The following is a 144,179-nucleotide window of genomic DNA, read 5'->3' as shown; positions in this document are numbered from 1 at the left end:
AGAGAGAAGGGGGTGATGTGTTAAGGCCCTTGACTTTTGATTATCTTAACAGTAATTAAGTCAAATTAAGAGGGGGAAGAATGTAAGATAAAATGGAAGTTCTTATTAGTAATGGGGATTGGGTTGTGTATATGCATATGATGAAAGGGCAGGTGGAGTTGATAGAGAGAGAAGGGGGTGATGTGTTAAGGCCCTTGACTTTTGATTATCTTAACGGTAATTAAGTCAAATTAAGAGGTGGAAGAATGTAAGATAAAATGGAAGTTCTTATTAGTGATGTATTTTAGGACGAATTAAGAATCTATTATGTACCCCTCTTTAAAATTACATGAAAAAATATTTGGTTTTTATGTAAATTTGCGAATGATCATAATGTAAAGTTACCTTCTACGGTTAATGGACACTTTATTTAGTGAGGGTTCCACTGCCCACTCTTCTTTTTTCTAAGATCCTTTGATGAAAAAACACTATTGCATAAATTGTGCTATATTAGTCATATTTAAATAGTATAATTTAATGTTTTATTTTTATCAGGCCCAACAATCCACTAGGCCCAGCTTTAGGCCCAAAGTTGGCCTATTCTTAAGGTAGGTCATATTGTGTTTCACTTTTAGAGTCATTTGATTGAGATAGGGGAGTGATTTTCGCACCCCCTAAATCGTGAACTGCACTTTCTTGGGGAGTACGAAAATCAACTCCATATATATTGATTTCCGCACAAAATGAAGTGTATTGCACTTTCTTGGGGAGTACGAAAATCAACTCCATATATATTGATTTCCGCACAAAATGAAGTGTATTGCAGAGTAGCCTAATGCTAGAGCATTTGGTGGGTTCGGCTATCTTTAACGTTAATTTTTTTTCCTTAGCGAAAGAAATTTATTTTGGTCCAAAAGTTTATTAATAATTCTAAAAGTAAACGTTATTACCATATATTTCCTTTACATGGATTACAATAACCTCGTCCTCTGAAGATTCCATGCAAATGGTTCATCCACCCACCCTAAAAAGGGAAATCCTACATAATGTACTATATATCATATATGGAATCCTAAAGGAGGAGTATTGGGATAAGATGGCAGCACACAATTGTTGTGGTTAGGTACACCTAGAAATCCTAGGAAGTTCTTAGTTGAAAAGAGAGACTTTTTTGTCACTCAATTGATCATTAGTTTTTAGAATGATAAAGTTATACACTAAGCTATATATCATTGCCTTTAAGAAAAGTTGAAATGTAGTTGAAATGTTGAATATAGTTTTCAGAGTTAGGGAGGTATCCACAACTGGTATATTGCCTTAGACTATGTTTGGATGTTGGTTATGCAAAGAAATTTGTGCAGGGAAAAGTGTAGTTTAGGGAATTCCTCTCTCTATTTAGGATGGGTTTGACATAAATTAATTGTTAGTTATTTCCAATGTGGCAGATAGATAAAGACGGGAGAAATTGTTTGAATTCTATTAAAGAGTCTTGGGAGGTAGGAAGCATGCCTAGTTTCATATGACCAGGTAGAGTGGCACAAGACAGGCCTCTTGGCTTATGTCAAGATACGATATTGATTCTTTTACGACTACGTTCACAACTGTTGCAAACACTAAGCGAGGACACTAAGGGGCCAGTTTCTTCGGGGCTCGAGAAATGGAAGAGCAAAGCGTAGTGATTCGTACTTCCGGACAAGAGTTGTGCAAATTGTCCTTTTTATGCTGTTTGGTTTGAATTTTTTCTAGATTCGCATCCATTTTTTTGGATTCATCCTTCAACTTGACAAGGGTAATCAAATAATGAAAAATTATGATCAAAAGTTAAAAAAATTCACTAAAGAAAAATAAATTTGAAAAAGATGGTTTACGTACTATCTTTTTCTGTCTTAATTTTCTGAACTTTTCAACTTCTATTCATGGCTTTATAATTTTCTGATTCCTCCCGTAGCCCACATATTTTGACGAAAAGCTAAAAATACAAATCCCCTGAACACCAAAAAAATTCATAGTCTTGAAGGAAAAACTTAACTTTAAGTCCTTCACTCTATAGATCTAAGATCTATACACAAATATTGCTGCGTTCTTATGAACTTAACTTAAACTTTAACTTTAACTTAAAACTTTTTTTGCTAAAAAATTGGTTATTTCTCAAAATACTTGGGTAAAAGTAAAAAAAAAGTTACTTTTTCAATTCCTCTCGTTCAAACGAATTAATAACCCACAAAAATTTGGTGCAAAACTAACAAATGCGAAAAAAATTTAAATAAAAACAAAATTCTCAAATTTAAGTTAACTTCGTAAGCAATCTATCTCTGCTTACTCACGGTTTCCCAAAAAGTCTTATCCACTAGTCTAAAATAGGTTTTCCCACACATAAAAGTCTTGCTAGTAACTTCATAAGCATCTCTGCTTACTCACTGTTTTCCAAAAATCTTATCCACTACTCCAAAATAGGTTTTCCCACACATTAAAGTCTTGTTAGTTGTTATCAACCACCCACAACCAACTCTACAATCAATGGATTGTTGTTCAATACACCAACAAATCTTCATCATTTGCTTTCCAAAAGGGCAACTCCCTGCCTATGTATAAACTGTTACATTAGTACTGCAAAAGTCTAAACCCGCGGTCACATCACCTATGGTAATAAATATCTATGTACCGACTCCTTATTCAATACCCACTTTCCGGTTAAAACAAAGATTTTTGTTCTTTCAATGGGATTGCTCATGAAATTTGAGAGATGTATTTATTTTTGCCTAATGTGGGTTGGTTGGTCGCATATTTCGTAATGAAAAAAAGGAAAGAAAAGATACTCAGTAGCGCCCCCTTCTAGGAGACACATAAAAATAAATCAAAAGGAAATATTAGGGTTTGATACGCGTTTAGTGAATAAGTTTTGAGAAAGAATTTGTTGCAATTAATCAAGTTATTAACTATTTTCGGAGGTGAATAAAAGCGAATCGAATCTTGAGTTTTCACATAGTCTCCTTAAAACAAAATTTCTGCCTGCAGAGAGTGTTGAGATTGCAACTATAAGGTCTATCTTCCAGGTTAATTCAGCTAGAATTATAGCACACGGAACACCACTGTTGATTGTCTTGGCGAACTGAAATCTTTTTCTCACTAAGAACAATATCAGAATTAAAAGCTTTGTGGAATATGGACCACGTGATGTACAATGAACTGAGATACATCAACATAAGTTTTGTCGATCAGTTCTAGGAATACTTTATGACATTGTTTTCCCTACATACTGCAAATTAACTTTCATTTCTTTATCCACCATCACATTCTAATGCAATTGAAAATGGAGGTAAAATCTTCAAGAATCCCCACAAAAATGAATCATTAGTGGTTGGGTGAAGTGCACCTAGCAACCATGGATATCAAGAAATTTTCGGCATAGGATTCGACTCTCACTCGCTTGCTATCGATTCCTATGTCATAGGCTAGTCCATAAGAGACTTTGTCATCACTTTAATTGAGCCTCAAGCTAGTGAGCGATAAAGTTGGTCTCTCTTATTAATTGTTCCACCGGGCTAAATACTGAGTTAGAAAAAAAGAATCCGCACATAAAATGAGCTATGAGCGTGACAGCTAGTCTAGAAACCCGAGTTATAAAAAAAAAAAAAAAAGGACTAGGAACTTAACATGCAAGGTTAGTCCCATCAATAATGCTGGTGATTTTCCTAGGAAAGACCACTCCACTTGAAATGTCTATGTGGGGAGTTGGTACCTTGGAAATAGTATTAAGTGTGCATTAGTTAGACTTCCTCACCAATAAATTCAAAAGTAATTACGTCAAGATAAAGATGGGGTTAGTGTCCATAAGTTGGACATAATCAACCATGTGGGGTTAACTTTATAGCAACCACTTCAATCAGACAAAACTGGGTTTGACATGGGTAATTGGAGCAGATCAACTCTCTAATCATTCGCCCTCTAAGTGGTTTGCTGATCATGATTACATGTTAATTTATATGGCTTAAAAATTGGACCCATCAATTTTATAAGTCTAACTAAAAATGATTAGCGTATAGTAAGAAATAAAATAAAATTTTTTCTTGACCCTTGTTAAACTAAGCAACAAAAGTAGGTGAAAATATGAAACGGGGGTATTCTAGACTTTTTGTCTAGGCATCTGATTGTACTATATTATTTTGTTTGCTATTTGTGAATTAATCTAGTAAACAAATCCAAAAATCTAAGGTAGGAACTAATATTTGGAAAATTTGGAAAATGGTAGTGGGCAAAAAAAATTAATTACTTCGTTATATATTTTCACTTAGCTAAAACGAATTTTTTTTTTTATTTGTTGAGTGAAAACATATAACGAAGAAATTTGTTTAACTCACTTAGGGGTGTTTCCGGTAGCGAGTAAGTTATAAGAAAAAATTTGTAGCAATCAAGTTGTTAGGTATTTTCTGATAGTGAATAAGTTGTCGAGAAATATCAAGTTGTTAATTTCCGCTACTGAATAAGTTGTAGATTAGTATGTGAGCGATAGAGTGATTATTGAGAAAGAAAGTTTTTGTGAACGAGATGGTAAAATGCCATAACTTATTGATTTGTGTGAACAAAATAGTAAAATACCATAAATTGTTAATAACTGTGAACGACATGATTAAAAATGCCTGCAGTTTTTCCTCAAATCGCCTACGATTGATGACGTGCTTTTTTCACTTTCACTTGTGGATAAAAATTTCGTGTGAACGCTGGAAAAAATTTCTGAAGTGGCAACAGGTGAGGTCATGATTATTTTTTGGATTTCACTTAACAACAATCAGAAGGGAATTCAACAAGTAGTTAAGCTAATTTCTCCATCTTAACCAAAGTGGCAAGAGAGAGGCAACATCAATTGTCTTGACCTCTATTAATTGACCAAACCTTGTCTTTTCATTAATTGCACTCATCCACCAACCATTTCAACCTACGGCCTATCATATCAACAGACAAGTCTAGTTGTATTTGTTGGTCGCTGGCGAGCGTCATGTCTACGCAGATTGAACCGTGGCGTTTGAGACCTGTTATGTTTTAGTATAAATAAATAGGGTTGTGCCTTTACCATCAACTACGGATTTTGGTAAGATATTGAACTTTATCAGAAATTTATAGACCTTCCATTCTAGAAATATTCCAATGGCAACAAGATATTTTGAGTGATTTATATTTGTATTTTTATCTTCGTCCATCCTATACATGGATTGTGCTGGGTAAATTTCAAATTTTCAAATATCTAATTTTAATTAGTGTTTTAAAGGCAATGACCAATACTATCTTTTTTGTCGCTCCCAATTTTCTTACGAAAAATCGTCCTGCAATAATATATAAGATTCTAATGGTATGTAGATTTCAAATAGATTTAGTAGGGAAATCTTTGCGTTTATGTGCCTGTTCGGCCCCTTCATTTTCCCTTCATTTTCCACTTTTCCTTTTCACATTTACGCCTTTTAGTTGTTTGGCTGAGAATTGAAGAATGTGTTTTCCGCTTTTCACTTTAGAGAGCAAAAGTGAGAAATAGCTAAGGAGGAGCTTTTCTCATTCTCCTTTTCCACTTCTCTTTTTTCTTCTTTGTTTTTTTTTTTTTTTGCAATTACTTGGATTTGAGGTTTTTTTTTTTTTAAAAGTTAGTCGTCTATTTTTTTTATTCTTAATTAGCAAACAAAATTGGAGACTTCTAATTAACAGAACAGATAAAAATTAGAGACTTTAAAAAAAATGGCGACTTCACATTATCCTCCTCACAATTCTGGTGCACATCTTCTACCATTTTCAGATAATACCCAAAACCCCCCTCGTGTTTTTTTTTTTTGGATTAATGATAGTTCGAAATATTCTTTTTTTTTTTTTTTTTGCAGTTACTTCGATTTAACTTAATTATTATTTTAATAAAAAATAAAAACATTGTTGGAGGCTATCAAGTACCAAAATATAAAGTATGAATGAAAAAGACTTCAAACGAAAAAAACATAATATAAAAAATAGTTTGAGACTTTCAATTAAAGAAGAAGAAAATAATTTCGCAATATAACTTAAAATTTTTTGGTTAAAACATTATTCATACACATTATATACCATTAATCAGGGGCAACATGGTAAAAAAACAATCCATAATTTATTTTCATTACATACATCCCAAACACTACTCCTATTGAAAAATGCATTCTGCACATATCATCAAAACACTCTACCAAATTCAAAATACATTCTGACCATCATTTAAAAAGACAAAAAGTTAAAAATGAAAAGCCAAAAAGTAAGCTCCCAAACACCCCCTATGAGGGTATGTTTGCAACAATACCACATATGCTGTTTGAATTTTCCTCATAGCCCCATCAGTCCTAACAATTTACGTAACAACAAATTATTTGGTAGGAACATTATCATTCACTTGGTGGTTAGGTGGTAAGAGATAAGGCGTGTTGTTTTTGCAGAAGCCGCCAAATTGGGAATCAACTTTTCTTTTTTCGGGGTGACAAAGAGTGTCCCGATCGATGAAATTTCCATTCCATCACACATTGGGTCTTCCAAACATTTTAATTGGTTCTCAGTATCAACTTATCGTGCAAGGAGGGGTAGACTTGAGTGCTTGACGTTGGGCTCGGGCCCGGTCACTTTGTTTTCCTTTCCTCCCCCTCAAGGAAGTACATGATAGTCTGGACCAATATGCATGTTTTCAATTTGTGGAAATTTTGCAGTTGTCTAGATCATAACGAGGATTGACCGATGAGAACAATTTGCAGAAGTTGCCAAAATCGATCGATATCAACGTGCCTGTGCAGCCAATTAAGAGGGAATATATCAAACTACTACACGTACGGCATTTAGCTAGGAAGAACTGGGAGCTTAATTTTCGTCGATTGTCCCCATCAATTTTCTGGCCCCCTAGACTTGACTATGGTGTGTAATAGTAGTCAAGCACTATTAATGGTAGTTATGCTTGGGTGTATTATTTCCGACGTTCTTTTTGTTTAATTTGGTTGGTGTCTTGCCTTCTGGTTTTGGGTCTTGGGTGGCGATTGTCGCTGTGCCGTTAATTGATCCCTTTAATCTTGGTATTCTTTTTAAAAGATCGATAATTTTTTTTTGCCGAGTAACTAAGGAAAAAAAACACCACAGACCTATGATAAATGATAATATTAATTTTGTGTGTTGTGTGGTATTGACGGGCAAGATTGTAATGAATGGTGATTGGGCTAATCCTTCGACCCAGGGACAGATCTAGCTCACTCAAAAAAAAAAAAGCTGATTTAAGTTGGTTCAATACTATTTATCATGTTGAGTACCCTCGATCTCCAGTAATCTATCTTGGGCAAAGTCCACTTTCACTCCCTGTAGTTATCGTCATGTCCGGATATCCCCTCATGGTTCAAAAATGACAACATAATCTATCCGTATTTTTTAAAATGTGCGAATAAACCTTCTGCCGTCATGTTCTCTTTAGGTCTATAAACAGTACAGTAATTATTAACCAGTAAAAAGCCTAGGAAAACTATTGTTTTGGAACGCATATTGCTGATCAGTACAAGACGTACGACTAGTGACTCCTCTTTCAATTTTCAGTACATGCAGTTTTGGTGCCTGTACAATTTATAGACCTGTACTGGTTATTGGCTGTTTCGGATCAATCACGGGCACGAATTCTTTCATGGACTTCATAATTGTGTTATGGTATTCGTCGTTGGCTAGCTGTCTATTACATGGACTACTAATTCATTGCATGGAAAATATTGAAAGGATGTTCAAGTTTTTGGCTGTTACTGTGGAAGAGGAGTGATGAGCTGGATGCAGTACACGAGTGAGGAGCTGGCTCCCCACCTAGCCGGACGGTCTGATCTTTAATCACGTATGGATAGTACACACGTATGGATAGTACACTTGATCGGATAAAAAAATTTATTTTATTAATAAAATTTTATCTCAATAAAGAAGTTTTCTAAATTCGATCAAGCTAAATTTTTACGAGAATGATTTAATCAACATTAAAAACAAAATCAATGGTCTCGATCATCACGGTTGTGTCGTGGTCGAGTGGCTACTGTACGTTCAAGTACAACACAAGACGTAATTTGTTGAACGTATATATTTTAAATGTAATTACAAACTCAATTTTTATAATCGTCAATCTAAACCATTGGGATTTCACATCTCACTAATTCCGTCACTGTCACCAACATCGAAGATCGTTGGATATCGGCGATATCGGCGATCGCCTGATCGGACCACATTTGATGGATCCTGAGATATTAAAGTATTAGATTGTAAGACCCGACCCCCACCTGAGTCATTTTTTTCTCGATCGGCATCGTTTATCTTTTACATATTAATGAGTACTTCATTCGTACCAAAAATGAAGTTCATCGGGTATCACTACACACTTGATCGGATAAAAAAACTCATTTTGTTTATGAAATTGTATTTCGATAAAGAAGATTTTCTAAATCAAATTTTTACGAGAATAATTTGATCAACATTTGGAAAACCGATCGTATGAAAGAGAATTGGTTTTGGCGGTGTAAAAATCTACTAACGCTTAATGAAAACCGTCACTATAGTCCGGTTTATAGTAACTGTTATTGGAAACCGTCGCTATAGTCTAGTTTTTAGTAACGGTTATTAAAAACCATCGCTATAGCCTTGTAATCTAGTAACAGTTGCATAAAAACCGTTGCTATAGTTCTGTTTCTAGTAACGTTTTGCAAACCGTTACTATACACCATTTATACCAACTGTTTTTCCAAGTGCTACTAAAAAAACCGTTGGGAAATTCCAAATTTCTTGTAGTGATGGTAAACGCTTGATCATATCCTTACAGTATTAATTTTTTAGCTTGTTAGCTTGAGTTAAACCTTTTTTATTTTTTTATTTTTGGTAATGAAAAGTGTCCCGATGAAACAGATTAATCTCTCCAGATCCTCCCACAACTCTTTCCACGCGTTTGCGTGAAGTGAGGTGGCCTTAAAAACAAAAGGTGCTGTTAAATACAACTGCGAATTTGCTACATGTAGCCAATTCATAAAAGGAAATTTTTGGATTCCTTCTTATGAATTGGCTACATATAACAAATTCGCAGTTGCAAATAGCCTGGCCCAAAACAAATCATTGTTGAGGAAAATTGAGCCAGCGACCTTAGGGTGGTAAACCTTGCCGAAGCAAATCGATTAACCACTGCGACAACTCACTTGGGGTTAGCTTGAACTTGAGCGAAACTTCGCAAGCTAATATGCAGAATGAAAATTTACACAAAATATAACCCAAATAGACTGTCACATACTAACTGACCAGTCATGAATTTTCCAATTCTAAACAATGTGGATAAGACACTAACCAAAATAGCCGCCCAACAATTAGGTATTTACATAAAAATTTGTACGACTCAAGTTACGGGCGATAAGATTAGTTTTTTTTTTTTTTTTTTTTTATGCAGTAATTGCTACTTAGAGCATCTACAATAGCCTCAAGTTAATCCTAGGCAAAGAGACTATCCAAAAAGGCAAATTTAGTGTTTAGCTAGCCCTTACAAGTATCAACCTCCCAACAGCCTAAGCAATTGGCCTATTCAAAACCCATTTTCCACTCTTTCTTTTCCTGTCTCCGGCATCGTTCTTTCTCTCTCTCTCTCGATCCCCAGCACCGTTACCCCTTCTATCTCGATCTCTCGAACAATTTGAAAACCCATAATTCTCTGTCATTCACAATCCCCCCAAGAAAACCCAAATCAAACCCCCGATTTTTCCAATCAAATTCCTTGCCGAAGTTGCCGTCAATCCTCGCCAGCAAAGTTGTTGTGAAGGCGGGGAGAGAGAGAGAGAGAGAGAGAGAGAGAGAGAGAGAGAGAGAGAGAGAGAGACGAGGGCTACAGTGACTCGCCCCCACTAGCGAGTCACTGTAGCGGAGGGTATTCTGATGTGGAAGAAGGCGATGCTGCTGCGTGTGTGTTTTGCACGGTTTTGCTCGGCGAAACCTCCAAACACCTCAAGTGCCGAGGCTGTTGGAGATGGTCTTAGCACTTTAGTTAGTTACATGGAGAAATTAACCGAACTATTTGACGAATTTCCTTTGCTTAAGATAAGTCTCACATTGGGTGTAAGGGCCCGTTTGGGAGCCTAATTATTTTAGTATTTTGCATTTTTTATTGTGGTCAGAATATGGATTGTGAGTTAATATAACGTTTCTCCAAGTTGCCAATCAAAATAAAAGAAAATGTTTCTACAACACCAATTTACCTGAGCAAACCCCATCCATTTCATAATTGAAAAATAAATAATCTACACTCAAAATGGTAGACCTCCAAAAATGACTACATGTGATAGATCTCAAAAGCTGCCGATGTGATGGAATGCTAGATGTAAGTCCAGCATTTGATGGGTGTGGAATGATTTGAAATGATTGCAAAGTTTTTGGATCCAAAGTTTTTACATATGCAAACAGGAATTTATACAATTAAGGATATGGTTTGCTAGAGCCAAAGTGAACATCAAAGAAAATGTCTTTTTCCTAGCTACTAGGCATTGCCATGCACGTAATTGGGTTCTTTGTTTTATGTTAACGTATAAGTACTCTCAGTACCATAGTTTGTTCTTGTTGTTTCTATCTCATAGACCGGACAATTGTCCCACGTTGGTAACCCGAAGGGTTCCCCTTGTGGTCTTGGCCTGCGACTTAGGAGTTAGCTCTCATCTACCGTCCGAGGTTCGATTTTCCTTACCAACGATTTTTAGGGCTATCTCACCCAACACATAAGCGTGTGAAAAGACTGTGGGAGCCGACAATTTTCCCACAATTGGTTTGAGGGTTCCTCTTTCTTAAAAGAAACCCGCCAGATATTTGTGTAGGATTAATTTACTAGTGCCACAAATGTATATCTCATTAAAAAGAGAGGATTGGATCATACCGAACCACTACAAGAAAAAGTATGTTTAGTGATGAAAAAGTGGCGACAAAATTTAATTTCGTCACTAAATGAGTATATTTAGCGACGAAAAAATAAATTTGTCATGTTTTGACAACTTCCGCGATGAAATTATTTCGTCACCAATTATATCTATTTAGCGACGAAAAAGACATTTTTGTCACCAAAGGCACCTATTTGGTGACAAAATAAAATTTTCGTCTCTAAAAGAGTAAAAAAGGAGACGAAATTATTTTTTGTCACCAAAGATAACTATTCGGTGACGAAAAAAATATTTTGTCGCCAAATGAACCAAGTTGGCTACGAAAAATATTTTTGTCTTCTTTTTACGTTTTTAGTGACGAAAAATTTATCCTTTGATGACGAAATTTATGAATTACGCTTTGTCACCAAATATATTTTTGACATAACTCTTAGCTTAAAACTCCGATTGAGATAATTTAAATTGGATTTGAACAATAACATAAAGAGCTACTACTTTAATGTTTATCAAAATTGTTAATTTTAATGTTTAATGGTTCAAAATGCCGTTCGAAATATATTTTAATGTTAAATATATGTGTTATATATTAGATATTTCAAACATATGCTGAAAAGTTTGTGTGGTGTAGTTGGTTAAAGCTTGCGTGCGAAACCTAGGGGACTCGAGTTTGAAACCCAGTTGGAGCAAGAAAATGAGATTTTTTTTCACGTATAAGTATGTCTTTTGTGACAAAATTTCGTCATTGATGGGCCATCTTTGACGAGCCAAAGGGAATAATCTATGACGAAATTTTTTGTCGTCAAAAAAGCACAATAGGTGACGAAGAAAATTTCGTCACCAAGTCATTTTTCCGTGACGAAATTTTTCGTTGCCAAAAGCCACTATAGGTGACGAAAAATAGATTTCGTAACCAGGTAGGAATCCTCGACAACCTTTAGTCGACAAATTTTTTTTCGTCACCTATATTATTTTTGACGAAAAACATACAATTTGTGACGATTTTCATTGGTCACCCAATGCAATTTTTCTTGTAGTGAACGATACTGTTAATAGCATATATGCACGTATACGTACGTTTGTTCGTGTTTTACTATTATATATACTATATTCGTCTTTTCCGTTGTCATCTAGACGGTGGTCATTGTCGGGATTTGGAGATTTACTCAGTCTCTTCAAAAGTTTCAAGTTCGAAGTCTTTAAGATTGCAATAAATTTTTGTTGGCTATTTCAGATGGATTTTTGCTCCGACTTTAAATAGGCCTCTGCTGGTGGACAGTGGAACAAACTTGAGATATGGGTAAGTTGGTCCGAACACTTTGTGATTAAAAAAAAAAAAAAAACGTTTGCATGTAGACGTATAGGATGTGACAAATCTTGCTTGTAGTAGGTAAAAATATGTGATTTTATTAACAATTGGACACCCACAGCGTCTTTATCAAGTGCTCCCGGCAAAACTTGCAGTAGGTAGGTCAACCTAACCACTATGTTTCGTTCATAACTGGTTAAGTTTTTTCTGTTGAAATTTTACGTTTTAATTTTTATAACGGTATACTTTTCTTATGTAGTGAAGCTTCTATTTTGGTCGACATGGAAAATTTTAACTAATTAAACTCATGAGAAAATTATGAAATCGGTACGAAAGGGGTGGAGAAATACGCTACAAGAAAATGTGATTTTCCCGACACCAGTATTGCCAGCCTTTCTAAAAACGCCGCAAAGATGACTTTTACCAGCGTTTTTGGAAAGAACGTCACCAAAGAGGCGATCTTTACTCATGAATCAATCCCGAGGTTTTTCGAAAAACAGCGCAATAGATCTTTTGCGCCGTTTCTTAAACACCAGAAACGTAAGTCGACTTTGACATCCTTGGCGTTTGCAAAAACGCAACTTGCCGGCGTTTTCCAATTGCCGTTGCAGGCAATATATATATTTTTTGTACTGATACTTCGCAAAGTATACAAAACTCTCAAAAGGCAGAGAAATACGTAGATCTAGGGAGCTTCGCAGAGTATACAAAACTCTTGTACAACCGCTACTCGAAAAAACTCACTCTAACACTTAGCCTCTTAACTTTTTAACTATTAAACATAAAAAAAAACAAGAACAACACAAAAAATAGCTGACAAGTGTTGAACTTATGTATAAATGCAATAAAAAAAAATAGACATAATGAAAAAAAAAACAGACAAGGCAAACTAATCTTTAGAAATTTATCTATGGAAATTTGGGCACCCCTGAAACAAATTTCTTGTTTCGCCCCTGACCACGTCCCAAAAGCACTTTCCATTCAAAATCTATTTGCCCGAGAAGTATTCGGCTGCTGAGCGGTTACCACGTGGCGATATTTATTGGCGATCCAGACGGTCCAAACGTGTTTTGGATGGCCCAGATTTTAAAGAGAGAAAAAGAGGAGAGAGAGAGAGGGAATAAAAAATTCTCCGCCCAACCTATTTGAGCAGTTAAAGTCCTCGTCAATTGACAAGCTCTGAGTACCGACCATGGGGGAGGGAAACCGTATCGCCGGCCGCCGGCGGGTCGTCTCCGGCCACCGGACGGCCGATCTGAGCCGTCCAAAAATTCTTAAAAAAAAACCGATGGGGCCAACGGCATCCGAGGTGTGTAGGGTGCTTGATCCAAGCACCCATTTTTCGTGTATATATGTATATACGTGTATATACACGAAAAATAGGTGATCGGATCAAGCACCTGACACACCTCGGATGCCGTTGATTCCCGTGCAGGGCTTTTTTTTTTTTAAATTTTTGGACGGCTCGGATCGGCCGTCCGGTGGCCGGAGACGGCCCGCTGGCGGCTGTCGGTACGTTTTCCCTCCCCCATGGTCGGTACATATAGCAACTCTCAACATAAAATTCCAACCAAACGTTAGTAAATCATGCCCCCAACTTCCCACATTCCCACTACCCATACCAACCCAAAGTTTCTACAAGTCTGATGATGGTCTTTTTTTAGGTTTTTGTGCACAATTTTTTTTTAAAACTTTGGTCATATTTTTGAATTTTTCCGACTACACTCGTTGAGACGGAAAATATAATGTAGAAGGTTTGCATCAATCTTATAATATTTTAGAGAAAACAACTAAAAAGACACTGTGAAAAAGTCCGTATAAATTAAAAAGTTTGTCCCAATTCCTCTTAGAGGCGGTGATTAGATTGTGAAGGTGATGGGACCCTAATACCTACAATCAAAATAAATATGTTACAAACATACAATCAAATCATGTGCAAAACCAACATGAATAAATGATTTATTTCCTCATTAATAATCCTATCTAATTATCAATCACAATCTTAATCCCACGCCTTAAGGGGCTTGCTAGCTTGGTTCCCCAAAGATTGTAAGTTCGAGTTTCACGAAGGGCAAACATTCTAAATCTTGGAGCTGTTTAAGTTTCTTGTCGTTAGACCGTTGACTTCAAGACCTTGGAATTAATTGAGGTGCGCAAAGGCTGGTCCGAACAACCGTTATAAAAAAACAAACATAAAATTCCAACCACCCAATTACAGTTCCTATAAATCATGCCCCATCTCCCCACATTCCCACCACCCATATCAACCTCTCTCTCTCTCTCTCTCTCTCTCTCTACAAACACACACACACAAAAATATGGGTGTAAAAGGTGACTTCACGGTGGTGGTTACCAAGAAAGAGGTGGTGGCGACGGTGCTGCCAATGCAAGAGCATTGGCTACCAATGTCCAACCTGGACTTGCTGTTGCCACCGGTGGACGTGGGAGTTTTCTTTTGTTACAAAAAGACCCCAGAGGAGGACAACTTATTAACATTTGGGTCTATGTGCTGTGTCTTGAAGAAGGCCTTGGCCCTGGTTCTGGTTTCCTACTACCCATTTGCTGGGGAGATAGTCCAGAACACTGTGGGTGAGCCTGAGATTCTCTGTAATAACAGAGGAGTTGATTTCATTGAGGCCTTTGCTGACGTGGACCTCTGTCATCTTGACTTGTATAATCCTGATGAGAGTGTTGAAGGCAAGTTGGTGCCTAAGAAGAAGCAAGGGGTGCTTTGTGTTCAGGTATTCTAGTTATTCCTTCAATAACTCTCTCTCTCTCTCTCTCTCCCCCTCTCTCTGGGTGAGGTTGGGCTAAATAATTTAGGCTCCGTTCCACGGAAATAAATATTTATTTTTCAAAATAAGTAATTAAAAATGATATATTGTGAGAGAATGACCTGTCTCGTAAAATCGAAAATAAGTATTTAAAAAATAAGAATCTTAATGAAACGGGGCCTTATTCTTAAAGACAGTTGACATTATTAACATTAGTTACCTCATTTTTAGCTTTTCTTAAAATGTTTTTTTTGACAATATTATGCATTCATCTTAACAAGAGCAGACAAAGCTCAAAGAAGTTCGAAAGACTAATGAAACAACTATTTTTGAACTTTTCTCGTCTTTAGTGGTTTCTAATGTTTTTCCATGACATAGATACATCTCTCTCTCTCTCTCTCTCTCTCTATATATATATATATATATATATATATATATATACATATATATATATATATACATATGTTTTTTTGTTGCTTTTTCTCGATTCTGCTAGTCATTAGCACTACAAGAAATTACACCATTGTCGACTAAAATTTCCCGACTAAAGTAAATTTAGTCGCCAATTGTTGAACAAATACCGACTAAATAATTTTAGTCGGGAAATAATAATTTTTGCCGACCAAATCCTATTTTAGTCGGGAAATAATAATTTTTGCCGACTAAAAAATGAATTTAGTCGGCGAATATAAATTTTTCCCTAATATAAAAAGCCAATTAATGAAAAACATTTTCCGACTAAATAATTTAGTAGGGAATAGTAATATTTGCCGACTAAAATTACATTTGGTCGGGGAATATCAATTTTTTCCGTAATATGAAAAGTCAATAAATGAAAAACATTTCCCGACTAAATAATTTAGTAGGGAATGGTAATATTTGCCGACTAAAATTACATTTGGTCGGGCAATATCATTTTTTCCATAATATAAAAAGTCAATAAATGAAAAACATTTCCCGACTAAATAATTTAGTCGGCAAATATCAATTTTTCCTAATTTAAATAAAAATCAATAAATGAAAAAATATTTCCCGACTAAATAATTTAGTAGAGAATAGGTTTATTTGCCGACTAAAATTACATTTGGTCGGCGAATATCAATTTTTCCTAATTTAAATAAAAATCAATAAATGAAAAAATATTTCCCGACTAAATAGTTTAGTAGGGAATAGGTATATTTGCCGACTAAAATTACATTTAGTCGGCAATTATTAATTTTTTTCCCTTTCAAACTAATTTCAAGGAAATATTTGTCCCGATGACATTGAGCACGATGCAACCTTCCCGATCGAAGCCGTTCTTTTTTTATCTTTTTTTTTCCTTCTTAATCATAAGATTTTTGTAAATTTTTGGTTCGATCGGGTTAAGGAAAGCCATTTATCGGCACGCAAATTCTTAAATAAAAAGAATTTTGTAGGCCGATCACGTATCTATTCATATGCGGTTAACTTTATTCTTAGTATGAATGATCTATAATTCGTATTACATCAAAGATAGATGATTTGGATTGCAAAAAAAGACCTCAGGCAGGGCTTGGTTAGTTCACTATAACACTAAAACGTCTCTGAACTCATTAAATATCTTTTGATCATGTGGTCCCCGATATCAAGTGATCTTCGATTTTGGTGACAACGTTATAATTGGTAATAAGTGAAATCCTAACGGTTCAGATCGGGCATTATAAAAAATTACTCGACAATTATGTTTACAATCTATACTTTGATTTACTTGATAGTCAACTAGGTCTTATGTTGCACTCATTATTGTAGAAGGCACACGATCGCGAGAAAATCATTACGATCAACACCGTTCATGTTGTTACACTTGTTGAATAATTCATTCTGGTAAATTTGTGGCTCGATCAAGTTTAGATAAACCCTTGTTATCTCGTTAAAGAATGATTTTTTAACCCATATAATAAAACAAAAATAGATTGGTTCTAACCGGGCAAAAAATACCTCAAATAGGGCTCGGGTGATAATGGTTCTAATTGTGTATTGGAGAATAGGTTCTGTCTTTTTATGAATGTGATTGAAATATTATCTTTTAGTGTGTTGGTAAAAAAAAAATGGGAAAAATTAAAAATAAAAAAAAACCTCTGAACTTATACCGCAATGTCCCATAGGCTTTCAAACTTAACGTATTTTCAATTTAACCTCCAAAGTTTACAAAAAAAAAAGCTTACAATTAAAGCCTTTGCCATCATTTTCCGTCAAGTTACAAATAGAATTATGAAATGTGTACTATTCATCCAATGTTTAATATTTATTTGGACCTATTACGGATCCTATAAAAATGATTCAAACTGCGAGTCATTTTTAAGATGTTTTTTATAGGTTTCATAAAAAAATTAGCCCAATCCAATATGGGTAGTGCTCTCATATGAGTTAAGGGATCTCTTAGGGTGCTCATTGAAAGCTTTTAAAACCAAAAATTAATTATGACCATTTCGGATAAAATTATCAGAAAAATAAAATTTTCGCACCAGTTGAAATAGATTGAAAATTGGAGTACTTAATTTTTTATTCATATTTTTTAAAAAAATTCACAAATAGATTGAACCGGATTAAAAAAAATTAAGTCCTCTAATTTTCAATTTGTTTGGACCGATGAAAAGATTTTATTTTTCTTATCATTTTTTCCTGGATGGTCATATAATGAATTTTTGGCTCTAAAGCCTTTCAATGAACACCTTAAGAGACCCCTAACTCATATGAGAGCTCTATTCAAATCGTATTGGGCTAATTTTTTTAAAGAACCTATAAAAAAATATTTTAAGAATGACTTGCAGTTTGAATAATTTTTATAGGATCTATAATGGATTCAAATAAAAATATTAAACGTTGGATGAACAGTAAAAAATTGAGGGTAAAACAAACAAAATCCAATGGTATAAGTATATTTATTACCAAAAAGTAAACAGAGAATACCGGTGGTGGAGTGGCAAGTTGGGTGTGAAATAAAACACAAGGTCTCAGGTTCGAGACTTTGGAGGCTCTGTCCGGAAAGGAAACCAACCAGGCAAATACAAAAGGTGTACAGGAAAGAGGAATATTATATATCCACTTTGGCCCTTTAATTATTTTGTAATATCACTCGAGGCCACAATGCGATTATTATTGCCGACTAAATATTTAGTCGGCAAAAGTTACATTTCCCGACTAAAATAGAAACCGCGACCAAGTTTTTAGTCGCCCCATTTAGTCGCTAAAATCATACATTAGCCGACTAAACCTTATTTAGTCGGTAAATGTTCTATACATTACCCGACTAAACCTTATTTAGTCGGCAATTACATTTGCCGACTCTCATTCCCCGACTAAATTGCCGACCAAATTATTTAGTCGGGAAAACCATTTCGCGACTAAAAAGGCCACATTAGGCGACTAAACCTTTAGTCGGCAATTGTGTTTTTTCTTGTAGTGTAGGAATGATTAATCTAAAAAAATTAATGAGAAAAAAGACAATAGGATTGATTTACAACAGTATCCCAAATTATATTTGGTGCCCACCAACTCATCTAAAAATGAAATAAGAGATAATTACTTACAATTAAGTATTTAGTATTCTCGACGTGTAGCCAGAGCCATGCAAACACGTAAAATGATTTTTCCAGGTACGTAATGCGAAGCTTGACCCCAGGAATAATGGCTCGTTTTGATATAATTGTCACCTCTAAAAATTGCGCTCTCTCTCTCTCTCTCTCTCTCTCTCTCTCTCTCTCTCTCTCTCTCTCTCTCTCTCTCTCTCTCTCTCTCTCTATATATATATATATATATATATATATATATATATAGTAATTTCGTACATAAAAGGAGTATATTTTTAACTCACTTTTCTACTTTCATTGCACAAATCTGAATTGTGGTACGTAGGTATATAAGGGAACAACCCTTCATGCATGTATGTTAGACACAGATCCGACTGCTTTATAGTTGACTATAGAAAAATGTGTGCAGTTCAATCTAGACCGTTACTATTGACAATTAATGGTTCAGATCTGTTGAAGGTAAAAATATACTCCTATTATTATCGCTAATAATATCAAAACAACTTTGAACCATTGAAAATGTTAATTGACAGTTGCGATTACCCGAACTGTTGACAAGCTATATCCTTGGACACGGGGGAGGTGTTGATTGGAACATATCAGCACCTTATCAATGGACATATTACACGTGGGGTGTTAAAAGCGTGTTCCTAGAATAATAGTAGAAAATGGACCGGAGTATTAACTACTACTATTAAGACATTATTGGTGTTAAAAACGTGAATGAGATAGAGTAATTAATTAAGGTATTCTTAAGGAAGGTCCTATTGATCAACACAAGAATGTGATGTGAGTTTCAATAAGATTTTATTCTTTTTTTTTCTGTAATTAGGGGTGATAAACAAGCCAAGCAGGTACGTAGCTAATCAAGTTTGATTTGATAACTTAACAAATTTTAAACATATGTTCAAGTTTAGTTTGTTTATGAGAGACGAGCCGATTTCAAACAAGTTTTAATTAAGCCAAACATGAGCTAATCTCAAAAAGCTTGAATCACTACAAGAAAAATTAAAATTGGTGACGAAAAAGTGGTGACGGAATTTAATTTCGTCACTAAATGAGTATATTTGGCGACGAAAAAATAAATTCGTCACTATTTTGATAACTTCCGCGACAAAATAATTTCGTCACCAATTATACCTGTTTAGCAACGAAAAAAATATTTTCGTCACCAAAGGTACCCCTTTGGTGACGAAAGACATTTTTTGTTGCCGAAAGCTTAAAAAATGTGACGAAATTATTTTTCGTCGCCAAAGATAATCATTTGGTGACAAAAAATATATTTCGTCGCCAAATGAGAGCTATTTAGTAACGAAATATTTATTTCGTCACCAAATGCTTTACTTTGGTGACGAAATTATTTTTCGTCACCATTTTAACGCTTTTAGTGACGAAAAATATATTTCGTCGTCAAATGGGCACCTTTCGTGACGAAATTTATGAATTGCGCTTTGTCACTAAATGTATTTCGGACATAACTCTTTACTAAAAACTCCGATTGAGATAATTCAAATTGAGTTTGAACAATAACTCAATTGCCTACAACTTTCATGTTTATCAAATTTGCTAATTTTAATGTTTAAAGGTTCAAAATTACATTCGAAATATATTTTCATGTTAAACATATGTGTTATATATTAGATATTTCAAATGTTTACTGAAAAGTGTGTGTGGTGCAGTTGGTTGGAACTTGCGCGAAAAACTCAATAGACTCGGGTTCGAAACCCAGCAGGAGCAAGAAAGAATGATTTTTTTTCCCATATGAAAACATTTTTTGCAACGAAAAATTTCGTCACCGATGTGTGTCACATTGGTGACGAATTCTTTCGTCGCTAAAAGGAATAATTGATGACAAAAAATTTCGTCGTCAAAAAGCACAATAAGCGAGGAAAAAAATTTCGTCACCAATTATTCACTTTTTGGTGACAAAATATTTCGTCATCAAAAGGTACTATAGGTGACGAAAAATAGATTTCGTCACTAGGTAGGAATCCTCGACAACCTTTAGTCGACAAATTTTTTTTCGTCACCTATATTATTTGTGACGAAAAACATGCAATTTGTGACGATTTTCATTCGTCACCCAATTGAATTTTTCTTGTAGTGAATTTTTTATACATAATAAACTTAACGAACCGAATAGTAGCTTGTTTAAACTTGCCTTGAAATCTTAACCCACTCTTCACCCTAACCAAGAAAGCAATACCTGATCCAATTAATGTCATTTAAAAGTTTTTTAACCACCAAGAATAAATATTCTGTTTAAAATATGAGAAAAAGATAGTGTCAGTTGACTCAGTTGTGACATCTTGTTTCCATAGGATTTAAACGTGATGATGAAGTATTGAAGTAACGTGTGATTGAAACCAGAAGTTTCTTTTACTCGATCATTACATCAATAGTAACTGTTTTCTCTGTGATTGTCGTACTTCACTTTTCGTAAAATAATTCTCCTTAGAGTTACAGGTGACAGAACTCAAATGCGGCGGACTGGTGGTGGCATGCACATTCGATCACCGGGTGGCCGACGCATACTCCACCAACATGTTTCTTGTCTCATGGGCGGAGACGGCTCGATCAATACCACTTTCTTTTCGCCCATCATTTCGCCGATCACTTCTCTACCCCCGTCGCCCAGGACTCTATTCATGCTCCCTAGATCACCTCTACATCCCAATCTCTGCCTTGCCACCACCACCAGAACCCGAACATCCCCTCGTAGACCACCTCATAAGCCGCATTTACTACATCTCCGCCGACAACCTCACCCGCCTCCAGTTACTCGCAAGCGCCAATGGAGCCCACAAGACTAAGCTGGAGACATTTTGTGCCTTTTTATGGAAACTAGTCGCCGCAGGAGTAACAGAAAGAGGGCAATTTTGTAAACTAGGAATTGTGGTGGATGGACGGATAAGATTGAGCGAAGGAAAGATCGACAAGTCCAAACTCTTCAATTCGTACTTTGGAAATGTCTTGTCAATTCCATATGGGGAAAAGCCAGTTCGTGTATTAACCAGCCAGCCGTTGAGTTCAACGGCCGATTCGGTTCATGAGTTTCTAGAAAGTGCTGTTACCAAGGACCACTTCTTGGATTTAGTTGATTGGGTGGAGGCCCAAAGGCCCGAGCCAGTACTGGCTCGGATTTATGCGGGCGGGGAGGAAGGGTCCAATGGGCCGGCTTTGGTGGTTTCGTCGGGCCAGCGGTTTCCGGTTTCAAAAGTGGAGTTCGGGTGGGGGAAGCCGGTGTTCGGGTCGTACCATTTTCCGTGGGGCGGCGAATCGGGTTATGTGATGCCGATGCCGAGTCCGGTGGGGAATGGTGATTGGGTTGTGTATATGCATTTGATGGAAGGGCAGGTGGAGTTGATAGAGAGAGAAGGGAGCGATGTGTTTAGCCCCTTGACTTTTGATTATCTTGATGGTAATTAAGTGAATTTAAGAGGGGGAAGAATGTAATAAAAATATAATGGAAGCTGTTGCTGTTTTATGTTGGGACCATTAATCCTAATTCTACTATGTACTATGGTTTGAAACGAATGTATGATGTGACATTTATTTCGCGTCACGTATATGCTACGCAATTGACATTGCAGTCAACCAATCATCCAAATTAAACAGGGGCGGAACGGGCAGCACCACCAGATTACACAGGGGTGCAATCCTCTCCAAACAGCAGAGAAGTCGTTTCTTTTTGATAAAGACATGCAACTATACGAGCCGATAACAAATTTCATTTGAAAGTGGGGACTTTTCAAATTGTGTGATGTAATATAAATGTCACGCATCTGATAAAAAAAATATAATGCCACGCAAAATTGGAAAACAGTTTTTTTTTTTTTATAAGATCTCTACCACATTAATGAAATTACTGTGACTACTTAGGTTAAATTCATATAAGACGATGAAAAATATCAAAAAAGACACTCTTTTCAAAAGTCGGACTTATAGAAATTTTTGCTCTCTTAATATGGATTTTTTCAATTTTGATCTATATTTTTCTCCATTTCCGACTTATATATAAAGTTAGGAGTTGGGTAAGTGGTCTCAGGCACTTTGGTTTTTTGCTCCATCCTAAAGTCTCCGTTCGATTCTCCTAGCCACCAACTCTTGAAGCCACAGCCACCTCACCCCCACGTATAAACAGTGAAACGGTTATAGGAGGGACTGTAGGAATCAGTCCGAGGTACGCGCAAACTGGCTCGGGACACTCTGCATTACCAACAATATTATTCTAGTATTGATTGTTTCTTGTATTATGAATTTGAGTTATACCTCAAGAAAGAGAAAACCACAACAGAAAACTGGTGCTATTTTAGTAGCTGTCGCAACCGATGACAGTTTGTTTTTTCTAAATAATAATAAAAAGGCCAGCCATTGCAGATAAATAAATAGTTATCTTTTTGTAGGGTTTTCTTACCTGTCAAAACCATTTCTTTTCGTGCAATTAATTCATAGATGTGTTCGTCTTCTCCATTTCAATTTTCTGAACAATAATAACAAGTTGTTGAGATAGGACCGCCGGCCACTTCTTCATCAAGACTTTTACTCTCATCAATTCAATATTATGCATTACGAGAGATTTTCAAAAAAAAAAAAAAAAAATACTCCTTACATATCAAAAAAAAATACTACAGTATGTAGTTCAGTTCGCAAAACGAGAAATTAAAAAGAACGCATTTTATCAAGAAAAATTTCAAATTGTTTTGATAAGTTAAAAGAACTCGTTGATATTTAATAACCAGAGCCAAAAAATTTGAAGGTCTTTTTCGTAGAGATGCATTATTTTTAAATTCTAGATCTGCGGACCGAACAATCTTTTTGGGATAGTACTCAACTTTTTGAAAACAGTAATGCTAAATTAACAAAACTTTGATAACCAATTCCTACATGCATACTTTTTGTCTATTCATTGGCAGCCTGTTTGGCAGTGGGAGATGGAAGCCGGATATAACATTGACCCGGGTATGGAAATTCGGCTTGTGTTATATCCGGTGTTTGTTTGGAAGGGAGAGCCGGATATGTTCTAGCCAGGATAATTATATACCCCGCAGAGGGATATAATTTGGACACCCCTCCCCCTAGTCCACATTATATCCAGCTGGCCCAGTGACCAAAAAGCCCTTGGGGGCCCATTGTGTCATCCCCCCTCTCTCTCTCTCTCTCCCCCCAAAGGCACAGAAGCAAGCGGAGAACGTGTTCGGGAAGTAGGAGAACGACGACGAGGACAATGTCCGTGAAGTTATGTAACCTAGTCTTCTAGGAAAAAAAGAAGAAGAAGAAGATGGTAGACATTGTTATCTTCCATTTCTCAAAAACTAAAACAACGACCGTGCATGATTTGGTCTTTTCCAATCATTTCAGACATTATTATATTTTATTTTTCAAACTAAAACAACGATCGTGCATGATTTGGTCTTTTCCAATCATTCCAGATATTGTTATCTTTCATTTCTCAAACTAAAACAACGACCATGTATGATTTGGTCTTTTTCAATCATTCGAGACATTGTTATCTTCCATTTCTCAAAAACTAAAACAACGACCGTACGTGCATGATTTGGTCTTTTCCAATCATTCGAGACATTGTTATCTTCTATTTCTCAAAAACTAAAACAACGACCGTGCATGATTTGGTCTTTTCCAATCATTCCAGACATTGTTATCTTCCATTTCTCAAAAACTAAAACAACGACCGTACGTGCATGATTTGGTCTTTTCCAATCATTCTTTTATATATAGCTAATCGACAATCAAGCTAGCCCGTGCATGATTTTAAGATGGGCCTGGCCTGGCCCGGAGCCAGCCTCTTTTCCACTAGCCCAACGGGCCATACAGAACTCCTTTGTTACCGTTTTGGACACATTTTGCATAGTAATTGGGCCTAGAGCTTTTCCCACCCTAAAGTAGCCCATCTAAAAGTAGACTAAAAAATTCCAAGCCCTGTAAATTATTGGTAGGTTCGAGAAGGCGTAGTGGGCCCGAAGCCCATGTATCCTCCTAGTACTATGCAACAAGGGTTTTAGGGGGTGTTCCAACTCTAAAAAAAGAAGGTTTTGGAAAAAGGAAGGTAATTTCAAGCCTAAAAATCATATGTTTATGTAAATAATTTTCTTATCAATATGGATCTTGTTTGATAGATTTCATTGAGATCTTTAATACGGTGCAAGAAAAATCAAAAAATTATTTTTCATTTTCATTATATTTGAGTTTGAAAATTGAAGAAAAAGAACTTTTTAAAAAGGAAGGCTAGTTGGAACACCACCTTAAACCTTTATGCGACGGTTGCAGTGGAGGGGTTTCTCTCCTTCGTGGGTGATCTGCCTCTCCCTCTCTCTTTTCCACCATCACCCCTACATTCTCATCCTCCACATACCACCAGCACCGGCCACTTCTTCTCAACTATTCCACCGCGTTGTTCGATGGTTTATCACTGGCTTTCGCCGTTTGTGGGACTTTCTCATTCCTTTGGGGGACTATTCCACCGCGTTGTCCTTTGGGAGGATTGTTCTTCTTTTTGGTTGGACCTCCGTTGGGAGGTCGTTGTTCTCTGGTTTGTCCTACTCTATGCGGGCTTTTCTTCCACTTTGCGGAACTTTCTCATTCCTTTGGAGTTGTGTAGAGTGTTTTGATGTAATGAAAGTGAATTTTCGAAGTGATGGCAATTCTGTGGTGCAAGTTGTAATAGCCCAAAATACAATAGCTTGCATGAGTATCTTCCCTTTATGGGAATGCTTGCCTTTCGTACTGTTTTATTCTCCTACCAATGAAAGTATCCTAAACTTCAGCTAAAAAAAAAAAAAGAATATCACTACGCTATTTGCACATTAATCATTGCTCTTAGAATGGTTAATCACTTATAATTATTGAGTTTTTGATAAGCAAATATAAAGAAAGATCAAGTATGTTTCTAGGCATCAATTCCATTGATTGAGATTTCTGACTCCATTCCTGATTTCTTAATATGATGATATGAATTTTCACTGTCGATCGTCTGGCCACACCCTATTGGTAATCTTTTTCTATTATGATGAAAGGGACCCTAATCTATTTCCCTTGGCATACATAACGCGATCGATCTGGAACCTAAAATATGAATAATTCAATTTAATTTATGGAAGAGTTCTATGATGAACTTGAAATATGATTACATAAATAATTTCTTTTTTTAAAAAAAAATTTATAGCTTGTCATTACTCTATGTTATGGATCAGAGGCAGGACTTCATTTTCGGAAGTCAAAAATTACGCACCCACAATATAAATAGACAGTAGAGACTGGTTAATTATAACTATGAGATCCAATTTTGCATTTTCAGAACTATACTCCCTCCGTCCCAATTTAATTGTCTCTTGTTCTATTCTAACCAGCTAAAATATTAGTTATATCTTTAAATTCGTAATGAATTTCATATCAAATATGTATCTTGTTTAATAGATCTCGATTAGTTCTATAACATAATGTTTTCGAAATCACTTAAAACATTATAAATTACAAGATATAATAAATTAAAAAGTAGCACAAACTCCCAAAAAGAATAATTAAATTGGGATGGAGGGAGTATTATTCAGAAAATATTAAATATAACATGTGTATGACCCGTGTATATAAATCACATAAAAGATTCACGATACATTAAATTATATATTACTGTATCAATAGCAATTATTAAAAAGAACAAAGAAAACAGATGGGAAGGAGAAATAATTAAGCTACTGGAAAGATTAAAGGGGACTACTTTCTAGGAAGGTTTGAAGGGAATTATTAAAAGAAAAAAGTCGACTGTTAAGAGTATCTGAAAAGGTGGGCTATTCTCGCACCCAAAGCCAATCTAATTTGGGCTTGAAAGTCATTTTTCACCTCTCTCATGCCTAATGTGAAGCCATTTCAGGAGCGGAAAAATGGCTGAGTCATTTTCGTGGTCAAATTTGACTGAGGAAATGGGTGTGGCCATATGTGCTATACATTATATAGACCGCCAAGCATCTCCCTTTGGCCGTTTATCTCGACAATTGACGACTTGGATCTTAACCAAGTAATAGACGATTTAGATTTGTATGCAATCCGAGCCGTCCGTGCTCGATCAGCCGCTCTCCATTCGCCCTGTAGGGAGCTGCTCGTCAGCATCCCTGGGTCATTTTCAACTACCAAAAGAATCGTTAACCCAATTCCCCAAATCATATTGATGTTAGTTGTTAATTTCATAGATTTGTGCGACAATATACTCCCTCCGTACCATTTGATAGTCCCACATCCCATTTTGAGATGTCCCAAAAGACAAGTCCACAATCCAAAATCAACAATAGAAACTTGGTAAAATTAGATTATTTCCCTTATGTACGTTTAAATTGAAGTGCTACTATCTGCGTCAATCAAATCACTTTTTGATGGGGACATAATGAAAAGTTAAATACTTTTTGATGTAATTATTATGTTCCTATAAAAGTTGAAATTCTCAAATGGAACGAAGGAAATACTAACTTGGCGAATCAATCTAGTGTTTCGTGCAACACATTATAGATAAGGGTAGAGAGAGTACTGGCAAAGGGAAAACCATGAGAGAGATATGAGAGACTGAACTATCAAGAAGCTATCCTAAGACAAACCAAAGGTTGTGATCATTTGGAAGCAATCCAGATTTGTGATTATTTGAGAATCTACCTTGGACTATGAACTCGACGATGATCCAATGATTGGGATTGTGTGAGAAAGATGATTGCTAAGTAAATAGTATCCAATAATGCCCGGGCCGGTTATATGTAGTGCATAAAGTCATGATGTAAGTCACGTAATGTGTGGGTAGGTGCGGATAAATGTGGGTGAGGGTACGGGAGCGCAAGTGTGCATTCGTGTGAAATCATCTTTCAAAAATATCCCAAACAACTAAAATTTATGAGTGAGGATTGATAGCGCGAGCATAGAACCAGAATTGAGAAAAGGAGCGCATGCCATTTCGAAGGATTATGTGACTAAGATGATGATCCAAATATAACCCAAACGACTAAGAAACGCGTTAAGAACTGGGCATATATGATGCATTCAGGGTAGAGAGAGAGAGTACAGGCAAAGGGAAAACCATGAGAGAGATATGCGAGACTGAACTATCAAGAAGCTATCCTAAGACAAACCAAAGGTTGTGATCAAATATCCCTTTCACAAATGAATGAGGCTGCTATCAAATATGCTTAGTTTGTTGGTTTTCTTGTTATACAAGATTGGCAATTTTCAAGGAGAGTTTACTCTGTTTAAAATAAAAAAGAAAGTTATGCTATTACTTCAATCAAATAATTTTATACCAAATATGTTTCGTAACTAGCCAAAATGCTTCGTACTAATATTTTCTTTGTGCAGTTGTTCACACCTATTCGTAACTAAGTAAAATAGTATGTAGTAACATAAAAGACTTGACAAATGAAACAAAAAAGGTAACAAATAAAATCGTAAAATGCCAAATAGATGAATCATAAAGTTTGTAACCCACCTATTTACATCCATTTCGACATTTTTTTTTTTTTTTTGTAAAATGCCAATGATTACCATATGAAAAGTGGGCCCGGGCTCTGGATCAATCAAAAAGTCCAAGTCATTCAGGTCCATTTGCGAAAAGATGAACGGGTGAGAAACCTATTGCAATCTGACAAGGATGGACCAAGTCTACACTACCCTATCATTCAGACGAAGTCCTATGTTTCAGGGTTCTTGTCTTGAGATTTTTCAGGGTTTGGTGCATTCACAGGCAAATCCTCATGGCCTATACAGGGAATATTCCTTGCATTACCTAAGATTTTAAGCATTACAAGGACAAAATACATGAGGACAAAGTCATGAATACCATGTGGCACTTAATGGAACAAGTTCCAATAGGAGATGGTTAATGGAATGAGCCAAATTAGGAAATAGACCAAGAAAGTTAGGAAGCACTTAGGCTCTTGACCAATTCAAAAAGGGCCACGTGGCAGCCATCAAGGGAGTTCGGTTTGCAATCAATGTATACAATGAATTTGAGTACCCAGAAATAAAAGGAAGCGGTTGGGAGACATGAGACACCTGTCACTTTTTCAGGGCCCAAGCATATCCAATTCCAGGGACAAATGACAGCTTTTTAGGTCCTTTATAACAATTACAAGAAGGTTATTGCGACATGAAACTTGGGTGTGCTGTTTTTATTGCCAAAATCGTTTGTGCCTACAAGGAATTGGGAATAAGCCCTGAAAAAAAGGAGTTATGACTATTTTTTACCGATCAAAGGGGACGCATCAAATCAATCAAGGGAATCCCCTTTTTTGTTTAGAGATTTTATTAATCAATTGTAAAGTAAAAAAAGAACACGATCAAGCGGCATCACAACAAGAGCATAAAATTCCAACAAAATTGGTACCCTACCCCCAACAATTATATGCCCACTCGAGCCCCAAACGAATACACGGTTGACAAGAAGTCAACAAATGAACCCAGGCATAAACTATACAAGTGATTAAGATCCTTACCAATTACATTTCAACAAGTTCGATCAACATCAAACCTAATATTCTGGAAGACTAGCTAGACATTGAAAGTTGAACCAACGTTTAAGAAGTTTTTCTAATATGGAAGTAAGGTCAATAAATGGATTTACAAATGTTTAGTCATTCATTATGTTATCAAAAATCTCATTCCTTTCACTGAAATTTCTACTATGTACTAAACAAAAAGGGTAGTTTAAACTTGTACATCAAGAAACTAGACTAGTTTCAAGATTTCAACATCAGTTTGGTTGTATAAAGAGCCAGAGCCAGAGCCGTCAAGGGAAGCACTTAGGCTCTTAGACCAATTTAAAAAGGGCCACGTGGCAGCCATCAAGGGAGATCAGTTTGCAATCAATGTATACAATGAATTTGAGTTTCCAAAAAATAAAAGGAAGCGGTTGGGAGACATAAGACACCTGTCACTTTTTCAAGGCCCAAGCATATCCAATTCCAGGGACAGATGACAGCTTCTCAGGTCCTTTACAACAGTTACAATAAGGTTATTGCGACATGAAACTTGGGTGTGCCGTTTTTATTGCCAAAGTCGTTCGTGCCTACAAGGAATTAGGAATAAGCCCCGGAAAAGGAGTTGTGACTATTTTTTACCGATCAAAGGGGACGCATCGCATCAATCAAGAGAATCCCCTTTTTTGCTTAGAGATTTTATTAATCAATTGTAAAGGATACAAAGCTTAAAAAAAGAACAAGATCAAACGGCATCACAACAAGAGCATAAAATCCCAACAAAATTAGCACCCTACCCCCAGCAATCATATGCCCACTCGAGCCAAAAACGAATACACGGCTGACAAAAAGTCAACAAATGAACCCAGGCATAAACTAGTCCCTTTAGTATGCCTGTGAGCAGACTAAGTGATTAAGATGCTTACCAATTACATTTCAACAAGTTTAACATTAGGCCTAATATTCAGGAAGACTAGCTAGACATTGAAAGTTGAACCAACGTTTAAGAAGTTTTTCTAATACGGAAGTAAGGTCAATAAATGGATTTACAAATGTTTAGTCATTCATTATGTATTCAAAAATCTCATTCCTTTCACTGAAATTTCTACTATGTACTAAACAAAAAGGGTAGTTTAAAATTGTACATCAAGAAACTAGACTAGTTTCAAGATTTCAACATCAGATTGGTTGTATAAAGAGCCAGAGCCAGAGCCAGCGCCAATATCCTGCACTACCTCAAGAAAATGGCTACCTCTACCAAAAACATTCCAACTTCATTTCCATCACTTCATGCTCATATCAGTCTCTTAACTGCATCTGCATTTATCTTATTTCTTCTTCCCATTACTAGTTCAGATTATTTCGATTTTCCTAACTTTTATCCGACTACAACTTACAACGGCGCACTGTATCAAGGAGATGCAGTGTCGTTGGTTGGAGCCGTACAATTCAACTCATTCACTTACCTATGCCGCGTCGGTTGGGCAACATATGCAGAGAGGGTTCAGTTATGGGACTCCAAAACCGGAGCCCTCTCTGACTTCACCACCGATTTCTCCTTCACTATTGACACCCTAGGGTCACCCAATTATGGCCACGGGCTTGCGTTCTTTCTTGCTCCCGTTGGTTTCCAGATCCCACCTAACTCGGCTGGTGGGTTCCTAGGGCTTTTCAACACCACAACTAGTAATTCAGTAAAAAACCAAATGGTGGTGGTTGAGTTCGACTCCTACCCGAATACTGAATGGGATCCTCCGTACGAGCATGTCGGGATCAACAACAACTCAATTGGATCAGTCATTACTACTCCGTGGAATGCTAGCTTGCACAGCGGCGTAACATGTGATGCTTCGATTATGTACAATGCAAGTACAAAAAATTTGAGTGTGTTTTGGTCTTACGGGGGAAACTCTAACTCCCAAAGCAATTCCAGTCTTTCTTACAAAATCGACCTAATGGAGGTTCTACCGGAGTGGGTCATGGTTGGATTTTCGGCTGCGACAGGGGAGTATGTAGAGAAAAACACGCTTGAATCATGGCAGTTCACCTCCAGTTTTGACACGAAAACGACAAGTGCTAAGCACGCGAAAGATTCCAAATTGATGGTTGGTCTAACAGTCTCAATGGGTGTTTTGATTTTTGGAGGGATGATCTTCATAGGATCTGCGGTTCTAAGGAAAAGGAGGCGTGTTCGAAGGGAAAAAACGGAGAAAATGAACTTGACATCGATCAACGATGATCTAGAAAGAGGTGCCGGACCAAGGAGGTTCTCCTACGGAGATCTTGTAACGGCTACTAACAACTTCTCAGCCGAAAGAAAGTTGGGTGAAGGAGGATTTGGAGGTGTTTACAAAGGGTACTTAAACGATTTAGACATGGCGGTAGCTGTGAAGAAAATTTCAAGGGGGTCTAGACAAGGGAAAAAAGAGTACACAACAGAGGTGAAGATTATAAGCCGGTTGAGGCACCGGAATCTGGTGCAACTCATTGGTTGGTGCCACGATCAAGGCGAGTTCCTTCTCGTCTACGAGTTTATGCCCAACGGAAGCCTTGACGCTCACCTCTTTGGGAAAAAGATTCCTCTCACTTGGGCGATGAGGTACAAAGTAACTCTAGGTTTGGCCTCGGCATTGTTGTATCTACATGAAGAGTGGGAGCAATGCGTGGTGCACCGGGACATCAAGTCGAGCAATATTATGCTAGACTCGGGATTCAATGTCAAGCTCGGAGACTTTGGGTTAGCCCGACTAATGGACCACGAGCTCGGGCCCCAAACAACTGGCTTAGCTGGAACGTTAGGGTACTTGGCACCAGAGTATATAAGCACGGGCAAGGCAAGTAAAGAGGCAGATGTTTTCAGTTTCGGGGTGGTGGTGTTGGAAATCGCTAGCGGGAGGAAATCAATTCGTCCGACAGATGAAGAATCGGAAATAGGGTTGGTGGAGTGGGTTTGGGATCTCTACGGAAGAGGGCAAATTCTTTCCACCGTTGATGAGAGACTAAAATCGAATTTCGATTTGAAGGAAGTAGAGTGTTTGATGATTGTTGGGTTATGGTGTGCTTACCCAGACCATAGCCTTAGGCCATCAATAAGGCAAGCAATTCAAGCACTTCATTTTGAGGCACCAATGCCTAACTTGCCTAAGAATATGCCAGTTCCAATGTATCAAGTACCTAGAGCACCAACCTCCAGGTTTGAAGATCAGCAGGTGGCGAGTTCCAGTGAGCCGATGATAAGTTGTACAAGCATCGATACGGGTCGTTAAGTCTTTCTATTTACTTTTTTGCCAATAAGGGTGCTTGAGACATCTCGAAATAGATCTTTTTAGTTGCCCTGTTAGATTGCAGTAGTTAATACCGTTCATCGTATCTTTGAATAAAGAAGGGTTGTATCAGTAAAACCATGCGTGCTAAGTGTGTACTAATTTGACACTCTTGATTAGTAGACTCTATTTTTATGCATGTTGTCAAGATGTCAAATTTAACAATCTGAGTAATTTTGTTTATAAGAATTGTTTTCCCTTGCATTTTGTATTGTGTATATCAAAAGACTCACTCAACAAAAATTCGGTCTATTGAAGAAGAAACCTACGATACTTGGAACGTGGATCATACTTGTAGAATGAGCAGAATCAGGAACGTTACTCAGTGAGCTACTTGGGTGACTTATTACCAGTTGTTGACTAGTTGTTTTTTTCCTTTTCAGATTGTAGCTTTTTTGCCTTCGTCTAGAGGATTGTTTTAATTCTTTTTTTGTTGGGCCTCCATTGGGAGATTGTTGTTCTCGGATTTATCCTACCCTATGTGGACTTTTATTCTCCTTTGCGGGACTTTCTCATCTCTTTGGGGGTTGTGTGAAGTGTTTTGATGTAATGGCAGTGAGTTTTCAGATTGGTCGCAATTCTGTGATGCAAGTTGTAGCTTAGAATGCAGTAATTTGTATCTCCCCTTTATGGGATGCTTGCCCTTCCTAATGTATTGTTTTCTTCTCCTATCAATGGAACTATCCTAAACATTGGCCAAATTAAAAATATGAATATAACTACGCTATTGGCACATTAATCATTGCTCTCAGGAAGGTCAATCGCTTATAATTATTGAGTTTTTATAAGCAAATAAGAAGAAAGATCAAGTACATTTCTAGGCATTGATTCCAATGACTGAGATTTCTGACTCTCCATCCTTGATTTCTTAATACGATGATATGAATTCTTCACAATCGTCTGACCATATTTTATTGGTAATCTTTTTCTATTACAGAAGTAACCCTATTGTTAATCTATTTCCCTTGGCATACATAACGCGGTCGATTTGGAACCACACCCTCCGTCTAAGAACTCCTAAATTTAATTCAATTTTGTGGTTAAGTTCTATGATGAACTTGAAATATTATTAAATAAATAATTTCTTTTTAACAAAAAAAAGTATAGCTTCTCCATTACTGTATGTTATGGATCGGAGGCAGGACTTCGTATCCGGAAGTAAAAAATTATGCACACACAATTTAAACAGTAGATAGTACAGACTAGATATAACTATGAGATCGAGAGTTCCAAAGAGTTAGAGAGAGAGTTAGGGGTCAGTTTCCACCCTCCTACCCCTCGCCTCCCCTTCTGCTCTCTTCCTTCCTCCTCCCCTTTTAGTTGCCCTTCCTCTCCGGCCTCTCTTTCTCCTCTCCTCCTCTCTCAGCTCATGGAAGAGAGATGGTTAAGGAAGATCCCCCTCTCTCTCTCTCTCCCCTTCATTTTTAGACTACGGAGACCCAATCTGGTTTTGGTTTGTGATTCTGCTCCGCTAGGCGACGGTTTTTCATGCTCTCCGGCCTCGACGGTGAAGGTGTGTGCAGCTAATCCGGTTCCGATCTTCCAGTCTAGATGTAGTTTTATTGCAGTAGGAACGGGCTTTCCTCTCTAGATTCCATGGCCTTTCCACCCTCCTGGGTTCCGATACCCCCATTATATCTTCTTCTTCTTTTTTTGTTATTTTTGTTTTTTTGGTTGTACGTTATTTTAGTTGTACCTTTTCCTTTTCCGTATTAATATAACTTAATTTATCTTGTTTGTCAAAACTATGAGATCCAATTTTGCACTGATTGAACTATATCATCCAGAAAACATCTATTCTATATTATAAAGGGAGAGCACACTTTGGCGTGGACTTTTCTTTGAGGCTAGCTTACATTTTTCATTGCCCACTTTAACGCAACCTTTAACATTTTTTCCTCCATTTAAATTTGCTTTGTAAGTAACTGGTACGGTAGTTATGGAATTCCATAATTGAAATTACACTCCACATGTGGCACAAAACAATGACTGCTAGGTTTGGGTAGTTACTTCTTTCTAACTCCACCTCATTTCTATCTCATTATTAGCTAATCTAAATCCCTATCATTGCCCCAAAATCTCAATTCACGTATTCTAAAATCTAAAGCACATGGAGAGAAACGCCTCATCGGCCACGTGGAGGAAAAAAAAAAAAAAACAAGAAAATCGACCGAGACAGGTTTGACGTGCATACGCATCGAGTGTGTCCTCCCTCAAAAATAACACGTGTATGACCTGTGTGTATACAAATCACATAAAAGATTCACGATACGTTAAAATATCACCGTCTCAATAACAGTTAAAAAGAACAAACAATTCAATTTAAAATTCATTAAAGAAACAGATGGGAAAGAGAAATAATTAAGCTGCTATTAAAGGGGACTTCTTTCTAGGAAGGTTTTCGAAGGGAATGAAAAAAAAGTAGAGTTTCTGAAAAGGTGGGCTATTCTCACACCCAAAGCGAATTTTTGGCTTGGAAGTCATTTTTCACCTCTCTAATGTCTATTGTGAAGCCATTTCAGGAGCGAAAAAATGGCTGAGTCATTTTCATGGTCAAATTTGAGAGAGGAAATGGGTGTGGCCATATATGCTACATTAGACTTTGCCCCCATTTTCAACTACCAAAAGAATCCTTAACCCAGACAATACCCCAAATCATATGGATCTATTTGAGCAGACTAAGTCATTAAGATGCTTACCAATTACATTTCAACCAGTTGAACTGATGCCTAATATTCAGGAAGACTAGCTAGACATTCAAGGTTGAACCAACTTTAAGAAGTAGTTTTCCTAATATGTAAGTAAGGCCAATAAATAGATTTACAAATGTTTAGTCATTCAATATGTTATCTGAAATCTTATTCCTTTCACTGAAACTTCTAGGAGTACAAAACAAAAAGGCTAGTTTAAACATGTACGCACAAAAGAAACTAGACTAGTTTGAAGTTTTCAACATCAGATTGCTTGTATAAAGAGCCAGAACCAGTGCCAATATCCTGCACTACCTCAAGAAAATGGATACCTCTACCGATAACATTCCAACTTTATTTCCATCACTTAATGCTCATATCAGTCTCTTAACTGCATCTGCATTTATCTTATTTCTTCTTCCCATCGCTAGTTCAGATTATTTCGATTTTCCCGACTTTTATCCGACTACAACTGACAACGGCGTACTGTATCAAGGAGATGCAGGGTCTTTGGTTGGAGCCGTAGAATTCAACTTACTCATTTACCTATGTCGCGTTGGTTGGGCCACATACACAGAGAGGGTTAAATTATGGGACTCTGAAACCAGAGCCCTCTCTGACTTCACCACCAACTTCTCCTTCACCATTGACACCCTAAAGTCATCCCTTTATGGCCATGGGCTTGCGTTCTTTCTTGCTCCGGTCGGTTTCCAGATCCCACCTAACTCGGCTGGTGGGTTCCTAGGGCTTTTCAACACCACAACTAGTCATCCAGTAAAAAACCAAATGGTTGTGGTTGAGTTCGACTCCTACCCAAATCCTGAATGGGATCCTCCGCATGAGCATGTGGGGATCAACAACAACTCGATTGGATCGGTCATTACAACTCCGTGGAACGCTAGCTTGCACACCGGCTTAATATGTGATGCTTCAATTACGTACAATGCAAGTACAAAGAATTTGAGTGTGTTTTGGTCTTACGGAGGAAACTCTAGTTCGCAAGGCAGTCTTTCTTACAAAATCGACCTAATGGAGGTTCTACCGGAGTGGGTCATGGTTGGGTTTTCGGCCGCGACAGGGGCATTTCTAGAGAAAAACACGCTTCAGTCATGGCAGTTTACCTCCAGTTTTGTGATGTAGGACAAAAATTTAGAAAATTTCAAGTTTATGGAATTATTCGTTTTAGGAATTCCCCTTTTAATCTCACTTGTTTAGGCATATTGCTATTAGTTTTTTAATTTTGTTAATCTTTGTTTCCAAGTATTATTTTGTTTCTCCCTCAAAAAAAGTATTATTTTTATTGGTCTTCGTTTTAAGTAATTACCTTATTGTTAGGACTCCTACTAGTATAAATAGGAGTGTAAGTTATTCAATTATCAAAACTTTTAAGCTTTTATCAATAATATTGTAGAGATTTTCTCTTTATTTCTTGTGCGCAAGATTTGCTCGTTGCGACGAGTTGTTTATCTCGTTTGGACTAGTACGCTAACTAGTCTCGTGAATTCCGCTGCGTCAAGTGGTATCAAAGCAAGGCTTTGCCTGGTTCGATGGCACCAAACACAGAAGAAGACACACCCATTGACGTTGGTCGTGGGCTTACTGACCTAAGGAGGATGGTGGAGGATCAACAAGCACAGCTGACTGAGATCCGTCAGGATACCCACACTCAGTTCACTGAGATCCGTGAGATGCTACAGGGGTTGACTCTACAAAATCACCAAAGGCTAGAAAGGGTTGAGAAGGATCGCGCGTTGGGATTTGCCCATCGCCAACCTCCTAACCAGAATATGAACCGCGTTGAGAGATTTGCCCGCAACCAACCTATTCACCATAACGTCTCTAGAGGATATTCTTATTATCATTACGATAGTAGGAATAAATTTGAAGGTGAGCTATTCGAGAACCATGATGCTTATCAGTCGATAAAGCGACAACCAAATTTCAGGTATTATGATAATTTGTCAAAATTTAGTGGTCTTGAATTTTTTGAAGATCGTTTGGATTGGATTCTAAACATCGAAGATTCCTTCGAGTATGCAAAAATTCCAACAAAACAAATGTGGAGGTATTTGTTAGTGAAGCTTATGGGACCAGCGCTACGATGGTGGCTAGATATGCAATTTCTAAGAGATTGATTGGGCAAGCATCGAATTTATGCATGGTACAGAATTAAAAAATGTATGATGGAGAGATTTTTACCAAGGAATTATGAGCAATTGTTGGAGGAAAAATATAGACCAAAACAGTATCATGCAGAACAAATTATTGTAGAAGCCGTGGGAGAGGTCAAAATTGAACTTGAAGGTCAAGACGAAATTAACATCGATGCTTGTGTGCAAGAGGATACTGAAATTGTTTCCGATGCTGTTGCGCAGGAACAAAAGAATATTGCATTGGAGGTTTGTGCGTTTGGGCTTGATGAATCACCCACAATGGAGTTGACTACAACACTACAAGAAAATATGGTTATTACTGAAATCCGATTTTCTGACAAAAGAGTGCCAACCAACTCTATAATAAATCAAAGTCTAGAGAACCAGCAACTTCAGCATAAGGTTCTAGTTGTAGATTTTCTTGGAGTGCAACAATTTGATTGGATTCCCAACATTCATCTAGTGAATTTTGTCAACAAGTTAAGGCATGCTGAGAAACAATCTTTGCAAATACACTTTTTCTTGAAGTTTTATTTCAAGTTAAGAAAGGAGTTCAAGTATTCTAAGTATCTGTTTCTTTGGCATGGAAGATGGCAGATTTCCAACAAGAACTCGAGGTCGAGTTCTTTTGAAGAAAAGGAGACTGATGTAGGACAAAAATTTAGAAAATTTCAAGTTTATGGAAATTTTATTCTAGGAATTATTCGTTTTAGGAATTCCCCTTTTAATGTCACTTGTTTAGGCATATTCCTATTAGTCTTTTAATTTTGTTAGTCTTTGTTTCCAAGTATTATTTTGTTTGGTCTCCGTTTTAAGTAATTACCTTATTGTTAGGACTCCTACTAGTATAAATAGGAGTGTAAGTTATTCAATTATCAAAACTTTTAAGCTTTTATCAATAATATTGTAGAGATTCTCTATTTATTTCTTGTGTGCAAGATTTGCTCGTTGCGACGAGTTGTTTATCTCGTTTGGACTGGTACGCTAACTAGTCTCTCGTGAATTCCGCTGCGTCAAACACAAAAACGACAAGTGGTAAGCACGCAAAAGATACCAAATTGATAGTTGGTCTAACAGTCTCAATGGGTGTTTTGATTTTTGGAGGGATGATATTCATAGGATCTGCAGTTTTAAGGAAAATGAGGCGTTTTCGAAGGGAAATAACTGAGAAAATTCACTTGACATTGATCAATAATGATCTAGAAAGAGGTGCCGGACCAAGGAGGTTCTCCTACGGAGATCTTGCTACAGCTACTAGCAACTTCTCAGCCGAAAGAAAGTTGGGTGAAGGAGGATTTGGAGGTGTTTACAAAGGGTACTTAATTGATTTAGACATGACGGTAGCTGTGAAGAAAATTTCAAGGGGGTCTACATAGGGTAAAAAAGAGTACACAACGGAGGTGAAGATTATAAGCCGGTTGAGGCACCGGAATCTAGTGCAACTCATCGGTTGGTGCCACAATCAAGGCGAGTTCCTTCTCGTCTACGAGTTTATGCCCAACGGAAGCCTCGATGCTCACCTTTTTGGGAAAAAGATTCCTCTCACTTGGGCGGTGAGGTACAAAATAACTCTGGGTTTGGCCTCGGCATTGCTCTATCTACACGAAGAGTGGGAGCAATGCGTGGTGCACCGGGACATCAAGTCGAGCAATATTATGCTAGACTCAGGATTCAATGTCAAGCTCGGAGACTTTGGGTTAGCCCGACTAATGGACCACGAGCTCGGGCCCCAAACAACTGGCTTAGCTGGAACATTAGGGTACTTGGCACCTGAGTATATAAGCACTGGTAAGGCAAGTAAAGAGGCAGATGTTTTCAGTTTCGGGGTGATGGTGTTGGAAATCGCTAGCGGGAGGAAATCAATCCGTCCGACAAACGAAGAATCGGAAATAGGGTTGTTGGAGTGGGTTTGGGATCTCTACGGAAGAGAACAGATTCTTTTCGCCGTTGATGAGAGACTAAATTCAAATTTTGATTCGAAGGATGTAGAGTGTTTGATGATTGTTGGGTTATGGTGTGCTTACCCAGACCATAGCCTTCGGCCATCAATAAGGCAAGCAATTCAAGTACTTCATTTTGAGGCACCAATGCCTAACTTGCCTAAGAAAATGACTGTTCCAATGTATCAAGTACCTAGAGCACCAACCTCCAGGTTTGAAGATCAGGTGGTGATCAGTTCCGGTGAGCCAATGATAAGTTATACAGGCATCGAAACAGGTCGTTAAGTCTTTCTATTTAGTTTTTTACCGATAAGGGTGCTTGAGACATTGCGAAATAGATCTTTTTAGTTGTTCTGTTAGATTGCAATAGTTAATACCCTTCATCGTAGCTTTGAATAAAGAAGGGCTACTATTAGTATACTCTATTCTTATGCATGTTGTCAAGATGTCAAATTTAGCAATCTGAGTAATTTTGTTTGTAACATTTGTTTTCTCTTTCATTTTTTTTGTTTGTATCAAAAGACTCACTCAACTAAAATTTAGTCTTTTGAAGAAGAACCTACGTAATGTGGAACGTGGATCGTAAATTGCATAACCTGTGGCAGGTAGATGTAAACTTCTACAAAATAAAAAAATCTGAATGTAGTTATTCAAAAGCAGCAATGAAACAAAATGTACTTCCATAAACTTTTAGGAGCATTGGTATAACATTTTCTCTCGCAGAACTGCACTCTCCCACCAAAATTCCTCCTTATTTAAAAATGTATACAGTATGTATACCAAATTCTAAATCAGTATCTGAGAAATACTCTAGTGAGGAAAGAATTGCTAACAGTTAGCAGGAATTTGGGGATCTTGTATGTTGGCAAGGGTGCGATGACAGAATAATGGTGACTAACGTGGTGGCTCAAGGAAATTTCTTAAATTTGGGGGTGCCAAAGGAACAAACAAGGCTCCAATATTTCGAAGGCCAATAGAAATTATTTGTCTAAGGCTCCTAGTCTAGTAGTGAAAAGACTACTGGCCTTGTGAGGGAAAAAGGCTCGAGAAGGAAATAAAAAGAAGTGGTTCCTAGTAGTAGCATGACTACCGGCCACACAAGAAAAACCAAAAGACTCTTAGTAGGTGGACAGACAAACACCTAGTCATGTGATGGAAAAATAGTGATTCCTACTGGGTGTAAAGACTACTACAGGCCACTAAGAAATAAAGACTCTGAAAGTGTGCATTTCACATTATTGAGGCTACTAGCCACGATATGCAGCTACTAGTAGAAGGCTACAGATCACCAAACTAAGTGATTCCTAGTAGTAAGGCTACTAGCTACCGACGATGAAAAGTGTTGATATTTTATTAGACCGAGTTTATACGATGGGCCTAAGATATGTGTTGCTTTGCTTCACAAGAAAGACCCGATTCATCTGATGAGTCCATCACCCAGAAATATTTGTTGCCTCTTTTGACATTCTGACTTGTGGGTTTGATGTTATCTCTGTCTAAAATGGACCAGATTTACTAAATCCAAAAAGTATTTGTTGCCCTGGATCGACATCGCCTTCGTCGAAAGAAGTGGATCAATTTTATAGATATAAAACTGATTGTGTTGCTCTGGTTAAAAAACAAAAGGACCATGTTTGCTTGATGGGTCCTAAACATCAAATGAGTCCCTTAGAAAAAAGTGGCATGCTAGAGAAAAAAGGTAAAATGCTATATGCATACAAAAGATTACAACGCAAGCTAATTATAAAATGATGGAGGGTCATCGAGGGTTTTGGGACTGAAACTTATAAGTTAGTCATCATAGTGTACACCCTACCTATGTGATAAGAGATCTGATGAAGAAGGTTCAATGGGTAACAACGAAAATGTAGGTTGACTAGAAAGATCACGGCATTTTTATTGAGGCACATTCTCTAGTCCCATTCCTATTGCGATAGTGATCTTTAGTATGATGCTTCAGGAAGAGATTACATGAGTCCATGGCAAGAATTATGGGGGGTATCGGTCACAGATAACCCTGAAGGTCTCACCTAAATGGGTATGGTAGTGGGGTCACTACTATGGGAAAATAGACAACTCCCTAAAGACACTTGTCATACAGGATAAGTGTGCATGACCGTCAAACGCAAACCAGACTAGAACCAAAATGAATTGCCCATACTGTGTGTGGGGTAAGTAGAAGTTTAGTTCACTGTGGTTCCTTCAAACAGAAACTTACTTTCAGTCAGTGTCGGTTCACATGCCAATCTTGTGGCAAGCCATGTCAAATTCTTTTCAAAGGCTAATGTCAAATGCATCTCCAACCTTTCGCCTCAAACTTGGAGATGTCAATTTTTTTAAAAGCTAGTGTTTGACACCAAATTTCACGCCAATACCATCTCTCCCCTCCAATCATGGCGTCAAATTTTCTCCCTGCTCTATGGCCAATTTTGTTGTAGACTGGTTGCTGCCAAATCCTACATGGATTTGGCTTTGCATTTGAAGGCAAGATTGGAGAGGCTTGTGGTGCCATTGGAGATGCTCTTTGGGCCTAAAAACTCCCCCCTCTTCTGTCTCTCTCTCTCTCTCTCTCTAAACTCCACCTACTCCTTCATATACATATACACAACCCATCCCCGTTTCCCATCGGCTTTCCCCATGCGGCCAATGGTGGACACAAGATTTGGGTCTAGCAAGGACATGAATCACGTGTATTTTCATATTCATAATAAAGATATAAGTATATTTCACAAGTATATATTTCTACTTGCGAGGTCCGAAAAAGAGACGATATTGTGTATATGTGTGTACCCACTGTTTTATTTTATATACGCAACCTAAAAAACGATTGATAACTTGAAATTATAGAGATTTTTACATGTACAGATTTTAAGAAAAAAATTTCACTTAAGGGACTTGCAGGGGCCAATATCATATTAGTGTTCTTATTAAAGCTAAAAATTAGTATGATACACGAGAATATTTGAAGTTGTGCAGGGGCTCGTGGTTCCCCCGCACCCCCTTGTGACTGCCCCAAGGGACACGATGGTCGAGGTGGCAATGGCAAGGCGGACATGGAGAAGTATGTGTTATTTTGCAACGACGAGTAAAATTTGGGGCAACAGGAGTTCATGAGCAATTGGTGGAATGATGGAAGGAGAGATTGGCTTGGATTGGAACGTTTCGGCCCAAGAGACAAGAAACCAGTTGGTAGAGTAGGTGTCAGCCACGTGGTGGTCAAAGGTCCATGCCACCACTAATGCATGCTGCATTTGAGCTCCGTTGCCTGTTTTTTCTGATGACACCATAGGGTTACATAATGCATATTTTAAGAGGATTCACAACCCTCAGTCATTCTTTCAGCCAAAGCTATAGCATTTTTTTGACTTAGGTTGTTTTGGAATGGGAGCATCTCCCTGTAGAGCGGCACAGAGCAGCTGATTCGGCCGCTCATCTCAACAATCGATGGCTCGGATCTTAACCGAGCAATGGATGGTTAAGATTTGTATGTGCTCAAATTTGACTCAAGTCGTCCATGTCGAGATGAACGGCTGGATCGACCCCTTTGCACCCGCTCAACAGGGAGCTACCGAGCAGCATCCCGGGTCTGTTTGTTTTCGCCTAACTTTATTATTCCAATTTTTTCAAAAAAAATAAATTGTCTTTTATGAATTTTTGTTCATTTTTACACTAATTTTTTTTGTAGATTTTTTCTTGATAAGAGGAATCTAAAAACTAACTAAAATTATGACCAAAAACTTGAAACCGATCACTAAAATTTGGAATATGTATAGACTCCATGTGTGGGGCCCACCTCTAGTTCTACACAAATGATCCGAGACGTTTATTTTGTAGATAACAATTTTTTAACATGACATCCAAAAATAAATTTTATAGGATACGGGATACCGATAAGTACTTGATCATGTACTTGCTGTAACTGACTGTATTGAGTTTTCGTATAACTAGAAAAATTAGCCGTAAAATAAACGTATCGGATCGTCTATGGGGGACCCAAGGCAGGACCCACACATGGAGTCTGTATATTTTCTTTACAAACCCGTTGGTCCCTGTGGAGTTATTGATACAAACCCCATGGTATTGTATATCAAAAACTTTGTGGATTCATACACCCTATGAATATTTAATCATGTTCCTAAAATTTTTAACCAAGTACCACGTATGAACTATGAAGAATCTTTGGATATATAAACCAATCCGAAGATCCTATCCGATCAAACAAATAGATCCTTTCCTCTAAACAAAGTTCTTGTAACTTTACTTTGTAGTTTGTAGGAGTACATAGTTTTATTAGCTACGGGTAAGATTTTTAGTTTTTATTGTTCAAATTTTACGCATGAGATTGAAAGATCAGTTCTTCGAACTCAGGCTCTTTCAACGAAATTTCCAGTTACCAAAAGAAACTGGAGTGAAAGGTCAGTTCTTAGACTATGTCCATTTACCAAAACCGCTCAATTCAGAACCAAACCGAATGGTTGACCTTGTTTCAACACATCAGAACAGGTAAACGCCCTAAACAACCTCCCATGACATTTTCATGGGATCGCTAAGTACTGAAAAGGTCAGAATGTCACTTATTTATATAGATAGTTCCTTTGATATCTAGGTTGAGGACTATTGAGGATTGTGGGAAGTCCTAGTAGTCCATATAGTATGTCATGCCACAGCTCATAGATATATATTGACTAGAATTGAAGTTTAATTATAAAGAAAAATATTACGAAACACGAATTCTTCAGCTATCTTTCAGAGGTCAAGGTCAACTCATTTTGGTTGTCGCATAAACTAGTCCTCTAGTATTCAGACGAGCAGATGAACTGATCAAAGTACGTTTTTCTACCAATAACATTTCAACAAGTTGCGCATCAGGCAGATGTAAGATTGAGGAAGACTGGGTAGACAGTGCATTTGAACCAATGTTCGAGATTATGCCTAGTAGTTTTGCTAGTATTTAAAGTAAGGTTGCCAATGGATTTACAATGTTTACTCATTCTCTGTGTTATGTTGTCAGCTATATCCTTCCTATAAATGTAAAGTCTCCTACGTACAGTAATAAACAAAAAGGGCAGTTTAAACTTGAATAAGAATAAATTAGACTGGGTCAAGTTCCAACATCAGATGGTTGTATAAATTTCCAGTGCCAATATACTGCACTAGCTCAAGAAAATGACTACCTCTACCTCTAAAATTCCAACTTCATTTCCATCACCAAATGCTCAAATTAGTCTCTTCACTGCATTTATCTTATTTTTTCTTCCCATTGCTAGTTCAGATTATTTCCAAGTCACTAGCTTTTCTCAGGATACACCCGACATAGTCTATCAAGGAGATGCAGTGACGTTGGCTGGAGCTGTAGAGTTCAACTCACTCACTTACCTATGTCACGTTGGCTGGGCGACATACGCAGAGAGGGTTCAACTATGGGACTCCAAAACAGGGACCCTCTCTGACTTCACCACCAATTTCTCCTTCATAATTGACACCCAAGAGTCATCCACATACGGCCATGGGCTCGCTTTCTTCCTGGCTCCGGTTGGTTTCCAAATCCCCCCTAACTCAGCTGGTGGGTTCTTAGGGCTTTTCAACACAACAACAAGCAATTCAGCAGAAAACCAAATTGTGACGGTTGAGTTCGACTCCTACCCGAATCCTGAGTGGGATCCTGCACATGAGCACATCGGGATTAACAACAACTCGATTGGTTCGGTCATTACAACTCCATGGAACGCTAGCTTGTACAGCGGAGAAACATGTACAGCTTCAATTACATACAATGCAAGTACAAAGAATTTGAGTGTGTTTTGGTCTTACGGTGGAAACTCTAGTTCACAAGGCAGTCTTTCTTATAAAATCGACCTTATGGAGATTCTACCGGAGTGGGTCATGGTTGGATTTTCGGCTGCGACAGGACAGTATTTGGAGAAACACACGCTTGAATCATGGGCGTTTAGCTCAAGTTTCAACACGAAAACGGCGAGAGGGAAGCACACGAACGATATCAAACTGATAGTTGCTTTAACTGTTTCAATGGGTGTTTTGATTTTTGGAGCGGGAATATTTATAGGATTTGTGATTGTAAGGAAAAGGAGGCATGTTCGAAGGAAAAAAACAGAGAAAACTAACTTGACGTCGATCAATGATGATCTAGAAAGAGGCGCTGGACCAAGGAGGTTTACCTACGCAGATCTTGTCTCGGCTACAAGCAACTTCTCGGCCGAAAGAAAGTTGGGTGAAGGAGGATTTGGGTGTGTTTACAGAGGGTACTTAAACGATTTAGACATGGCTGTAGCCGTGAAGAAAATTTCAAGGGGATCTAAACAGGGGAAAAAAGAGTACATAACAGAAGTGAAGATTATAAGCCGGTTAAGGCACCGGAATTTGGTGCAACTCATCGGTTGGTGCCACGATAAAGGCGAGTTCCTTCTTGTCTATGAGTTTATGCCCAACGGAAGCCTCGACGCTCACCTCTTTGGCAGCAAGATTCCTCTCACTTGGGCTGTGAGGTACAAAATAACTCTTGGTTTGGCCTCGGCATTGTTCTATCTACACAAAGAATGGGAGCAATGCGTGGTGCATCGGGACATCAAGTCGAGCAATGTTATGCTAGATTCTGAATTTAATGTCAAGCTCGGAGACTTTGGGTTAGCCCGACTCATGGACCACGAGCTTGGACCGCAAACAACTGGCTTAGCAGGAACGTTTGGGTACTTGGCACCGGAATATATAAGGACAGGCAAGGCAAGTAAAGGGGCAGATGTTTTCAGTTTCGGGGTGGTGGTGTTGGAAATCGCTACTGGGAGAAAATCAGTCAACCCGACAGAAGGAGAATCGGAAATAGGGTTGGTAGAGTGGGTATGGGATCTCTATGGAAGAGGGCGAATTCTTTCCGCCATTGATGAGAGACTGAAATCGAATTTCGATGCTAAGGAAGTAGAGTGTTTGATGATTGTTGGGCTGTGGTGTGCTTATCCTGACCATAGCCTTAGGCCATCAATAAGGCACGCAATTCAGGTACTTCATTTTGAGGCAGCAATGCCTCATCTGCCTATGAAGATGCCTGTCCCAATATATCGTGTACCTGGTGCAGGAAGCTCCAGGACCAGGCCTGAAGAACCGCTGATACATTCCGGTCAGGAGATAATAAGTTCAAGCATCGAAATGGGTCGTTAAATTTTTTCATTTCTCTTTTTTGCACTAATAAGGGTGTCCAAGACATCGCGAAATAGATCGTGGTAGTTGTTGTGTTAGTGCGCTATAATTAATACCCTTCATCATTACTGTCAATATGGAAGGGTTCTATCAGTAAATCAATTCCTGCTAAGTTTGTTTTTAATTGGTTACTCTTGATTAGTATATCAATTCTAGGCATGTAGTAAACATGACAATCTGAGCATTTTTTCCCTTGGGGATTCTTTTCTCGGGCATTTAGTTTCTGCGTGTGTCTCAATAGACTCATTGCAACAAATTGGGTCTTTAGAGAAGAAACGTAAACTTGGAATGTGGATTGTACTGGGTCAAGGAACCCAATTAGTAAAGTGGCATACAACGTCTTAAACTGTGGTACGATAGATGTAAACTTCTATTGATTACGAAAACTGGTAAGCACTCGTTTCAAGCAAACAAAACTACCATACATTTGTAGGAGCATAATTAGTGTTTTAAGACATTCTCTAGCCAAAACCTCTCTCCCCCAAAAATTCCTCCTTATTTCTCAAAACTTTCAATATATAGAGGTTGGAATCTGAATCAACAAGGAATAAACTTCTTTATGTTTCTTTCTCTAAAAAGGACCTCTCTGAGGACCTTTTTACATGCCACTTGGTCTGTCTTAGGGCTCAAGTGAACTTTATACTCTTGACAAGTGTCCACTGTCCAGTAGATCACAGGCATGAACGCTCCCTTCCTAACTGTCTATTTGCGACAATCGCCAACCCAAGGTGCTCCTATGAGGGTCACTCTCATCTGTGCAAGTGTCCACTAAATCATGTGCACAAATGCTTCCTTCCCAACCATTTTTTTGAGACAATCCCTAATCCCGGGTGATCCTATGAGGATCACTCTCATAGTTGCAAGTGTCCACTAGATCACGTGCACCCAGGGCCAGCCAGGGGGTAAGCCCCGCAAGCCCGCGGGCTTGGGCAACCCCCCTTGGGGCAACAACAAAAAAATGTAAATACAAAAAAAAATTGGGGTATGTATGGTTTCCATCCAAAAAAATTCAATTGACATCCTTGATTTTACAAGGTCTTATTGGAAAGATGGTGGTTTTCATATGGTATGGGTTGCTTATCGAATTTTTTTGACTATACCGGTTACAGTTGTTTTGGCGAATAGAAGTTTTTCGAAGTTGAAGCTGATAAAAACTTACCTTCGGAATACCATGTCACAATAGAGATTTATTGGATGGCCTATGCCCTCGCTTGAAAAAGAGCAATTAGATAAGTTAAAGTACAATGATTTAATTGAAGACTTTGCTTCAAAAAAATGTAAGGAGAAGTTATTTTCTTTGAATCGGATCGTGCTAATCATAAAGCACTATAACTGTGGTTGCATTTTGATTTTGATCTTTTTATGTAATTCAAGCTAAAAACACAATGTAACATTGATTTTGTTTTTCATGTTTTTTTCACTTCTTTGTGTTTTTATTTTTCACGACTTAATAGTAAGTGGGTAACCAAGCTTGAGGTCGGGCAAGGCAACCCAAATATCAGGTCCGGCACTACGTGCATGGATTCCTAACTGTCTATTTTAGACCCTCGCCAACACTAGACAGTCCTACAGGGTCACTGTCATTTTGCAAGTGTCCACTAGATCCCGTGCATGGACGCTCCCTTCCTAACCGTTATTTGCAACAATCGCCAACACCGGTTGCTCCTGTGAGGTTACTCAAGTATTTGCATTGACACTTTACTCTTGAGCCACCAAGACACTACATTACTAATGTTCCCACATTAAGGGCATCGAGGTGACACTTCTAGGTCTCAGCAATACCGCAGCCAAGCCACAAGGGATTAATCCTCGAGTCCTCTTGCCAGTTAATCAAAGCATAAACTTACTGTCCGAGTAATGCACTTACAGGAAAATGGTTTTGGCCCCAAAGTAGCACCTACTTGGCCATTTTCGAAGGAGTTGCAATCTGATTCTGCTCACAAACTCAAATCTATACCTGCAAGGATCAAGGTCTCTCTCACATGGGTTGACTCATCACTCATCAGGGGATCATGTCTCTAAGAGATCCTTCAAGGGGTCATGTCTCTCAGAGATCCGGTTCCCGCAAGCATCGCGGTTCTTCTCTCACACGGGTCAAGGAGCCGCAACTCTGGTCTTAAATCTAGGGTCTTGTATTCTCTCCTGCGTCAAAGAGTCGATCCCCACAACACTCGTGGCTCCGGTGACATCAACCGCAAATGCCTCTCTGAACATCTTTCCATCGCACGTTGGCCAAGTTTCATAATATCCAAGGTCCAAGTGTCACAGACTATTCTTGCAAGCGTCCGAATCTCATAGCTCCACACCCTAAGGGCTATTTCCCCTTTCCCACAACTCAATTTATGTCAACAAATAGTAACTGATACTGCAAAACACAATACCCCAATGCTTAAGCAATAAACTAGTACGAATTTAAAGTAGAAAGTCACAGGGCCATCCAACCAAAATGAGAATCCTAGGTTTGGACTCAAGGCTGCAAACGAGCAGATCGTGGCTCTACTCTGCTCGACTCGACTCGACTCGTTTAGTAATCAAGCCGAGCTTGAGCTTAAGTTTTGGGCTTGTTTACTAAACGCGCCGAGTTCGACACTCAAAAGCTCGGCTCGTTTGTATACGTTTAAAGAGGCTCATTAAGTAAATCAGCCAGGCTCGGCTCGTTTCCCCCCCCCCCCCCCCCAAGGTTTGGCTTTTGGACTACAAATATCACCCCATATTCCACTCCCTTAGTTTTGAACAAGAAAAAGAATAACACAGCAATATCAGTAGCTCTTATTAATTATATTCCTCTTTCTCTAATGGGTTCCACAAGCAAGCTATTATTCTGGGGCCGGATCTCCTGCATACCCCTCTCCTTTGTTCTCAGTTAAATTAACAAAAAAGAAGTCTCATCGATTTACCGCTACACATAGACATGCAAGAATACGGAGGTGATCGTGAATTAGAACACATTAGACACTAAATAAGTATAGAGGTCTCCAGTAAGAAAGAAAAATTGCAGCAATAAATTATTACTGCGGCTTAGCAATGTCGTCAGCGATGGTCCGAGGGTAGCGACGGCGTCGATGGTTCACTAATAGGTTCGAGATGACGGAATGAAGTAGTAGCAAGGTAGCGCAGCAGGGGCTGGCTAGCGCAGAGAGAGAGAGAGAGAGAGAGAGAGGGAGAGAGAACCCCTCTGGCTTCGGCTAAGAGGAAGGAGGAAAGTTTTTTGAAGAGCATGAGAAACAGAAAGTCTATCCACACAGACACTTTTTGCACAAATTGTGCACAGTTTTTTTTGTGGGATCCACCACGGTCCCGCACAAATGATTCAAACCGTTTAGTAAATGTAAAATATTTTTTCAAGTGTCTCTTCAAATAATCAGCTCAATCCGATATCTATAGATGGTCGATTAAATCATTTAACTTTTCATTATCCAAAAATCTCAATAAAAAGTTTATTGATTGAATCAAGAATCTATAGGTATTAGATTGAGCTGATTTTTCATAAAATAACCGTTGAAAAAGTGTTGTACATTACTGAGCGGCTCGGATCTTTTATATAAGACCCGTGGTGGACCCCACAAAAAAATATGTGCACACTCTGTGCGCTTTCATCTGTGTGTAGCAGCCTTCAGAAAGGGTAGTCATATTCTGTTTTTTCTTGGTGAGAAAGTAAACCCCTAAACTATGCCTTCTTCTCACGAAGATCCCCTACGTTTAAAACAGCCTATAGAGTCCCCCTCACCTATATGAAATGAAAAATTGGCTAACTTTGTCAATAGAATGAGGAAAATAACGATTCTACCCCTAAAAAATTGCCCACACTTATCGGCCCCCTTATAAAAATTGTACACGTTGACCCCTACGTGGTCTTTTTGACACCCTAAAAAATTGCCCACACTTACCGACCCCCTTATAAAAATTGTACACGTTGACCCCTTCATGATCTTTTTGACAAAAGGGTGCTGATTGATTAACGGTTATAGTTGAGGGGGTTCTGTATGAGCAATTTTAAATATTATACGTAAGATTGAAAGACCAGTTCTTTGAACTTTGGTTTTTTTTTTTATCAGCAAAATAAAATTTTATTAGAAACTCGATAAAAGGGTACATTAAGAACGAGCATCATAGAACAATCATGTGCAAGCCACAATCCTAGGGGGAGAAAAGAAGACCAACCAAGAGTTGGTACAAAAGAAAAAGAGACCAAAATAAAACTATTCACTCCACTAGACAGTCAGATCTTGTGTCTTCTAATTCCATCCAAGTGGCTCCTAAAGTCTTCAATCGAATAGGAATTCAGGTTGCATTTTCCTTTAATCCTAAAAACTACCCTGAGCTTAATTAAGTCCATAGCTTCATCAACATTAGGTTGTTTGTCTTTGAAAACTAGATCATTTCTAGTATTCGAGATAGTCCAAAGAACAGCATATAGGGTGTTGTGTTCCAACTGATCATTTCCTCAAGATTATGGAAAGAATTGGAGAACCAAAAATCAATCAAACTAGGAAGCGTAGAAGGGCAAACCCAAGTAATTACCTGCTAGTCTGCTACCAAGAGAGAATGGCAGACCAAATATGCAAGGCAAGGTTTGCCCGCTCTTTCAATGAAATTTCCAGTTACCAAAAGAAAATGGAGTGAAAGGTCAGTTCTTAGACTATGTCCATTAATTTACAAAAACAAGTCATTTCAGAACCAAACATAATGGTTGATCTTGTTGTTTGTTTCAACACATCAGAACAGGTAAACGTCCTAAACAACCACCCGGCCGTAACCTTATACTTAATTAGTTCTTTTGATATCTAAGTTGAGGACTATTGAGGATTGTGGGAAGTAGTAGTAGCAGTAGTAGTTCATATAGCATGTCAAAACCACAACAAATAGATATATATTGACTGGAAATGAAGTTTAATTGTCGAAAAAAATATTGGAGTACGAAACACGACTTCTTCAGCTATTTTTCAGAGGTAAATTCTCCCAAAAGGTCAACTCATTTTGATTGTTGCATAGGCCTCTAGTATTCGTAAGAGCATATAACTGATTAAAATATGGTTTCTACCAATTAAATTTGAAAGAGTTGTGCGTAAGACTAAGTAGACACAGTACCGGCTCTGATATTTGGGTTGCCTTAACCCAACCTTATGCTTTGTTGCCCACTTACAATTAAGTCATACAAAAAAAAAATCAAAGTACAAAAAAAAAAAAAATCAAAGTACAAAAAAAAAAATCAAAATTACTACATTGTTATTTTAGCTTGAATAACATCAAAAAAAATTAACATTAAAATGTAAACCCCGGTTATAGTATTTTGTGATTAGCACAATTCAATTCAAAGAAAATAAATTCTCCCCACATTTTTTGAAGCAAAATTTTCAATTGAGTTATCGTACTTTACTTATCTAAGAACTTAAGACCATTCTTCAAACTTTGGGTTTTGGGCTTTTTAGTTGATATATGTGAGGAGAATTACATGTCTCGAAAAACGTAAAAAGTTATAAAAAAAAAGAGTCCCAAATATTAAAAAATGCTCTTAGTGGAATGACGCATAATTTTCAATCAAGATCATAGCCAATCTCTTTAATCTCTCTTGTGAAATGATAGTTCAAATGTAAAAATAAAAACCATGTTAACTCGCTCGATTTATTTTAGTTATGATTTCTTCTCACGGGGATCCCCTCAACTATCACTTTTTCTCACATCAACATCCCATCAACTATCACTTTTTCTCACAGAGACTTTCTTGCATTTAAAATCGTTCATACAGGCCCCCTCAATTACTGGAAACGAAAAAAAATGCTAACTCCATTAACGGAATGGAGAAAATGACTAATATACCCTTTTTTATAAGGAAAAAGTACATAAACACCCCCTCAACTATCACTTTGTTCCACGAAGACCCCCAATATTTATATTATACCCCTATTCTATCAGTCATTGTTCTAATCATTTTTTTCGTTTTATACAATTTCTTTTTTCCTTACATCAATCATTTTAAAGAGAACCTTCTGTATATAACCCTAAAATTGCATCTTCACTTATTTCATCCATAAAAGATCAAATTCCACCAAAAACATCTTGAAAATCGTGGCACGACGGCGGCAGATGCAGCGATGGTTCTTTTGCTGAAAAGGGAAGAAGAGGAGGGAAATGAGACTTTTTTTATAACAGCCAAGGTTGGTACCAATATCATTTTCAACAATTATTCATGCCACTATAAGAAACTTTTTTATATTTGTATGTAACTTAAAAAATTTTCTTTTTATTGCCCCCGTCCGGAGTTGTCCAAGACCGAGGGCTTGCAGTGCGGGGCTTACCCGGGGCTGGCCCAGGGTAGACAGTGCCTTTGAATCAATAGATTTACAATGTAGTCATTGTCTACAATATAAATATATACTGCCGGAAAATAACAAAAAAAAGAATGTCGTCACTGTCTGTGTTATATTATCAGCTACTAGCTAGTACATCATTCCTATCACCGTAAAGTCTACTATGTACTAAACAAAAAGGGTAGTTTAAACTTAAACAAAATGAAATTAGACTAGTTCAAGTTTCAACAACTAGTTTACGTTTCAACAGATGGTTGTATAAATTTTCAACGCCTATGTACTGCACTAGCGCAAGAAAATGGCTACCTCTACCCCTAACATTCCAACTTCATTTCCATCACCAAATGCTCAAGTTAGTCTCTTCACTGCATTCATCTTATTTCTTCTTCCCATTGCTCGTTCAGATTATTTCCAAGTCACTAACTTTTCTCCGGCTACACCCGGCATAGTCTATCAAGGAGATGCAGTGACGTTGGCTGGAGCTGTAGAGTTCAACTCACTCACTTACCTATGTCACGTCGGCTGGGCGACATACGCAGAGAGGGTTCAACTATGGGACTCCAAAACAGGGAAACTCTCTGACTTCACCACCAATTTCTCCTTCATAATTGACACCCTAGAGTCATCCACATACGGCCATGGGCTCGCTTTCTTCCTAGCTCCGGTTGGTTTCCAAATCCCCCCTAACTCAGCCGGTGGGTTCCTAGGGCTTTTCAACACAACAACTAGCAATTCAGCAGAAAACCAAATGGTGACGGTTGAGTTCGACTCCTACCCGAATCCTGAGTGGGATCCTGCATATGAGCACATCGGGATTAACAACAACTCGATTGGTTCGGTCATTACAACTCCATGGAACGCTAGCTTGTACAGCGGAGAAACGTGTACTGCTTCAATTACATACAATGCAAGTACAAAGAATTTGAGTGTGTTTTGGTCTTATGGTGGAAACTCTAGTTCACAAGGCAGTCTTTCTTACAAAATCGACCTTATGGAGATTCTACCGGAGTGGGTCATGGTTGGATTTTCGGCTGCGACAGGACAGTATTTGGAGAAACACACACTTGAATCATGGGCGTTTAGCTCAAGTCTCAACACGAAAACTGCGAGAGGGAAGCACACGAACGATATCAAATTGGTAGTTGCTTTAACAGTTTCAATGGGTGTTTTGATTTTGGGAGCGGGGATATTTATAGGATCTGTGATTGTAAGGAAAAGGAGGCGTGTTCGAAGGAAAAAAACAGAGAAAACCAACTTGACGTCGCTCAATGATGATTTAGAAAGAGGCGCCGGACCAAGGAGGTTTTCCTACGCAGATCTTGTATCAGCTACAAGCAACTTCTCGGCCGAAAGAAAGTTGGGTGAAGGAGGATTTGGGTGCGTTTACAGAGGATACTTAATTGATTTAGACACAGCTGTAGCCGTGAAGAAAATTTCAAGGAGATCCAAACAGGGGAAAAAGGAGTACATAACAGAGGTGAAGATTATCAGCCGGTTAAGGCACCGGAATTTGGTGCAACTCATCGGTTGGTGCCACGATAAAGGCGAGTTCCTTCTTGTCTATGAGTTTATGCCCAACGGAAGCCTCGACGCTCACCTCTTTGGGAAAAAGATTCCTCTCACTTGGGCGGTGAGGTACAAAATAACTCTAGGTTTGGCTTCCGCATTGCTATATCTACACGAAGAGTGGGAGCAATGCGTGGTGCATCGGGACATCAAGTCGAGCAATATTATGCTAGACTCAGGATTCAATGTCAAGCTCGGAGACTTTGGGTTAGCCCGACTCATGGACCACGAGCTCGGACCGCAAACAACTGGCTTAGCAGGAACGTTAGGGTACTTGGCACCCGAATATATAAGGACAGGCAAGGCAAGTAAAGAGGCAGATGTTTATAGTTTCGGGGTGGTGGTGTTGGAAATCGCTAGCGGGAGGAAATCAATCCTTCCGACAGACGAAGAATCGGAAATAGGGTTGGTGGAGTGGGTTTGGGATCTCTATGGAAGAGGGCAAATTCTTTCCGCCGTTGATGAGAGACTAAAATCGAATTTCGATCTGAAGGAAGTAGAGTGCTTGATGATTGTTGGGTTATGGTGTGCTTACCCAGACCATAGCCTTAGGCCATCAATAAGGCACGCAATTCAGGTACTTCATTTTGAGGCAGCAATGCCTCATCTGCCTATGAAGATGCCTGTCCCAATGTATCATGTACCTGGTGCAGGAACATCCAGGACCAGGCCTGAAGAACCGCTGATACATTCTGGTGAGGAGATGATAAGTTCAAGTATCGAAATGGGTCGTTAAATTTTTTTCATTTGATCGACTTTATGTGCTGATAACGGTGGCCAAGACACCGCGAAGTAGATTTTGGCAGTTGTTCTGCTAGTGTGCAATAGTTAATAACCTTCATCACGACTGTGAATATGGAAGGGTTCTATCAGTAGATCCATGCTTGCTAAGTTTGTATTTAATTGGCTACTCTTGATTTAGTATATCAATTCAAGGCATGTAGTAAAGATGACAAATTTGACAATCGGAGCTTTTTTTTTCTTAGGGATTCTTTTCTCTTGCATTTAGTTTCTGTGAGTGTCTCAATAGACTCATTGCAACAAATTGGGTCTTTAGAGAAGAAAACGTAAACTTGGAATGTGGACCGTACCGGGTCAAGGAACCCAATCAGTAAAGTGGCATACCCACTCAGTAAAGAGGCTCATTAAGTAAATTAGCCAAGCTCGGCTCGTTTACCCCCAAGGTTTGGCTTTTGGACTACAAATATCACCCCATATTCCACCCCCTTAGTTTTGAACAAGAAAAAGAATAACGCACGCGAAAACAGCAAATATAAGTAGCTCTTATTAATTATATTAATTCCTCTTTCTCTAATGGGTTCCACGAGCAAGCTCTTATTCTGGGGATCTCCGGCCCGCACATCCTTCTCCATTGTTCTCAGTTAAATTAACAAAAAAGAAGTCTCATTGATTTACCGCTACACATAGACATGCAAGAATACGGAGGTGATCGTGAATCAATAAATTGTTACCGCGGCATAGCATGTCGTCAGCTGTGGTCCGAGGGTAGCGATGGCGTCGATTGGTGTCACGGTTCGCTAATTGGTTCGAGATGACGGAATGAAGTAGTAGCAAGGTAGCGCAGCAATGGCTGATGGTTTTGGGGGTTAGGGTTACGGATTCAATAGGACGTCTGTGAACGGTGAGGAGAGAGAAGAGGGAGTAGCAGGGCTAGCACAGAGAGAGAGAGAGAGAGAGAGAGAGAGAGGGGAGAGCAGAGGGAGTAGCAGGGCTAGCACAGAGAGAGAGAGAGAGAGAGAGAGAGAGAGGCAAAACCCCTCTGGCTACGGCTAGCTAGGAGGAAGGAGGAAAGATTTTCGAAGATTACGGCCCTGTTTGTTAATCTTTTTGGCCTTCGGATTGGACTGATAATCTCAAGAAATTACTAATCCTTTGATTGTTTTTTTTACAATAAAGGTGTGGTGAATCCCTTCATTAGGGTTATTATCAATATCTTGGGGACTTGATATTAACAATTCAATTCCTTCCTTGTCAATGCACAAATACGAAAATAGTCTTCACCAATCTCATCTTCTTACCAATTTTATCCCATGTGAAGGGCAAAAACGAAAATGTATACTATTTATCAAATCTTATTTCACGTGAAACAAATATGATATTAATAATCTTATCATTTAATCTCATCTCAAACAAACATACTCATCACCAATTCCATCTCCGTACTAATTTTTTTCTCATTATCAATCTCAATCATAATCTCATCTCCTTACGAATCCACGAGGCGTATGAGAAAAGAACTGTGCTACACACACAGCAATCTGTGCACAGATTGTGCACAGATTTCATTGTGGGGCCCACCATGGATTCCACATAAATCATCCGAGCCGTTCATTAAATGTAAAAAAAAATTTCAAAGGTCCCCTGTAAAAAATAAGCTCAATCCAATACCTATAGGTGCTTCATCCAGCCATCTAATTTTTCATTCAGATTTTCGGATAATGAAAAGTTATATGATTGGATCGAGCACCTATAGATATCGGATTGAGATTATTTTTTACGAGGACCCTTGAAAAAATGTTTTACATTTAATGAACGGCTCGGATGATTTGTGTGGGACCCGTGGTGGGCCCCACAACAAAATTTGTGCACAGATTGTATGTGTGTAGACTTTCTGATGAGAAAAAGGGTAGTCATGTTGTTCTTTTTTTTCTTGGTGAGAAAGTAACCCCTTAACTATGCCTTCTTTCCACGAAGATCCGCTACGTTTAAAAAAGTTCATACAAACTCCCTCAACTATAAGAAATAAAAAATCGGCCAACTCTGTTCATGGAAAGAGAGAAAATAACAATTCTACGCCTAAAAATCGCCCACACTGACCCTCTCATCTATAAAAATTGTCCACGCTGATCCCTTTATCTTAACGATCTTTTTGACAGAAGAATACTGATTTGTTAATGGTTATAATTGAGGGGGTCACTATGAACGATTTTAAATATTATATGGTCTTTGTAAAATAATAGTTGAGAAAATCTCTGTGTACTTTCACTAATTATTTCTTTTCTTTTGGAAAGACAAGACCAAACACTAATCTTGCAGCAACTAGAATTTTTACAGTTTGTAGATAGACAGAATTTTGAACGAAAGGGAGCATGTGATTAAAGCCTTTTTCCTACCAATAAGTTGGAAGCTTTTCAAGGATTTTTCATTATCCGTTATGGACTTTCTCATCCTAGGATTTCAAACCTAAATAAGATTAGGAGAGGACTGCGATTTCAAGAAGAGAAGATTTTGTAAACTAATTAATCTTAAATTATTTTAATCTAATATACACTTCATCCGCCTTAATTTAAATAACTCCTACGATTTTTTCTGCATTTTAAAAACTGGAGCCGTTCAACTTGTTTAAAATATATTTTTAAAGGTACCAGCGAGAAATCAGCTCAAAACATAACCATGAAGTGCTTGATCCAAACAGTTTTTCACAAAGCTTGACAATAACTATTTTATGGACCTCATGTTTGGATTAAGCACTTTCCAGTTATATTTTGAGCTGATTTCTCGCGAATACCCTTAAAAACATGTTTTAAACAAGGTGAACGATTTGAATCATCAAAATATGACCCGGAAGGCTCCGAACCATGAGGTTCGCATTTACGAATCTCATTTAAGGTCTTATTAGTAGGGGAACTGATATAGAGACAATACATTTTTCGAAGCCCCACACGAATAATTGAAGCCGTATACTTTGTTTAAAACATATTTCTAACGGTTCCCGTAAAAAATCAACTCATTTGGATATCAGTAAAGGCTTGATCGGCGCATTCAATTTTATCCTATCAAATCAACTAAATGAGCCGATCAAGTCCTTACTAATGTCCAAATGAGTTAATTTTTCACGGGACCCCTTAAAAACATGCTTTTTTGCTGAACCACACTTAAAAAACATATTTTAAATACATTGAACGGCTTCGATCATTTGTGTGAAGGCCCCACGTGGGGTATATACACCAAACATGCATGGGTATTTTTGTTGAAAGGTCAAGAGTTATTTTGGAAATTTCTCGCCAAAGGTTGCAACACAAAGAAGAACAAATAATCGAATTAACTATTTTTTTTTTTGTTGTTGTCAACATTGTATACATCAGCGAGAGTTAGTGAGGAGTGTTAGAGTTAGTACAGAAAGGTCCAGAGACTATTCATAGCCCTGGCCCCCAAAGTCCTACCCCCCGTGGGACTCGAACCTTGGTGACCACCGGGGGAGGGAGATGAGCAACTAATTTCACTAGAAGCGGTTCTCAATTAACTATTCATCAACCACTTAATAATGTATTTTCTTTTGATCGGCCACTTAATAATGTATTAATGAGGTACAAGGAGTTACTATTAGGTCATTGAATTCTATCTCTCTCACATAAATATATGCAACTATTCATGTGTTGTCAAAATTTGGCTCTCTTTTATTCACTAAATGAAACGAAACACCTAAAAATGCAAGCAAACTATTTGTTACACAAATAGCAAAAGCAACATCTGAAATCATGGAATTTACAGAATGAGGATGCTCTTACAAAAGTATGTAGATTTAATTCTCTCCTCTTTTTCCCCAAAAGTATGGATATCTGTAATTCCCTTTAACCTTTTCTTTCTTGATTATTGATTCTCCCTTCCTTCTCTTCTCCTTTAACCTTTTCTAAGGTTCTTCACACAGTTGTTACTCACATGATCCATACATCCATTACATATATGTATGATGTTATACCGATATAGATTCTTTTGGAGATCCAGTAAACCAATATTCGGAGGAGCAAACTCTTAGGCTCCGTTCAGTTGTCGAATATGATTGATGAGATCTACGGATTCTCAGAAAAAAGTGAAGTGAGGTGACGTAAAAGAAAATAATTTATTTTTCCCTGTATGTTCTCTTGACTATAAATCTTTAAGAAAAACTAAAATTTCTTAGTTCTATTTTGCAGGAAAGTGGTTTCATTTTGCAGGAAAGTGGTTTCCAGTTAAAATGCTGAAGCTGTGAGTTTCACAACTTTCTTAGTAGCTGAACACATAGAAAGTAACATGAAAGTTGAGTTTCCCGTAATCTCTCATCCTTCCGTACAATTGAACGGGACCTTATACGTAGTTTCACGCGTATCTTAGAAACAATTAGTATGTATTTTATTAAGGCAGGCCGGGTCCTGAGACAAAGCCGCCGGCAAGATGGCCGTCACGGCCAGGCGTGCACCTACGATTTTGCCAGGCTTAGGGAGGCTAGGAAAAAGTCGTACTTTTTTTTTCAAAAAAATAGAAAAAAAATCGCCTGGATAGAATCGTCTGATTCTAGTACTTAAGATTAAGAAATGAGCAGAGACTCAGACTAGCAACTGGTGGGCTCTTTTTTTATTATTATTTAAGTTTCTTCAGTAGGAAATCAACGCGTCGAAAGATCTTTTTGATCTCATAGGAACAAGTCCAACCAAGTATAGTAGTGAAAGTTATATGATGTAATTTGCGATAAAACAAATGAAAGAGGGTTCAGCGTATATCCGTTGATTTTCATTAGGAAGACACAGGTGAAACGTTTGTTCTAATTCGTAGACCTGTTTTCTTGCAAGTTTTTCGTTTTGCCTTGCAGTCCATTCTTCCCATTTGCAGAAAAGGGTTTTGGAATTTCCCGTAACGATTTATACTTGTGCTTTAGCTAGGGCGTTAGTTCAGTGGCAAAATTTTGTAAGAGCATCTGCTTTGTGGAATTGTGCATGCATTGCCGAATGTTAGGTCTTTCTCCCGTTCTTCCTGCCCATACCTCCATTTTGGGAGTTACATGAATTCTGTTATTGTCCTTGTTTAGTTGTGCGGGTTTTCATGCCTCTCTTCCATCTTTGCTCACAATCTTTTTATTTTATTTTTATGTGATAAAGAATAACAGGAAAAGTAGAAGAGGAAATAGATGATACACTATTAAAGTGAAAAAACTTTATTTAGTGGGCTTTTTGACAAATATTGATCTTCTTTTATGTTACTTTACTGGATGAACCCAAAAAAAAAAAAAATGAAAATACTATGGTCCAAAAAAAAAGGTCGATTGAAACTGTACAATAAAAGTTAGAAATGTAATCTATTAGGGAAATGTGGATCAACAAAAGCAGATTTATCATGTCTTTACTATAATTTTGCAATTAATTCTATTTTATTTTATTTTTACAAATTCATAGGGGCTAATTTTACCAGCTTGCTTTGGACTCCAAAAAAGTTACGGCTGGTCCCTGTATTAAGGTACTCAAACCTTTGGTCGAGTGGACCAAAGTGCCAAAGTAGCACTCACAAAAAGCGTAAGTAATGCAGGTCAATATTTTAGTTATTTTATAAATATCTCCATTTTCTTTTATTATTTTGAATTTAGTATTTCAGCAGGAATCGTTCCGTTGTAGCGTAAATTGCCTAAAATATTAGGTTTTGTTATTTAGGTTGATTCTATTTTCCTTTTATTATTTCCTTAACGTTCTCCAAGATTTAGATTTCTAGCTTTCCTTTATGTTATTTTCTTCTTTTTAGCATTTTTAGGTTATCATTATAAATAAGGATGTAAGCGACTAGTGAATTGTTCACGAACAAGTATACTCCATCTACGAACACACAAATAATGGATCCATCACCGACCGTTAGTACTCCGGTCTGGTCTCGTCTTCAACTCTTGCTTGCAACACCTAGCTCGTCTTTGTACGACATCTATATCTGTGGGTTATTAACAGGTATACTCGCGGGTTTATACTTGTGGCGAATATTTTCCATCTACATTGATTGTTTTGTTTCTAAAATTCTATTTGTGCATGTCTTTTAGCAGGTTCACAGATTGTACTAGGATGAAAAAAGTGGGGTGGCTAGGGCTCCTTGTTCAGCTCTTCTTCGTGCTTGCTGATTCCAGTCACTATAACGGGTGAGAACGTTTTTTATAGGAAGAATAAATAAGTTGCTAATTATTCAATTTTCTTCTTCTTCTTTTTAGTATTTTTTGGGGCACATGAATTTCACATATAGGTTTATAACCTCTGTTAACTTAACACCGAATTTATTAGTTTCCTAAAATGAAGAGAAAACATGATGTCCATATTTTATGAACTTAGAAGTGAATAAGCACATATCGAAGTGTAATTAGCAAAACAATGAGATTTGTCCCGCAGAAATTAGTAGTTCATGTGTTCTAACGCCGATTCAACCATGCACCCTAAGTTGTCAAAGCCAAAAAGTCTAGCCTTACCGCATGGTTTTACACCGCATTTGTACCGCACAGCTAGTGGTCGCTATCGATATTCGTTAAAGTTGATTTTTTTTTACGAGGTCTCATATTTTAAAATTTATATATTTTTTTCTGTATTTTTTGGAACCCAGAGTGGGCCCCACTAGCCGTGCGGTACAAATGCACGGCAAAACCATACGGTAAGACTAGCACGGCTGTATCAAAATACAAAGTGAGAATAATAGAAAAAATCCAAATACACACCACGAAGCTATTTCTCACCCAAGTATAATAAAATTAATGGTGAATATTGGAGTACCATCTAATGTGACACGTAACCGTTTAATATTAATTGGTTACGCTTATAGTGTAAAGACTTGTTAAATAATGCTTATAGTGTAAGACTTATTAAAAAGTGAAAGACATATTAATTATTAATTATGCATAATTAATTACACGCAAATGGTCTTGATCGGAAAAAAAAGAAGCGCAAATGGTCTTGATCGGAAAAAAAAGAAGTCAAGTCTTGTAAATGATCAAATTACACGCAAATGATCAAATTTACTTTGAAGAAGTCAAGTCTTGCGGGATACAACATGCGCAAATGGTCTTGATCGGAAAAAAAAGAAGCGCCCAAATGGTATTTACTTCCATAAATTCTCTTTCCTAACGTAGCCTCTCCGTTCGTGTTGAAATCTGGCCTTTATTTGCCCCAACCTGCCTCTGTTCGGCTTCTACATTTTTCAAAGCAGGTTCTTGGCCTGTTGTGTAGGGTTTGTGTTGTAGGCAATGGTGGAGCTATATTAGGGCCCGGCCTCCGAGGGTTTCGAGTTAAATTTTTTTTTTAATTTTGTATAACTTAATTTTGAATATTATTGATAAACATTAGTGTACAGCTACTTATAATCTTAATAATTTTTGTTTGATTTGATAAAAAAATCAGTTATTTTACATTCTCATTTTTTAATTTCTTTTATAAATAGAAAATAAGCACGTGACAATTGAAGTAGTCTAAAGAAAAAAACAATATGATTGGTATACTTTAACTACATTATGCTATAATCATTTTAATGTACAAATGTAATGTATTGGAAATAAAAAAATTATATAATAAGAATATTTCGATAAAAAATATGTTTACAAAATTACTCCCGGCTAAAAATCTTGGCTCCACCATTGGTTGTAGGGTTATAAGTTATAACAAAGGGATTTGTGGTAATAACTCTGGGTGTGCACGGGTCGGGCGGGTCGGGTTTGGCCCCGAACTGGAATCCGACATGTCGGGTAACACCATTTTTGGCCCTGAACCGAACAAGTAGTAAGAATTGTCAGTGAGCCCGATTTTTTTTACGTCGGGTTGGGTCGGACCAAAACCGAATTAATCTATATGAATTGGTCAGTTTGGGTCGGGTCGGGCAAGAAACACACCACCCTGAACCGAAATCTGATTTTTAACAGAAAATGAACCCGTACCCGACCGAACCACATGTTCGGCTCCGCCCGAGATCCTTCGGGTAGGTTTGAGTTGCGGGTTTTTTGCACACCCCTTAACAACCTAGCTGGCTAATGGGCTGGGCTTACTGATTCGATCCGTCTCAAAAAAAAGTTCTCAAAAAACATCAAGTTACGTACATTACATAGATTAATTACCTGTAAGATAATTGTGATATGTAGTAAAGTTTCGCACCTCCAAATTGTACTTATTTTAACTTAGTTTGAAAACTTAGCGGACTTTAAATGAGAAATCATGGGTAGTTTTTTATTAGCTTGAAATAAGTTTAAAATTAAATAAAACTCGACTGAAAGCTTTAGTAAAGTGATATATCATCCCAGAAAAATCTTAATTGAGTAAACCTTGAAAGAGTCTACATTTGAAAGCTTATCATGTTGAAAAACAAGCTTTAAAAAGGGTCTGTTAAATTGATAGTAGTACCCATGTAATGAAGACATATATATACCATCCCTGGAATATGGTAGATTCTATTAGTATAACGGTCCGTATCGGACTACTTTAAATTTTATTATTTTTCTTCAAGTACCGGATAATACCAGACAATACCGAACAAATATCGGACGATTTTTTCTTTTTTTAAAAAAATAAATATGTATATAATATTATAAACACTTTTATGTGAAAAAATAACACTAATAACGATAAATTCGAAACGGTATTCGCTATTTTACCGATACCAGTACATATCATATCAGTAGAAAAATCGGTACTCTAGCCGGTACAGTATTCAGAACCTTGATACCAGTACCCATATTATTGTTATTTTTCAAAAAATTTAGCCAAAATATACATTTATTTTAAAGAAAATAAAATAGTCGAACGTTGGAGCTGAAAGAGGTTCTAGGGTTTTGGGGGGGATATCGTTACATCCATATTAGTGTTATTTTTCAAAAAAATTAGCCAAAATATACATTTATTTTTTAATTTAAAGAAAATAAAATAGTCGAACGTTGGAGCTGGAGGTTCTAGGGTTTTCGGTGGGTTTCGTCACACTTTGGAAACATAGCACCAAATTGGAATTAGACATTCAATTTTTTGGCCTGTCGTCATGTGGTGTATTTGGTTGGAAAGGAATGACGATGTCTTTAGCCAAAAAGAAGAAAATCTGGAGTTAATTAGGGTTCAACTGGCTTTTTGGATTGAAGATACTCCGTAATATGTAGCAACTGTGTTAGTTTTAGTAGTGAAATTGACAAGGCTACAACGCCAAAGAAGCTGGTGGAAGGACATGTTGTATCATGGCGTCAGGCAAAGCAGATGATGGGTTCTTCTTTCACCTGTACGTAATTGCCTATTGTGTTTATGCTACTGAATGTTCTAGGGCATGTTTGATTAGTTGATTTACTGTTGAGGTGATATGGGTGTCCTACTTAGGTGAATTGAAATGCCGGAAAGTAGTAATCTCGTTAGGAAGGGCAGATAAAAAGTTCTTGGAAACCACTTGGGCTGATAAACAAGTCGAAGAGCCAAGCTGTTGATTGTGCAATTTTGGTACGAGTACTTTGCGAATTTTTTGAAATATGTTATGGGATAAGCTTTTTTTAGTGAAACGAATGGATCTCAAACAAGTTTTAATCGAGCCTAATGGACCAGAACACGAGTAACTTGAATTTCTAAATAATCGATCAATAAGCTAAGTAGTTGCTTGTTCGAGCATGGTTTGAAAGCTTAACAAGCTTCAAAAAAAAAAAATTTCAGGCTTGGTTTATGCATGTAACGAACCGATCTTGAACGAGTTTTTGTGTGAACAGTGAACATGAGCTCGAATTTGAGTAGCTTGGTTTGTTTACCGGTTAGCTAAACACCGTCAAGAGGAAAGTTAACAGTTGAAAAAGAAAAAGAAGCCTTGGAATATGCCATGAGTAGTGTTGGTCATCGCAAAGGAGGAGTTATTTCAAGTTCAATCTTCGAAAATAGTGAAATCCCAACTAGCAAGGGGATCATTAATACTGTGTATATTCCCTGTCTTGTGGAATTACCTGTTCAATATAAATTTGTAATCTTCGCGCTTAACTGTCATTCAAATGCTTGAAATGCGGTCACACAGAATTGGTAAGCAAATTGCACATCTTATCTGCTCAATAAAACAAGTTTTTAGTGGTTGGAATTTGCTAGCTACAAGCTTTTTTCTTTGTTGAGAATTCGGGGTTTTGGACTTCTGCTGGTGCTTTAATGACCTTTCAGTTTGGGTGCCTATTCCATTGCCTCTCTCCTTGTTTTGATTGTAGTGTTCTTTCCATTATTCTCTTAGTATCCGTTTTTGTTGATAAAAAGGAAAAAAAAAACATCAGGGACAAAGTAAGTGTTTAAGAACTGTATAACTCACCAGATAGTGTACTACTTCAGATTGGTTACTTCTTCATTCATGCCGTCTGTGAGCTTGTATTCAAGACCTTAACACTTCTTCATTCATGCCATCAGTGAGCTTGTATTCAAGACCTTAACTTTGTTATCTTACTTCCAAGTGCAGAGGTATTTCAGAAACCAGCCAAGAATTGTCCCACGCTTCTAGGGTCCATTTGCAATTACACGGTCACCAAGTAAGACTGAAATCGTTTTTCCCATTTGTACATTTAGGTCGCACATCTTTGGTGCTATGTTTAAACAAGGTATTATGCTCTCGTTTTTACTTGAATGTTAGCTGTGTTTCAGAAGGGGATATAGTACTTCTATTTTTGAAAAGTGAAAAGTACTTTGCCAAGGAAAAAAAATGTATGAGGGGGCAATGACCTTGCAGAATCCAGAAATGATACAGACCAGGAAACCCAATCAACAGTCTAGATTTAAAGAAACTCTTTCAGGGAAGAGTTTTGGTCTTCCAGGGAAGAGTTCTGGACCGTTGAGTGGGTCTACCAGGTCTGTATAGAATCCTTTCAAAATTGTTAAACGTTCTCATAGAGTGGTAAGAATGAATAGAACTACTGTCATTTCACTTGTCTTTTCAATATGTGTTCCTCAAATGATGCTTATATGGTGACCTATGAATGAAGCATGGTTTATATTTGTTCCTCAAATGGCTAAACGTTCACATAGAAGTATTCGTGCTTCACGGATGGTGGCAAGCTTAAACAAGTTTATTACTACCTGAGTGCATCTTAAGCTTATTTGCATGTAGGCGAGTATCGATATTAGTTTGACATTTACTTTTCGAAATCACTGCTCAAATGATTAACTGGCAGGGCATGTTTAACAATTTCTATCATTTTTTGCCCTTTATTTGTTTGTTATACCACATGTTGTCTTTTCACTTAACATTTGTTCGTGGAATCTATAATTCAGGTGGTGATGTCTAATGGTCTCGTTACGGTCACCTTCTCAAATCCAGCGGGCATGGTCACGGGAATACAATATGACGGGATGAAAAACGTACTTGAAACTGCCAACAAAGAAGATAATAGAGGGTACTAATTTCACGTGTACTTCATCTAGTTTATGGTTTTGGTCCTCTTATGCATTGTGATTATACCTCTGATATGTGTGGTTTAACCCCATGCCCACACTCACTCACACATGATCAAAGAGAAAAACACACACCGAATTACGTTCTTCAGTACAATACAGCCAGTACCTCAAGTGAAATTGTCATAACCTACTCTGTTCTCTTTACAATCTATCCCTTTCTATCGCACGTACCTTAGATTTTAGAAAATTTCCCCCCGGAGAAATTGAGACCTCATAACCTGAACCAATCCTCGTGCAATCTACGTGCACGTATGCACGTAGACCTGAACCAAGCACGTGCATGTAGATTGCATGTAGACCTCATAACTTACATGATAATGTTATGGGTCCATAGATTGCAGTATTCGTGGTGACAAATGAATCTCTGTAATACAAGACACCATGAAATACTTAGCAGGAGGTGAAAATTGTTGCTTTGCTACCAATCGACACTCTCTTTATTGAATTCCAGACTCTCGAGGGCCATTAGCTCTTCTAATTTTATTGTACTCAGGCAGTTGTTAAATCGTATGTTTCTTTGATTTGTTATTTCTCTTACTTGGTTGTTAACGTCAGAGTTGTTATAGCATATGAGAACTTATATTTAGTGTAGGCATCATCGTCAAAAAGAAAATTGCGTTCTGTATAGTAAGAAATATGACCAAATCCTTACGATTCATGATTCGTTTCGATTCATGATTTGACCACTACGCTTGTAGGTATTGGGATGTTTACTGGGATCGGCCTGGTACAAATATAACCAACGACAAGTAAGTTTCATTGCTTTGACTATAATTGGCATTGCTATGCATAAGAGAATGACCATTTGACAGCAGCAGTTGTTTGATTGAGCAGGCAGTCAAGCGACTCGAGACATTCATTCAAGTTATCAGGAACAAAGTTCAAGGTCATAGTGCAAAATGATAATCAAGTGGAGATTGCGTTTGTTACATTGTGGAACGGTGCAGGATTTCCGTTAAATGTCGACAAAAGGTGCACTGCAAATCTTAAACTTTCAAGGTTCGCTATTTTACCTGAAAACAGAATGATTTTCATGCAAAGATTGAAATGACTTGCAATGTAAATTTCCACAAGCTAATTTCAAGCGTGGAGGCGAAAATCACGAGCTATGGTTCATTGGGCTTGCGCCATGGAATCCACCTGAGCAACTCCTTGCTGTACAGAATGAAAACGTGTTCCATCGTGTGGATCATGCCCATGGACTGAACGACTGTCCCTGTGAATCGACTTTAGCTACTTCGGATAATATCACCATTGATTCAGCACCTTCCAACTGTGAAATAAACTTTCAAATGGCAACCAAATACCTGAAAATAAATTTCAAAGTGTGTTTTTCCTGTATAATCTTTTTCATAAGTCTGAAATGTTTTACTTCTATCGGACCGCTTTTCCATCATCTCTCCTAAAATCAATTGGTGTTAGGGAGGGCTTCCATTAAGTCTTTTAAAGCATTCGACATCGCACCCTCAAGTCTGTTTTTAAAGCGGTCGCAGAGAGTGACATTGTGTAACCAAATCCATGGGGGCACTCGGCACTCTGGGCCCAACAACTTTGAAGCAAACAGAGCCCATAGAGTTCTTACTAAAAATATTCTTAATCCATTTGAGGTTGTATTATCATCTGTACTACCTTTGCAGATATATTATGCTCAAAGGCAGCTCTGGCTTCTATTCGTATGCAATATTCGAGCGCTCAAAAGGAATGCCTGAAGTGAATATTTACCAAGCAAGGATTGCATTCAAGCTTCAAGAAAACAAGTAATCAAAGGAGAATTAGTTCATTGAAATCTTGCATTTTTCACTATGGCCTTGAGCTTGTTTGGCGGACTAGTATGGTTAATTATTACAACTGCATATATCAAACAAATACATGGTTTGCCTAGTGTGTGTCTAATCAATCGCGATCAGGTTTCATTACATGGCGATATCTGACAAGAGGCAAAGGGTCATGCCAACGGCCAAAGATCGAAGAAATGCTCAACCGCTTGACTACCCAGAGGCCGTTCGGTTTTCAAGACCAGGAAATCCATCCCTAAAAGGAGAGGTTGGTAGTAAATTTCTAGATAAACTAAGAATGTACGACATTGCCAATGATACGCTTCGAAATATTTGCTGTGTGCATATGACTGTTATCTGATATGGATGTAGGTGGATGACAAGTACCAATATTCCTGCGATAACAAAGACAATCAAGTGCATGGGTGGATATCCGACAATCCGAGATCAGTAGGGTTTTGGATCATCACACCAAGTAACGAGTTTCGGACCGGTGGGCCTCTCAAGCAGGACCTCACTTCCCATGTTGGCCCCACAGTCCTCTCAGTGAGTATATTTTGTTCCTTCGCAAACCAGGTTTTGAATCCAAATTTTTGTACAAGGGAAAAAGATTTCTCGATCTAGCCCTCAATATCGATTGTCATTTTAGTTAAATCAATCGTCAATAGCTTTTCACAAGTTGCATAACAAAGGTAACTCACCTTTTTATAATACGTATACATGAACGAACATCTATGCTTCACCGGTCATGTAATGGAACTTGAACTTAAAATGTGAACGTATTTGTCACAGGGTAGCAGGATGTTCCAATATGGATTGTAAGAAATCTTTTTCCTTGTACAAGATGTTCTTGTTTAGTTCTTTTGACTCCTATTTCTTTGAAAAGAATCCCATCCGCGACATTTGGATTTCAATACAACTAAGAACTTGCTCAGTTCATGTGTAGCTTCTTTGTATGAGGCCTTTGATTGAGGTTGTTGTGTCCAGATGTTTGTGAGTACCCATTATGCAGGGGAAAACCTGGGAATGAAATTCAGAAATGGAGAGCGGTGGAAAAAGGTCTTTGGCCCCGTCTTCGTATTCCTTAACTCGGCTTCCAACAACCATAGATCTTCACTTTGGCATGATGCTAAATCACAGGTACTTATTCATGTCCTTAACATTAGAACTTACGAAGCAAACTCGCTCATAATTTTAGTCGCTCACGTTCATTAGATGGCGAAAGAAACTGCAAGCTGGCCATACAATTTTCCCCAATCACCAGATTTCTTCCACGCCAATCAACGGGGCTCAGTTAGTGGCCGATTACTTGTTCGTGATGGGTATGGTTACTAATACCACAATCCTCGATGTGGGGTGCGAGTCTTATTCAGTATGTATACTCTCATGATTTTTTGAGTTTAATTTGATTATTTTCCTCTCTTTTCTATATTTTAGAAGAAAACTCATGTCAGCTGCCTCAGCTTCGGTGGGTTTGGCACCGCCAGGAAATGCAGGATCATGGCAATATGAAAACAAGGTTATATATATCCTTCTTTAGTTAGTAAATCATAGTTTCTTTTTTCCAGAAATGATTTTTATAAAGGTTCTAGCGACGATATATAAGATCGTTAGATATTTGTTGACAGGGTTATCAATTTTGGACGCAAACTGATCGTAAGGGGAATTTCGTGATCAAAGGTATTCGACCTGGGTTGTATAACTTGTTTGCTTGGGTCCCCGGAGTTATTGGAGATTACAAATACGGTCCTTTTGTCAAGGTCGCATCAGGTTTCAACTTTTTAAATCATTTTATGACAGTATTTCAGAAGTCTAGAACAGATTAACGATTCAGTTCGCCAAGTAGGTAACTTTAGTTGACACCTTTTGTCATGCTGTTGGACGTTCAAATGCAGGGTCTAATATCAGACTGAGTAATCTGGTGTATGAACCTCCAAGAACCGGTCCTACTCTATGGGAGATAGGCACCCCTGACCGCGTTGCAGCTGAATTCTTTGTGCCAGATCCTAAACCAGCCTTGGAGAACCATTTGTACGATAGCTTTGACAAGTTAGTGTTCCTGAATGTATCTTCCTCCTTGTTTTAAATATCAGCTGGCTTGAGCGTTTTTTTAGTCCCAATTCTCCTTGTGGAGATATGAGGACTGCACCTTTCTGCTTAACTAATAGCATTTGCAGCAGCCCTATGTTGATTTGCACCACATTGGCTAGAAAACAAAACCTTTTCAATGTTTCATATCTGTATGAGATAAAAATTTCACATTTTTACTCAATATCATTTGATTTCAAGTGCATTTCTAAATAATTACAACATAATTTATCGAAGAATATGGGACACCCTGCATAAGAACTTAAGTGTTGAAGATGTGTCCCCGAAGCCTTATAGACTTGAGCTTGGGAAGATCTGAAGTTGGGCAAGCAGTTGAACCCGAGTCTTTGTAACATAGCTGAATACCTTGATACATAGTGGGATAACCTTAGTCACATAAGCGCGTGCGAGTGTGAGCGCAGGAGCGCGAGCGTGAAAGTGTCTCTTAAGAACCTTCAAAACAACTAAAATTCGTGAGTGCGAGGCGTGAGCGCAAAGCGAGGATTGAGGGCACGAGTGTACGTAGGTCATTTTGAAGGATTATATGTGACTAAAGGGAGAACTAAAATTGCATGCATAGAATAAGAGGTCTATTCATAGGGGCTGTAACACGATGTCCCACATTGAAAGTCAACGGGATAGTATTGGGTTTATAAGAACTATGTGAGCTTTTACTAGTAACTTGGGTTTAAACATTTTGAGTCGTTTTGTTAGGCTTCAATAAGTTACAGTCGTCTATTTGAGGCATTATAAAACGTATCAGAGCAATTCGTGTACATGACCACATGGGCTTGGGACTTTGTGTGGCCACTACCGTGGTGTCTTTGTAATGGTTGGGAGATAGTAACAATCCGTCCCACATCAAAAGGTTACGCGGGGTTTAGGATAAACCATGTGGGCTATTACAGATGACTTGGTCTTAAGCAGTTTGGGTGTTTTAGGCTTCGACAAGTTATTGGGCCTATAATCTTCTTAGGGCATTACAGGCGCCACGACTACTTTGGCTGCTCTTATAATTGTGGCGATAACTCTCAAGAATTCACAAATTGGCTCACCTGTTTCTCAAATACACATAGCTCAATGCTTCTAATACCACTATTTGGCTGAGACACCTAAAGGTACCACAAGGGGCACCTGCCCCTCAAGTTTTCAGAAATGACTTGAGCTTAAGCAGTTTGGGTGTTTTTAAGTTAATGACATTTTGTGCAATCATCAGATGTTTTAGATGCAGTAAGGCATTGCCCAACTTCGAATGGAATCTTTAGTTTAAGCTACTCTGCCCCAAGTCTGCTGCGACCATTTCATGTCCTTTACAAATGACTGTTTTATGCTCACGAAATCTGTATTGGGCTTTCAGGTTTAGGCAGTACGGGTTGTGGAACCGGTATGCAGAAATATATCCCCGTCAGGATCTCGTCTACACTGTAGGAGTTAGCAACTATAGCCGAGACTGGTTTTTCACTCATGTCACCAGGTATTCGTCCTTGCCCTTTTTCGTCCTCTGTCTCGTTCGGCATCTCCAATGTTGTGTGACAAGATGGCAATACTATCACTATTTTCCACAAAAACCATTCCCTATTCGCAACCATGATTATATAACATTGATCATGAGGCAAAAAGGATGCCAAATTTAGATTTTGCAATACTATTTTTTGACTAGATACCTTTTTAACACACCATTGTGGGGAAATTTTGTGGAAGTATAGTTCTGGTTTGGATTTGAAACAACCATCGGAGATGCTTTAATACTAGTTTGTAACTCCTGGTTTAATTTTTGCATTTGTAGGCATGAGGGAGATGGCAAATACACAGCCGCCACATGGAAAATCTTGTTTGAGATTAAAGCTGTTAACAGGGCTGGAAATTATACTCTTCGTGTGGCACTGGCATCAGCTAATGAAGCTGAACTGCAAGTATGTAGCCTTTTCAACTTATCTATAAGATGTGGCTCTTAACCCATCTGGTTGTACCTCTTGCCTTGCCAGGCCCGGCCCAAGGGCAAACCCTAAGAGGCTTGAGCTTGGGCCCCAAGTTTTGGCCCAAAAAGAGGGGCCCCCAGTAGGAGTATTTATATGTAATTTTTGTCGCAACATAAATTCTCCTTGGTTCAGTAGTAAGATAAGTACCAATCCACATGCTGTGGTTGGGTTCGGTTCCTGCCCCTAACACTTCTCGTAAGTTTTTATTTTGTCAAAAAATGCCTTGTGGGAAATTTGTTGCTGCTGGGTTTCAAACTTGTGTCAAAGAGAACACAAGGAAACACCCAAACCACTTAACCAAAGCATGTTCTCTGTGAAATGTGGTCTAAAATTTTTATATATAGAAATTATCTCATTATTTTATAATTGTGAAAAAATTTAAGGCCCAACTTGATGATTTGGCCTAGGGTTCCAAATACATTGGGCCAGCCCTGTGTCTTGCAAGGGGAAAGTCTAGGGTTTGAATCTATTGAGAGATATCGAACCCCCTTTGGTTGCTAACACATTAATTTTCCGCTAACTCCCACTAATGTATATAATACAGTATTAGAAAAAGAAAATTATCAGTACCATTCCTTTTAGGATTATTTCCACTTTGCACCTTAATGTACTGTCAATTTATCAAAGTTTATCAACTCGGTCCTTCCTCTATTTGATTTTTTCAATCTCAATAGCTGTCATCTTGTTCCTATTTTGACCTCTTCATTTCCACTTTGAGCCTTTCAAGCATTGGACTATCTCTCACCATCACTTTGTTTTAGCGCTATGTCGCATTTTCTTATCCAAAGTTCGATGGACATGATGACTGGGACACAATGACAGCAATCAAATTGTTGAAGGATTGATTCTTGAAAACCTAGAGTTGGAAGGACGAAGGACGAATTCTTTGATATTTTGAGGTTACAAAGTGTAGTTGACTCTCCTTTGAGTTGTTTTATGTGCATCTGGATGCAGTTTGGGGCGAATTGATCACTATTGGATTCCAAATCTGCACATTTAGTACCTCTAGCAAAAAAAAGAACACTGCACCATCTCTAACCTAAATTTGACAGTCATTAGTATCTTTCCTGGAAATTCCAAATGCCCACAATCGATTGCTGATGCTAATAAAGTTTTACGTGGCTTTTAAGGTCCGCATCAACGACGAAAGTGGACCTCCAATTTTCAGCACCGGCCTCATCGGCAAGGACAATGCAATCGCAAGACACGGAATTCATGGCCTGTATTGGTTGTATGGCATTGTCTTCCCGGGGTTTCAGCTTTACGAGGGAAGAAACACAATCTTTCTAACGCAGTCGAGAGGGTCAAGTCCCTTTAAAGGCCTCATGTACGATTACATCCGTTTAGAAACAACCTGGGTAGACAGACAGTATCGATTAAGAAAACAATACAAGACCCATTGAGTTTTTTCAAGAAAGAATCCAGAATGTCGAGCTTGTAGCACTGTATTCTCGAAAGTTTTCTGGAATTTTGGGGGGTTAGTTCTATTTTTGTGGGTTTATAGAGGTGCCGGTATCGAGTATATGGTTAATTTCCAATAGAATTATGTTAGGTGCTATGTATGCCTTGATGTGTTAGGCTGAGGCTGATGTTTTTGTATGCCTTGTACATATTTTTAGAGATATCTATGATTTTGTATTGGTTTTTTTTAATCTAAGGGTGTAAAGGACCGGTCTTTAAACATTTCACATTCGAATTGCTTTGTTACCTATCCACGCTTCTGTAATAGGAAATTAAACCAGCAGGGGTTGAGGGCAATGATAATTAGTTGGAAACCAAGGGTCTCAAAAAGCCTTTGATCTGGGGTTCGACTTCCATTCATGTGTTAATCCGTGCGTTTACATGATCTTGCATGATTGAATCAGGCTGCCCACCAATGGGCTTGTAGCCCAGTTGGTAACTCCTGGCTCTCCCTCGTAGGAGACCAGGGTTCGAGCTCCATTGTGGGTTCAGGGCTATGGATAGCCTCTGAACCTACTCCCGCTGATGTATACAATATTAGCACAAAAAAAAAATTTCAGGCTGCCCTACTTTCTTTATTTCTTTTAAAATTCTCCTATTTCTCCTCGTTGAAGTAATATCTTCGATGTCGATAAATTGTGTTTTCCAATCCAATAGATAGCAAGGTTTTTATTTTTATTTTTTATAACCGAACGTCTGAATCAGCTTGCCTGCACCTCAACTAATTCCGGAACCCTAGAGTTAACAACCAGACAAATTCTCTAATGGCTCCAAGTTCTTATGCCCACTTGGTCAAACCCCTTCGAGTTTTCTAATAGAGCAAGTTCAGTCCTGCGCACTAAAAGTAGGAAAATAAATAAATATTACACAACCGAAAGTAACCAGATTCTATATTTCTATAATACATACATATATGTAGTTCCTGTAGTGAGGCTGGGTACTACACAATTTTTCTATGATGCCCCAATATGGTATATTGGGGCATGATGCCCTCATTTAATACGGACCATTAGATCAGGTTTTAAGTTAATCTGGGCCCTTGGATCAAAACCACCCCCAAAAAGTAAGGTGGTTTTGCGTTTTTTCAGCAAAAAAAGTCAATATACTTACCATGAACACCGGCTCTTCTTACCATATTTTATACTGATATTTACCACAAAATAAGGCATACTTACCCATACCTAAAGGCTTTACTTTAACGTTTTTTGCCCTTTCTCTCTCTAACTTGTTCTCCAGGTAGCCGGTTTGAGCGTGAAAATGGACTTTGTTGGCAGAAAAATTTACCCTTTTGCAGAATTTTTTTTAATTATTGAAAATTTATAAATTCACACCACTTTTTTTATTCTATTCACCCTATTTTTTGTCACTTTTCTAATCATTTGTGTAATAGACTACCAAATATTGGGTGAAAATATAAATATAATTTAATAATATTTATTTTATTAACCAATTTTTTTTATAACAATTTTTGGAAACTAGGTTCTTAAGCCAAAAAAATTCCTTTATTTTAAATTCATGTTGTTAATATATTCCATTAAATTATTTTTAATTAAAAAGTATTTTACAAAAATTTTTGTGAAAACAATTATTCATTTATATTTTGAATAACTTACAATTAATGCTGTTAATATATTCTATTAAATTTTTACTTTGTGTATATATATATATTTTTTAAAAATTTACAAATAATAAATATAAACCATATTATTGTATTAATCTCCTAATTAAATTTAAATAATTTATTTAAAATAATTTATGCAATCGATTAACATGATATTATAACAATTAGTAGCTATAATTGACATTAGACTAATTAGTGGTAGGGTGGCGACTAATCTTTATAATCGATTATAGTAGTCAAAATCATTTGACTGAGAGCTTAATTGATTGATCAATTCAATAAGTGATGATTGATTATAGTAGCCAAAGTCATTGGCTAATTGCACTAATGATATAACGATGATTGAGCATTAATATAATTGGCTAAAATGAATTGGTTGATGTAGGTTAATAGTGATCAATGTTAATAGTAGATATAGTAGTTAACAGTAGTCTTGGTTGTGATCAAATAAGTGATTGATACAATTGACTAATGTAAGAGTAACCACTAACTATTGATCTGTAATGGCTCATTCAATAAATCATTTAGCTTCATTAATTGTTAAGGTATTATACTTTAATTACAAGCAATAAAAATTAAGTAGAACTAAGTAACATATATCACATTTATTGTGGTAGTTACCTTATTAACTGCCCTCATTATGATGAATTAATTACGTTACTTAAATACGTACCTACCCGTCATTAATATTATACTTACCACAAAATCAGGTTATCCATATCAAACCATCCGATAATTGTTACCATTACAATAATCGGCAGTTACTTCATGGTTTATGTGTACATACCACAGTTTAAGCTAGTACTTACCTTTTGAAAAGGATTCACTTACTTTCAAACTTATGCAATAGATGCTTACTTACCCCACATTATGACATTAAAGATACGAAATTCCTCCCCCCTACCTTAAACTCTTCAAACTTATCCATCTGATTTTTACTTTTCCAAACATATTCTCTCTTGTCTAAGGAAATGAATATTGAAGAACCTTTCTAACTTCCAAGAACAATAAATTGAAGAATTTGACCAAAGTAAGTTTATCCATATTATGAAGTCTTATTTTAGTTGTGATTCTTAGATAATGAACATAATTTGTTTTTGTTTTTTTTGAACAAAAGATCAATAATTATGTTTTTGGTTTGTTTAGATAAAAATAGCCATGATGTATATCAACTAGTTACCACAATATATGCAAACACTTACCATGATATATAAAAATAACAATAATGTATATCAGTTAGTTATGTTACATAAATGCGTGCATACTCATAATTAATGTCATACTTACCATAGAATAAATAAGGCTACGTATACCACAATACTTGATCATTATTACCACTATGATTGTAACGACCCATATTTTGGTGGTTAAAATTATCATTATTTTTAGATTTAAACAAAAAAAAGAGTATTACTTAGTAATTATTTGTGCTTTTGCCGTTTGAAAAAAAGAAAAGAAAAGAAAGAAAATAGAGGTATGGCAATATGCACGTATATGTACAAGTGGCAAGACATGAAACTATTGAGGTGTCAAATTTTGGGCATTAGGTGGAGGAATTATGGGAGCTAATATATTGTTTTGGACATGTGGCTGGAAGAGGTGACTCAGTAAACTTGCCTTTGACTTCACCTTGACACCTAGCTAATATCCACCATTGACACATCATACTCCCAAGCCAATATAAATCAACATAATCTCTTGTTCACTTTTGTTGTAGTTGCACCAAGAGAGAGAGCCCAGGGAGAGAACTTTTTATTCTAGAGTCATGAACTCATGGTTTAGAGTTAGGAAACCTACTGATACGTTTGGTTGGTAAAGAAAAAAAGGACCAAGATAAATTATTCAGTGTGATCTTTGTCCATATATATACGTACAACATAGGATTTTCTTGAGGCCATTAGATTTTGATCAGCAAACTATTAAAAACATGTGGAAAATCAACTGATCATGTAGGCTTTTAGAAAGTGAGGTTTCCTGTTGTGGGTGCATGGCAATCAGTTTTGGCTGAGATCTTTGCGTCACATGTTTAACGGTTCCGATCATAATTTTAAGGTACCGGGTAGTGTGCAATACATTCCAAGCTAAATCTCTTTGCAAAGAGTGTTCTTTGATTCTCTCATATTTGTACTCATTTGATGTCTAAGCTTATTGATTCAGTTATTGTCACTTCTTGTATCGTGACACAGAAAGTATTTGGCTGAAAGCCATGGAACAGATTGGTATATGTTTAAGCCCACCGGGTCACAGAGTTATCAAAGTTGTACGATGGACTGCCCCACGGGGAGTCCAGAATGTTTATGGGGCCCATGTGTCCAATACAGAGTTTTGACCTGGGTGGTGCTTGGCATGTTACCGAGATGAGCCGGGTATAAGGCTACAAATGAAAACATTCAGAATGATCCTACTTGATTTGTTATCCTCGTTTATTGAACATATTCTTATTGCTAGCCATGTTATTGTCCTCATATTGCATATACTACCCGGGCGTTTTATTTATTTTTAGGTGCAGAGCAAGTAAGTGGGGACCCGAGTTTGAGTATTTGAAAGATTTAGCTTTAGAAATATGTATCGTTTTGGAGGTTTTTAGGCCCACCATGTACATTTGTTCTTGACGACTTGTAATTATTGGAGATGTATTTATTTTGAGGCAATGTAAAAATTTGGATCGTCACAATGATATTCAGCTATTACTTAATGATGTGAATATACCGCAAGGTTTGGTCAAAGACATATCTCATGTTCTTCTTCTTTAACTTTATTGCAATTTATCCCTCACCCCCTCCATGACTCTATAGTGCATTAGATAATTTCAACATATTTTTACTATTTTTACCAATTTCTTAGGTTCAAAACGTTTGGAGTGTTGCTTACCTAACATATATTGTGCCATTAATTACTTAATATGACTAAAAAATTAAGTACTCCAATTTTCAATCCTTTTGAACCTATACGAAAATCTTATTTTTGTGATTATTTTATCCTAAATGGTCGTAATTAATTTTTATCTCTAGGACTCTCATAATTAAGTATCTACACTTTATTTGGGACCCTATAGAGCAGAAACTTAATTATGAGAATTTTTAAGATAAAAATTAATTATGACCTTTTAGAATAAAGTGATCAGAAAAATATGATCTTAGTACCGGATCAAACGGATTGAAAATTAGAGCACTTAATTTTTTTAAACTATTTATGTACTAAAAAATATGATTAAAATTTAAGTGCTCCCATTTTCAATCTGTTTAAACCCGTGTAAAGATCTTATTTTTTTATCATTTTATCCTAAAGGGTCATAATTTTTGTCTTCAAGACTCTCATAATCAAAAATAAAATCTTCGCAATGGCTCAAACAGATTAAAAATTAGAGCAGCTAATCTTTTCACCATATTTTTTATTATATAAACAGTCTAAAAAAAGTTAATTTTTTCACCATAAACAGTCTAAAGGAATTTTTTCATCATAATTTTTTGGGCCTTTCGCTGTGAGAGAGAGCACATGGGCGTAATATGGAGGAGATGATAATTATGTAAAAAGCAGTTTGGGTTTTCAAGTACACTTTTGAGTCAAGATCAAAAAAAAAAAAAAACAACAAAAAAAATGCGGAGATTTCACTTTTGAGTTTTCACCGGCTGGGCAAGTTTTTCTTACTTTTCCTTGAACGGTTGTGATGTTTTTACTTTAATCTAATGGCTGGTAACACTTGGGGCATCATGCCCCAATACCACTTTGCCGCATCACAGCCTGGTGCAGCACTACAGGGTTGCAGTGAGCAGCTCATTTGTCTATCTAAGTTTTCAACAATTTGGATTATAAACAAACTCTTCTCTGATCCAGATCGTTGAAAACACTTTTGTACAGCCTGCAATCTTGAAGCAGCCAGCCTCACTACTGGGACCCCGAACATGCATCAATCAAATAGGGACAACTCCCAGATGTACGAGGCGGTTCCCGGGACACTTAAAAAAACCCTTAAAAAAATCCCCCCAAGTTCCCGATCGAATTTTGATGATCTGAGCCGCTCAATTTAATCAGAACGTGATTTTAAGGGTGTCCGTGAGAAATCAGCAAAAAAAATGACCGGGAAGAGCTTCATCCGAACAGTTTTTTATTGAACGGTTCAATAAAAAACTGCTCAAATCAAGCATTCCCGGTTAGTTTTTTTGGCAGTTTCTCGCGAGCACCCTTAAAATCACGTTTTGAACACATTGAGCGGCTCGGATCATCAAAATATGATCGGAAACTATGAGATTAATATTTGAGGGGGTTTTTTAAGTGTTCTCGGAACCGCCCCGATGTACGTATATATAAGACAAATGTCTTCTTTTAATGTGTAAAAAATTCTAATTTTCTTTTTGTGAAATTTTTTACTTTACGAGTTCGTCTAGATTATAATAATCGAAAAGGAAAAAAGAAGCAATCATATCATAGTTGAAAAAAAAAAAAAATTCCTCTGATGACAACAAAAAGTCCAAAACAACGGATAATCGATTAGGAAACTATTTCCAGATTTTTACTTTCTCATTCCTTATCCTAAAGTGAGAATTAAATTCAAAATAATTGACTCAGTTTTTATATGATAAAAAAAAAGGCACTGCAAAGAAAATATTCCAAAAGAAAATTTAAGCTAGCTTCTTAGAAATTCAAATCAGGGGTCAATTTACTTGAATTTTATGGTGCAATTTTGGCCCTAAGATTATTGTACTCCTACAATTTAATGGTAAGATCATTATAGGAAAATTGATGTAGAGGCAACCCAATGAGTTTGACTGAGTGGACATGAGAAATCAATAAGTACTTGTCATATGTGAATTCGAATATTTGAATTTCGTCGAGGCCAAGCATTCGACATCTCTGGGCCGCCGGAGGGCTTGTTTGGTCGTGACTATAAGTTCTCAAAATTAATCGAAGCTTGTACAAATTGGTGCGGACATCTGCTTATAATATGAAAAACATATATGGATGTGGAGGCAAGAAGTCACGGGAGCTAAAAGGTGGCGGCGCCCTTTGGTCACACGAAAAATTATGCTTTCGAAGGAAAACTCAGCGTTCTAGAAGCAACTTAATGGTGGTATTTTTGTCACTTCACGATTTAGGCCCGTTCTACTAAGGAAATAAGTATTTGTTTAATGATTTAAAGGCGATGTATTGTGAGAGAATGACCTGTCTTGTAAAACGAAAAATATGTACTTCAAAATAAAAAGTTTCTAGAATAGGGATTTAGTTAAAAAAGAAAAAGAAAAAGAAAGGCCCTCCACAATTACACGTTTATGTAGATTCAATGACTAAGTGTGTAGGTCACTACGGGTTGATTAAGCGGTGAAGATGTGAAACTTAAGATCTAAGATCTAAGGCTCATCTCCCCTGGCCTGTTGTGGGACAAGCTATATATAGAAATTACTTTAAAGTGCCGACAAATTGGCTCTAAATACTCTAGATTTTCAAAATTAAGAAAAATGTGTTGAGTCACCACGTGGCATACTCTAAGATTATTAGATAATTACTCCTTCCGAAACAAGAATCACAACATGTTACGTGCACGGGTCATCTCTTGTCTCACTATCAAATAATAAAACCGAATTATCACGTCTTACCACCTACATTTTTTGCTATGCCAGTTTTTAAGAGTATCGCATAATCCAATATTATCCCCGAAGGTTCTTGGTTGAGTACTGGAACTGTAGTAGCAAGCGAGGGACTTGCCACATCGAGTTCACAGGTTCGATTATCATATTCGTTAGAAAATAATTCTTAGATTTATTAACACTTTCTCAAATCTTAATTAACAAATATTTAAAATTAATTAATGTAAGCATAAATTGACTCGGACAATTGTCAATATAGAGCAAATTACCTAGGGCTCTGGTTTCTCTAAAGGACAAGGGTGGTCTGTCACATGACATCCTATAGTGTCACGTCAGTTACCATGTGTGTCACTAGTAGCGTCCATGACTTCTCACTCCCAATTAAACAGCCATGGAACCAATCACCTTGAGCCCAGAGTGGGCTTAATGGAGATTATTGGAAATTTCACTCCGTTAATTTTCGAAAGGGTTAAAGTTGAATAGCAAGGTAATCCAGAATGATGAAATACATAAAGTCTACCCCACCGCTCTGTTTTACCACTCTCAGTCTTACCACCCAAAGGATTTTAAAAAAATTGCTCCAGGGAAGAATTTAAAATTCGGACAATTAACTACCGAAACAGACGGTAAGATTAAGCACTACGGTAGAGAAAGCGGTGAAACAGAACGGTGGGATAGCGCCACCCTGGTAATTATACGAGAAAATTTGTTCGGTTGTCCTATATGACTACGAGTGGTGCTAGGGACACACTCACTCACACACCCAAACACACACCCACCACTCACATGAGTGGTGGGTCCCACACATAAATGTATGTATGGAGCCCACCACTCATGTGAGGGTGGGTGTGTGTTTGGATGTGTGAGTGGGTGTGTCCCTAGAATTATTGATATGACTACAGCTATTTTTTGTTCCCATCTTCCATGTCTGGGGAATTTAGGTAAAGTGGAACCAAAAGGACGGTCAGTCAAAAGTCTCTTCACAAAGTAACTGAAAATGTGAAAGACTTTTTTTTCCACTCTATATGAGATAACAACATAAACTATTTTGTGCATGTTTTTTAAATTGCTTTGCACCAATTTAAAAGACTAATCGAGAACTATATTTTAGTAGTGCAAAGAGATTCAAAAAATATATATATACGCGGAAATATTTTTACTATTTTGATAAGAAAATCACTCGTATTTTTGTAATTAAAATTCAAGACGAAAGTAGTAGTTGAAAATCACTCGTATTTTTGTAATTAAGAAAATGAATATTGAAGAACCTCTCTAACTTTTAAGAACAATAAATTGAAGAATTTAACCAAGTAAGTTTATCCATATTATGAAGTCTTATTTTAGTTGTGAGTCTTAGATATTGAACATAATTTTTTTTTTTTTGAACAAAAGATCAATTATTATGTTTTTGGTTTGTTTAGATAAAAATAACCATAATGTATATTAACTAGTTACTACTAAGGGTCATTATTTAGCCTGAAGTCCATGACCCGCCCAAAGTTTGCCCAAAGCCCGCCCGGCTCATCGGGCTTTTACCCGGACCGAGCCTGTAAAACGGGCGGACTGGCCCGGCCCATAGTTTGTAATGGGCGGGCTTAGGACTATGAATTTTTACTCGGCCCGCCCATAGTACCCGCCCAATAGCCTGCCCACGGGCCAGCCCATTAGCCTAAAATCCCACAAAATGCTTTCTTTTTTACCTTGATTTAGTTTCGGCCCAAGGAAATTTAAGTCCGCCCATTGGCTGGCCCGGCTTTTGGCCCGCCGACCTGTTAATTGGGTAGCTCGTGGGCTAGGCTTGGGCTTCAATTTATGGTAGGTAACCCGGCCCGCCCGGCCCGAAAAAAAGAAAAAGCCCGGTTAGCCCAGCCTGTGGGCGGGCTTGGACAATAACTTGGCGAGCTGGCCCGGCCCGATGATGACCCTTAGTTACTACGGTATATGCAAATACATACCATGATACATAAAAATAACCATGATGTATATCAAATAGTTATGTTACATAAATGCTTACATACCCGTCATTAATACTCCCACCGTCCCTTATTTATAGTCCGGTATTTCATTTTGGGCTGTCCCTTAATAAGTGTCCATTTTGTAAAGTTAGTGGATAAAAGTTGGTGAATTGTCTATTTTGTCCCTAAAAGTAGATTTCATTTTAAAAAGTAAGTGAGTAAAAATGCAATGATGATGAATAAGTAGAGAAAGTGGAGGAAAAAATTGATGTGAAAAGTATAATGATGATGTCTTTTTAATAAGTTGGAATTACGAAGCAGAACACTTAAAAAGGGACGGAGGGAGTATCATACTTGCCATAGAATAAGGCTACGTATACCACAATACCTGATCATTATTACCACCATGATATTCAGCTATTACTTAATGATGTGAATATATCACGATTTATGCTAGTACTTACCTTTTGAAAAGGATAAAAATACTACATATTTAGACCTTTTTTTTTTTTTTTTGGTCAACTTCTTAGGTACAACAAGTCTGAGATTTTGAAAAATGGTAAACTAACAAGGTTTGGTCAAAGACATAACTCATGTTCTTCTTCTTTAACTTTATTGCAATTTATCCCCCATCCCCTCCTTGACTCAATAGTGCATTAGATAATTTCAACATATTTAGGCTATTTTTACCAACTTCTTAGCTTCAAAACGTCTAGAGTGTTGCTTACCTAACATATATTGTGCCATTAATTACTTATCTTCGTAGCAGCAACGGATGCAATGATTCTAAGTTTTGAACACAAGGGATTTTTTTTAAGCAAAAAATCATCCAAGCTATCTCGTTGATACGATAATTATCTATATATTCACATCATTAATTTTTAAATCATAATTAATTTTTTTGGAGCACTTAATATGATTAAAAAATTAAGTACTTCAATTTTCAATCCTTTTGAACCTATACAAAAATCTTATTTTTGTGATCATTTTACCCTAAATGGTCGTAATTAATTTTTATCTCTAGGACTCTCATAATTAAGTATCTGCACTTTATTTGAGACCCTACAGAGCAGAAACTTAATTATGAGAGTTTTAAATATAAAAACTAATTATGACCTTTTAGGATAAAGTTATCAGAAAAATAAGATCTCGGTACCGAATCAAACGGATTGAAAATTAGATCACTTAATTTTTTTAGACTGTTTATGTACTAAAAAATATGATTAAAATTTAAGTGCTCTCACTTTCAATTTGTTTAAACCCATGTGAAGATCTTATTTTTTTTTATCATTTTATCCTAAAGGGTCATAATTTTTTTCTTCAAGACTCTCATAATCAAAAATAAAATCTTCGCCCCAGCTCAAACAGATTAAAAATTAGAGCAGCTAATTTTTTCACCATATTTTTTATTATATAAACAATCTAAAAAAAGTTTTTTCACCATAAACAGTCTAAAGGAACTTAATTTTTTCACCATAATTTTTGGGCCTTTCGCTGTAAGTGAGAGCATAGGGGCATAATATGGAAGAGATGATTATGTCAAAAGGAATTTGGGTTTTCAAGTACACTTTTGAGTCAAGATCAAAAAACAAAAAAACAAAAAAATGGAGAGTACACTTTTGAGTTTTTACCGGCTGGGCAAGTTTTTCTTACTTTTCCTTGAACAGTTGTGATGTTTTTATTTTAATCTAATTGCCGGTAACACTTGGGGGCATGATGCCCCAATACCACTTTGGGGCATCACAGTCGGGCGCGGCACTATAGGGTTGCAATGGGCAGCTTATCTGTCTATCTAAGTTTTCAACAATCTGGATTATAAACAAACTCTTCTCTGATTCAGATCGTTGAAACACTTTCGTACGGCTTGGATTGCTCACAGCAATCTTGAAGCGGCCAACCTCACTACAAGGACCCCAAACACGCATTAATCAAATAGGGACAACTAATTAGAATTAATTAGATGTAAATGAGAAATGTCTTCTTTTAACGTGTTAAAAATTCTAATTTTTTATTCACTTAATTTTCTAATGATTTTGTTCATTCTTTTGTGAAGTTTTTTTACTTTACGAGTTCGTCTAGATTATAATAATCGAAAAGGTAAAAAGAAGCGATCTTATCATAGTAGAAAAAAAATTCATATATATATATATATATATATATATATATATATATCCTCTGATGACAACAAAATGTCCAAAACAACTTGGATAATCGATTAGGAACCCTTTGAACCTAACCTAACCAGAGAAAAGCCTACCAGCCAAGTTTTACTTTCTCAATCCTGTATCCTAAAGTGAGACTTAAATTCAAAATAATTGACCCAAAGTTTTTATATGATAAAAAAAGGCACTGCAAAGAAAATATTCCAAAAGAAAATTTAAGCTAGCTTCTTAGAAATTCAAATCAGGGGTCAATTTACTTGAATTTTGTGGTGCAATTTTGGCCGTAAGATTATTATACTCCTACAATTTAATGGTAAGATCATTATAGGAAAATTGATGTAGAGGCAACCTAATGAGTTTGACTGAGTGGGCATGAGAAAGCAATAAGTACTTGTGATCATATGTGAATTCGAATTTCGTGAAGGCCAAGCATTCGACACCTCTGGGCCGCCGGAGGGTTTGTTCGGTCATGACTATAAGTTCTCAAAATTAATCGAGGCGTGTACAAACTGGTGCGGACATCTGCTTATGATATGAAAACCATGGACCTGGAGGCAAGAAGTCATGGGAGCTAAAGGGTGGCGGCGCCCTTTGGTCACACGGGAAATTATGCTTTCGGAGTAAAAATCAGCGTTCCAGGAGCAACCTAATGGTAGTGTTTCAGTCACTCCACGATTTAGGCCCCATTTTGCTAAGGAATAAGTATTTGTTTTATGATTTATAGGTGATGTATTGTGAGAGAATGAATTGTTTCGTAAAACAGAAAATAAGTACTTTAAAATAAAAAAATTAACAGAACAGGGCCTTAGTTTAAAAAGGAAAAAGTCCCTCCACGATTACATGTTTATGTAGATTCAACGACTAAGTGTGTAGGTTCCACCATTTCACTACGGGTTGATTTAGTGGTAAAGATGTGAAAATAAAAATCTAAGATCTAAGGCTCACCTCCCCTGGCCAGCTGTGGGAGAGGTTATTGGAATTATTTTAAAGTGCCGACAAATTGGCACTAAATATCCTAGGTTTTCAAAATTAGGAAAAATGTGTCGCGCCACCACGTGGCATACCCTAAGATCATTAGATAATCGGTTCGGCTAATAGGTGCCACAAAAGGCAATTCTTTATACGCAATAAATATACTTATTACCTGCATGAGTTGTGTTATGGGAACTCAAAAAACATAACTTTTCATCACTAATATTTTCTGTACTAGTAGTTATAAATGCTTCTTATACTTTTTTAAAGACAATGTTACCCCTCAATATTTCCCTTGCAGAAATAGGTGAGGTCCTACTAAGGAAATTGACTTCGTGAATATCCACGTACAAGGGTTGACTTCCACTTCCAAGGTTTTTTTTTATTGGCCGATGAACTAGTGAAATAATCTCACTATCTATAGTGGTATCATGTATGGGCAAATAAATAATTTTATGGAAAATCAAACTATGGGATAGTACTAACCCAAACAATTAAATAAACCCATGAGTCTCAACTTTCAACCTCTTAAAGAGAGAAACAAAAATTATAGTTGCAGAAAAATAACAAAAATGCTAAAGTAAAGTACCAAAACATAGTTCCCAAAAAAATAGTACCCAGCTTTCAACGTCTCAACCGTGATTTTTCTAGTAAAAATATAGAACCCCCAAAAGTAGAGACGGAGGTAAGTATGGGCATATGGGGACCACGGCCCCCACTTGGTTTCAAAATTTCAAAATTATTTAAGTGTATTTTGTTTAAATAAAAAATAGTTGATCAAAATAAAAAAATTCAACTATAAATATATATTGTTAGAACACATGTTTCGAATGGAGAATGAATTTCTCACAAATGTTTTGTTTATTTTTTTGGAGAAGGAAATTACTGCAATAATTAGTTTCAATTCAATCTATCTAATAAAACAGAACGGTTTTTCACCAAAATATCTACACATACAAACATAGATGCGTCTACAGTCGTTCAATCATATTTAGTGATAAGGTTATAACTGTTGAATCAAACGAATTAAATGAAGGTTTCCTAATGTATTAACCTCTCTCTCTCTCTCTCTCTCTCTCTCTCTCTCTCTCTCTCTCTCTCTCTCTCTCTCTCTCTCTCTCTCTCTCATAAATTACTCCCATTAAGATATTGTATTCAAAATCACTCATTAAGGCATTATTCAAATGAAAACCAAAATCATATATAACCTTTGTGCAAAACCGAAATCAAAACCGTCGAGATCACCGAAATCAAAGCCAACACTCCTTTTCCTATTTCTAGGCTGTCAAACATACATCATGGAAATCACCGAAAATAGAATTTTCTACACATCGTTCATATCATTCAATTTCACATTCTTCTTCTTTACTTTCTCCACCTCTCCCCTCCCCCCTCTCTCTCTCTCTCTCTCTCTCTCTCGGGGAAGTTCAATACCACCAAAATCTACTTCATTGAAACCACTAATGTGACTTCTTCCATCATTCTTTGTATATTTTCTACCCAAATTTCCTTTTCATTAAGATTATGATGTTTATCAATGGATATATTGCGTAATTGTTTATCGCATAGTTGAATCTGTTGGCCATGGGTTTGTTTATTGCACGCAAGTTTAATATTAATTTGCGTGTGGTGATTGTTTGAGCTGTATATTACACGCGAGTTCAAAATTTGTTTCCTTGTGCTGATTGTTCGAGGCACGGGCATACGCTAGTCTATATTATAAAACAGAGCAATTTTCTTTAAAAATGTCTAGGCATACAAACAAAGTAGCATCTATAGCCGTTCGATCGTATTTTCTAATAAGGTTATAGCCGTCAGATTGAATGAACTTTTTCTAATATATAAATCTACACTAATGTTAGAAAAGAAGTTACATGTTTTCATGAAAGGGAAATATATACCCCTTCCTTTTTCAATTGATTTTGTTTTAATTTTGTTCCCTTTTATGTTTAATTTATTTAAAGAGGATTGATAACTCTTATGAAAATACTTTCTAATATAACCTTCTAACCTTATGACTGGTAAATTCTTTCAATTGATTGCTTTGAGGTTGTTTCCTTAAAATTCTTGATTATGTTTTTTAATTCAAATCAACTCAATAATTGATTTTCCTCTAAAGTTGATTTCCTTACATTCAATTCAATATTTGTTTTTAAGTTGTTTCCTTTTATATTGATTTCCCTACCGTCAAAAAGGAAACAACCCTTTTTCTTTTAATAATTAACATTCATGTTTCTTTGGAAAAAATAAAACACCTATGCTTTCCTTAATAATCTCTGCTAAACTTAGTTTTTTCTTTTATAAGCATACAAACAATCCTTCTCATTCATCAGTCTCTTCGAGAAGAGGAGACATTAGTTTTGCTTTGTACCTTTATTGGAGAAAGAAAGAGTTACATATTCTATGCTAAACGCGAATAGACAAGATCTATGATTAAGGTAACTTATTTTGTCACCATTTTACTTTACAGAATTCTTACTCATTTAGTTATTGTTTTTCGTGTTCTTAATTTTGCAATTTGAAGACGTAGGTAAGCGTCCATGAGTGATGAAGACAATTCAATACAAACTTTTTGGATGATTCTTTTGCAAAATGCGACCTCCTATGGGGAACACTCTTTTTAGCTACATTTGTGTATCAAAAATTTGACTCTGTTATCTTGTAAGCTTTTATGTCATATTTAAATTTGGATCTTATGAATGCAACATGTTATTGAATTTGAATTTGTTGGCTCGAATTTATGTGATTTGGTCATTGCTATAAAAAAACAAAAACTTTTTTTGATAAAAAACTTTTTGTGTTCAAAACCTGTTGCGTCGTGCCTAAAGGCACGGACAATCGCTAGTCATATATAGGTGACTTTCGGATCTAAGGTATCATTAAATTCTATTTTGATACATGCTTGAGGTGTAACGAATTGAAAAACTTTTATTTTTTCACCTTTAAGTTATTTTTGGTTTGTTAAGATCACCTAGATATTGTATTTTGTAACGGATATTATTTGGTCATCCAAATATTTTATATTCTTGAACATCAAAATTTTAAAATTTTATTGTTCATGTTATGGCCGGCTCTCTCACATATAAAATCCTGATTCTGGCCCTGCCCAAAAGAATCTTTATCTAGTAAAAAGGTATACGGCAATAAGTTGAAGAAAAGATTAATTCCTTTTGCTTGGTTGCACAAGTAGGATTTGTTTGGTTGGTGTATTTAGCAAGAGTTCTCATAGTCTTGCAGAAAATGCCACCATTAGGGATGGCCGGAGGGGGTTTTTGGATTGGTTTGAGTTGGTTCCTTACCAACTTTAGGAATATTTTAGGATTTTTCTTCGTGGTTTGGGTTTACTCTGTTGGGCCTAAATCAGTTCCTCTGTGTGGTTTGGAAAAGAGGGTTTTGAATGGTCAGGCCAGTGTACCCAAATTTCTATTACCTATGTACTTCGTGTTTAAGTTAGTAATTTTTTTTTTCTGATAAAAAAAAAATACGTTGCCACCATTTCTCATTTTCCTTTTCTCATCTTAAAGATAGATGAAAATGAAGAGTCATGGTCATTTTTAATTTGTCCCACTAAAATACCTTTGAACTTCTTTTGATGGAATTGATTTGTATTCTTAATGTCATTAATTGTGGATCTTGGAATGGGTATAACAGATATAATTATAATGTACTTAAGCTTGTGCTCAGGGACACCCTTTAGAATTTGCCTTAGATAATTACTCCTTCCGAAGGAGTCAACGACTCGACGGACAAGAATCACAACATGTTACGTTCATGGGTCATCCTTAGATCTACCAACACTTTCTCTAATCGTAAGTCACAAATGTTCGAAATTAATTAATGTGCACATAAGCTGATTTGAATGCCGGTCATAAAATAGATCTGGCAATTACCTTGGGCTTTAGTTTCTTTCTCTTAAGAACAAGCTAGCCTAGGTGTCTGTCACATGACTTCCTATAGTGTCACGACATGTACATTCACATGCAGTTATGTGTGTCACGAGTGGCCTCCATGAATTCTCACTCTCGTGGATCGAACAGCCATGGAACCAATCACGTTGAGCCAATTGTAGAATTTCACTCCGTTCATTTTCGATGGGGTTAAAGTTGAATAGCAAGGTAATCGAGAATGATGGAAGTACAAAAAGTCTACCCTACTGCGCTGTGTCTTTCCTTCTTCCATCACTCTCAATTTTACCGTTTATAAATATTTTGAATGATTGGAATTACCGAGACAGACACCAAGAATAAATGCTGTGGTGGGAAGCACAAGAAAAATTTGTTCACTTGTCCAATATGACCGCATTGGTTTTTGTTCACATCTTCCATGTCTGGGGAATTGAGGTAAAGTGGAACCAAAAGGACGGTCAGTCAAAAGTCTCTTCACATAGTAACTGAAAATGTGAAAGACTTTTGGTTCCACTCTATATGAGATGACAACATAAACTATTTTGTGTATATTTTTAAAATTGCTTTGCACCAATTTAAAGGACTAATCAAGATTTACATATTGGTGCAAAGAAATTTCAAAAAATATATATATACACGGAAATATTTGCACTATTGTGCTCAGAAAATTAATCGTATTTTTGTAATTAAAATTCAAGACGAAAGGAGTAATTAACAAGGTCTCACCAAATAGATCATTAGTGAGAATATTTACTACAAATGTGAGAACAAATTTTCAATTATCTAGTACTTTTAGATTTCAGTATAACGGATCAATGTGTTTGATATAACTACGAGATTATGATAAATTAAAGTGCAACAAAGAGGTATTAGTATTTGTTGTAGAAAGTTAAAAAATTCAATTATTAGATGATTTGAAATTTGAAAATTTAGTCCAAAAAGCACTCCAAACCCATCTTCATCAAAATCAGATTTTAGGTTGTTTCCTCAGCTTGTAAGAATTTTTGTAAATCACAAAATCATTTAATAGAATCTAGTTACAAAACACTATCACCTATTGTTTTAAGACCTAAAATTCTACAAGTTCCTCTTAAAATACTTTGCCAACACGCTATGAATAACTTTAATTACAATCATTTTTGGTGACAAGACAAAATAGGATAATATTTTTTTGAAAAAAAAAGAGAGGATAATATTTGATATTGTGTCGATCTTCTAAATTTATTAAATGCATCTATAATGATGGTAATTCACTTAAATAATCTTCGAACTCTTCTTATCAAGTAAAAATTGTAAAAATGATAATCTTACGTGCATCGATATGGTTGGACGAATTAGGTCAAAATTTGGCACAACCACCCAATGGGTTAAAATTTTGTTCAAAAAAAAATACCAAACCAAATAAGAAATGGTAGAGTAGATAAATGACGACTTGATGATTCTATGTCTTGACTTAATTTTTTAAAACAGAGAAGCCTCAACAACTCCAAGTAGAAGGAGCAATTCGTTACATTTTCTTGCGCTTATAGCGGAAATTATCCTTTTCAATAAGTCAACCAAAATTACCTAATACAAGGGGGGGAAAAAAAAAACTAGGCTAGCAGTGAAGGCCTGGATTTAGAAATTTGCTCCATCTTAGGTTCGGATTGGGGGTTGCCATGCGCAATGTGCTGCACACATCCGAACCGTTGATTTCAGCAATCAACGGTCCGAATTGCCGAATGGTTGGACGGTTGAGATTACGCGCAACACCGTGCAATCCGGACCGTTGATCGATAAGATCAACGGTCCGAATGTGCACAGCACTGTTCGCACAGCATGCCCCCCGGTCCTTGTTTGCACTATCAACTACTTTTGGGTCAATTCATAGTTCATAAGTAGTTTTGCTTTTGAGAATCCTGCAAGTGAACGGTGAGATTGGTTCCCTAAAATTAGTCGAGATGTGTGTAAAATGGTCCGGACACCTAAGTTATTAAAGGGAAAAAATAAATAAAAAAAAGACCCTTCAAAATTCAAATCCATAGAAGCACCTTTATAAAGTGCTACTAATGAACCATTTAGTTCTCATTAGCTTTTCGTATCTACACAACTAAACAATCCCATTCCCCTGTTTCATGGTCAAAAGTTACCCGCAATAAACTCCAAAAATGAGATTCAATAACGCTTAGATTATGGGAAAACAACAAAAAAAAATCCCAAACCCACTTGCACCTGTGCTTTAATTCAGTAGAATATATCAGACTTAGGCACTAAACAGGATAGACCCAAGAAAATATACCCACAAAGCAGCTTCTTTTGTACAATACACAGAGTAAATACATACATACCTCGGCTTACGGAGGTGGGTTTTGGCGTTTTGCCCAAATTTCTCTCATTTTTCTTTCTTTTACTGTTGATTTTTATAAAACCCATTTGGATTTTTTCCCAATTGTGGGTTGATAATCACACTGTGCTCTGTTTTCTGATCGATATGTATGTATCTGTTTATATAATGATGAGATTTGCAGGTGTGTGGATTGGGTGAGCTAATAATGGGAAGGCAATGGATTCTGATGTGTGGATGGGCTGGAGTTGTCGTGCATTTGTTCTTGGTTGGAGAGAGCTCTTTGAAGACCCCATTTAGGTTTCTTCCTCATCCCCTGCTTTCATGCATACAAGAATATATATGCTTCTATATACATATATCATATATGTAATATGTGTATATCTCTATTATAAAACAGAAGGGTGTGGGGACAAGTTGTTAGAACGGCTTAGATTTATTTGATCCAAAGGCTGTAGTGCATCTTCCCACTTCCCGGTTAAGTGCCCATGATTTTCATCTAAATCACACAACTGTCATCCCCTTCCAACTGGAATGTGTAGTGCCGTAGGCACGGGCTAACACTAGTATATATATATATATATATATATATATATATATATATATATATATATATATATATACTGTGTGTTTGTGTGCATTGGCATGCATTTTTCGCGATTCGAATTCGGTTTTATGATGTTTGTGTGCCTGAAAAATGTTGAGAAAAGAAAAATAAATTCGTTGGGATTTTATTGCTACAATAAATAGTTGCATGTACGCTTTTATAGTTTTATTACATAAAAAACAAGCGCGGTACGAAAGTACCAATGCTATGCACGGGAGCACGAAATATTTGTCATACTTAACGGTAGACGGGGAAGTTTCTCCGTGTTATATTTAATGTGGTATTTAATTTGTTATACTTAATTGTATTTATATCTCATCAACTAATGACGTACCCTTTTTATGGGGCTTGTTAATATGTGCTCCGAGGGCGTATGATAGAATTGCATGCGTTAAATGTTCTATTTCACTCCACTTTTTATGGAAAATGTAAAGATTATGACAAAGTAATAAACTGTTTCCTGGGGCTGCCGCCTCACCCCACCCCACCTCCCACCCCTCCATAACTGGCCGTCCACTCCCTGCTATGACGGGTTGTTTGGCTGCTTGGTGAGATCCTCCTGCGAATAAGCGCCCGGAATCAGAGCGGCGGTTTGTCCGGTGACATGATTACGACTAGGATTTTGTTTCCTCCTCAGGAAGCGTAATACAAAGAGAATAAGCTCAACCTATCACTACAGATTGCCTTTCAATTTTTAAAAACAAGAAGAAAAAAAAACACCCAAATTGCATATATAGTTATACAACTACATATTTATATAAATGATATATTCCTTCCATCCCAAATTACTGGAGCTCTTTGCTATTTGTTGGAAACGGGTCATGCTAGGAAATTAGGAGAAACACGTATTAATAACTTAGAACTTGGGAAAGACTCTGGTACACACTTCCATTAAGTGCTTTTTTGGCCTATTTTACGAATGTTTTTGGCTTTTTAAATTAAATTTTTATGACTTGTTTTTAGTGCACAGTACTTAGATTTATTCTGTTAAAATTTTTATTTTTTAAATACTTATTTTTCGATTTACAAGACAAATTCTTCCGCTAAAGTTTTTATTTTTCTTTTGTGAAGCTTTTACCTCGGTTTTCTTTTGACTCTTGCCTTCATATCTCTCTCTCTCTCTCTCTCTCTCTCTCTTCCTTTTCCTAGGGACGAAAAGTTAGTTCATTCACTTTACCATATTCTCATCTTTTTCTTTTGCATTTTACGTGATCTCTACATATTCTTTTCTTCTTCTTTTTTAATCCGCTTTATCTCTACAGACTCACGAGACAAACAGTCCTGGTTTTCTCTTTTCAAAAAGGAAGAAAGTTCATTCTTCATTCTTTACCATATCCATATCTTTTGCAGCCTCCCCGAGTTGCTTTAGCAACATTGCTGAAAATACGCAGATAGCGTGCTTGATATCGAATCCCATGAACTATGTCTAAAACTCTATCTCTCAATACAAAATAACGTTGATGTTCTTCCACTTTTTAAACAGACACTCTAAATATAAATTTCAACTCGATAAGAGAAGGATGCATGTAAAATGTGTGTTTGGTCATAAAATTGCCAACAAAGAGAGACCACAATATATGGACCTTCGAAATGTTAATCAACATGATTTCGAAACAATATATTATCTTAAAATTCATATTGACAAACTGGATTGAAACTCATGCTTGTCAAGATAAAAGCTGTTGTGATTTCATGTTTGATCAAAATCCTCATTACGTAAAATAGGACCCATCACGATCCCACTTGATGATTCTAGTCGCTCATTTTAAATATTTTAAATATTTTTGTTATCATGAATGCCAAAATCAAGTTAATCGGACATTTGTCATAGCTTGATCAAATCATATTGTCACAACAACACAACATTCATTTCTCTTGAGACAATTTTGCTTTGCTTAGGAGGATATTGACGGCTGATCAATCTAATTTTTTTTTTCCCTCAATGAATCCCATTTAAATCACATAAGAGTCACATGAGAGAAATCTATCGCATGAGAGGATCCACACCCATCTTATGCCTAATAAGTTTTACTAATTTCTTAGTTATTCGTTAATCATAATCTACACTATCCTAGTGACTTTCATATGCTTAACTTCATATCCTATTTAATTTGTTTATTCTCTAGTTTCTAATAATTACGACGACTCTCTGTAGTTTCCAAAATTATACATTTTCCCTTGGTTTCTTCTTCTTTAACACACACACCCCACCCCCACGTGTACAAAGGTCTGAAAAACACAAGTTGATTGATTTTTTTTTTTTTGAATGGAAAGTTGATTGATTTTAGCGCTTCACTTTATTTAACATACCTTAATATTTAAATATTGTACTCCAATAGTATTTTTTAGTGTTCAAAATACATGTAAGTTTTTTTTATCCTCAAAATACAAGTAAGTTGAACACTAGTTAAAAATAAATATTGAAGTGTGACTATCAAATTTTGGGGGTGCCAACAACGTTTCCCAAAGCATAAATACTAGCCGTTAACCAACCGTGGGCGGTCCACAGAGAGAGAGAGAGAGAGAGAGAGAAAGAGAGAGAGAGAGAGGGGCTTCTCGTACCGTTGGTGAACCCTAAATTCAGGGGCTGCCGCCGCCGCCACTGGTGGCGTTGCGCGCTTGAGCTGGCCTCCATGTCGATTCAATCGAGAGCTATTCAATATCCATCTCTCTTTATTACCATCGTTCCTCTCTCTCTCTCTCTCTCTCTCTCTCTCTCTCTCTCTCTCTCTCTCACACACACACACACACACACACACACACACACATATTATAACGTACACAATACGCACACTCGCGCTCACACTTTTTACTTTGCCTATTTAAAATGAATTGCGTTGTCTACTAATCGTTGACTTTCAATCCATCAACAAGCTTAAGTAGGGCTGCAAACAAACCGCGAGCAGCTAGTGGCGAAGCTTGTTTGTATAGGCTCGGCTCGTATAAATAGGCTCATTAAGTAAATTAGCTAGACTCAGCTTGTTAAGGGCCCGTTTAGCAAATGAGCCGAGCTCAAACACTACGAAGCTCGGCTCTGCTTTGCTCGTTTACGCCCTTTATTAGATTGTTAACCACCAACTCATCTAAAAGCTTAAGCTGTTAGAGAAGGGCAACTTTATTATTTATATTCTCAACATGCCCCCTCACCTGTAGCCAAACTCTCCTCTATAAGCGGGCTAAACACGTGTAAATATTTTAACATTAGGTAGGCGGTGAGGTTCGAATATAGGATCTATTGCCTGCTCTAATGCCGTATTAGATTGTTAACCACCAACTCATTTACAAGCTTGCTGTTAGAGAGATGGACAACTTTATTATTTATATTCTCAACACCCCTAGCTGTAAAGAAAGACCTAACCTTTCATGCGTAGCCAGACTCGAACGCATGATCTATTCTACTGCATGTTCTGATATTAGAGAAATCAGGGCGTAACTTCTTTTTTTTGGTTAAGTATCAGGGTGTAACTTTATTATTTACTATATCCTCAACATCTACATTATGCTATTTTTAGATGTTTTAATAGAACGGGAGATGGCCGCAGTTCTAAAATGGACTATTAGTTTATGGATGATAAGCAGGGAAAGACAGTATAATTAGGAAAAAGGATTTTCTGGACCATGAGCTAGGACAATGGAATATGGATCATCTACAAGTCTTGCTTTCTGTTCCTTATTTGGTACAAAATTGACGTAAAAGCACATAACTTTACCTTTTAAGTCTTTTATAAAGCTTGATATGCAAGTTTCTCAATTCGAGTTGGGATTAGTTTGAGAGAGAGAGAGAGAGAGAGAGAGAGAGAGAGAGAGAGAGAGAGAGAGATGAACCTATCTTGCTTCTTGCGTATTCGAACAAAGAGATGTGATTGCGAGGATGAGTCCCACAATATGTATGGTGCATAGATATCCAAAGGTGTGGATAGCTAAGTGAGAGAGAAGATGGAGTGAGTGAAGTAGATCAGAAAGTGCTTAGACTAAAACGTAAAATTCATGGGGTTAGTAAACTTGAAGATAATCTAAATTACTGTGATTTCGTAATTAATAAACAATGTTTGCATCCCTATATGGAACAGTATAATCCTAAATCTTGTTGAACTGTAAATGAATTAAATAAGCAAACAAAATCACCACGAATCTGAAGTTCCGAGATGAAATCTTGAAGTAGATAGGACTCCATTATTGTTAATAGAAATCCTTGATTTAAACCAATCATTCCGCCTGCTAATGAAAATAGGGTTCCATTCTTGTTACTTGTTTGCTTTGGGCTGAATTATCATATGCTATGATCTTGAATTTGTGGGTAGAATGTAGAAAGGAAAAGGAAAGGAGCAGAAAAAGTCAAGTTTTTATTTTTCTATTTAGTTGGATAATGAAATCAGAAAATGAATAAGTAGGTAATACCCAGAAAATCCATTGTTTTGGTTTGTTACCCCCAAATATAAACATGTCCAAGTAATTTGATTTGCCTTTCGTTTTCACTTGAAAAATTCATTATCGAAGCATTTTTAAGTCATGGTTTATGCAATTTTACTCACGATACTGGTGGGTAGAAAGTCATCAATTCTTTCCATCTCTCAGACCTGAATGGAGACACAAACACACTCAAGCATTAAACTTGCTCTCCTGGTCTTCATGTGTCGTCTATCCGTTTTTATTTTTGATTGGTTCAATTGCAGAAAATTTTCAGGAAGCATCAACGGCCAAGAACCAATGCTGTCGCCTCCAATCAATTTGCATATACTGGATCAGCATGTAAGACTGCAGTAATTTTGTCACTTAGCCAACACTTTGTGTAACATCTTCTCATAATACATGTCTATGATTTTCCAGGTTGTGATGGACAATGGCCTTGTCACTGTCACCTTGTCTTCCCCTCAGGGTATGGTCACTGCGATACAGTATAACGGAATTGACAATTTACTGGAACCCAATAGAGAAACAAACAGAGGGTACCACATTGACTTTCCTTTTATTTTCATTAAATCTTTACGCGAATGACGAATAAGACATTATTTGTCAAGATTTTGAACCTGTTTCATTGAATTTTAATTGAATGTAGGTATTGGGATGTCGTTTGGGGCAATCCAGAACATCTTAGTGGAACATATGACCTGTAAGTCCTCCTTTCTTACTCGAAAACATAATTCTGAGAAGAATTACACTGTGTTGTAATTGAAATTATTTCCTAACTAATCATTTCAATTGCTGTTGGTAGGCTGGAAGGAACACGTTTTAGCGTTGTAATGGAAGATGAAAATCAACTAGAGCTCTCTTTTACAAGGACATGGGATTCCACCCTGGATGGTGATGTTGTTCCCCTTAACGTAGACAAAAGGTGCTGCTGAAGTCCCACAATCAGCTTACTAAACATATCTCTAGTCACACTTCTTATCAAGTTACAAATGGTGATTTTGTGAATTCCGTTTGCAGGTTTATAATGCTGCGTGGCTCCCCAGGTTTCTACTCGTATGGAATATTAGAACACTTAGATGGATGGCCAGATGTAAATATCTACCAGGGAAGGATTGTATTCAAGCTTGAGGAGAGACTGTAAGATAAGATTCTTATAGTTTAGCTCATGTTCAAAAGCTAAGCAGCAATGACATTATTTTGGGTTCCTGGCAAGGTTTGAACTGAACAGATTAAATTTAATGTTGATCGATACATGACTAGGTTTCAATACATGGCGGTATCAGATGAAAGGCAAAGGATCATGCCAACAAATGAGGACCGCGTGAATGGCCAAGTTCTTGACTACCCTGAAGCTGTTCTATTGACAAATACAAGCAATCCATTTCTTAGAGGGGAGGTATATTTCACAATTCACACACTAATATGATCTACTTCTCCATTTGTGGATGCATAGTTAAAAGCATTGGTAAGGCAGTCTTAACTTTTGTCCGGTCAATTTTCCTGACAATTGAATAAGATTCCCTTGTGTGGTTTTAGAATATGAACTTAGGGTTTTGGGTTTAGCGTTCTAGGTTGAGTGGGATAGTTTCTTGGTGTGGTGTTGTGCAGGTGGATGACAAGTATCAATATGCATGTGATGACAAAGACAACCGGGTTCATGGGTGGATTTGCGCTGACCCACCTGTTGGATTCTGGATGATCACCCCGAGTGACGAGTTCCGAACCGGTGGGCCTGTCAAGCAAGACCTCACCTCACACGTCGGTCCAACCACCTTGTCTGTAAGTATCCCACAAAGCTAGTTCTCTATCCATAACACACCATGTAAGAGCTGGGATGGACACATCGTGTCTTTCATATTTGGTTTAATTTATGCTTTATCTAGAGCTTAGGGAAAAGAAAGGGGAAGAAGAGAAGTGTTCAAAGGAAAAGAGAGTAAGGAGAAAAGTGAGGTTCTTTTGTTTTGCTTTTAAGGAGAAATGGGGAAGAAATTGATAAAGAAACTAATGTGAGGACAAGAAGTGAAGAGGACAGAATAATCAATAAAGGAGGAAGGTAAATTTTTGTTAATTAGCCAAAAAAAGGGGTGAACTTTTGTCTAATTTTCTTACATTCTTCCCTTTCCCTTCGTCTCCCCTCTCTTTCCCTAGGTTCCAGAAACAGTGTTACTCGCTGGCCCAACATAGTGGCTCGTATATGCTCAACTCAATGCAACAACTGTTAATCCTAATGACTTATGTTTTGTAACGTTATTCAGTCCTACATTTGGTTTGTTTAGCTACTGTATAAGTGATACTAGTTCTTAGGTTGGGTTGTTTATCTCCAGATGTTTTTCAGCACCCATTATGCTGGGGAAGGTCTGGCAATAAAATTGCGATCTGGCGAGCCATGGAAAAAGGTGTTTGGCCCTGTTTTTGTCTACCTAAACTCGGCTTCACCCGACGAGGATGTCCAAACACTTTGGGAAGATGCCAAAGAACAGGTATTAGATTGGGCATGAAAGTTTGTACACTTGACTCTAATTAACACATATAAAAATCATAACTCTCAGTTGTATTCAGATGTTGAAAGAAACCCAAAGCTGGCCATATGATTTCCCTCTTTCAGTAGACTTCCCTCGTGCCAATCAACGAGGCACAGTTTCTGGTCGATTACTAGTCCGCGACAGGTACCTCCCTCTGCATCCTCTTTCATCATCATTTAAAATATATATATATAAAACTGTTTGGGGTTTGAAATACACATCTTAATTTAGGTACATTAATGAGGCCCTTATGACTGCGAACTCAGCTTTTGTGGGGTTGGCTTCCCCAGGAGATACTGGATCGTGGCAAAGAGAAAACAAGGTTGATTTTAGATTTCACTTATCTGCGACATAGCTTGAACATCAGTTGATATGTCACACATCCGCCTATATTTATTGAATTTTTCGCCTCTTGATGTGTACATTTGGCTAATTTATTCGATGTAGTGAACAACTAGACAGCTAATAGACTATTAAAAAGACTAATGCTTAATTTGAGTCTCTCAGGGTTATCAATTTTGGACTCAAGCTGATGCTGAAGGGTTCTTTTTTATTAAAGGCGTCCGAGATGGAAATTACAACTTATATGCATGGGTACCAAGCATTATTGGGGATTACAAATATGAAGCTTTGATAAACATTATACCAGGTCCTAACTTTCTCGTTGTTTGTTATATTTTTCTTTAAGGAAATGGAAATTGGGCAATGTTTGATTAAATGCATGGACATAAACAGGAAGACATATAAGACTAGGTGCTCTTGTTTATGACCCTCCAAGGGAAGGTCCTACCGTGTGGGAGATAGGGATCCCTGATCGGAGTGCTGCTGAATTCTATGTGCCATACCCAAATCCGGCTCTAATGAACCAGTTATATGTCAACCTCTCGGACAGGTGAGCCCTAATTCAAACAAAAGCTGCTTAGGTTGTATTTGAAAAGAAAGGAAAAGGGATTAGCAAAGCAATTGTCATCTCTTTTTACTGTTGCTTACCTTTATCGTCGCACAAATCCAAGATCCGAATCTAGGCTTAGATGGATCTTGGATTTGTAGAGGGTTTTTTGAAGGCAAAGAGAAATGGCAAGGGATTTTCCTACACAAACCAACCTGTAATTCGCTTCTCTTTCCTTTCCTTTATACATATCCCAGATCTAAATACAGTGTCAATGTTTGCGATCCTGTTATACACTACAATGGTCACCCTTGAACTGTATCTGAGCAGTAGGTATAGGCAATATGGATTGTGGGATCGGTACTCTGATGTCTATCCGGATGAGGATCTTGCCTACACTGTGGGCATTAGCAATTATGAGACGGATTGGTTCTTTGCCCAAGTTAATAGGTGTGTGTTTCAATGTTTTTATTTCAAGTTGTCGAGTTTGCTAGTTTTGCTGTTACTGGTTCTAACCTTGCTCTTCAGGAATGTAGGAAATAAGACTTACATACCAACCACATGGAGAATCATATTTGATCTGGATGATGTGAGCGAGACTGGAAATTATACACTCCGTTTAGCAATAGCATCAGCCCATGAAGCCGAGCTCCAAGTATGGAAGTTCTCTTTTTTGATTTTGCTTTTCCCCTATTCTTTTGTCATACCCCCATGTCCACCCTGCTTTCCAAATTTTGAAGCGTATTCATGATGGAACTCACTTCCAATCTGTCATACTAGGATCTGGCATACGCAACTACTTTTGGTCCACCGCGTGTTTAGTGAACCAAAATTAGCTTTTTACACAGGCAGGAACACAGTTGGTATGACAAACGGTTATGTTGTCCAAACATGGTCCATTTTGCCTGGATTGGACTTTCAGACCAGACATCCTACGTTTAATTTAAACTTTTGCAGTCATGTTAACATAAGCATCAGATATGAAATCTCACGAAAAACATGGGATACAAAATTCCTTGGGGGATGGGGTATAGTGGATCTCATCACAATTAGTCAAATAGGATAAATTGTGCAATGAGATCATATATCCCTTCACTATTAGTCTGATCAAACAAACATGGTCCGCTGTTGTCGTCACAAATTCACATCGATCAATAACCATTGTTCTCTAATTTGTGTTTTGCTTGTGAATTTTTTTTATCTGATAAGGTTCGAGTCAACGAGGCAGATGTCACAACACCCCCTCACTTCACAACCGGGTTCATAGGGAAGGACAATGCTATTGCAAGGCATGGGATTCATGGCTTGTATTGGCTATATGCAACGGAGATATCGGGATCTCAACTTGTTACTAGAAGCAATACAATCTATTTAACACAGTCAAGAGGCAATAGCCCTTTCAAAGGTATCATGTATGACTATATACGTTTAGAAGGGCCCCCTGAAACAAAGTAGGGCTGGATATGGATTCATTCTTTCAGTTTGTTTAAATTGTAGAAGCAATGTTATCTCCTGATGCGGACCATACAAAGAGGTCCTGGGTATTGGGTAATTTCATATGGTTGGAAGTTATGGCCTTCTGGACGGGATGGTTCTAAGGCCTAAATTTGGCACATATCCAACTTGGGATATTGGCTTAGACATTGGTTGGATTCTTAAGGAGTGTCTTTTGGGTTTTAGTCAAGTCAAAATATCTATTTAATTTCTAGTCAAAGTCTTTAGAGTTAATTAGTTGATCAAAGAGTGATTTGGTTTTTCCATGTCATTAATGTTAAGTGTAGTCAAAGCGTCAATTAGTTGATCTAAGAGTCATAAGTTTTTCCATGTCATTAATGTAGTCGAAGAGTCTATGTTCAATGTGTCTTTGGAAGTCTAAAGTTAGTTGAAGGTTATTATGTTAGGAAGTTCTAGAGTTAAGTTGAAATGGTTATAAATAAGATTGTAAGCCTTATGGCAAATCATGATTGAGTGAATGAAAAATTGAGTAGCTTTCAAGCTATTAGATTGTGTGATGTAATCTTTTCTTTGGTGTGATGCTAAAGAGCCCCTAGGTGTGATGCCTAGACCTATCCTTCTCTAATCCTTCATCTCGTTCTTCTTACAAATTACTATTCACGTCCACTGTTCATAGCCCTTTATCTTTGTGTCTGATTATACTTTGCCCTATTTCAATCTGTCCTACATCATATCCATAGGTTAGGATAAGTGTTTGATATGTATGACTGTATAATAGAATTGTTGTCTTGTTTACATGTGAAAGAGGAAGCTTTTACGTACACATTTGACTTTTCTATCTGCCTCAAGGACTATACCGGCTAGACCTTTTGATTACCTGGTACGATATGAGATTCAAAACCTTGCTCTGGCTAGACCTTTTGATTAGGAAACATTTGTGTGAGTTCAGTTTTCGCATAGAGATTGCATTCAAAATGATGTGGCAATGAATATTATGGGAACTTTGTGAGGAAAAGAATCGACCTAGTGGATGCTTGTGTTGTATCTCGGGTGGCAATGGGATTATGATCTTGACTCTTGAGAACATCTCCTTCCAGTCAAATTCTTAAAAATTCACACAACCCTTCTCTTTAAACAAATTATAGCTGCCAAATGTTCTCTTCCTTCTTCCCCTCTTCCTTCTTCCCCTCCGCCCAGGGTTTTCACCACCCTTGTGCGGCAGCACAAAGGGACTCTTGTTGGATGTTTTCCTCATGCCATCTCGGTCTAAAATAACAGAGTTTCTTTATGTTTTTTCTTCATTTTCCCTTTCTTGGCTTCTCCTTCATCAATGTTTAGCTGTGATATTCCATAATGCGTACAAGACGACGTGGTGATCAAATGACAACCCATACTATTTTCAACAATAATGGTATATGCATTTGTTTATACACGTACATAAAAATATAACCCCAAATGGCATCAAACCCACTCCAAATACCTAACCCAAATAAAACACTGTCTATAGTCCAACAAAAACTTATGAATATTATGCACAACTGGTAACCAAACCAGTTTGTGAGAAGTAGACTATTCTCATGTACACTACAGTATCATATTAGTTTCAACCAATTGGGTATTGTAAATGCAGCCTTTGATAATTCCACCAATTCGGTATCGTAAACAATTTGCAAACACCACTTTCTTCAACAATAACAGTAGATAGTCTGAATGCCAACAAAAGGTTGGTTTTAATCTGTAGAGTCATTGCCAAATTTCATGGAACTTCACATGCCCCATTTAGTCTCCTATTTGCCTCACTTTCTTTGGTCAATACTAACTTCCTTCCCTTGGAGTTGAAATTAAATTTCCATTGTATTTTTTTGTCGGCAAAAGTAAATATTTATTCAAAAGAACTTGACAAGGGTACATCAAGTCGGGGGAGAGGAAGTGAATCTAACCAAAGGTTGGATGAAAAAAAAACACCTAAAAGGACAAAGCCCAATACATCCAGTGGGTCGAGCCCAAAACACCTAAAGGACAAAGTCCTAGCATCCAAATGGGCCAAGCCCAAAAAAACACCTAAAGGAACAAAGCCCAATACACCCAGTGGGCCGAGCCCAAAACACCTAATGGGCCGAGCCCAAAACACCTAATGGGCCAAGCCCTAACACCCAAGTGGGCCAAACCCAAAACACCTAACATTTTATTTGCCTAATGTTGTATTGGTGGTGTGGTATTCATGTCAAAATGGTAACATAGTCTTCGGTTTTTTGGCAGTTTCACAATTTCTTTCTACCTGAAGTCATCATTCGAAAACTGTATTTGCACCAAAATGCATGAGTTTTGCTTGTAATTTGTTCAACATTAGGGCGCACTCCACATGCTTGCTATTGGAAATTTGCAAACCTATACGACTGAATTTTTTTTTTAACCTTACACGTATAACGGGGTGAACAGAGATGGATACGTCACGTAGCGGCCGCTATTTAAAGCTTCTCTCTCAAAACTATGTTCTGATTATTTTGAAATGATGTTGTTATGTTTTTCGCCTTGCAGAGGTCCAGGGATCATCAATAGCCGAGAACTGAAATTATAGCAAATCGGTACTACAATTGGCACGTAAACTAATTAATTTGTTTTTAGTATGCATTGTGCAATGTATCGAAACACGACAATCGAATAAAGGTGCAAAGAATGTGCAAAGAACATGCCTAAAAACTAGATTGTTGAAGTCTATGTTGCATGGATCCCCTAAATGAATAGAATTTGTATCAAAACACGACAATGGGATAAAGGTGTGAGATGAGACCATTCAGCTCACACACACTAGCAAATGTATTTTGTAATTTTAGCATTTTAGGGTTATCAATTTTGGACTCAAGTTGATACTGAGGGTTCTTAGCAATTATCAGTCAAATTGGTTCTTTGTGTGTGTTACGATGTTTTTATGTTAAGCTGTCGAGCTTGCCAGTTTTGCTGGTACTGGTTCTAAAATTGCTCTTCGGCAATGGAGGAAATAAGACTTACGTACATACCAATCACATGTAGAATCATATCTTTTAATAATTTTTTTTGGTACATAATCATATCTATATAATAACGGAGCACATTATTTGAATCTTACATAGATTCATCTACAAATCTTAACCATTGAAATCTATATCCCATAAATCTCCACCCTCCATTTTACAAAATGGTATTTTTGTAAATACATAACATTTTTAGAGCGAAAAATAGAGCACTTATCCCAATCACACAATTTCCTCTATGTCTTCCTCTACATCTTTGGTATTCAAAATTTGAATCTCTCTCTCTCTCTCTCTCTCTCTCTCTCTCTCTCTCTCTCTCTCTCTCTCTCTCTCTCTCTCTCTCTCTCTCTCTCTCTCTCTCTCTCTAGATCTCAAACTTTCTTCTCTCCTTTCCATTCATCTGTCACCATTAATTCTTGTTGTTCATATTTCAGACGGTGAGACCATTTTTTGTTTGTTCGTTCATATCTGAGGCGGCGGGGCCGCTTTTTTACTTTGTTGTTGTTTGTCTTTGTTTTCAGCCCATTTGTAATTCTGGATAGTTACAAACTCGCTATTACGTCGCGTCGTGCCTTTAGGCACAGACAATTCCTATGAATATGGTTGGGTTTTTTTTATTTTTTTGTTTGCGTAGTTGGGTTCGTTGGATAAGGATTGATATATTGCACATGAGTTCAATGTTTATTTGCATGTGCGATCGTTTGAGCAGGCCCGAGCATGAACCTATTTAAGAAAAAAAATTCCTCTATAAATCAGCTTTGTTGGCGGGGGTGGTCAATAATTTCGTAATTCATTTTAGTTGTGTTGAAAACGCATTGCGCCATGCAAACCCTAGTCTTTTAATATGCAAAGCCAAGGTATATATCATTTACTGAAATTAAGCATGTGCAAAGAATGTGCAAAACACGTGCCTAAAAACTAGATTGTTTTGGATGCCAAAACACAATTTGAATTGTACCCTATACCTATCTATAACTATAGTACAAGATTTGAAACAAAGTGAACTTTGGCTGAGTGGTTGAGGCCTGTGTCATGATATGGTGCTAGTGTCTCTCTCATGGGTTCGAGTTACCAAAAAACATTAATACCTAAGATTTGAAGGGTGCCAAGCCGTCGCCGGCCCGGCTAGCTTCTCCCATGACTAGAAAGAATAATTTACTTGGTAATACAATGCTAGATACAAGATGCGTGAATACCTAATTTTACAGGTGATGGGCAAATCATTCTATAGTATATAGGAGTATTATAGAAACAGAACTCATGACGTAAAAACTAGTTGTATACGAAAACCATGTTTCTCAAGCTTCGATTAGTAATAAAATTGTTTTGTGATCTGCTCGATTGGTTAACAAATCTAGTACGAGCACATTTTTTTAAGGTTATTAATATATGGAAATCGAAGTTAAACCACTCACAAGTCACTATTTAGTTCAATTCAACTCGTTTATAATCCTAATAAAATAGGCGTATAATGAAGAACACCAATTTTTATTTTCCTTTCCTTCCTTATCGATTGGGTATCGTAAACAATTTGCAAACAACATTTTGTTGAACAATGACAATTCAGAGCAGAGATAGTCTGAATGCCGACAAAAGGGTGATTTTGATCGATCTGTAGAGTCATTGCCAACATTTGTGGAGCTAGCTTCGCAGGCCCCATTTAGTGTACTGCTTGCCTCATTCTCTTTGGTCAATAACTTCCTTCCCTTGGAGTGGAAAATTAACTTTTCCATATTTGCCTAATTTTGTTTGGTCCTGCACTTATAAGGTCTTTTAAGTCTTGATGATTAAAATGTTGTACAGTATTAAACACGGTATTCATGTGTCAAAATGGTAACCTACGGACCATTTGTTTAGTCAAAGTACAATCCACATCAATTTTCATCGGGGCGGACGGAAGGGGTTCCAGGAGGGGGTCGGGTTCCTACACAATTCTAAACATTATTTGTAATTGTACTAATTTTTCAGGTTAACTTAGAAAAGTTTCATAAAATTGGCCTCTGCAAGCTCTTTGAACGAATTTTTTTCATAGAATAGATATATGTGGGTGTGAAAATGTGCTATAATTCTAAGTCATCAACAATTTTTTAAATGACAGCTACGTACATGTACGCAGACTTAGATCTACTAGGTAGTAATACATAAACATGAAATATACTTTTCGTCATCAATGTAGAAATACACTATTGGTTCGGGCACCCACTATGTACAAGTCACGTGTCCGCCACTGATTTGAGTCTTCGGTTTTCTGGCACCACTGTAGAGTTTCGGAATTTTTTCTGTCTAAAGTTCGTCATTCAAAAGTAGTATTTGCACCAAAATGCATGAGACTTGATTGTAATTTGTTCAACATTAGGGCACACTCCACATGTTTCCTGTTGATGAAACCTTTGACTGCTAAACTTGGACCCTACAATCCAAAGGATAAAGTGCGAGAACATCTTACTTTTATTGAGATTAACTAGCCAAACATGTTCTGCAAAAAAAAAAAAAAAACACAAGATTCTGAATGAAATCTTGTTTTTAACCTAGTTTGGTTCACAATTAAACTATTATTTTCAACTTTTCTCAACTTCTTTTATGAGGAAGGATGCACAAAAAAAATTGTGAGTTAATTACATGACGAGTGAACCGAGCCTAATAAAAATTATTGGGTGGGTACTGCCACGTTACGTCTCAACACCATACATTATTGTAGGATCCACCAAAGTATATGAGCCTCACTGGAATGTGTGGTATCGAGAGTTATTGAGACTAGGGTCAGCTATTTTGAACACGAAATACAAATATGACACAACACGATAACACAAAAGTTATACTGGTCGAGTTAGGGTTGAGAGAATTTTGACACGCATACGAGGTGACACGACATGACACAACGCCGGGTGGAAATTTGCAAAATGACATGATAACACGACACAAACTGGAGACGAAATTAGCGGGTTAGGATTGGCTATTTTTGATACGGAACATGAAAATGATATAACACGATAACACAAAAAGGTAAATAAGTAGGGTTATGATTGAAAGAATTTTGACACAAATACGAGATAACGCGATACGACACGACACAATACCCACCTTTAATTGAGACAATACGTGGCAGTGTCCAAAATTACTGGATAAGTACTCCGAGCCAACGGGCTCAAACTGCAATCCAAATCACTCTCAATGATAAGAATAATTTGGCTTCAAAACAAGAGTCAAAGTTCGGCCCAACAACCCCAAACTGTTTGACATTAACCCCTCTATCTACCTTACTTTTCAATTCGACCCAAGAAATCACAACCCAGAAAGCAGGAACTTTACTTCATTTACGAAGTTTCCCAAAGCCAACAAGACAACTATTTCCACGAAGTCAAAGCCTTACCTCACACAGGACTAGAGAACATGAAAAAAAAAACAAAAAACAAAAATCAAGCAGGAAAAAGGGAAATCAAATTGTGGAATATAATGGAAAAGAAAGAAAAATCTAGAAGTAGAATTTTCTTTTCCTTAGAAATCTGTGTTTTTAATTTCCACGTTTTTAAGATTACTGTTAAGGCAAAGAATTACCTGCCGTGTAGGACCATTTTGTGACCGAAGAATTGTTCAAATGGAAGGTCAAAAGAAAATTCTTTGATATTCTTTATAATTGAGGTTTTTTTGGCAATAAATGACTAATCCTTGAGAACTAATCTCACCGTCCATTGACTAGGGCTCCAACTAAAGCCGGAGCATATTTCGTTATGAACTAGTCACATAAAATCTGATAGCACGTGAGAGCTTTCAAACTTGAGATCTTATGAGTTAATCCAAAACTATTTAGGTCCTGTGAGGGTTACAATAAAATTATCTAGAAGTCTACTTCAATTTTTTTTTTTTTGATAACCAGCCAACTTGCACACACTTCAACTAATCTAGCATTCCCATATTGAAAATCTACATAATAAGGAAGAAAGGTTTTTGAATCTTATCTCTTTATAAATCCTAACCATTGATTTGCTCCATAAATCCTACGGCTCTCCCTCTCTCTCAAACAATAGTAATTGCACAATTGCCACTTCAAAATTCATCTCTCTCTCTCTCTCTCTCTCTCTCTCTCTCTCTCTCTCAATTGTTTAACTTTGGGTTAAGGTTTGATTTTGCAATTTTATTTTGATTTCAAATTTATTTATATTGTAATCCTCTGTGATTTCCTCCCTCCGAAAAAAATTAATAATAATAATAAATAAAGACCAACCTTCCACATTCTCTGTGCTATTTTTAAATTTTGAACATTACAAAGATAGAAACCAGATCAAATGTTTTCAAGTTTCTACATTGGCTTCTATCTTATGGGTACATTTTCAATTAACAGTTATTTGTAATGTCCTCTCATATGGGGTGGAACGTACACATACACGGAATTCACCCCATATGAGATGGAGTTAAAAACAACCGTTGTATCCAAAAAAATCGAAAAATGTGGTTTTTTTTATCCAAAAATAACCGGTGTTTAATACTTTATTTAGATTGTGTTTAGAAAGTGTTGCTCCATCCCTTCAGATACAGGCACGCGTTGCGCCATGCCTTCAGGCACGGGTATGCACTAGTTAAAAATAAGATAACTAAAATAGCATGATATAGTCACAATCAACAATACGTCAATAAAAGCAACTCCTTGGTCAGTTGGTCTATTCGGTTTTCCAACGCTTTGGTCTATGGTTACCAGGTTGGTAACTGCCACTGCGTCAGCGATGGGCCCCGGTTTTCAAACTTTTGAGTTGGGATACAAATGGTATTTGGCCAACGTGGGTAAAATAGGAATATACCTAATTAATGAATAATCACAAACCAAGCCAGACTTTGGTGCTTCCACATCTACTTGTACTATTTACTAATTTGACATGACGAGATCGATCAGCTGGTTTATCTCCACTATATATATACATGTACATACATGTATAAGTAAAGCCAGCAGACCGAAATTGTTTACAGAGCTAGCTTTCAAATCATAGAATTAGTAGGAAAAGGATATATTTCATTCAAAGCCCATTTTCTGTATAAAAAAAAGGGTAAATTTTCTTGGCTATTAATCCTCTTGAAAAAAGATTGACTGGTGCTAGCTTTTTTGTAGACTACAGAGATGCTTTTGTTCCATCCCTTTTGTGTTTTTCCTGTTTTGTTTCTTCACCTTCTTGATCTGCAACAGGACTTATTATATATATTATCCTTTCCTTAATTATGATGGCACAGATATATAAATATGGTAAGTTTTATTAGTTGTTGTTTTTTCAGGTGTTGAATTGATCATCATACAGTCATGGAGAAGGCAGGGTGGAAGAGACAGTGGGGTTTGTTTGTGCTCTTAATTGTTCAATTATTCTTCATTGTTGAAGTTTCTGGGGCGACTCCAGTAAGGTACCTCTCTCTCTCTCTCTCTCTCTCTCTCTCTCTCTCTCTCTCTCTCTCTCTCTCTCTCTCTCTGCAGCATAGGAATATTTTGGCATAATGCATTGGTATCAGAAGTATTGAACAATGCCTAAATTGGCCATAGCAGCTAGCCTAGTGTAGCCATAGCAGTCGTGAACAGGTTCGTGTACAGAAATGAACCGATATGTAGCCGAACCTATACGATTCCATTTTTTAAGCCTTTTTTTTTATAACCAGGTGGCCAAGCCAGCTTTTGCATGCATTTTTTTTTAAGCGTTATAGGTGTAGTGGATGTAACACTAAGTAGCGGCTGCCATTTAAAACTTCTCTCTCAAAATTATGTACTGTTTTAAAGCCGTTAATCTTATTATTAAGAAATGTTTTGTCGTTCTGTTTTTGCCAACTTGCAGAGGTCCAGGGAGCATCAATAGCCGAGAACTGAAGTCATCACTTCCTCCACTCCGTTTGCATAGATTGGGTCATGACTATGTAAAGCTCCATAAACTATCATCTTTTATCTTTTCAGAATTCCAGTTATAGAATGATGTGCTTAAGGCCACGTCCCGTTAAGAAAAATATATACTTATTTGAATCAATGTATCAAATTTGGTGTACCTCTGATTCGACTCCTTTTCGGTTACCGGATTGAGTCTTGAATTTTTTGGTTGGAAATTCTCACATAATCGAGTGATTTTGAAAATGCATGAACCGGACAAACAAGGACGGATGGAAGGGGGTGCCAGGCACTTGGACCCCTACACAACTCCAAAATATCTCTCTAATTGCACTAGTTTTCCAGGGTAATTTATGATAGTTCTATAAAATTGGCCCCTTAAAATAAAGTATATTTGTGTGGAAAAAAACTTCACGTAATTTGAAGTAATCAATAATTTCTTGTTTTTATTTTTTTGAAAGACTGTAAATAATAGCTTGTTTACGTAAAGTAAAATATATAAGGACAACTTAAGTATGCACACACAACTTAGACCTACCAAGTAGGCTAGTAGCAATATACTGTATGAATATGGAATATAAATTAATGGCTTTGTTCGTTTCTCTTATCAACTTTGTTTTAGTTTTACTTTTTTAATTATTATCCTATTTTTTTATCCAATCATTACCATATTTCTTCAATTATTACTTTCATTTCTCTCTCTATCTCTCTCTGCTAATTACCTCTCTCTCTAATCATTACCTTATTTCTCTTTCCACCAGCTATGAAAACTAAAATATCCAAAATTAACAACTGAACAAGACCGTTTTATATGTCTGCAGATATAAACGTAATTCGAGCCCCTGAAATGTACGACTTTTACATTAGACTAATTGTATGGAGGATCTACAAGGTTTGAAATTTAGACAAACGTATGAAAAGGTTTTACATTAGACAAACGTATGAAAAGGTTTAGAATTTAAAATGTTTCTGAATGGTATCCGTTTGCTAAAATTGTAAATATTTTTTGGCGTTTATCATTCAACTTCGTGCTGGATGATTAACGCTTCTCCCCTCCCCCGGTTGAGTTTGAGCAACTGTGCTCCTCAACCTCCCCTCTCGATGTTTTCCTTCGAACTTTATAAAACTTCCTTTTGCCGAGAAAAAAAAAATTTTGCGTTAGACTATTCAATCCAAATAAAATATAAGTACTTTTGCATTAGACTAATCAAGGCGGTTCCGGGGACCTTTAAAAAAACCCTCTAAATCTTAATCTCATAGTTCCCGATCAAATTTTGATGATCCGAGCCGCTCAATGTGTTCAGTACGTGATTTTAAGGGTGTCCACAAGAAACTAGCAAAAAAACTAATCGGGAAGGGCTTGATTTGAGCAGTTTTTTTATTGAACCATTCAATAAAGTTCAATAAAAAACTGTTCGGATGAAGCCCTTTCCAATCATTTTTTTTGTTGATTTTTGAACGGCACCCTTAAAATCACGTTCTGATTACATTGAACGGTTCGGATCATCAAAATTCGATCGAAAATTTGGGAGATTTTTTTAAGGGTCTCCGAAACCGCCCTTAGACTAATCGTAGGGAGGATTTACAAGGAATTCTATTGATGCATATGTCGTTATTATCGGACACTCGGTTATCAAGATTAGAATAATTGAACACGCGCACACATATAGGCAAATTAACATTACACGCATTTTTAAACATTAATGATCTTGCAACACTCTTAGTACTAACTTTTTCTTAATTCGACTAATCAATAAGATTAAATATGTATTAATGGAAGGTGCTTCATTAATTAATTTTGACCAGGTGGTAATGGATAATGGCATTGTTATGGTCACTTTGTCAACCCCGAAGGGCATGGTTACCAGAATACAGTACGAAGGAATTGACAATATTCTTGAGTATAATAAAGAAACCAACAGAGGGTACTCTCTCTCTCTCTCTCTCTCTCTCTCTCTCTCTCTCTCTCTCTCTCTCTCTCTCTCTATGAATTTTCCATCTATGGACTTAGATTAAGTGCACATTAAGGTTCTCGTTGTTTTAACATTGAAATCGAAGTACCCTTTAATCATATTGAATCTCTAAGTTTTTTTTTTTTTTACTAGTGTAATTTTATATGCTTTGCACATTTTATGATCTTGTTACACAACTTGTAGGTACTGGGATATTATTTGGGCCACCAGAGAAAGCGTATTGGATGGGTAAGTTTTCTTCCTCTTTTTCTATTTACAAATGAATTACTCATTTGACATTATGTTTCTATTTCCACAACGGCCTATGACGATCAGAGGACGAGTAATGGCGACCCTTTTTTGAAAACATATCAAATCGGTACTACGTTTAGCACACAAACAAGTTACTTGTTAGTATGCATTGGGCAATATGCATGTATAGCTTTTAATCAAAGCATGTGCATGCATGTGCCTAAAAACTAGATTGTTGAAGTCTATGTTGCATAGATCGATCCTCCTAAATGAAAAAAAAGGAAATTTGTACTTACACCCGTTGTACTATTATTGATTTGAAGATACACCCTTTGTACTTTAAATTTAAGCACTTACATCCCTGTACTTTGAAGTGCAAGAGGGAGAATTTGCACTTAAACCCCTTGTATTTTTACGTGTAAGTGCTTAAATTTGAAGTATAAGATAATCTCCAACGGGAGATGTCAAATCCTACGTAGACATGTTAACGGTAACATTTGACACCAAAATTCAATCCAACCCAACAGCTTTCTTTGATGCCAATTCCTACGTGGATTTGAAGCCAAACCTTCTCATGCCAACTTTGACAACCTCCTTCCTCCATGCCAAATTTCAAAAAATGACAGTTTGAATAATATAATTTGACATAAGGATTGACATTAAGGGTTGGAGAAGGATATCTTGATGTCAAATAAATAGAATTTGGCATAAGGATTGGAAAGGAAGGCTTTGATGTCAAATTGGAGATGCCAAAATGCCACATCAGCCTTCAAAAAAAATTTGACATATCCAATTTGATGTCAAGAGTTGGAGATGCTCTAAGGAGTGTATCTTCAAATCCGTGATAGTACAAGGGGTGTAATTGCAAATTACTCATGAATGAAATACCGTATCGAAACACAACAATTGGATAAGGTGTGAGAAGAGACCCATGTCGGACACATTTAGCTAACACGTAGCAAATGTACTATTTTGTAATTCGCTTGGCATTCGGCACAGAAACCGTTTTGATCTCACTTATCATCAACCAAGCCAAAACCCATTTGGGACTTCTATCAAACACTTCGTCTACTTAAAAATGAGTACTATCTGCAGTCTACATGGGACAAGTTACGAGGTTATTACGGAAGATGAAGATCAAATAGAGATTTCATTCCCAAGCAAATGGGATCCTTCGCACAGAGATATCGGTCGCCCCCTAAATGTAGACAAAAGGTACAGTACTACTTCAGAAACTCTTATATATATTTAACATCCTATACACAATTAAATTACAAAATAAATTGCATTAATATCCATCGTTGCCGGTATTACATTCGTGTTAATACGCAGGTTTGTAATGTTGCGAGGCTCGTCCGGTTTTTACACATACTCGATATTTGAGAGGTTAGAGGGATTTCCTGCGATGACTATCGGCCAAGGGAGGGTTGCTTTCAAGCTTCAGCACAAGCTGTAAGTTATATATATTCAATTTTCTCTTGATAACCCAATAAAAATAAATTTTTTTTCTCTCGCAAGAAAAAATAATTTTATTCCTGATATGTAATTTATACATGCTCAAATACATCAAGTTTTTTTTTTAATTTTTGGTAAGTAAAATACATCAAGTTAGCGGATTCCAAACACTCGTGTATTCTTCATAATCCTGACTAAGGACTAAATATTTGTAAGACAAATCCGACCTATGCTGATCAAGCATATATACCTTGAAACACTTTCCTAATTATTAAATTTCTTTCCCCCATATTTTCTTTTCCGGCTACTTTCTTATATTTTTCACCCACGAATTTGTGATTCGAATATAGATAAACCGTCGAAATATTTCTACCTTTTTTTTTTCGAACTGCCAAGATATTGTATCTGTATTAATGCATATATAATGTTGTAATTAATATATATATGGTGTGTGTGCTGTGTAGGTTTAATTACATGGCAATATCGGATACAAGGCAAAGGGTGATGCCAACGCCTTACGACCGTAGCAATGGTCAAACACTTGACTACCACGAAGCTGTCGTGTTGACCAATCCATCCAATCCAGACCTTAAAGGAGAGGTAGGTTAGGTTCCCCAATTTCTTCAAACTCTAATTTACACTATCATACCCATATATAGCGATTACGCGTACAGATTTTTTGAGCACAGATGCATTGCGAGGTCCGTTTTCGGGTCCACTCACAAATGTATTGACTCATTTATTAATTTTAAAATATTGTTTCGACCGGCCTTTAAAATATTCAGCTCAATCAGATAACTCTAAGTGCTTCATCTCTATTTTTTACCCGCCCAGGGGCTGCGTGAGCACAACCCTTGTTGGCGGCTTTGAGGGACCATAAACCATAGTTTTTCTTGAGGATGTCCATGCAGACGTTGATTTCATACATAAGGTAATGGCACGTGAGTGGCACACATGCTTAGGAAATAGATAGATAGATTGATTGATTAAAGAACATTACCCTAATTCTCCTCTGAAAATGACAACGTCAATACTATTTTTATTAACGTCAAAATTTTAATGTATAAGAGCCCATAAGTTGCATGTAGTAGAAGTATTTTATACATTGTTGACAAAAAAAGAAGTCTATTATACACTAGAATTTTAATCTTACTGAAAATAGTTTTGACATTATCAACACCTTTTTAAGTTCTAAAATCGCAGATATACAAATTGAAGGGCATTTTCATGACATTCATTAAAAGAAGCAAAAAAAAAAAAAAAAAGGAAGAAGGTTGATTTGCATGCATCATACCCTTGAATGTGTGTAGGTTCTCATGAAAGAGTATTGGTTTTTCTTTTTTTCTTTTTTTTCAGTGAAAGTCAGCATAGTTAGTTTTAGTTAGTGAGGTTTGAATTCCTGTCAATAATAAAAATTTGTTTCCTGATGTTTTCTTTTTAGGTGGATGATAAGTACCAGTATTCGTCCGATAACAAGGACAACCGGGTACACGGGTGGATATCCTTGGACAAGGGGGTCGGGTTTTGGGTCATCACACCAAGCGATGAGTTCCGGGTAGGTGGGCCTCTCAAGCAAGAGCTCACTTCCCACGTGGGCCCAACTAGCTTATCAGTAAGTATCTATTATTCTGTTGGACTTTGATAGTTAGATGTGGGCTCAAGTGGATCATTTGCAATAGTTTGGCCCAAAATAAACAGTCCAATTCTACAACTTCGAAAGAAGGGACAAAATGGGAAAGAAAGTACTCGATCCCTCCGTTCCTAAATGAGAGTCCACTTTCACTGTTACAGAGTTCTAACAAAATGTCTATATTTTTCAATGTACAATAATTTATATTTATGGATCTTATTTGATAGATATCAATTATTTGTATAAGACAAAAATTTTAAAATTATTTAAAATATCATAAATTGTGAGATATAGACGATTTTGTGAGTGGCACATATAGCGAAAAAATAACTCTCATTTAGGAACAGAGGGAGTATTAATTTAAAATAATTTGAACAATTACGTGGAGTTTTTGGTAAGTCATATTTTAATTTGTTTGATGCTTTTTTTAGGCTTGTAAAAATATCTTGAGTGGATCCTAACCATGTTTTTTTTTTTTTTTTTCCTTTTTAAGTAAGTAGAAATAAAAATTCTTCCATGCATTGCACGGATTTTCGCTAACATGTTGTTATGGAAAAAAAAAAACACAATTTGGTGGTGAAAATTTTCAAATGGCTAGCTAAGGCAAACGTATGTGCTTCATGAATTTACATTAGCTTCACGTACGCAAATTCGTTCCTTCCATAGCAAGTGCATCGCACAGGTTTTTGCCCGTATATATGTTCTTCTGAGAAAACACAATTCGGTGTCGAAAATTCTCAAAATTAATTCCATATGCAGGTGTTTTTCAGTAACCATTATGCCGGCCGGACTATGTCACTTGCATTCCAAGATGGAGAACCATGGAAGAAGGTTTTTGGTCCTGTTTTTATCTATCTTAACTCCGATTCAGCTAATAAGGATCCATCTTCACTCTGGGAAGACGCAAAAAAACAGGTGATTTTTTTTTTCTTTTTTGGGAGGGCCATTTTCTCTTCTGAATAAGTACAATAACATGTTATATTTGAATCTAGCTAATTAACTCTCCGAAATTCGATCAGAGTGTGAGAGAAACCGAAAGCTGGCCATACGATTTCCCCCTCTCGGAAGACTTTCCCAAAGCGAAACAACGGGGTACAGTTAGAGGTCGATTACTAGTCCACGACAGGTAACTCTCAGATACCTGATTCTATTTCTCTATGTGCTTTTGTCCTGAAAGAAAAATAGTTTGGTGATCTTTCGGGGCGGTCCTGTGGCATTCTAATTCCAATCTTTCACCACACAATTACTTAGGGCTAACCACTACATTTATGAGTTGCATACGATTAGTGCCAATGTCACGTTTCGTATTTCCTCAAGGGTATGTTTGGAACTTGGAGAAAGAAACGGAAAGGAAGAGAAAATTTTTATAATTTCTTTCTATTGCTTGGTCTCTAGAGACAGAGAAGGGAAAATTACAAAAACAAGTTTAATTTTCTCTCCAATTTCTTCTTTATTTTCCCTCTAGTTTTTCATCGGTCTCCATCATTTTTTTTTTCTGTCCAGAGTTGTGTTTTAAAATTATGTTCCTAGCATTGCTAAGGCTCGTAGCACAGAGAGCCAATACCGATGATCAAGGCCCACTATATCCAATCAAATGTCGTTGAAATAACAATTTGATTTTCTCCTTTCAGGTACATAAACAGAAATCTTATTAGTGCAAGTTCTGCGTATGTTGGGTTGGCTAAACCTGGAGAAGTCAGATCATGGCAAACAGAAAACAAGGTAATCTTTAGCTCTCGTTTTGGGGTCTTAAAACTCCTGAGCACGATTTTCACTAAATTTTCTCTATCTATTTCTCCCTCTACTCATTATTCTCAAATTGGTTTCTCTTCCATCCTTGCAAATGAACTTACGAATTCGTAATGCTCACAAAGAGTTTCAATTTGACAATCTTACATCATTTGTCTAACTAACCTCGATGTGATGATCATTCATGCGACAAATTAGCTTAGTCGGTTATAGATAGATCTCATCGAATCTCATTCTTTTTAGAAGACGAATGAATGATAAAATTTTAACGGGAATAAATTATATCCATTGTTGGTGTAAAACTCTACTTTTCTACGTACCACCATCCATTATGGGCCCCACCGAGCATTTATTGGTCTAATCTAAACCGTTCATATCATAACCGAAGTATAGTATAGTCATGCAAACACACGGTAGGACTAAAAAATACGATGGTAAGAAAGTAACAAAGGTGATACAATGAGACCCTTACTGTTATCCGATCAAAATAAAAAAAAAAATTTCTGTGGGATGATCTACGTAGTTGTAGACTTTACAAAATGGATAGCTTGAATATTACTTAATTAACCATATTTGATGATTTGTTTTACATTTCTTTTAAAGGGTTACCAGTTTTGGACCCGAGCTGATGCTGAAGGCCACTTTGTGATCAAGGGGATCCGACCCGGCAACTATAGCTTGTATGCATGGGTCCCTGGCATTATTGGGGATTACAGAAATGATTATTTCATTAATATCGCCCCAGGTAAATACAGTTATTAATATTTATATGCTAAGGGATTTTTGGGCTTTTAATTTGGGCTTTTTTCATTTTATTCTTATTTTAAAAAAATTGCATTTATTTGTTTTGCGGCAAACTTTTTACTCTTATGGATTCGTCTCGGCGAGAGAAATCGAAAAAATAAAAAATTATGACTTTTACCCAAATATTTTTGAAAATATCGAAAATAAAGCCCAAAACCGGCTTCTAGGGCTTTATCTTGGATATTACTAAAAAATATTAGGGTAAGATCGAGTAAAAAAAAAAAATTACTTTTCCAATTCATTTCATCGAGATGAATTAATATGGGTAAAAAATTTGTCTCGAAATGAACAAACACAAATTTTTTTGAATAAGGACAAAATGAAAAAGCCCGAAAATCCCTCGGTGGAACTTGGCTTATATTAATTGAGAATTGGAAAAAGAAAAAGAAAAAGAAAAAGAAATGAAATTTGATCATCTACTTTTGTCAATTGAAAATGCAGGTGGGGAAATCAGGGTGCGTGATCTTGTGTATTATCCTCCAAGGGTGGGTCCCACCTTATGGGAAATCGGCGTACCGGACCGCACCGCGGCCGAATTCTTCGTGCCCGATCCCGATTCAAAACGAGTCAACAATTTATACACCGACCATGCTGACAAGTACAAGGCCCTTTTTTCTTTTTCTTTTTTCAATTCTTTTCGAAATGTCGATCCAAATGACGTGACAGTGCCATTTTTTTAATGCGTTACTTCATGGGGCTTTTATCTCCGACTCAAAACCTGTCACGTCATTCGGCATTGCATCACTCTTATTTGAATCGCATCGTACGATGTCGTGTTCACCGAGACTATAACTCTTTGACCAACAGGTTCAGGCAATACGGGTTGTGGGACCGCTACTCAGACCTCTACCCGAACCACGATCTCATCTTCACCGTCGGCACCAACAGTTACCAAAAAAATTGGTTCTTCGCTCACGTTACTAGGTTTGTGATTTTGTTTCGCAATTTCGCTTAATTGTTTTTGCTCTTGCCTTTCAATTTTTGGTACAAGTATTTTCTAGTTCTAACACAATTTCGCATTGCAGGAAACAAAACAACACCTATGTACCAACAACATGGAGAATTTCATTTCAATTGGAACATGTGAGGAGTGGAGCTTATACACTTCAACTAGCCTTGGCATCGGCCAGTATGTGTGAACTGCAAGTATGCAACCTATTCATTCTAGGGTTAGGCCCATTTCGAGTAACTATCCCGGATAGTTCAACTTTTTTTCACGATGCAAAAGTATCTTCCTCAGAAGATACTTTCGCGTGACTTGCACTCGTGGGACAACTCAAGCAACTGTCCGGGACAATTACCAAAGAGGGTCCGCTTCCTCTTTATTAGTAAATTCTTTGTTGTCGTTGATGAATAAAATAGGCCGCTCTCGAATCTTTCTAATGAATTTTCTTTTTATGAATCGTTTTTTCGGTAAAGGTTCGGGTCAACAACCCACGGGCGGCATACCCTCACTTCACAACGAGGCTTATAGGAAGGGACAACGCGATCGCAAGACACGGGATTCACGGGTTGTATTCACTGTATAGCGTGGATATATCGAGTTTTCAGCTTGTCAAGGGAAGCAATTCGATCTATTTGACACAGTCAAGAGGGGGAAGCCCTTTCAGTGGACTAATGTACGATTACCTCCGGTTAGAAGGGCCTCCGTACGCAAGTTGATGTGTTGATTGCAGATTCACATTCACATTCATAAAAAGATAGAATTCGTGATTTAAATTGTTGAGCTATAGCTTTTATGTTATTGCATTTATTATTTCACCAAATTGTAAAGTTTTTTTACAATTTATAAATTGGTGTAATTAGCATAGTACTCTTGTCAAATCGTTTGAATTTCGAAAAAGTGGTTTATTGGTATTTGAATCCTGATTAGTATCCAATGAACTTGAATTTTTTTGGTGCTTGAAGAATTTGACAAGCTATATAAGATGAACGGTTCCGATCTTGTGACCTCAGATGGGCCCACAAAAAATAAAAAGGGAAAATGTCGGCCAATGACGTATTTTGATAATTAATACATGTCAAAAATATTTTCAACATTAATAAATATTCTTAATTTTTTTTAATGGGTATTAATTATCAAAACAATTCATGTGCCGTCATTTTTCCAAATAATAAAAAACTGGACGGGACTGGATAGTTACAAACTGGAAATGCACCGAGTCCATTGGGCTCGGCCCTTTAGATCAAAGAAGTTCATGGACTGAGATAAAGTTATTCGTAAAGTTATCACTGCCTTTTCGAATTCGGGACGTGTTATCTCATGGTAGTACAGACAATCCAAGGATATGTCTATTCCTGGTACTACCCTCGTCAGCTATAAAATGCAAAGCGAAAACGATTGATGCAAGAAACTGGAGTACTATATTGGGAGTAACACGTGACACTATTACACCCAAGGATCTGATTAATACCGTATCGGTTAGAGTACCGATTTTTTTATTGGTATTGTATGTACTGGTACCAACGAAATACCGGGTACCATTTTAGATTTATCGTTATTAGTGTTATTTTTCTAATAAAAAAATTTATTAGTGTAATATACATATTTATTAAAAATAAAAATAAAAAGCAGTCTGGTACTTGTTCGGTACCATCTAGTATTTGTCCGGTACCAACTAGTATTATCCGATAATGAAAGCATAAAATAAATTTAATTGAAACCAATGGTAACTTTTTTATATAAGTAGTAAATGAGATACCGTTTGGGCTACTTTTTGAAGGCCCAGGCGCGGGCCTCTTGGGCCTTGCCCTAGGGCCAGCCCTGTATAGGGTACCAGATTTAGATAATACTGATACCTATGCATACCGGTCCGTATAGTTTGAGATTCAAAACCTTAATTACACCACAAAAAATTGCAAAAGTAATTATGAAAATTCAAAACTTAATCACTACAAAATTTACATCTCGTGCTATAAAAAAATTCATAAGATGCGTCACAAATTTTACGAAGGGTGTATTATACGAAAATAAAATGAGCCACGAAATCTATAAATAAGGTATGAACTGGATTCTTTTTCCTTAAAAATGTCACGACCCAACCCAAAGGGTACATGATCGGCCAATGAAACGAAATCAGCCAAGGCCCTTAAAACTCACTATTGCAAAAATCTTTCTAATATATTTAAAATATGTAAGCGAAAGCGTGAATTTATAAAAATACATTTAGAGCTGGCTATCATGCATACCGAATACAAACTTCACCAATGGCGATAAAGTTACTACAATTATGGATCCAAATCTTGGGCACTATCAAATCTCTCATAGCACGAGTTCCAAATTCTCAAAACCATTATTACAAGACAATCTGAATCCCATTGTCTAATGTCTGACAGCTATGTCAATAAAAATCACAATCATTGAAAGAGCCACCTTAACTTGCTGTGATCTGAAATGGGTGGCCACAAAACCATTTCAGTGAGAAATACAATATACAGAGGTTACATAATCGCATGGGAATAATCAAATAACATATGGCATAATCATGAACTTTTCAACGATCAATATGAGTTTCCAAACTCAATAATTATATACCTTTCAACAACGCAAGTTTCAAATCTGCAAATCATAAAATCCAGAATCCAACAACAATTTTCAAGCTCGAAACTGTTAAACCAAAAGAGATCCATCATATATGGGCAGTATATCCGGTAGCCCGGGGAGCGACCCCAGCATGCGCAAAACTAGGAAACGATCAAATCCAAGGGATGCTTGATTCTCGATCGCTCCTATGGAGTGTGGGGCCTTTGTGGTAAACTGCCTTGGAAACCCGTTGCGGTAATCATTCTTGAACATCTTGAACTCACACCTCTCAGATCGTTCTTGACCTAAAACATGAGTTGAACCTGACTCAATTCAGTTTTATTGTACCCAATGAAACCATGGAGTTTAGAATCGAAACAAGTTGGAGAGAATTTGCACAAAATGTAGAAAACCCCTATCCACGAACATATAGATTAGTCAAATGGAATATATTGAATATGTTGTGCTGGTTTGCTTTAGTATGAATCTTGGCAAAAACACCATTGTCTAGGCACTATACCAGTGACATGTGCGAATATTATTTGGTGAATTGAGACTTAACGGCCAGCTGCTACTACCATTTTGCAATACAATCACAGTACCAGAAAGCAAAAACAATGCATGAAATAACAATCTCTCCCACAGATGATGTATAGCTTTTGTTCAAAAATCAACCCAACATTGCAACGCCAATGGGAAATTTTTTTATCCATAATTGAACATGCAGTAAAAAAAAAAGAATGTATCTTTATCCACAATCCACAGGCGCCAAATTACACATAGCTCATCAGAGCTCTTCGCCCAGATTTTACTCCAAAATCTTTTATCCACTTTTCTTTTTAGATTGGACCCATGCATTTAACGTAGCATTTTGTAAAAACAAAACAATAATCAATCACAAAATAATTTAAAATAATATTATGCAACCAAGGTATATCATACTCACCTCGATATATAGTTGTTTATACCCGTTTTTGGCACTGTGGATCGGGCTAATCGTGATTGGATTTTTAATTAATTCTTTAATTAATTTAGGCCGAAAGCTAAGTAATTGATTGGGTAAATCTTGAGCCATGGATATTTTCCATTTGGGCCCAAGAAACATGCGGCCCATTTGAGGAAAGCAGTCCAAGATCTTTTGGGAAGGTGGCCCACGGTTGGGCCCACTAAAGAAATGTTGATTTGGTCCGCATGGAGCAGCCCACAGATTTAGGGATTCAGTTGCTATTGCTGGTGGTTATTTCCCTCAAAGTTCAAAGGCCAATTGACTTAGTCAATTAGCCATGAGTCAAATGCCTACAAAGAGGGAGTAGTGGGAAATTATTGCCATGTCACCAATGAACCCTTAACTGCTAGAAAAACTGTCCATGATCAAACATGCATGAAAAGTGGAGTATCATGGGTCACATGTCAGCTTATGGAGCAAAGCATAATTCGGATTCAGACCTGAATCAGCTTACTGCTGTGTCTATAAATACAAGTTCACAAGATAAAAAACGGGTCCAACACCAATCAAAGCTCAACGCTTACAACCAAAACCTTCCCAGCGAAGCATACTTTCCTACTTTCAGCAAAGTAGTTTATCGAGTACCTCATGCTCAAACCCCATTCAAACTTACTTCATCAAGTAGTTTGGATTTTTTACTTTTCTTGTACAAACTTTATTATCTCGGAGTAATAAAGTTCACATTTCTACGTCCATTTCCTATACGACTAGGAAATTTTAAGTCCACAACCATGTGGCAAGCAACAAACCACATTGTGATCTTTAACATTTGGGTTGTAAGGGGAAAAAATTCGCTTATTATTCTTTCAACATATCTTAAGATCAACGTGCATGCCTCTTTGCCGGAACCCTAGTTCTGCAAAATAAGACACCGTGAGAGCACCTTTGCCTCTCGTCGGCAAAGGCCCTCCGATGCCAAAGTTAGTATCACGTACTAGTCAATAAACCCTAATTCATAGCAGGTAAAAATCATGAATATCAACATACCTCCCTTCGTGGGTGTTACTTTTTATTTATAGATGTAGACTTATTTGTTCTCCAAGTCTCCTTCTCTGCCTAGGGTTCCAACCTCATTAGGAATCCTAGCCCATATGGAATTCCCTCCCATATGGTAACTTAGTTATAATCCCTTTATCATGGGACACTTGCCTATCACGTAGGATTTCTTTTCTAGAACCTTCTGGAACATTATACCGCCACACCACATCAGCGATCCAGGTAGAGTTGGTCCAATGTTCATCGGCGGTGCAGAGTTACTACAGTGCACCTGTACCATGTGTTAGGCTAACTCATTGAACAATATCACGTGTTCGGCCCATACCAACGAGCACCTTTATATGGTGCAACCAACACTGTTCGGCGTCACTGCCGAGCAACCTCAAGTGTTGCGCACCTGTTCGGCATTATCACCTAGCACCTTCACATGGCGCTGCCTAAAAGGCCTAACAGCGCAACTGTTAGGCATCATTGCCGAACACCTTCACATGGTGCCGCCTACCAGTGCACCTGCTAGGCATTATCACCTAGCACCTTCACATGGCGCTGCCTACCAGCACAACTGTTAGGCATCATTGCCGAACACCTTCACATGGTGCCGCCTACCAGTGCACCTGCTAGGCATTATCACCTAGCACCTTCACATGGCCCTGCCTACCAGCACAACTGTTAGGCATCATTGCCGAACACCTTCACATGGTGCCACCTACCAGTGCACCTGCTAGGCATTATCACCTAGCACCTTCACATGGCACTGCCTACCAGCACAACAGTTTGGCATCATTGCCGAACACCTTCACATGGTGCCGCCTACCAGTGCACCTGCTAGGCATTATCACCTAGCACCTTCACATGGCACTGCCTACCAGCGCAACTGTTAGGCATCATTGCCGAACACCTTCAAATAGTGCCGCCGACCAGTGCACCTGCTAGGCTTTATCAACTAGCACCTTCACATGGCGCTGCCTACCAGCACAACTGTTAGGCATCATTGCCGAACACCTTCAAATGGTGCTGCCTACCAGTGCACCTGCTAGGCATTATCACATAGCACCTTCACATGGCGCTGCCTACCAGCACAACTGTTAGGCATCATTGCCGAACACCTTCACATGGTGCCGCCTAGCAGTGCACCTGCTAGGCATTATCACCTAGCACCTTCACATGGCGCTGCCTACCAGCCCAACTGTTAGGCATCATTGCCGAACACCTTCACATGGTGCCGAACACCTTCACATGGTGCCGCCTACCAGTGCACCTGCTAGGCATTATCGCCTAGCACCTTCACATGGCATTGCCTACCAGCACAACTGTTAGGCATCATTGCCGAACACTTTCAAATGGTGCTGCCTACCAGTGCACCTGCTAGGCATTATCAACTAGCACCTTCACATGGCGCTGCCTACCAGCGCAACTATTAGGCATCATTGCCGAACACCTTCACATGGTGCCGCCTACTAGTGCACCTGCTAGGCATTATCACCTAGAACCTTCACATGGCGCTGCCTACCAGCACAACTGTTAGGCATCATTGCCGAACACCTTCACATGGTGCCGCCTACCAGTGCACCTGCTAGGCATTATCACCTAGCACCTTCACATGGGGCTGCCTACCAGCGCAACTGTTAGGCATCATTGCCGAACACCTTCACATGGTGCCGCCTGCCAGTGCACCTGCTAGGCATTATCACCTAGAACCTTCACATGGTGCTGCCTACCAGCACAACTGTTAGGCATCATTGCCGAACACCTTCACATGGTGCCGCCTGCCAGTGCACCTGCTAGGCATTATCACCTAGCACCTTCACATAGTGCTCTTATGTGGTTATGTGTTATGCACGTGCTCAGGCTATTTTTCCTCTATTCGGAAAAACCCCTCTACATGGGTCACACGTAATCGTTTTTACGTTAGAAGTCAAGATTCACGGGAATCTTCGTCAATAGTTAGGCGCTACAAGTCTTGGCACGCCTGCACTCCACGCATTCACGCATTTGCCAAAAACAAGAGTTTTCAATAGTGTGAACCATAAATTACCGTGATTATGATTACCGGTCAAAGCGGGTAAAAAAAAAAATTTGATTACCGGTCAAAACCTGTCTGGAGCAATTACGCAACAATATTAATTACTAAATTAATTCTTTTATCCGTATAACGAATTAGATATAAAAGGCTCCCCGTGACTTGTAAGAATCCTCAGTGATGGCTCAACCTCGAAATCACGCATTCGAACATTTTTTTCAAATCAAAATCGGCTTGTCCGAAAGAAGTACGAGGCTGCCCCTAGCCTTATTATGGGCCGCCCCTAACATTTCCAACCCATGTAACATTTCTTTTGATTCAGACACAGAGAATATTCAGGAAAGAGAGAGTGTACAAAGAGAGAACTACGGAGGAGAGAGAAAGAGGGAGTGTGTTACGGTAAGGGAGAGAGAGGGATAGGAGCAGTAGCTTGCTGCGCATGGCTGAGCCAATGTGCGGCGGTGGCGGCCGGTTGGTTGTTTGGCCGGGGAGAAGAAAAAGAAGATGAGAAGGAAAGAGAAGAGGAGTCCTTACCCAAAAAAGAAAAAGAAAGAGAAGAGAAGTGAGGTGAGGGGGAAAGAGAGAGAGGTTTGTGTTTTACTGGAAAACAAGAAAGGCTAGGGAGATATATACACACAGATCGAGTGCAACTAGGACACGTAGTGCCGAATTCAAACCACATTCAATAATCCCTACACACATCGGATACCGTTGATTACCGCTAGTGTCCTCGTCTTTTGTTTATAGAATTTTTGGACGGTTTGGATCGGCTATCCGGTAGCCAGAGACGGCCCCAAACGGCCGTCGGTACGATTTCCCTACAGTTTTGATCGGTATCTATAGGTTTTATGTTCAATAATGTTCTTTCCAACTGAACTCTTGTCTGCCCATTCATCTATTCAATTATTTGAGAAGTGTCGAGAGCTTACTAGTTGGTAGAAAATATCAAGTGCATGATTTCTTCGCGAATTAATTATCTTGTCGACACCAGACGTGCTATTCTATTCACACAGATGAATAGAGTACAGATCATGCACTGATCAAGTTGTGGGTCTCACTACGGGTCTCACACAAAGAATCTGATCCGTTCATTAAATTTAAAACATTTTTTCAAGGGTTTTTTAGAAAAAATCAGCTCAATCCGATATCTAGAAGCACTCGATCTAATCATCTAACTTTTCGTGCAGATTCGAAACTGAACAAAACGTTAGATGATTGGATCAAGTATTTATAGGTATCAGGTTGAGCTGATTTTTCTCGGGAACCTTTGAAAAATATTTTAAATTTAATGAACGGTTCGAATCATTTGTATGGGACCCGTAGTAGGCCCCACATCTCAATCAGTGCAAGATCTGTGCATTATTCGTCTGTGTAGGTATCAATTCTAGTGTGCATTCAGTCTCTAATTTTTATTTTTTTATTTTTTGATCAGAGCATTCAGTCTCTAATTGGTTACGTTTTTTTTTGGACTTTGTACGCGGAAAAAATATCTAAAAATTACCGTTGACTTGAAAAATTATTTCGAGAATGACTGTGATGACAGAATCGCAAGAAAATTCTTGGAGTATCGTGCTTAAGATTTTGAGGTTAAAATTAGGTTATCACAAAAATACACTGAATAATTCTCTCTGGTGGTACATGATTTTGAAGAAAAAACTACGCACACACATTTACAAGGGTGAGTGCACGTATTTGTGCAATTGTGTGTGTAAATATGTTCTACTTTTGCCCAATATTTTTTAAAATATCCAAGATAAAATCCAAAGAGGCTCTTTGGGTTTTATCTTGGATATTTCCGAAAATATTTGGGTAAAAATCATAATTTTTTATTTTTTTAATTTCTCTTTTCGAGATAAATCAAAAATCTACAAAAGTTAGACGCAAAACTAACAAATGCAAAAAAAATTTGAATAAGAACAAAACAAAAAAAGCCCCAAAAATTTTAGCGGAACTTAGCCTAGCTAATATATACAACTATTAATAGCTAGATTAACAAACCACATACAATTAAAAAAAATAGACCATTAACTATGGTGAGTCCACAATTACAAAGAAAATAAACCAAATTGAACTTCACTCTCTGGGAGAACCAAATTGAATCTAGGGATGGCAATCCCGGCCGCCCCACCCCGCCCCGCCTCATTCCCCGCCCCAAATGGATTGGGGATTCGGGAATTTTTCGGGTAGGGGATGGGGATAATTTTTTTTTTAAAAATGGGGAACGGGTAGGGGATGGGTATGAGTCTGTCCCCGCTCCGCCCCGCCCCCGTTTGTGTGTGTGTGTGCGTATATATATATATATATATATATATATATATATAAAATAAATAAGTTATATACAAAAATAAAAATTATATAGGAGTACTATATATACGTAAGTGAGGAAGAAAGAAAGAAACTAAATCTCACTGTCAATTAACATAGAAGTAATTGAATTCACTTACCACAATAGAAGATTAGTAGAAAAAAGAGCTCAAATCGATAGTTCTAGTCAGATAAATATTGTTCACGTCTGATAAATATTGTTCACGTCGGAAACTCATGAAATAGTGTCGTGTTGAGAGACTAAGAAACGAAGCTTTAAAGAGCTTTGCGTGTATTGTTTGTTCTTGGCATCTTGCTGCAGGAGGGATACCGGATTAAGAATACCGATTTTGCCTATGGTTCCAGTTGGATCCCCGATTCCCCACGGGGATCCCCGTTCCCCATTTGGGGAGGTGATGGAGGGTAAAAATAATTCCCCGGTGGGGATCGGGGAGGGAATGGGGATGGGGATGGATTTGGATTCGGGAATGGGGATAGTGATATCCACCCCTACCCACCCCATTGCCAACCCTAATTGAATCACGAAGAATACTAAGAGGGAGAAATTATTAAGGGTTTGTTGGACCACCATCACGTGGTTCTTCAAGGTTTTTCTTCACCTTACATTGTGTTAGTTCCATCGAAAAATGAGTGACCCTCGTTCAATATATAGTGGAAAAGAGTTCTAAGAATACTATGTAACTGTATTCCAGAAACATTGAATAACTACCGAGGAGACTTAGGGGCTGTTTGATAAAACTGAAAACTGAAACTGAAAGCTGAAAAATTAAGTACTGAAAACTGAATGCTGAAATTTTTAAGCTGAAAATCTGTTTGATAAATATATTAAGTACTGAATTAAAAAAATTGTTACCCAAATTATGCAACCTAGAGGGGGGGTGAATAGGATTGCTAGTAATAATTACCAATAAAAATTTATCTCTAACAATATATGCAAACAATAAGTATGCAATCAAAATAGAGAGATAGAGAGATAGAACCCGTTTATAGTGGTTCGGTCCGGATTTGTCCACGGTCCGGCCCTACTCCACTTCTCCTCAAGCAATTACTTGAAGGTTAGACTAATCTTTAAAAGATTACAACTTGTAAGTCTTGCGGGTGCTTACAAGAACCGAATGCCTCTAGCTTTCCCGAGGAGCTAGCACAACCGCAAGAATTTTCTCCGAAAACTTCTCAAAAACAATAACACCCAAATTCCAACCCGAATTTGGTCTTCTAAGCTTTCAAGTGTTTGACTCAAACACTCACTTAGGAAATACAAGTATGTGAAGAAGGTATGAAAATTATCGCTCACGACTTGTACAAATTTTCTCTCAAGAATAATATGAAAGTGGAAGAACAATGAGAATTTTTGGCTTTGATCTTTTGAGAATTTGCTCTTGCAATAATATGGAATGTTGTAGCTTGTGTATGTACTCATTAATGAGTTCTTGATGCCTTATATAGCCATCCATATGCTTCCTAGCCGTTGGAAACTAGCCGTTGGAACTAGCCGTTGGAAACTAGCCGTTGGAAACTAGCCGTTTGAAACTAGCCGTTGGAAACTAGCCGTTGGAAACTAGCCGTTTAATAGAGTGGTCATCCGGGTGGTCGTCCGGTTGTCACAGCTTTCTGTTCAGACAGCCGGCTTGTCAGCCGGTTCGTCAACCTGTGGCTCACAATTTCATCTAAATAAACCGTTAAAGCATGTATTGAGCTCAATAAAGTCTTTGTAAATATAAATCATGAATCCAAGAGACTTTATGCTATATTTCAAGGTCACGAAAATATTTAATTCGGGAATCGACTTTTCGATAATTTTGTATTTGCCGAATAAAAATATCATTGAATTAATCATCAAAATAATTAATAGAGATGCATATAAATTTTCACAAATTATAATGCATACATTTTTCAACAATCTCCCCCTTTTTGATGATGACACAAAATGATAGTTTTTATTCAAGTAGGAGTTATGCCAATCTCCCCCTTAATACATGCACCAAAGCAGTTATCTATGATCAACGAGTAATAGCAATAATCATCAGATCATAGCAAGCAATTTTTTAAATTTGCCCAAAATGGCAAGATAGATCAATTAAAACTTGGCTTTTTCTCCCCCTGTGACATCATAAAAAAAACTAAAAAGAGAAAAACAATAGGGCCATGGTTCCAGCACCATGCCGCTCTTGCCCTGTAGCACTCTATCTTCGTACATTGAGAGCTTGGCGTCCTTGATTTTCGTATTCTCGAATAATGGCTGCTACAACGGCAGCTATAATGCCAATCCAATACCACAGAGTATCCACATTTACATTCCATCCGAACCATGGTGGTATTCTCATGGTAAGTAACGCACACAGCAGAATGAAGATAAAGAGTTGCATCCAAATGGTTTGGATAAACAACCTGAACTCTGCTCGTTCGGCATCTCTTTCGTAAAACTCAAACGGTAACCCTTGCGGTATGTTTGCCATTGCTCGATTTGGAAGGATAGAGATTTGGAGAGATTTAGGCCGAGAGAGAAGGAGAGATAGATAGATGAGGAGATAGAGATTGTGTTGTTGAATTTATAGAGTATGAGATTGCCGAATTGTTTGAAATGGTGCGCCGAATTGTTTGAAATGGTGCGCCGAATTGATTGAATTGCTGCGCCGAAAGAGAGATAATAGGGGATGCGGCACCGAATAGAGATAGGATAGGGGATGCGGCGCCGAATAGGACAAGAATAGGGGTGGCGCCGAAAAGAACAATAATAGGGGAAGAAAATTGTGTTCGGGTGTTTATTGTTGTGTCCCCTTAATACATGCTCCCCCTAAAAGAGAGCTTTTTAAAGAATGCGAGGGGTATTACCGAGAATGATTATCCCTGCAAGCTTAGAGACAAGAAATTCATATCGGCGAAGTATATAAGAGACAATTTAAGCACTAAGCCATGAAGTTCATACAAACTAAGTGTAACAGACTTAATAAATCAGAGTTAGCAACGCAAAAGCTTGAATAAGTCTCAATCCTCACGGTTGTCCGGTTGGACATCCGCTTGGACATCCGACTGACTGTCACGACCCTGACCCGCCCCTTGAGGTCTTAATCATGACAAATGCCAGTGATTTCTAGCAGAGGGCTCCCAAAAGACAGATTTCCAAAACCCACGAAATTATCAGCATATAACAGATTTGTTCAAGACTCAAAAGAAATGATCAAACTTGATTCTTGTACATCTAACCAACACTTAAACACGTAAAGAAGGTAGGAGATCCCTACCTCGAGGGTTAGAAGCAAGCCCGAACATGAAGGAAACCTCAAAGTGCTCCGATCATGATTCTTCTTCGATCAATAGGAAGATCTCGTCGCGTAGAACAACTTTAGTACTTGGGATTTTTCCGAAATCTCATTCTAAGGCGATGAAATCGAAGAGAGAAGTTTGGACGAGAGGTGAGAAAGAGAGAGAGTCGGTCGAGGGAGTAGAGAGAGAGAAACGTGTGTGTGTCTGCCCGGAAAAGAAAAGAAATATATGTGGGGGAGAATTATCCCCTACACACACCTTCACTTATACACCCATGCATATTACACTTGCATCCCGAACTTCTAAATTCTAGCACATTCGACATCCGAACTCATTCTCCATTTTATATCACAACTCATGCCTTAATAAAACATAAAGAATTATGGAAATAAAATACGGGTCTCTACACTGACAAATGCAGGTTAAGTCCAGAAAACGTTTAAGAGGAGTAACATTAAAGACCATAAAACTGATTTTCTTCATACCAAACACAGGAAAATGAAACATATGATAAAATGTTTGGAGGGTGATTTCTTTATCAAGATCATTTGTACTCTCCATCAAGTATGATATTTACGAATTCAATCAACTCAACATTGAATCCAAAAAAAACTTTTGACATCAAGAACACAACTTTTTCATAAATGATTAGACATGCCGAGTTCTCGTCGAATGAAACAAAATTGTTCTTCACCAAGGGGTTTTGTGAAAATGTCCGCCAATTGCTTGTCGGTACTAATAAAGTTAAGTTCAATATCCCCTTTTTGAACATGATCTCTTATAAAATGATGTCTAATCTCAATATGTTTTGTTCGAGAATGTTGAATTGGATTCTTGGTTAAGCTAATTGCACTAGTATTATCACATTTAATAGGAATATGATCATATTGCAAATTGAAATCCTCCATTTGTTGTTTGATCCACAATATTTGGGCACAACAACTTCCGGCCGCTACATATTCCGCCTCGGCGGTAGATAGAGCTACGGAATTTTGTTTCTTGCTATGCCAAGACACTAGAGAGTGCCCTAGAAATTGGCAAGTCCCACTTGTACTTTTACGATCAACTTTGAAACCTCCAAAATCCGCATCCGAATAACCAATTAAATCAAATGCAACTCCACGTGGATAAAATAATCCTAAGTCATGAGAACCGCCAACATATTTAAAGATACGTTTAATAGCTTTTAAATGCGATTCTTTAGGACATGATTGAAATCTAGCACACATGCAAACACTAAACATTATATCCGGTCTACTTGCAGTGAGATAAAGTAATGAGCCGATCATACCTCGATACATCTTTTCATTGACGGCCTTACCATTCTCATCTTTGTCTAGCTTAGTTGACGTGCTCATTGGTGTGCTCGTTGGCTTTGATCCTTCCATGCCAAACTTCTTAATAAGTTCTTTCGCATACTTGGCTTGGTTGATTAGGATCCCCTCATTAGTTTGCTTGATTTGAAGTCCGAGGAAGAAGTTAAGCTCCCCCATCATACTCATTTCAAATTCACCTTGCATACACTTAGCAAACTCTTTGCACATATTATCATTAGTGGCACCAAAGACAATATCATCAACATATATTTGAATAATGAGCATATCTTTACCTTTGGCTTTAATGAAAAGAGTAGTATCAATTTTTCCACGAGTAAAGCCATTGTCAAGCAAGAATGAACTAAGTCTATCATACCATGCACGTGGTGCTTGCTTCAAACCATATAAAGCTTTTGAGAGTTTAAAAACATGATCGGGGTATACATGATCTTCAAAGCCGGGAGGTTGTTTGACATAAACTTCTTCATTTATGAACCCATTCAAAAATGCACTTTTCACATCCATTTGATAAAGCTTGAAATTTTTGAAAGATGCAAAGGCAAGTAATATGCGAATAGCCTCTAATCTAGCTACCGGTGCAAAAGTTTCTTCAAAATCAATACCTTCTTCTTGATTATAACCTTGAGCAACAAGTCTAGCTTTATTCCTAACAATATTTCCGGATTCATCTAGCTTGTTACGAAAAACCCATTTAGTACCTATAATAGTGTGATCAAGAGGCTTAGGTACTAATGCCCAAACTTTATTCCTTTCAAATTGATTTAACTCATCTTGCATGGCCAAAATCCAATTTTCATCATCTTGAGCTTCCGGAAAGTTTTTAGGCTCAATTTGAGAAACAAAAGCTTGATTTTCACAAAAATTTCTATGAGACGAGCGAGTGGTTACCCCTTTCGAAACTTCTCCAAGAATCAAGTCCTTTGGATGGTTTTGCGCGAATCTCCAATCCTTGGAAAGATCTTGGTTGTCTCCCATGGCATCTTGAGGTTGATTAATAACTTCATCTTCTTTGATTTGAGAGCTTTCTACTTGAGTATCACCATCAACTTTTTCTTGAATTTTCAAGTCATGAATCTCATGTGTAATTTCTAAGTCATTATTATCAACAACATCCTTAGTAGCACAAGGATTAGATTCATCAAAGGAAACGTGAATAGATTCTTCAACAAGATTAGTGCGCTTATTATAAATTCTATATGCTTTGCTAGTAAGAGAGTAACCAATAAAGATGCCTTCATCCGATTTTGAATCAAATTTACCCAAGTTATCTTTTCCATTGTTTAATACATAACATTTACAACCGAAGGCATGAAAGTAATTAATGTTGGGTATTCTACCATTCCAAAGCTCATAAGGAGTTTTCTTGAGGATAGGCCTAATTAAAACTCGATTCAAAATATAGCATGAGGTATTAACGGCTTCCGCCCAAAAATATTTTGGCAAAGAGTTTTCACAAAGCATAGTGCGGGCCATTTCTTCCAGAGTACGATTTTTTCTCTCTACTACTCCATTTTGTTGAGGAGTACGAGGTACGGAAAAGTTATGACCAATACCATGTTCATCACAAAACTTTTCATATAAAGAATTGTCAAGTTCTTTTCCATGATCCGTACGAATGTTAGAAATAACAAAGCCTTTTTCATTTTGAACTCTTCTACAAAGTTTAGTGAAATTAGGATAAGCCTCATTCTTATGAGCTAGGAACATCACCCATGTATATCTAGAGAAATCATCAACAACAACAAGACAATAATAGTTTCCACAAAGACTTGGAGAGCGAGTTGGTCCAAACAAATCCATATGAAGTAATTGCAAAGGTCTAGTAGTTGAAACAACATTTTTGGACTTAAAAGAAACCTTGGTTTGTTTTCCTTGTTGGCAAGGACCACAAAGTCTATCTTTTTCAAATTTGATTTTAGGAAGACCTTTTACCAAATTTTTTCTAGAGAGTTTTGAAATAGCATCCATACTTGCATGTCCTAGGCGCCTATGCCAAAGCCAACTATTTTCACTCAAAGCGGAAAAACATTTTATATCACAATTACTTAAATCATTGAGATTAAAAACATATACATTTTCAAATCTTTGTCCAACGAAGAGTGTCTTGTTGCTTTTGTCATTTTCAATGATACATTTGGATTTTTCAAAGATAACACGATTTCCTCTATCACATAATTGACTTATGCTAAGAAGATTGTGTTTTAAACCATTAACAAGTAAAACATCTTCAATAATAGGAGAATTACCTATATTGCCGATTCCTATGATTTTACCTTTGTTGTTGTCTCCAAATGTGACATGTCCACCATCTTTAGACGAAAGAGAATTGAAAGCCCTCTTGTCACCGGTCATGTGTCTTGAACATCCACTATCAAGGTACCAACTTCCTTCCTTGAGAGAACTTTTGAAGCATACCTACAATAGCACATCAATTCTTGACTTTTGGTACCCAAATCATCTTGGGTCCTTGAAGGTTAGCATTGATACGGTTCTTAGGAACCCAAACCTTTTTTGCATTAGAAGATGAGTATCCTTTCATAGGACATGTAGGAGAAATATGACCAATTTTACCACAATAATGACATGTCAATTTAGAATGGCTAGAAGGAGGAACATCTTTTTCAAAAAGATTTTTGTGTTGAGTGGGATTATAACCAATTCCGGCCTTGTGAAAAGAAACCATTTGTTTTCCAAGAAGAATGTCTAAACTTTCTTTTCCATTAGTGAGTTTTGAAAGAGAATTAGTTAAATCATCAATTTGTTTTTCTAAAGATTCGTTTTTGGAAGTATCCTTCAAATACTCTTTTTCTTTTTCCAAAGAGGTTCTTAAACTTTCATTTTCTTCCTCCAAAATATCTTTCTCTTCAATTAAATCATCTATTTCTAGTGAAAGATCTTTAGCAACCTTTTTTAGAAATTTGTTTTTAGAAACAACCTTTTCAAATTCTACTTTCAACTCTTTATAGGCAATAAATAATTCATCAAAGGAATAGGATGAGTCGAGATCTACCTCGTTTTCTTCGATGGCCATGAAACACAAGTTAGCGACCTCTTGTTGCTCATCGTCCTCATCGGAGCTACTATCGTCACTATTGTCCCATGCGGCCATCATAGCTCTCTTTTTGTCCTTCTTTGAATATTTTTTTGCATATGGACATTCACTTTTGATGTGGCCGGGCTTCTTGCACTCGTAGCAAATGATTGGATCCTTTTTACTATTTTCTTCTTTGCCTCCATCTTTTCTTGAAAATCCTCTGCCTTTGTGAGATGCTCTATTTTTGAGGAGTTTCTTGAACGTTTTTGTGATGAGCGCCATTTCATCATCCTCACTTTCGTTGCTTGAATCCTCCTTGCTTTTTGATTTGCTTGTTGTACTTTTGAAGGCAAGATCCTTAACTTTCTTCTCTTTTTCACCCTTGAGGTTGTGATGCATTTCCTCCGTCATGAGAGATCCCATGAGCTTGTCCATCGTGTATGTTGAGAAATCTTTGGATTGTAGGATGATGGAGGTGGTAGTGTCCCAATTGGTTGGCATGGAACGGAGCACCTTCCTTGTCATTTCGGATTGACTGTAAATCTTTCCAAGAGCTTTTAAACCGTTAGTAATACTAGCAAATCTAGCAAACATTTGAGATATAGATTCATCCGGTTTCATTTTGAAGAGCTCATAGCTATGCACAAGAATATCAATTTTGGACTCCTTAACTTGACTATCTCCTTCATGTGACATTTCTAACTTATCCCATATTTCTTTAGCCGATTCACATGCGGAAACACAATCATATTCATTGGGAGTAATAGCACAAAAAAGAAGGTTCATAGCTCTATAGTTCTTTTCTATTGAAGCCTTTTCCAAATGACTCCACTCATAATCTGGTTTAGGCATAGTCTCTTCTCCAACTTTCTTAGTAGGAATAATGGGACCATTTTTGATAATTTTCCATAGATCATAATCCGTGGATTGAATAAAGATCATCATTCTATTTTTCCAATGAGAGTAATTTTCTCCGGTGAACAAGGGAGGTCTATTGGACGATTGACCTTCGATACAAGAAACATTACTAGTGGTTGCCATGGATCTTAACTCTTAGATGGTTAAATCTACAAACAAGAGCCGAGGCTCTGATACCAATTGTTACCCAAATTATGCAACCTAGAGGGGGGGTGAATAGGATTGCTAGTAATAATTACCAATAAAAATTTATCTCTAACAATATATGCAAACAATAAGTATGCAATCAAAATAGAGAGATAGAGAGATAGAACCCGTTTATAGTGGTTCGGTCCGGATTTGTCCACGGTCCGGCCCTACTCCACTTCTCCTCAAGCAATTACTTGAAGGTTAGACTAATCTTTAAAAGATTACAACTTGTAAGTCTTGCGGGTGCTTACAAGAACCGAATGCCTCTAGCTTTCCCGAGGAGCTAGCACAACCGCAAGAATTTTCTCCGAAAACTTCTCAAAAACAATAACACCCAAATTCCAACCCGAATTTGGTCTTCTAAGCTTTCAAGTGTTTGACTCAAACACTCACTTAGGAAATACAAGTATGTGAAGAAGGTATGAAAATTATCGCTCACGACTTGTACAAATTTTCTCTCAAGAATAATATGAAAGTGGAAGAACAATGAGAATTTTTGGCTTTGATCTTTTGAGAATTTGCTCTTGCAATAATATGGAATGTTGTAGCTTGTGTATGTACTCATTAATGAGTTCTTGATGCCTTATATAGCCATCCATATGCTTCCTAGCCGTTGGAAACTAGCCGTTGGAACTAGCCGTTGGAAACTAGCCGTTGGAAACTAGCCGTTTGAAACTAGCCGTTGGAAACTAGCCGTTGGAAACTAGCCGTTTAATAGAGTGGTCATCCGGGTGGTCGTCCGGTTGTCACAGCTTTCTGTTCAGACAGCCGGCTTGTCAGCCGGTTCGTCAACCTGTGGCTCACAATTTCATCTAAATAAACCGTTAAAGCATGTATTGAGCTCAATAAAGTCTTTGTAAATATAAATCATGAATCCAAGAGACTTTATGCTATATTTCAAGGTCACGAAAATATTTAATTCGGGAATCGACTTTTCGATAATTTTGTATTTGCCGAATAAAAATATCATTGAATTAATCATCAAAATAATTAATAGAGATGCATATAAATTTTCACAAATTATAATGCATACATTTTTCAACAAAAATGATGAATTAATTTTGTTCCAATTCTATCTTAATTTACTAATGGTCACAATATACGTTTGGTAATGGTGGTGGAGTGGTGGAGATAGTAGGAGTGCTGGTAGTGGTGGTGGTGGTGTAGTGATGGTAGTGATGGTGGAGTGGCGGTGGTGGTGATGGTGGTGGAGTGGTGGAGGTGGTGGTAGGAGCGGTGGTGTGTGGTGGTGTAATGATGGTAGTGGTGGAGTGGTGGTGGTGGTGGTGATGTGGTGGTGGTGGTGGTAGTGGAGGGAGTGGTGGTGGTGGTGATGTGGTGAAGGAGGAGTGGTGTTAGTGGAGGTGGTGGTGGTGGAGTGGTGGAGGTGGTGGTAGAGGTGGTGGTGGTGGAGGTGTTGGTGGAAGTGGTTGAGGTGGTGGTATGACGGTTGAATGTAAGTACACAAAAATTCAGCCAGAATTAAGTAGTTCAAAGCTACTTAATTTTTTTCAACTTTTTAGCCTATATTTTAAGTGGTACTTAATTTGTTAAGTAATATGAAATGTGGTTATCAAACCTACTGAATCACTTATTACTTAATTGATTCAGTATTAAGTGCTGAATTTAGGTTATCAAACAAGCCCTTAGAGTCTTAGAGCATCTCTAATTAGGAAAGGATAAATTTCAGGAGAGTGATTTTGCTATTTCTCTTTTTGTTAATGACACTCCCCTTCTTGTTTTATTAGATGATTTGTTTTGTGAGAAAAAGGAAGTGACATTAACAAAGAAGGGAATGGAAAAATCAATTCCCAATTTTATTAGCAGTTATTGCTTATATTTAGGCATTGTCGCATAGTCTTCTAACATCTTTCACATTTCATCGAGATTCTCAGATTGATAATTAAGCGTGTAAAGTCCAAATCAATATACATATAGATTTTATGGGGCCATCTCGGGTTCCACAAAAATGATTCAAATCATCTATTATTTTTAAAATATTTTTTTATGGAGTCCTGTAAAAAATCAACTCAATCCGATATCGGAGAGGATTTTTTCTGAATTTGTGGGGGCGAAACTGAACAGTTAAATAGTTTCACCCCCACAAATTCAAAAAAAATCCTTACTGATATCGGATTGAGCTGATTTTTTACAGGGCTCCATAAAAAATATTTAAAAAATAATAAATGATTTAAATTATCTTTGAGAGATCCGAGGTGAGCCTAAAAAATTTATATGTACATTTTATATGTACTCATAGCTTTATCCTAACATAATTATGAATAGTGTGGCAGCAATAGTATGTACCACGTGGTGGTATCCTAGTTGTACTGAATAGTTACTACGAGAAGGTAAGTTCAAATTTAATAGAGCAGTGCTACGTCCACAGAATCCAAAAGCGGTGACCGGTCACCGCACAAGTGTGGAGCTCACTTCAGGCCCTGCACGGATAATCTGAGCAGTTCAATAATTTTTTTTTTAAAAGCCGAGTGAGACACGTGGGAAATCACCCCGTCCAATACATTTAGGTGCTCGATTCAATCTTTCACTTTTAAATGGCTCAGATCATCTGATTTTTGAAAGTTTAGATCGAGCACTTACACGTATTGGACGGGGTTGATTTCACAAAAGTCCCACTCGGTTTTTTTTTTAAAATTATTAAACGGCTCGAATTATCCGTGCAAAGTCCGAAGTGAGCCCCACACACTTGTGGTGGCCGGTCACCGCTTTTGAATTCGGTGGCTGTAGTGTTTTCAAATTTATTAATAATGGAGATAAACCAAAGAAAAAAGAGATTGACAAAAAAGGAGATTACCCAAACAATATACAATCCCCAATACCACATGGACACTCCTTATACTCCAAATATAAAATTGGAATAGAAAAACATTCGTCTGATTCACGTAACTCTGTACGGACGATTTTAAAATCCAAACCTCCTGGATCACGACCATTCGGATCACCATCCAAAGAAAACAGTCGCAGCACACTTGGCACAATGCCCATGCTCCTGAGCACCGACGTGCACAGGATCAGGACCCATTTCCCCATGGATGTTTATTTCAGTGCTCTTGGAGCACCGCCGCGACGACATCTGTCACCACACATTCATGCGGGATCAGAATTAAGTACTATCTTGAACCCTACGTTCACGTGTAGGGTTGCAAATGTCGTGAGGTCGGCTCAGCTCTGCTTGTTAACACTCGGAGAATTCGAGTTTTCGGCTCGTTTAGTACGAGCCAAGTATAGCTTGGTTCGTTCAACAAAAGCTCGGTTAATTAAAAAAGATGTACTTGGCTTAATTAAAAATGATCGTTTAGTAAATAATTAAACTCAGCTCATTGAGGGCTCGACTTGTTAAGGCTCAAGCTTAAATTTTTTGCCCATTTAATAAACGAGCCGAGCTCGACAAAGCTCAGCTCATTTACAGCCCCATCACATGTAAGGGTAGAGGCCCTTGGAGCACCATCTGCCGGTGCTGAAGGAGCAAGTAAATATTTTCCCTCTCTCCAGACCTCATCAATGACGTCATAATTTGGGTCCTACTAAAATACAAAATTATCCACTCGGGATTATATATTGCCCTGCAATAATGCTTGTTGAGACGATACACCACCTTTCTCTCTCTCTCTCTCTCTCTCTCTCTCTCTAGATAAAAGAAAAAAATACTCCTAGATGGGGAAAGCGCCGGAAGAAGAGCACCCGGTGAAGGCGTTGGGATGGGCAGCCACTGACCCCTCCGGAGTCCTCTCTCCGTTCAAGTTTTCCAGAAGGTAAAACTCAAGTCTGTGTTTCTCTCACTGTCAAAAAAGAAGAAGAAGAAAGAAACTGATTCGTTAGACTCCTTTTGGACTTCTTTTCTTGTGTTGCCTTGACATAGATTTGGAAAATTAAAATATTTGACCAGAAGTCAAGAAAATAAGATGGTAACCGAAAACTTTCTCCGTGTGTATTGAATGATGAGTCAATTAATGAAGAAACAGTCAAAAATTTTGGAAAAAATATTTTTGAAAGAAGAACCTTACAAATCAATTGATTTTTACTTTTCTAACTCTGTCTAGACTCTAGACTGAGTAAAAAATAATAATGCTAAAATTTTTTACCACTTTAAGGCCCCGTTCCAGAACGGATAATAAGTACTTATTTTTTAAGAAGGCAATTTCAAACTAAAAAATAAAGGGTTTAATGAAATCTAAAAATATGCAATATGGATCTTGTTTGAAAGATCTCGATGAGATCTTTAATACGGTGCAAAAAAATCAAAAAATTATTTTTCATTTATATTATTTTTGAGTTTGAAAATGTGAAATAAATACTTATTTTTTAAGAAGGTGTTCTGGAACGGAGCCTAAATTTATTTGATCAACCTTAATTTTCTAGACTGAGTAAAATGTTATTAGATCAACCTTAAATTTTTTAGATTAAACGTACAGTACAAATAAATTCTTTTAACTATTGGTATTTTTTTATGAACCCTCTTTACAATTCATATTTTTATGCTTTTGCAATTACTTTTATCGAGACTGGTGATCAATGCAGTAATTAATTGAATGGGGTGATTTTGGGTTTCAGGGCCACCGGCGATGAGGATGTGAGGTTCAAGATTTTGTATTGCGGGATCTGCCACTCTGATCTCCACTTGGCAAAGAATGAATGGGGCATGTCTAGATATCCCCTCCTTCCTGGGTATCATTTCCTTTACATATATACATAATAGTATTGAAAATATAAATAATAACGGCGTCCCTCTTCCTAATAACTTAATCTTTTAGATAAGTTGGTGGTTAACAATCTAATATGGTATCAGAGCAAGCAATAGATTCTGTGTTTGAATCTCACCGCCTACATAATGATTAAAATTTTACATGTGTAATTAGTCTACTTATGGAGAAGAGCATGATTACACATGATCAGGAGGCGTGTTGAGAGTATAGCAAATAATAAAGTTACCCCTTTCTGACAGCTTAAACTTTTAGATGAGTATAGTGAATATTTTGATTTAATTTGATTAGGGTTTTTTTTTTTTTTTTCATGTTCATACTCATAGTCATGAGCTGTAGATTTTCCATAACTCTAGGAACACAATTTCTAGACGCAATTCCGAAGTAACTAGCTAGGCCGGTCAATGGATTGGATCTGAATCTGATACGAAAAACCCGATCCGAACTTTACTTTAAAAAAAACCTTTCTTTTTTTTTTTGTAATTCCCCCATTTTGCTAAAATGCTGGAAGTAAAAAAAAAATTCGGATCATATATCTGATTTTACGGATTGAGATTGGGATTATTACTACTGAATTTGAGCAATTTTGGATTCACATTCAATCCAGTCAATTGACAGGCTTACTCCGAACACAATTGTGTTTGAAGTCACCCGATGGGTACGTGTAGCCCCACAATTGCTCGTAGATTTATGAGTGAAGTTACTTGAATGTACATTATTTTTTTCGCGGCCAATGAATAATTGATCTAAAAGGGTAAATACGCTAGAGCCCGTTTGATTGCTTCTTGGCGTACGTATTAGCTTGTGGGGCTTTCAATGACCAAAATAACTCGGGATACATGCGTGAACATGATTGATCTATACAGGCATGAGATCACGGGAGTGGTGACCGAGGTTGGAAGCAAGGTACAAAAGTACAAAGTCGGAGACAGAGTCGGGGTGGGATGCTTGGTCGGAGCCTGTCACACGTGCGACAACTGCGAGAACAACGTCGAAAACTACTGTCCCCAACAGATACAGACCTACAATTCGCAAAACACCGACGGAACCATGACATACGGGGGTTATTCCGACCACATGGTCGCTAACGAGCGTTACATTGTTCGGATCCCTGACAATCTGCCTCTTGATGCCGCTGCTCCCCTCCTCTGTGCTGGCATCACAACTTACAGCCCGTTGAGGTATTTTGGGCTTGATAAGCCGGGCATGAGAGTGGGTGTGGTCGGCCTAGGTGGGTTGGGCCATGTGGCTGTCAAACTTGCCAAGGCCTTCGGGACAATCGTGACCGTGATCAGTACCTCCCCTCGTAAGAAGCAGGAGGCTATTGAAGTACTTGGCGCCGATTCGTTTTTGGTCAGCACTAATCCGGAGGAAATGCAGGTATTCTTTTTGTTCTCCCCCGTACAAGCGATATTACCTATTCGAACATTCTTAAGTTTGTGAAAATGTACGTATTGATGCGTTGAGTTATTAATATATATATATATATATATATATATATATAGGCTGCTATGGGCACTTTGGATGGAATCATCGACACAGTCTCTGCAGCTCATGCTCTGGTACCATTGCTTTTTCTTTTGAAGAACAATGGGAAGATCGTAATGGTTGGTGCACCGGTGAAGCCACTCGAGTTACCGGTCTTCCCTTTGATTATCGGTAAGAATTTCATTTCATCCATTTTGCTGTCAACATATGTGGTCTTTTCCTTTGGGGGTGTTTTGAAAATCTTGGATTCTACAAAGCTTATTAGGGATTGTATTATTTGCAAGGATTCTCAGAATATATAGCTTTTAAGCTATGAGAGATAGGTCTAGTTTTTTCAAGTACTAGCACTAGGAAGGTTTGTATTGACTTTGTCCTTCCGAAGCTCTCTCTCAATGCATTTCTTTTCTTATTATACCGATTTCGTATTTTGATCATTGTGATCTATGAAATTTTCTTTACCGATCAAAATTAAAAGAATAGCTTTTATGCTCAACTTTTTTTTTGGGGGCCAAATATGGTGGCAATCACCCACTCAGAAGCTAATATTACCCTCTCATTTCTACTATTGGAATGAAATATAGACGACAGAACCTAATATTGGACTTAATTGCAGGGAGGAGGATG

At 37.3% G+C, this 144,179-nt stretch overlaps 9 protein-coding genes and 1 pseudogene across 10 annotated transcripts in view; all 10 read left to right on the top strand.

The window, feature by feature from the left end:
• The window catches only part of LOC131304046 (coniferyl alcohol acyltransferase-like), a 3,734-nt gene extending 3,318 nt beyond the window's left edge, over positions 1 to 416 (top strand). The window contains exon 2 of the mRNA XM_058331142.1: positions 1 to 416. This exon is cut by the window's left edge and continues 898 nt beyond it. Coding sequence (XP_058187125.1) covers positions 1 to 59 — 59 coding nt within the window. The 3' untranslated portion in view covers positions 60 to 416.
• A 14,009-nt stretch (positions 417 to 14,425) lies between these two features.
• LOC131304045 (coniferyl alcohol acyltransferase-like) lies at positions 14,426 to 22,105 on the top strand. The gene is made up of 2 exons (XM_058331141.1): positions 14,426 to 14,924; positions 20,975 to 22,105. The coding sequence occupies exons 1-2, from the start codon at positions 14,502 to 14,504 to the stop codon at positions 21,935 to 21,937; spliced, it is 1,386 nt and encodes a 461-aa protein (XP_058187124.1). The 5' UTR covers positions 14,426 to 14,501; the 3' UTR covers positions 21,938 to 22,105.
• Positions 22,106 to 30,092: 7,987 nt separating this feature from the next.
• Positions 30,093 to 32,436, top strand: LOC131304452 (L-type lectin-domain containing receptor kinase IX.1-like). Its single transcript, XM_058331694.1, has one exon. The coding sequence runs from the start codon at positions 30,219 to 30,221 to the stop codon at positions 32,238 to 32,240; it is 2,022 nt and encodes a 673-aa protein (XP_058187677.1). The 5' UTR covers positions 30,093 to 30,218; the 3' UTR covers positions 32,241 to 32,436.
• A 3,019-nt stretch (positions 32,437 to 35,455) lies between these two features.
• LOC131303161 (L-type lectin-domain containing receptor kinase IX.1-like) lies at positions 35,456 to 39,365 on the top strand (annotated as a pseudogene).
• Positions 39,366 to 43,420: 4,055 nt separating this feature from the next.
• LOC131304078 (L-type lectin-domain containing receptor kinase IX.1-like) lies at positions 43,421 to 46,264 on the top strand. Its single transcript, XM_058331179.1, has one exon. It carries the CDS (start codon positions 44,247 to 44,249, stop codon positions 46,248 to 46,250), a length of 2,004 nt encoding a protein of 667 aa, XP_058187162.1. The 5' UTR covers positions 43,421 to 44,246; the 3' UTR covers positions 46,251 to 46,264.
• A 6,631-nt stretch (positions 46,265 to 52,895) lies between these two features.
• LOC131304042 (L-type lectin-domain containing receptor kinase IX.1-like) lies at positions 52,896 to 55,142 on the top strand. Its single transcript, XM_058331139.1, has one exon. It carries the CDS (start codon positions 52,896 to 52,898, stop codon positions 54,897 to 54,899), a length of 2,004 nt encoding a protein of 667 aa, XP_058187122.1. The 3' UTR covers positions 54,900 to 55,142.
• Positions 55,143 to 58,594: 3,452 nt separating this feature from the next.
• LOC131303815 (probable rhamnogalacturonate lyase B) lies at positions 58,595 to 73,818 on the top strand. 2 transcript variants are annotated; one of them, XM_058330843.1, is made up of 18 exons: positions 58,595 to 58,696; positions 60,331 to 60,447; positions 60,960 to 61,052; positions 65,336 to 65,405; positions 66,145 to 66,266; positions 67,026 to 67,076; positions 67,162 to 67,299; positions 67,965 to 68,084; positions 68,235 to 68,370; positions 68,475 to 68,648; positions 69,090 to 69,242; positions 69,318 to 69,424; positions 69,540 to 69,621; positions 69,731 to 69,872; positions 69,998 to 70,151; positions 71,548 to 71,664; positions 71,977 to 72,103; positions 73,300 to 73,818. In XM_058330843.1, the coding sequence occupies exons 3-18, from the start codon at positions 60,979 to 60,981 to the stop codon at positions 73,570 to 73,572; spliced, it is 2,040 nt and encodes a 679-aa protein (XP_058186826.1). In that variant the 5' UTR covers positions 58,595 to 58,696; positions 60,331 to 60,447; positions 60,960 to 60,978; the 3' UTR covers positions 73,573 to 73,818. The 2 variants fall into 2 exon arrangements, with proteins under 2 accessions (XP_058186826.1, XP_058186827.1); XM_058330844.1 differs by lacking the exons at positions 58,595 to 58,696; positions 60,331 to 60,447; positions 60,960 to 61,052 and adding an exon at positions 63,814 to 64,144.
• An 18,079-nt stretch (positions 73,819 to 91,897) lies between these two features.
• On the top strand, positions 91,898 to 102,478 carry LOC131304398 (probable rhamnogalacturonate lyase B). The gene is made up of 17 exons (XM_058331624.1): positions 91,898 to 92,168; positions 92,335 to 92,450; positions 97,431 to 97,506; positions 97,585 to 97,703; positions 97,814 to 97,867; positions 97,970 to 98,089; positions 98,185 to 98,304; positions 98,428 to 98,563; positions 98,776 to 98,946; positions 99,492 to 99,647; positions 99,727 to 99,833; positions 99,921 to 100,011; positions 100,197 to 100,338; positions 100,425 to 100,581; positions 100,912 to 101,028; positions 101,107 to 101,233; positions 101,788 to 102,478. Exons 2-17 carry the CDS (start codon positions 92,359 to 92,361, stop codon positions 102,031 to 102,033), a joined length of 2,031 nt encoding a protein of 676 aa, XP_058187607.1. The 5' UTR covers positions 91,898 to 92,168; positions 92,335 to 92,358; the 3' UTR covers positions 102,034 to 102,478.
• Positions 102,479 to 110,262: 7,784 nt separating this feature from the next.
• Positions 110,263 to 120,624, top strand: LOC131303772 (probable rhamnogalacturonate lyase B). Its single transcript, XM_058330764.1, has 16 exons — positions 110,263 to 110,426; positions 110,849 to 110,927; positions 112,699 to 112,817; positions 113,049 to 113,093; positions 114,192 to 114,311; positions 114,429 to 114,548; positions 115,016 to 115,151; positions 115,993 to 116,163; positions 116,941 to 117,096; positions 117,201 to 117,307; positions 117,813 to 117,903; positions 118,534 to 118,675; positions 119,176 to 119,332; positions 119,542 to 119,658; positions 119,760 to 119,880; positions 120,154 to 120,624. The coding sequence occupies exons 1-16, from the start codon at positions 110,329 to 110,331 to the stop codon at positions 120,394 to 120,396; spliced, it is 2,022 nt and encodes a 673-aa protein (XP_058186747.1). The 5' UTR covers positions 110,263 to 110,328; the 3' UTR covers positions 120,397 to 120,624.
• Positions 120,625 to 140,942: 20,318 nt separating this feature from the next.
• Positions 140,943 to 144,179, top strand: part of LOC131304269 (8-hydroxygeraniol dehydrogenase-like) — a 3,624-nt gene continuing 387 nt past the window's right edge. The window contains exons 1-5 of the mRNA XM_058331448.1: positions 140,943 to 141,119; positions 141,919 to 142,032; positions 142,934 to 143,447; positions 143,573 to 143,726; positions 144,169 to 144,179. The exon at positions 144,169 to 144,179 is cut by the window's right edge and continues 387 nt beyond it. Coding sequence (XP_058187431.1) covers positions 141,022 to 141,119; positions 141,919 to 142,032; positions 142,934 to 143,447; positions 143,573 to 143,726; positions 144,169 to 144,179 — 891 coding nt within the window. The 5' untranslated portion in view covers positions 140,943 to 141,021. The remainder of the gene's footprint in view (positions 141,120 to 141,918; positions 142,033 to 142,933; positions 143,448 to 143,572; positions 143,727 to 144,168) is intronic.

The sequence above is a fragment of the Rhododendron vialii genome, chromosome 10a (genome assembly GCF_030253575.1).
Source record: "Rhododendron vialii isolate Sample 1 chromosome 10a, ASM3025357v1".
NCBI lineage: Eukaryota > Viridiplantae > Streptophyta > Magnoliopsida > Ericales > Ericaceae > Rhododendron > Rhododendron vialii.
The sequence above is the reverse complement of the archived record's forward strand: the minus strand, read 5'-3'. Positions and strand labels throughout refer to the sequence as shown.

Excerpts from the sequence above, each read along its gene's own strand:
- LOC131304045 (XM_058331141.1), top strand. The coding sequence starts at position 14,502 with ATGGGTGTAAAAGGTGACTTCACGGTGGTGGTTACCAAGAAAGAGGTG. Across the intron at positions 14,925-20,974 it reads AAGGGGTGCTTTGTGTTCAG|GTGACAGAACTCAAATGCGG; the intron begins GTATTCTAGTTA and ends TTAGAGTTACAG.
- LOC131304452 (XM_058331694.1), top strand. The coding sequence starts at position 30,219 with ATGGCTACCTCTACCAAAAACATTCCAACTTCATTTCCATCACTTCAT.
- LOC131304078 (XM_058331179.1), top strand. The coding sequence starts at position 44,247 with ATGACTACCTCTACCTCTAAAATTCCAACTTCATTTCCATCACCAAAT.
- LOC131304042 (XM_058331139.1), top strand. The coding sequence starts at position 52,896 with ATGGCTACCTCTACCCCTAACATTCCAACTTCATTTCCATCACCAAAT.
- LOC131303815 (XM_058330843.1), top strand. The coding sequence starts at position 60,979 with ATGAAAAAAGTGGGGTGGCTAGGGCTCCTTGTTCAGCTCTTCTTCGTG. Across the intron at positions 65,406-66,144 it reads TGCAATTACACGGTCACCAA|GTGGTGATGTCTAATGGTCT; the intron begins GTAAGACTGAAA and ends TCTATAATTCAG. Across the intron at positions 67,077-67,161 it reads ACAAATATAACCAACGACAA|GCAGTCAAGCGACTCGAGAC; the intron begins GTAAGTTTCATT and ends TTGATTGAGCAG.
- LOC131304398 (XM_058331624.1), top strand. The coding sequence starts at position 92,359 with ATGGGAAGGCAATGGATTCTGATGTGTGGATGGGCTGGAGTTGTCGTG. Across the intron at positions 92,451-97,430 it reads TCTTTGAAGACCCCATTTAG|AAAATTTTCAGGAAGCATCA; the intron begins GTTTCTTCCTCA and ends GTTCAATTGCAG. Across the intron at positions 97,704-97,813 it reads AATAGAGAAACAAACAGAGG|GTATTGGGATGTCGTTTGGG; the intron begins GTACCACATTGA and ends AATTGAATGTAG.
- LOC131303772 (XM_058330764.1), top strand. The coding sequence starts at position 110,329 with ATGGAGAAGGCAGGGTGGAAGAGACAGTGGGGTTTGTTTGTGCTCTTA. Across the intron at positions 115,152-115,992 it reads ATCCAGACCTTAAAGGAGAG|GTGGATGATAAGTACCAGTA; the intron begins GTAGGTTAGGTT and ends TTTTCTTTTTAG. Across the intron at positions 117,097-117,200 it reads GGGAAGACGCAAAAAAACAG|AGTGTGAGAGAAACCGAAAG; the intron begins GTGATTTTTTTT and ends AAATTCGATCAG.